A 144,179-nucleotide genomic window follows, 5' to 3' on the forward strand; every position below is an offset into this window, starting at 1 on the left:
CCAGCTTGTCTGTATATTTGGTGTTCTTGAGCTCTCGAACTAGCTACCATGCATGCCCAGTCCAAAAAGTCTGAATCCTTCCACAGTACACCTCGGGCCTCCTTTTATATGTCAAAGGGGTCGCCACAGTGGCACACAGGAGGTGGAAAGTACCTATAGTGTACAAGTCTATCGCTTGGCACCGTAGGACAAACGCATTTAATGCACTACCTACGTGCCCTCTTTACTTTATCGGGGACGGCAACAAGGCTCGTCTCGTCCGTCGCTGCCTCGTCTTGCTCCAACGCGCGTCCAAGCTGACGAGGCATGCAGCGCCACTTTGGCTGGCTAGCTGTTGTGCTGGTGCGGTGACAACGTCTTCACGAAGATCTGCATGTCACCACGCAGGTGCTTGACGGGTTGGCCTAGAAGCTGCATGTTGCCACATAGGCGCTCGCCTAGTTGGCGGGCTGGTTGCCGTGTCGGGGCGGCCGCGGGGCAGCGAAACTTCGGTAGGTGCGAGCATGGTCATGGCCCCGCAGATTCCCCTGGCAAGGGTCTTGCCGGGGCGTTGCGGGCGTCCCCGGCAAGGGTCTTTCCGGGGGTCTTGCGGGCGTCCCCGCAAGGGTCTTGCCGGGGGTCTTTGGCCGTCCCCGGCAAGGATCTTGCCGGGGGTCTTCGTCTGTCCCCGGCCAGGATCTTTCCTGGGGTCTTCGTCTTCTGGTTCTCATCTAGATTCGCAGGGCTTTGGTCTTGACAAAGATCTACATGCCACCACGCAGGCGCCCCCTGAGCCTTGGTCTTGATGTTGTCGATGGTGTCAGAACTCTCAGGCCCAAGGTGGCGGCCTTGCTGGTGTTGGGCAAGTCACCCCGGCAAGGCTCTTGCCGGGGCTGTGTGCCCCCCCGGCAAGGGTGTTGCCGGGGGAAATCCATCTCGCACCTTTGCTCTTCATGCTTCTGGGTTGAATACTGCCTTGGCGGTCTTGTTCCTTTCCTTTCTCTGCCCTGCAAACCATGGCCGCAGGTGTGGCTACGACTGCCCGTGCATGAGTAAAGGGTTACAGAAAGGCCCCTACTTTTGTACACCGACAGTTGGTAAGTAAAACTAGCAGGTAAATATTTAGCAACAATGTAATTAGCATAGTCAGCATACCAAGGATTTCTATGATAAACATTTATTGTAGCTAGCTGCTCATCAGGAAAACTATCATCAATATGAAGTGGGTCATCAAGCACATTTTCAAGCCTAGACAAGTTATCAGCTACGGGGTTCTCAGCTCCTTTTCTATCAATGATATGTAAATCAAATTCTTGTAGCAAAAGAACCCAACGAATAAGTCTAGGTTTAGCATCTTTCTTTTCCATAAGATATTTAATTGCAGCATGGTCTGTCTGAACAGTTACTTTGGAATCAACAATATAAGGTCTAAATTTATCACAAGCAAACACCACTGCTAAGAATTCTTTTTCAGTAGAGCATAATTTCTTTGAGCACTGTCTAGAGTTTTACTAGCATAATGAATAACATTCAATTTTTTATCAACTCTTTGTCCTAGAACAGCACCAACAGCATAATCACTAGCATCACACATAATTTCAGAAGGCAAGTTCCAATCAGGTGGTTGAACAATAGGTGCAGAAATTAAGGCTTTCTTGAGTGTTTCAAAGGCTTCTAAACAATCATCATCAAAAACAAAAGGAATATCCTTCTGCAAAAGATTAGTGAGAAGCCTATAAATTTTAGAGAAGTCCTTGATAAACCTCTTATAGAAACCAACATGACCTAGGAAAATACGAATACCTTTTATATCTTTAGGACATGACATTTTCTCAATTGCATCAACCTTAGCTTTGTCCACTTCAATACCTCTTTCAGAAATTTTATGACCCAAGACAATGCCTTCATTTACCATAAAGTGGCACTTCTCCAAATTCAAGACAAGATTTGTTTGTTCACATCTCTGCAAAACTCGCTCAGGATTGCTTAGACAATCGTCAAAAGACTTCCCATAAACAGAAAAGTCGTCCATGAAAACCTCAACAATCTTTTCACAAAAGTCAGAGAATATAGCAGTCATACATCTTTGAAAGGTAGCAGGTGCATTACATAAACCAAAAGGCATACATCTATAAGCATAGGTTCCAAAAGTACAAGTAAAAGTGGTCTTTTCTTGATCTGGTTGAGAAACAGGTATTTGTGAAAAGCCAGAATATCCATCAAGGAAGCAAAAGTGTGTGTGCTTAGATAATCTTTCAAGCATTTGATCAATAAAAGGCAAAGGGTAATGATCTTTTCTAGTTGCTTTATTTAATTTTCTAAAATCAATTACCATCCTGTAGCCTGTAACAATTCTTTGTGGAATTAGTGCATTCTTATCATTAGGAACAACAGTTATACCTCCTTTCTTGGGGACACAATGAACAGGACTTAGCCATCTACTATCAGCTATAGAATAGATTATACCTGCTCCCAGAAGTTTTAATATTTCCATTCTTACCACCTCTTTCATCTTCGGATTTAACCGACGTTGGTGATCAACATCGGGTTTAGCATCAGGTTCCATATTAATTTTGTGCTAACATAGACTGGGACTAATGCCCTTTAAATCATCAAGAGTATATCTGATAGCAGCTCGGTGCTTCCTCAGAACTTTCAACAATCTTTCTTCTTCATGTTCTAAAAGGTTAGCACTAATAATAACAGGATATATTTTCTTTTCATCAAGATAAGCATATTTCAAAGTGTCTGGCAACTGTTTTAATTCAAACATAGGATCACCTTTAGGTGGAGGAGGACCTCCAAGAGTTTCAATAGGCAGATTGTGTTTAAGTAGAGGACGTTGTTCATAGAAAATCTTATCTATTTCATTTCTTTCATGCATATGTAAATCATTTTCATGGTCTAGCAAATATTGTTCTAAAGGATCAGTAGGTGGCACAGCAATAGAAGCAAGGCCAATTAATTCATCCTTACTAGGCAATTCTTTTTCATGAAGATTTCTACTAAACTTGGAAAAATTAAATTCATGAGACTCATCACCAAAGCTAACACCAACAATTTGTTTCTTACAATCTATCTTAGCATTAACTGTGTTTCTCACAATCTATCTTAGTCATCTTGTGGGGAGCCAAGAACAAGAAAATCAGTAGGGTATTTTATTTTCCCACACAAGACTTCAACATCTCTAATGATCCCAAATGGTGATATGGTGTCTCTATTAGCAAGTTTAATTGTAACATCTATTTCTTCTAACTCTGCAGGTGCTATGTCTTTCATAATTTCTTGATATAAGGTGTAAGGAGTAGCACTCACACTAGCACCCATGTCACATAAGCCATGATAATAGTGATCTCCTATTTTAACTGAGATGAAAGGCATGCCCACAACGGTTCTATGTTTATCTCTTTTATCAGGTTTAGCAATTCTAGCAGCTTTTCTTCACAGAAATAAATAACATGCCCATCCATGTCTTCTTCTAAGAGATCTTTAACCATAGCTATGCTAGGTTCTACTTTGATTTGTTCATCAAGTTTAGGTGTTCTAATATAGCTTTTGTTAACCACAGTTGAAACTTTAGCATGTTCCTTTATCCTAGCAGGAAAAGGTGGTTTCTCAATATAAGCAAAAGGGACAACTAGATCAACATTATAAAGTATAGTTTCTTATTTAACTGGTACCGGTTCCTTAATTTCTTTTTTAATAGGTGGGTGATATTTAAACCACTTCTCTTTAGGGAGTTCAACATGAGTAGCAAATGATTCACAAAAGGAGGCTACTATGTCAGAGTCAAGTACATATTTAGTGCTAAACTTTTGAAAAGCATCGGTATCCATAAAAGATTTAACACAATCATACTTAAGTTTAATACCTGCCTCTTTACCTTCCTCGAGTTCCCAATCTTCAGAGTTACGTTTAATTCTTTACAAAAGATCCCACCGGAATTCAATAGTCTTCTTCATAAAAGAACCAGCACAAGAAGTATCAAGCATGGTTTGATCATTACGAGAAAGCCGAGCATAAAAATTCTGGATAATAATTTATCTTGAGATCTCATGATTGGGGCATGAATATAACATTGACTTAAGCCTCCCCCAAGCTATAGCGATACTTTCTACTTCACGAGGCCAAAAATTATATATATAATTCCGATCATGATGAACTAGATGCATAGGATAATTTTTTTGATGAAACTCCAATTTCAAACAATTCCAATTCCATGATCCAATATCATCGCATAGCCTATACCATGCCAATGGTTTTACCTTAAAAGATAAAGGGAAAACCTTTTTCATAACTTCATCCCTGGGTAAACCCGCAAGCTTAAACAATCCACAAATTTGTTCTACATATATCAAGTGCATATCAGGATGTTCGGTTCCATCTCCTGCATAAGGATTAGCTAGTAGTTGTTCTATCATACCCGAAGGAATTTCATATTCAATATTTTCAGTAGGTGCAGTAGGTTGAGGGATAGATAATTATGGTTCTGAACGAGGAGAAGATACCCCAAACAAACCCCTCAAAGAATTGTTTTCCATAGTAACAAGTGACAATAAATTTTAGCACACTATAAAAATGTTTCCTTACCAAATTCCACTTACCAAAGGCGCTTCACTCCCTGGCAACGGTGCTAAAAAATAGCCTTGATGATCCACAAGTATAGGGGATAAATTGTAGCTCTTTTCGATAAGTAAGAGTGTCGAACCCAATGAGCAGCAGAAGGAAATGACAAGTAGTTTTCAGTAAGGTAATGTCTGCAAGTGCTGAAATTGTAAGTAGTGGAGTAGTTTGATAGCAAGATAATTTGTAACGAGCAAGTAACGATAGTAGTAGCAAAAGTGCTGCAAGGTAGCCCAATCCTTTTGAGGCAAAGTACAGGCCAAAACAGTCTCTTATGATAAGCGAAGTGTTCTTGAGGGTACACAGGAATTTCATCTAGTCACTTTCATCATGTTGGTGAGATTTGTGTTCGCTACTTTGATAATTTGACATGTGGCTGGACTGGTGCTTAGGTGCTGTTCTTACTTGAACAAACCTCCTACTTATGATTAACCCTCCCGCAAGCATCCACACCTACGAAAAAAGTATTAAGAATAAATTCTAACCATAGCATTAAACTTTTCGATCCAATCGGTCCCTTACGGAATAGCGCATAAACTGGGGTTTAAGCTTCTGTCACTCTCGCAACCCATCATCTAAATTCTCCTCCACAATGCATTCCCTTAGGCCCAAATATGGTGAAGTGTCATGTAGTCGACGTTCACATGACACCACTAAGGGAATCACAACATACATACTATCAAAATATCAAACACATATCAAGTTCACATGATTACTTGCAACATGATTTCTCCCGTGACCTCAAGAACAAAAGTAATTACTCACAAAATGATAAACATGCTCATGATCAGAGGGGAATTAAATAGCATAATGGATCTGAACATATAATCTTCCACCAAATAAACCGTATAGTAATCAACTAGAAGATGTAATCAACACTACTAGTCACCCACAAGCACCAATCTATAGTTCCGCTAACAAGATTGAACACAAGAGATGAACTAGGTTTTGATATGAGATGGTGTTCTTGAAGATGTTGATGGAGATTGCCCTCCCCATGATGGGAGAGTTGTTGGTGATGATTATGACGATGATTTCCCCCTCCGGGACGGAAGTTCCCCCGCCTGAATCGCTCCGCCGGAGGGCAAAAGTGCTCCTGCCCAAGTTCTGCCTCGGGACGGCGGCGCTCTATTCCGAAAGTCCTCTCCTTATTTTTTTCTAGGTCAAAATGACTTATATACCAGAAGATGGGCACCGGAGGTGGGTCGGGGTGAGTACAACCCACCAGGGCGCGCCTGGGCTCCCTGGCACGCCCAGGTGGGTTGTGCCCACTTGGTGGGCCCCCTCTGGTAGGTTTTTGCTCCAATAATTCATGGAATAATTAGATTTATGCCCCTAGTTGTGTCCCACTCGGCTGTTTTACCCCTATTTTCCAAAAGACACCGATTCTGTCCAAGTCACTTCGCTCCTCTTATGCTTTTGCCCTTTGACCGTTTGATCGTTAGTTTGAAAACTTCATAACTAATTCATACTAAATAGGAAAAATGCAAATAAGTTACCAAAATGTTTGAAAAAAGATCACCTATATGTCAGTGTCATTTGCATTCATGGAAGAAGTGTCTGAAAGTGCCCATCCGAGTTTTAGCTCTTATGCTATCACCATGAATAGTAATATCTAAAAAATCAAAAAAAAATTGGTTGCAAAGAATGACAAATGTTTTAAGTGCTTGCCAAGTTTCAGCAGGAAATGACATTCGTGGGTGCCCCAGCAAAAAAACAATCGGCACTCCAAAATAGATTATTTTTTACCATGACTTCCACGAATGTCGTTCCCTAATGAAACTTGGCAAGCACTTAGAACATTTTTCGTTCTTTGGCACCATATTTTTTATGAATTTTTTTGAGTTTTTTAGATTTTACTATTCATGGTGGTATCAAAAGAGCTAAAACTCAGATGTGCACTTTCCAACACTTTTTCCATGAATGCAAATGACACAGACATATAGGTGATGTTTTTCTGAACAGTTTGGTATCTTATTTGCATTTTTCTGATTTAGTATGAATTAGTTGTGAAGTTTTCAAACTGACGGTCAAACGGTCAATGGGCAGAAGCATAAGAGGAACAAAGTGACTTGGACAGAACTGGTGACTTTTGGAAATTAGGGGTAAAACAGACGAGTGGGACACAACTAGGGGCATAAATATAATTATCCCATAATTCTTAAATATTCCATAAAAAATCTTCATGACGTTTCAGCCTGTTTGGAGTTGTGCAGAATAGGTGGCCTGACGTAGCTTTTCCAGGTCCAGATTTCCAGCTACTGGAATTCTCCCCCTTGGTGTATACCTTGCAAATAATGAGAGAAAAGGCATTAGAATTACTCCAAAAAGCATTATTATTCATAAAAATATTATAAATAACAGTAAGAAAACATGATGCAAAATGGATGTATCATACACCAACTGGCTCTATGAACTAGATATCCCGAATACACAAGATTGGCTGCTATTGGGCGATTTTAACTACATTCGAGCTCCGGATAATTGTAATAAGCCAGGCGGTAGTACACATGATATGTTCACTTTTAACGATATCATTCGTCAACAAAATCTTATTGAACTACCTGTTAAAGGTCGCACCTACACGTGGAGTAACATGCAACTCAATCCGCTCCAAGAACAACTGGATTGGTTATTTACGTCGCTTCATTGGACAAATGTCTACCCCAAAACCCTAGTTAAACCCTTAGGGAAACCAGTCTCTGACCACATCCCTTGCGTTGTCACGATGGAACCAAGATTCCACGTAGCATACTCTTCATATTTGTATCCTACTGGATCCAACACCCTGGCTTCATGGACATTGTCAGAGAGACATGGAACAAACCAGTGAGATCGCAAAATGCTGCAATGATCCTTTGTCACAAATTCAAAGCTCTTCGTCGTGCCCTCAAAACTTGGAGCAAAACAATATCCCGCCTCTCGATCGCCATTGACAATGGCAACAAGGTACTAGATGACGTGGATGGGCTGGAAAACAAGAGAACCATGTCCACTCCTGAAACTAACTTTAGATGTATACTCAGAAAGCACTTACTGAGACTACTCCACTATCAGAAGAAATATTGGAAAAAGCGTTGCACTATACGATTGGTTAAATTTGGCGATGAGAATACAAATTTTTTCCAAGCTGTTGCTACTGAACGATACCGCAACAACAACATCGCCTGCCTCCAAGACAGTGATGGAACCCCAATCGAAGATCACCCAAGCAAAGAAGCCCTACTATTCCAAACCTATAAGAATTACCTGGGGACAATCTCTCCCGTAGAGATGAAATTTGATCTGTCTGCCATCATTAAACGAGCTGATAACTTGGATCAATTGACAGAACCTTTCACGCATGAAGAGATAGATGCTGTGATGAATGAGATGCCCACTAATCGGGCTCCTGGCCCAGATGGTTTAAGTGGGGCCTTCTTCAAGGCATGCTGGCCCTTGATTAAGCAGGACTTCTATGCCCTATGTGACCAATTCCACGCTGGTGATCTAGACCTTACAAGCATTAATGATGGCCTAGTCACGCTCATCCCTATGATCAACTCGCCTGAGACTGTCAATGATTATCATCCAATCACCCTCCTCAACTGTTGTCTCAAGCTAATTACCAAGCTCTTGGCCAATCGGCTACAGAAGGTCATCCTACAGCTCATCCACCGTAACCAGTACGGTTTCCTTAAGCGTAGAACCATCCAGGACTGCATGGCTTGGGCCTTCCAGTATATTCATCAGTGCCACGCTTCAAAGAAAAAGATTGTCTTACTGAAAATTGATTTTGCCAAAGCCTTTGACACTATAGGGCACAGACCTATGATCAACATAATGAAACACATGGGCTTCAATGATAAATTGATCAAATGGATTGAATGCATATTCTCCTCTGGACGCTCCTCGGTCCTCCTCAATGGTGTCCCTGGCCGACAATTTCTATGCAAGAGTGGGGTCAGGCAGGGTGATCCCCTCTCCCCCTTGCTATTTGTTTTGGCGGCTGATCTATTACAAGCTGCAATCAATGGTGCCTTTAGACAAGGGAAGATTGACCTGCCGTTCCCATGCCCAGGACAAACTGATTATCCAGTCATCCAATACGCAGACGACATGATCCTAGCCTTGCCCGCATGTTCGAGGCAAGCTACCCTCGTCAAACAGATCCTATCTGACTATGCATCCTCCATCGGCTTTAACATCAACTTTCACAACTCCACATTGATCCCAATCAACCTTGACTCAGCCTCGGCGACTGATGTGGCAAATATCTTTGGCTGCACCATTGGCACTATGCCATCCACGTACCTAGGCCTCCCCATGGGCACTTCAAAATCCACGGTTCAAGACCTCATGCCACTGGTTTGCAGCGCAGAACGTCGCCTCACGTCTACTCTATCCATGATGTCTTACGGATGTAAACTCTCCTGGTTGAACGCAACAGTCACTTCTCTGCTCATATACGCCTTGTGTACTCTCAAAATACACCCAAAAATCTTGGAAATGCTGGACAAGATCAGGTGCAGATGCCTCTGGATGAAGAAAACAGAAAAAGGAGATAAATGTAGCTCATTGGCAGCTAGGGATATGGTATGCAGACCGAAAAAGCATGGCGGCCTTGGAGTGCTCAACCTCGCAGTCCAAAATGAAGCATTGCTCTTGAAGTTCCTGCACAAGTTTTACAACAAAAAAGATGTCCCCTAGGTATAATTCCTCTGGGAAACCTACTACACTGACAAGATCCCGCATGCATCGGACGCGGTGGGGTCCTTCTGGTGGCGAGATGTGCTCAAACTAACCCCTAAGTATAGAGGGATGAGTCGCGTCCAAGTGGTCGATGGCACGACGACCCTTGCATGGAAAGATTTGTGGCTAGGCGACACCCTGGAGAACTCTCGTCCTCGCGCGTTCTCATATGCCTTGCAGGGAGATGCCTCTGTTAAGGATTTCTTGGAAAGCACATCTCTGCATGCAACCTTCCATCTCCCACTCTCGCGTGAGGCGCTCGATGAAGTCCGAGACATTCAATCCATCTCCAAGCTGAGACCCTCCTCAACAAATAACGACATATGTCACTATGAATGGGGGAAAACTGAACTCAAGGTAGCTGACTACTACAAATTCTGCTTCAGAAATGTCCAGGCCCACCCTTCGTTTTGCCCCCTCTGGAGCTCAAGGTGCACTATGAAGATCAAGGTATTCGGTTGGCTACTCCTGCACGACAGGCTAAACACACGTAACATGCTAAAATGCAGGAACTACAACATTGGGAATTATTTTAACTGCCTCCTTTGTGGCCAAACATTGAGGAAAATTGTGGACAGCATGATATTCACCTGCGAGTTCAGCCTGACCTGCTGGAGGAGACTTGACATCACCTGGCCTACATCCCCCTCGCACCTTGACATGGTCCAAAGAGCCCGAGATGCCTCGCACAGGCCCCTCTTCATTGAAATCTTCCTCACTGCATCCTGGAGTTTATGGAAAGAAAGAAACAACAAGCACTTCAGAGGTGTGAGACCCACCCAAGCGACTTGGAAGCAAGGTTCAAGGAAGATTTCAACCTACTGCAATATAGGGTGCGTGAGGTCCATAAGACCACTATTACCACACTCTGTAACGCTCTTGTTTAACCCCCTCCCTTGACTTTTGTAAGCATTCTCTGACCCCACCCGCAAGTTGCCTGTGAGGTAGGGGATGTACAATATTGTAACCATGTAACACCTCTATATAAATAAATATAGACAGTAGGAGCCTCTCCTACTGTCTTCCCCATAAAAAACACTTTCACCAACAAGTACACACTTGAAGCCTAATTGATATATATATATATATATGGCTTCTGCACAACATCTCCATCATCATTATCAGTACATGCTACGCAGGTGAGTTAGGATGAACTTGATCCCAAAAAGGTATCTATCCTTCAAACTAACTACAGTACATAATATCAAACAAAAGAGGGTCATGGTACAGCAGCTGGATACATGGCTCTGTCTAGATATCACTACGAATCAAGTTGTGCATATTTGCTGTTGGCATGAACCACATCACCGCATGTCGGGTTTGCAAAAGCCATTCATCGCTTGGAAGCTTGATGCCTTTCACACACTGAAGATCATCTGGCAACAAGCTATCTCGACGAATCTATGGATATGGTGATTCATGAAACACAGGTACGATGTGTAAACACAGTTCCACCTGGAAAATGGAAGTTGCATAGCACGGTAATCATTGCCAGTGATATGATCGATGATTGGTTGGATGATCAGATAATTGAGCCCGAGGAACATGGAGTGGTTGCCGAGGCTGTAAACCCGCCACTAGTTGAATACGCTTGGCCCAACGGAGCTAGGATCTTTCTTGAACACGAAGCAGCCATAGCCATCACAGTCACGAACGCCCCAGGCATTGTACTGCATGTGGTTTGATGAAATGGTTTGGTCAATTTGGTACGTGAGAATGAGCATCAATCGACCACCGCCAGTTGAACGAGCGATAAACCACCACCCATTGACTCATATATTTCCAGGTCCTGGAATCAGGAAGGCTAGGGCATTTGCGTCTGCTGCAACAAATCAAATTGGAGACCAAAAGGACAAAAATATAAAATCATGTTCAGAGTATTTTTTGAAGATTACTATAGCAGTGACACAAATCATTGCCAGAGAATTGCAATGCCGTGGTCATAATCATACCCCAAGTTAAAAAAATAAGCCAATGGCTTTCATATTCTAGCAATATGTCATGGTTCAAACATCATGTAAAAATGAGAGGAAAACAGCTATACCAGGCCCTACTCATATTCTACCATAGCATTTACTACTGTTCGCATATGAACTCTAACAATAACATGCGTGGTTATAAAAAACCTGGAAATGAGAGTAACATATAGCAATCATGAGGTTATACTCATAATACCTATTGTAACAATCATTAGATGACAATTGTTCTCATATCAACTCTAACAATAACATGCGTGGTCATAAAAATCTAGGAAATGAGAGGAACATATAGCAATGATGTAGTGATAGACGTACTATGTATTCTAAATTTCTAACAATCAACAGGCAGTCGTATTCATAAGGTAAAGATGAGATGAGATAGAACAGTTACACGGCGATAGATTCCACCAGTATATGCAGCCAATCTGTGCATCAACCGCATAAACGATGCCATCATGCACTATAGCATTAGACAAAAATGGAGGGTCAACAGGATTGATGCTGAGACATAACCAAGTATGGAGACCGGACTCCAGATAGACTAGTCCCATGTCGAACAAGGCAATAAGCTTGTAATCCATGTAGTCTTTTGATGGTGTGGGCACTTCGCAGATTACAACCTTCAGCAAATGGAGGTCGCACCAAAAGCTCGACGCATCTCTGGCGTAGAAGGCAGGAGTGTCCGGCGGGCCTCGATGCTCGATGCCGGCAGTATCCAACGATGGAAGGGTGATCTCTCGCTAGGTGTAGGTATCCACGAGACACCACGGACTACCGGATTGGTGGATGAGGATGATCTAGTTGGCCTTCATGCCCGCCCAGTAGTGGTCGCGCATGAAGGACGGGTGGACGGGTAGTGGTAGCATGTCGAGGGATACCATGGCAACCCCCCTAGGATCATCAAGTTGGTGTATGGGCCACCTGCGACGATCGGGCATCAGCAAGCAGGGTGTCTTGAAAAGGGTCGGCCAGTTGCAGACGAGTAGACGGTACATAGATACCGAGCATGTGCGGCCAGATGCACGGTGCTGAGCATGTCCATACGATTACAGATCTGCTCCAAGAGAACATTGGGGAGGGAATTCCAATCGCGGCTCTGCGTGTCAGTCGGTTCTGCCATATGTTGTTTTAGGGCGCTGAGTGATTGGGGTTTTCGGCGCCTGTGAGCGAGCGGGGAAGTGGATTCGGGCGTGCGAGTGAAGAAGATGGCGTGTGTGGCCGAGCAGTGAGTGGGGGGATATGGTACACGCGAGCTACCCAGGAAGATGGCGCGGGCGGGCAAGCAGTGAGCGGGGGGAAATGGTGTGCGGCTGACGATGGGGAAGAGAGGAGGAAGAAGAAGAGAGGAGGAAGAAGAGGGAAAGATGGGCATGAAAGTGCATTAAATCTCAATTCTACTAGTACTACTACCAGGATATACCGTCCTTCAGAATTTAAATAGTTAAGCCGATGACATCTGGGTCTACCTCAAGAGGGCCCATATGTCAGTTAATGGAAGAGGGAGGTGCGTCGACGTATTTGCGGAAGCGTGCTCCACTAGAAAACATGATGGCGGTATAGGGTAAGGCTGATTTAGTAACACCAACATACTGGCTCAGCTTATTAATTAAGTGTCCCATCTATTGCAGCGTGTATTGTCACTTCATTGTGAAGACTAGTTGAATAGTTCTCTCTCACCAAGATGGGGAATAATGGATCGCCAAGACTTCCTATCGACAGTATCCCTATGCCTCTACTCTCATCCAGTCGACAACAAGAAACATTGGCCAAGGCACCCGGTGCCAATAATGTAGGAGTACTACTAGTATTTTGTGACAAACTTTGACCACCTATTTAACTAATAAAATTTTAATGCATGTCACCAAAAATCAGATCACTGGATCCGTATTTGAACATAGTTTTTCATGGTATAGTTTTTTATGACATGCATTGACACTGTTAGTTAAATTTATGGTCAAAATTTTACACTTAGTACGAAGCGGACCAATAAACTAGGACGGAGGTTTATATACAGGTCAATAAAAAAATCATCAACCAAGGTAGTAGTAAATGATGAGTGCCCGAAGATTTTTTTCCAAAAGTAGTACTCGATAATGGGCTCGTTTTCCTCAAGAAAATCATCAACCAAGGTAATTAGAATGCATGCGTGAGGAACAAAAGACCTACACGCATTAGTGAGTTTTCTCTTAATTCTTGCATGCAATGTTTTAATGAAGCTTCATGCATGCATGCAACACTCACATGTAAACATGCACGCACGCAACACTCACGGATATATGCGGCACACAGCACACGACTCCACACACACGCTCACGCTCAAGCTTCTCCTCATTCGGCGAGTTGACTTATGTGTTGAGAGAAGAAGACTAAATGAATGTTATTGCATGCCGTAATTAAGGATAGACATGCAGCCTATAGCTAGAGCACAAGTTGGTGCATTAGTCAATCAATGCCTATTAGATTAAAGGCTAAATGCATAGGAAGTGTAGACGTACACTCTTTGTTGGAAAATTTTCTAACGTTAGATGTACGTTTTTTCACAGACCGAGGGAGTACACGTGCATGCACTCGCATGCACAGCCAGGGTGGTTCACGCGCAAGGGTTGGAGTACTGTCGAGCCTGCGTAAAGTTTTGTTTATCTAATTTATTTGCTCTGCCAATGGACAGGTGGGACCCAGAAACCAGGTGTTAATTTAACCAGTCAACAAAGTGCCACGTCGACTATGTGGCTGGTCAGCAAGGTGCAATATGGTGCTCTACAGTGAGCTAGTCACTGTATAATCACCGCAACATTATATAGTGATCGTAATAAGCGTATTGTTAAATACGTTGACCGCGAGTGTATTTTTCTCATTTCAAATTAAGCCATATTAACCAGAAAGGACACAATATGGACTAGTACTACATTGATGTGTCCCGTCAACTCGCCGAACAAGGAGAAGCTTGCTTACTACACCCTCTCCCTCGCCCACGCGTGGTGGCTCATAGGACGAGGAGAAGCTTGCTTACTACGTACGCCTACGCCCTCTCCCTCGCCCACACGTGCGGTGGCTCGTAGGACGAGGAGAGGGTTTTGACTATAGCGCCCTATTCCTCTCCCTCTTCCTCGCCCTCGCCCTCGCGGTGGACGTGTAGCAGTTCATTCGGTGTCATATTGCCAGAAGCATATTGTACTATAGTATCATCATTGTTGGACTTTTCGAAGAGGCGAAGAGCCAAGTGCAAGGTTCAGAGAAGTACGAACTGTTGAACCTCCCGAAGAGGCAAAGAGCCAAGCGCAAGGTTTATAGGATTTGTCGTCCTAGTACTACAACTATAGTGAACGATCGCTACTGTATGATACCGCCACGTCACCTATAGCCAAAGTTGTGCCACCTTTTTTCTCACAGAGCGTGTTGGAGCCCGTGCAACAGCCACACAAGTTGTACGTACACATAACACATTTAGTAGTAATAAATTCTGAAGGACAAATGCCAGTATGCCACACAAGTTCATCTCCACTTCATGGGATAAATTTGTGCACGACTAGTCTACATATATTTACAGCGCTACCTTTCACAATTTACCATACTCCACTTACACATTATAGATGGGCTCCATGTCATCCTCTAGGTTCCAATCCCAGGTGTTATTCATAGATGGCACGATCCATAGCGATGGGTAACGGGAATCATTGTCGCAGCTTTCTAGTCCGGTTCCACACGATGGAGACTCATCCAAGCTGAAGCGGCATAAATCAGGAATAGCGTGTCCCAGTATGTCGTTCATCCGACGGTGCGCACTGAAGACACAACCATGCTTCATGAACGACAAGCCTTCAGTGTCGTGCACGGAAGGTGGCATCCGCTTCACAATGGGGTAGCTGTCCCCAATGAAAAGCGAGGAGTCTCCAAGAGTGTTCCTCGGCACCCACATAGAATCACGGCGGTCGAACTTGGCATTGTTCATCTGGTACACGCGGCATCTTAGATCTGGACACATGGTGACGTACATGGTCAAGATCCATGCATAATAATGTTGTGCTCAAATATGGTGGTCAGTAATATTGTGCAACAAATAGTGCTACTCCAGTATAGAGGAGGTAAAATAACCGGCTTATTATATATAGCCACTCCTGGCTACATGGTTGAGATAGTAAGACATGGAAAAACAAAAATGGTGGGAGCTAGTGAGTTCAAGTCTTCAAGGGCCTAGCTAGCTATACGCGTCCTCCAAGGTAAAAAGTACTAGTACTAGTAAGTAGTACTACAATGAAACAGAAGGCGAGGGGGTTAAAAAATCTATTACTAAATTGTAGTACTAGTATAGTAAACATGTCCTAGTCAAGAAAAGAAAATAACTAACAAGTACTACTACTCTAACACAAAGCAATGAGAAAATGGAATACCTGGGTAGATGGTGACGGTCCGATCGTGGTAGATCGTGTGACCATGTTGCACATCAGTGGTACCATGGGTAACGACTGCTAAGATAGTTGATCCCAATATGCCAAAGTCAGCTACAAGGTTCCAGGTTAAACTGAATCACGGATGCAAATGGAGATCCAGGATCGGCGATCTTATTTTTATCGTGGGATGACTGTTCCCTGCAAAATAATGGAGTACCGTTAGGGATGCAAATGATGGTTTGTGCATTCCGTTTGTAATCTCCCATACCGTAGGATGGCAACCTGATGAAACAAGTCCCATGGCTTGTCACCGCGAAGATGCGGCCTATATTGCAAACGGCGTCTTCGAACGTATAGGGGTAAAAATCTACCGCGACCAACATGTGCCAGCCTCTACCGTTAGTGCCTTTTGTATCGATCACAATCCTTATGTCGAACACCGCGATGGGATAGTAATCATCGTAGCCACATCGCTTTTTCAGCGTGTCCGCAATTGCTATCTTCTTCAATCTCATGTAGGCATCATCATACGTATTCAAGCCAAGCCAGTCCGGAAGTCCGATCCCAATGGTGGAGAAGGGGTCTACGGGGATGGTGCACTGATGTGGATGTTGTGCAAAATGATGGTGGTATCCGACCGGAGGTATGCAAGCCAATCTTCGTTGGCACCAACCCAGACCTATATATAATATGGTGGGCAGCGGAGAAATTACGGGATGGAATAACTAAGTACTATATTTAGAATATACACTACATGATCAAACTCCATGACTGACCTGCTCACCGGACAAAATCCGACTACCTCTCAACGTCGGGAACTCTAGAGGAGTCAACGTGCAACCACGGCCAGGTAGCAGTGGACTGTTCGATGGATTGTCCCATAGAATAACCTTCTGCTCGAGAACACACGGAATACCAACAAGCATGGCCTTTTCCCAAGCCTGTTGAAGCACCGTCTTAAAATAGTTGGTGCAGGAAGCACCGAGTCTTGCGGCGGTGAGGACGTCGGAGCAGCGTGCGATTTCTCCCAGTGGATCGTCGTCCAACATCTCCTAGCCCCAACGAGGAGGAGAACCGCTTGGCGAATCCATGGGAGCAGCGATGAACTGCCTTGGTCTCTTCGGGGGAAGGGGAACTGGCGAGGAGGAGATAAGAGCATAATCGCAGGGCCTCGTCCCTTCGTTAAGGAAGTTATGTCGGCACGCATAGTGGTAGTGCCTAGAGCCCCGCGATGGTGCGGCTATTATTTAGTACTACGTAGTACTATGGCAGTAGCAGTACTACTTTCTCAAAGAGTAGTGCGATGTAATGTACTTCTATAGTGCACCAGTTTTGAACTCTTGAATCTCAAGGCTAATGAGCTATAGTTGCAAGTGGAGGGTGCTACTGTTCTCTAGTACCATCGTTGTACTATCAAAGCAGGGAAAGTACATCTGCGTAGTGCGTACTCTCCTTGCTCTATTCAAACGCGTAGCTGGCCTACTCAGCCACTGCTCTCATGCACACACAAGCATCCTGTTTATCAGTGACGATTACTGCAGGGGCAGAACATTTGAGTTCTTTGATACATCAAGACTAGGCTTTTCGCTTCCATTTGTGGAGGTGTAATGGATCTCGTTGAACTTTGTTAATTCCTTATTTATGAATGAGATGAGGCAAAGCTTTTGCCTCCATTTCAAAACAAAAAAAAATCACGTCAAGAGGAATTTCTTTTATAGAGTTTAGAGCCGATAATGGAGCGAAGTCCATGTGTGCAACGCCACAAGCTACAGAGTAGTAGCACTTTACGTATAGAGCCATATGCACAGTTCCCAATACCGCGCCAGGCTTTTCCGGCTCCTCCGGCTTAATTAGGAGGTGCTAGTTTAAATATGGTAGCTGTAAGCGAGGTGCGGTTAGGGCGAGCATGCAGGGAGTGCGAGAAACTCTGCACGGTGGGAATTGATATATAGTACTACTCTAGTACGCGAGCCACGGGATGATGAGAGGGAAAACTTGTTCACGTGGCTGGGCTATCCAGTGCACCCAGATTGTCGTGTGACACGTCCGTTCGACTCCAAGAGTCAAACAACCAGTGTACAATTTGGCTCGCAACAAGGTTACTATTTTAAAAAAAGGCCGTCGTGCGTTCGGCCGGGATCGAACTCACAAAAAGAGCTATACACTCTCGCGACCACTAGTAGTACTTGTTGGACTACAACGCATCCTAGAATCGCCTTTTGTCACTAGTACATTGTTCCTTACAAGGAACCACTACCAAGAAACTACCACTTTCCAACCAGCCCTACCAAGAAACCACTACTCTACAAAAATTAGCAAAAACATACCGAAATTTACTTAATCCATCGCAATAAACTACCAAGTGCTGTTATAGGCACGTTTCAACCCATCTCACCCCTTATGTCAACGCCTTCTATTTGACCGGAAAGTTGGGCGTTATGACTTGTGGGACCAACATGTCAGTCTGGACAAAAATCCCCGAGTGACCTCCTACCTCCGGCCATCCACCTAGTCATCCTCGGCCATGGGACGCAGCTACCGTCGCCAGCAGAAGGCGAGGTCAAAAGCACCGGCGGCGCGGAGCCCATCTTGCGGCAGCCCGGATGCCAGCTCCGTTCGGCGCTCACGACCACTAGCTAGCGAAGCTAGCACACACCCTGCTAGATGCATCCAGCTACTTGTCTGCAAGGTTTGCTAGCTAGTTTGGCACGGCGGTGCAGCGGCTTGCTCGCACGCGCCGTGCTAAGGCCAGCCATCTGGCTCGAGCGAAGGCCAGTGCGGCCGCTTGCCTGCGCATGAGCCATGCTCGGGCTGGCCAGCCAACCCGTGCGGAGGCCAGCGCGGCGTCCGGCCCGTCCGGCGGAGCGGCGGCCAACTCGCTCATCACCGAAGCCACCAACGAACACGCATAAGAACTGTTTGAAGTAATGTTCAGGAAAATAATGATTGGAGGAGTACTAAGAGGATAGAAGATCATATGTGGGTCCCTCGTGTCAACGGTCAAACAAAAGGTGTTGGTTTAAGGTACCTCGTCAGCGCGGACGTGTGGGCCAACTCTGTCATAAACGGGTTTAAACGAGCCTAATCGGCACTAGTAGTAGTTTCTAGGTGCGGATAAAGAAATTTTGGGTATGTTTTTGCTATTTTTTGTACAATTGTTTCTTCCTAGGGCTGGTTGACAGTAGTAGTTGTTTGTTAAATACTCCACATACTGTAAGTAGGAGTGAAAGTTAAGCTTTGGAAGCCAAAAAGCACGGCTAGTTACATAGTGCCTATGTGTACGTAATTCAAACTGAATATCGACCATGAGTGACTAATACCTTGATGGAAAACTCAAAACTATGGAAATAATAGCAATTTTTTGCATGGTTGGAAATACTAGCAATGTGCACGTGCGTTGCAACTCATCATAATTAGAATAATACTTATTCACAAACTTGATAGAAAACACTCTAATTTTGATATACATATATCACTAAAACTATATTATGTTTTAATCAGAATATATTCCTTGGGCTATTTTGGTGAGGTGAGGGAGGGATGTGGTTGGTTTTAAGATGGGAAAACTTTGTTTTTGCCACTCTAGTGTTTGCCCACTTTGCTTATGCCACTCTAGAATTTGACATCTCACTTTTGCCACTCCTACCTTTTGACAATACATCACAAATGCCATTGGATGGCAAAAGCAATAATTTTTTTATATCACTTTCGCCATTCATAGATTTCGAAATGTATCACAATTGCCACTCTAAAAGTTTTGTTTTTGCCATGGAATGGCAATTGTGATAATTGCCAAAAGCTAAGGGTGGCAAAAGTGATATGTCAAATTATAGAGTGGCATAAGCAAAGTGGCCAAATTTCTGCAAATTGGGTAGAGAAGTGGGATGTTGTTGAGAAAAGGCAACAACTTACCTCACAGTTGTTAGATGTAGATCTAATGGTCAGAAATGACGGAGGGCAGACATCACAACATTCTGTAGGAGTACTAGCAAGTGTAACATCCCAAAATTCTAAATTTTGGAATGCTATATTAAATAGATAGTTTTGGGTTGATTGTTTGATTATGGTGTGGTTTCTTGTGTGAAATTGAGTGAAATTCGAAACTTTTTCAAAGTTGAATGAGAGGGAATAAAAGGACTTTCCCAAACTTTCACCTTGCATTGATGATCTCCGTGAATTCAAATTCTTTTCATCACAAAACCCTGGAGAGAAGATGAAATGACTTCTTCCATTTAAATAAATGAAAAGGTTTGAAAAGATTTGAATTTTATTTGGAAATATTTCAAATTCAGAAACTCTAAGCAACTCAATGATTTTCATGAGAGAAGATAAAATGACTTCTTCAAAACCTACGAAATATGAGTTGGGAGTTTCAAAGAATCAAATTTAAAGTCCTTTTGAAATTATTTTCAATTTGGAGTTATTTGGGTTTTATTCAAATTATTTTTCTCCAAAAATAAAATATATGGAAATTAGGGTAAAATGATTCCCTACAATAGAAAATTGGAGAGAAATAAATTTGAAATTATTTTGGTATTTTAAAATGTTTTTATTGGATTTTATTATAGCAGTAGCACTGTTTGATTTATTAGAATTTTTGTAGATCTTATTTGGCATTAGAAAAATGTTCATCTTGTAGAAAATCTTTTTCTGAAAATTTTGATATATTATATTCCTATATAATATTCTTATTTATTTTGTATTTATTATTTTTCTTTGTCTGGAAAAAATGTGTTTTTTAAACTTTCTCCCACCGACCGGGGCGGCCCAGCCAACCAGGCCAAGCCAAAGCCCAGCCCAGCGCACCGCCTCTCTCCTTCCCCGAGCGGAAGTCCCGCTCGGGCATGCCGCACGCCGTCGTGCTGCCTCCGGCCTCTTCCCGCCCCCTCCTCCACGCCACCCCCTTTATAAGGCTGCACCCAGGGCCCTCTTGGACCCCGTTGTCGCCGCTGCGCTGCACCCCGCCGCTCGAGCCGCCGCCGCTGCCAGATCCGCTGCGCCGCCGCCACTTGCTGCCGCCGCCGCTGCTCGCCCGCCGTCGCCCGCACCTCGCCGTAGCCCCACGCCACCGCCGCTGTTGCCGCACCTCGCTGGAGCCGCCGCCGCTGACGACCCGCCGCCCGCTCCGCCCAATCCACGACCCGCTGTGAACCGGTAATAAACCCGCCCGGTTCACAGATTTTTTTAGGGTTTCGGTTTTCGTTTAAAACCCTTTTTTTTATTTAGTTAGTTTACTTAGTGAGCGTTCGCTCGTTAGCTTCTGGTAGCGAATATTTCCGTTCTGTAGCATTCTGTAGCGAACGTTCATTCGATAGGATTTTTCTTTTTCTTTTTAATTTTCTTCCACGGACCTATCCATAGTGTTATTTTTACAGTTTAGCCCCTAGTTTTCAAACGATCGCTCCTTTTAAACCGTTTATCCAAATCCAACGAAACCAACGCCCACTTCTTTGTTATGATTCCCTCTATCCAGTAAAACAACTTAAAAATATTTTTTAAAAGTTTAAAATTTGATTTCAAACAGATTCATATTCAAACTTCTTTTGTTCATAACTCGAGTTTTATAACTCCGATTTAGTTGATTCTTTTTGCAAATCGAAGCCCTTGACCTAAACTTTCTGATAAGGGCAAATTCACCCAATTTTGGTACTGTTAGAATTTTTTACTGTTGCAAGATTTATTTGCTTGTTTTTTAAGTTTTCCGAGATCTTTTCTTTGATTCTTTTGCATGATTGCTTATGTGTGGTTACTATTAATTGCTTACGATAGATTGACCGGAGTGAGATGAGTAGAAATATCAGGAGTTATGAGTGCGAATCATCTTCATCAACAGTACAAGGCAAGTTCACACTTTGATCATACCCCTTTATTACCCAGTTTTATGCATTAGTTTCAGGCTTCAAACACTGCATGGTTAGGATTTGATAACATGTGGGTATTGGGAAGTAGATGATGAGGTAGAACCTATTACCTGTTTTATTATCAAATCCTGGGAGTTACTTCTACATTATGCTTATATTGCCATGTTATGCTCACAGACGTGGATTGGTTGAGTATATTCACGACAGATGTGAGAGTTATCATTAATGGTTAACTTAAGGTTGCTAGTTTAATACACATCTGGGTGGATTGGTTGGGGCACCCTGGGGATATACCAATGGACGTGCCCGGACACCTAGGGATATACCAGTGTTGTCCTAGGAGATCCCGGGGAACCCGTGTGATCATCCTATGGTTCGCCACCCAGGCTCAAAGGCATCATATTATTCATGCTAGAAACTTTCGTGTGCAGCCACAAGCTATTACGGGCTCTAGCATAGTTGAGTATGTTGCATGACCTCTTTCAGTGGTAGGCTAGCAGATATAGGGGATGTAGGTTGGTACTGTCTACCCAGAGTAAAGAGTTAATGCTTCTGAAAGACTGTGTCTCGGTTATGGACATCTGAAGTATCTGGACATCTTGAGAAAAGTGTGCAAACCTCTGCAGAGTGTACAAACTAATCATGATTAGCCGTGTCCCCGGTTATGGACATCTTGAGTATCTAGTTCTTGGATTATCATATTGATCTCATCACTCTATTTAATGAAATTGTTGGGTTACTAATGATTTGGTAATATTTTGGGATTGAGTTGGGGATATACCTTCTCAATATTTTCAAACAACTCTCTAGTTAAATAAAATTTATTCCTCTGTTGTAGGAAAAAATTGGCTTTATGCAAAAATAAACATAGAGCTTCCACCAGCCAAATATGCATGTAGCGATAGCTATTATTCATCATTACCCTATCGTGTGAATTTGCCAGTACATTCAATGTACTGACCCTTTGTGGCTGCAACATCTGATGTTGCAGGAATCTTACGACAAGTAAGTGATACGTTAGGGTTACGATTTCTACACTCAACTTTGCCGTTGGTGTTGATGGGAATCCACAACCTCGTTGTTACTTCCGCTATATGGATTGAGGTAATAGTATTTACGTTACTTTATACATGTGATTTACCTCTGTTATAAATCCTTGAGTACTGTGTGTGTCAGCATACCGATCCAGGGATGACACTTAAGCACAGAGACTTGATCGTCTGAGGTCGGGTCGGTACAAGATGGTACCAGAGAACATGTTGGCTATAGGACGTGACCCTAGAAACTGGCAAGCCCATAGGAAAGATTTTCTCTACAAACTTTATTTTCAAAAAGGATCTTTTACCTCTCTTCTCTTCTAGGCTTATTCAAAAATTCCCTTTTAGTGAGACTATACCCCTTTCCCCATTTGACCACACGAGGATTCGACTGATGAGACCACTCCAAGAAGGACAAGATATTGGACAACTAAGACCACTTTGGAATGAAGACGATTTTACCATGCATTATAATGATGGAAACTACAACGGTTGAAGACTCCAAAGACTAGGAGAATTTGAAGGCTCTGAAGATTTCCCAGATTTGTATGACCTAGGATGGCTACCCTTATGGAACTTGACAAACTATGGGAGCTGTTAATACCCGAGATCAAGGTGTATCGGAGAAAGACCGGAACATGGAGCATTAGAACTCAGAGTTTTGTCAAGAAAACCCTAAGGCAGGAGATATCAAATATGGAATGAAAGCTCATGGCAGTAACATGGGCATAGACACGGCTATCCATGATGTTATCGCTCGCTCATGCTATTGTCACCGTGCTGAGTTAAGCATACGTTTCTTCGGAAGGATTGGATGACAAAAAGGCTAATGGAGCACCTATCAGCAAAAGATGAAGTTTTAACCTTAGCTGGTGTAACGCCAGGATCTAGAGTATTACATCAAGAATTTTAAGATGGACATGCAGGAAGCCGTATTTGAAAAGGAAGCATTTTGTGAAGAACTCAGGACCAGAAGCTGATAGTAGCCAAGCAGGAAGAGCAAAACCTCAAGATACTGGAGATTCATCAGGAACTGAAGGACAGTAGGACCATGGTTTATGCCAAGGATGTTAAGACCCAGAAGTTTGGAAACACAACTCCAGAATATTAAAGGACGTCACGAGAAACCTCGCGTCATCAGAGATGATCTGGCAAAAGAACTTGAGAAGGACAAGCACGATCAGAAGAAGCCATCGGAGACATGAACAAGACTTGAAGAGTTTGGCGACTTTGAAGATTTATTGACCACTAGAAGACCAAACCCTGTTATATACCTACGTTAGATGCGACAATTGTGAGCTATCATTTGTTTGATGTTTTTCCGACGGCCACAAAATAAAATCAGTCTTTTCAAAACTTATGTTTGTATTGCGTGTATCCCTCTCTCTCTCTCTCTCTTATCTCCCCCCCAAAAACCCTTGGAACCAATAGAGGATGAATGGAGATGAACCCATATTTTTGGGACCGATAACTCAATTGGAGACGGACCGATGGATTCATAACATGGAAGATCATATGGAGAATAACACTATAGCTGGAAAGGATATGGCCCAGCATGCTCTTCACTGCTTTGAAAGAGGTGCTACTACTTGGTGAAGGATGTACCAAACCATCAATGGATGGCAAGGAGTAACTACTTGAAAAGAATTTAAGTTGACTTTGCCAAAGTCTCGGCTTGTGTCCTAGAAGTTGAAGCCTTATGGATATGATATGAAGAAACCTTGTGCATGCAAGCTTTGTGGAGAAATAGGACACAACCATAAAGAACACAAGGATGAATGCCCTAATTCTGAAGAAAGTCACCCAGCTGAAGAATGCCCAACTAGGCAGATCACTTGTTTCTTGTGTGAAGGGACTACCCACTACCCTGCTCAGTGTCACATTTACCCCATGGTACAAAGAACCGTACAGCAGAAGAAAGAAGCAATGAAAGGAGCCCTCATGGAAATTTTAGAAGAACCTATGATGAAGAAAGAGGTGGAGGACACACCCAAAGAAGAACCAATTAAACCCTGCACCAAGTCATGTTATTCATGTGGAGAAGAAGGACACATCTCCCAGAATTGTCTGAATGGGGATCTAGTAGAATTCTCGACAGAGGAAGTAGAGTATGACCCACAGGAAATAGAAGCCCTGGTTGGAATAGAAAAGTCCAAGAAGAGAAATAGATTGGATTCCAGGAAGGACCTGAGTCATATCACCTGTTTCAGGTGCAAGGAGTCAGGGCACTACCTCAGCGGTTGCCCAAAAAGGATGCCGAGGACCCATGGAGGCTTTGAAATCACAAGGAAACCCCGAGACTTGTCAGAAGTAACATGTTTGTGCTGTAATGAAGCAGGGCACTTTGCCAGAGATTCTCCCAAAGAGAAGGAGACTTGGGATAAATAGTTGATTCTGTGAGAAGTATAGTAGTAGTCAGAACATTTCCTTTATATTGAGGCGATGAGTTGAGGCATGTAATGGAAAAGCAAGAGATTGTAATCATTGGAGAATCAATAAAGTTAGCATCGTTGGTACTGATTGGATTTTATGAGTTGTTACTCTATGAAGAAAGATTTGACCATTTTCGAGGATATGAGAAATATGGTCTATGGATGGATTTGTGCATTTTAAGGGTGGTAATACCCTGTGAGGACACTGGACCCCTTGAAAAGATAATGATATTCTACAAAGTGGACTTCGGACAAAATAAGTATGAGTTTTGTCTCGATATGTGGGATATCCCAAGAATATGAAGGGATGAAGTAGTATTGGATATAAAGGAGGCAGAATGTTGGTAATATGGAGCAATTGTAACTCCATGATGAGTTTGAGTAATCACATCTTAGTTTGGTACCAATAGAAGGAGGACAGTACAGTTGGAGGGATTTTTAGTATGCTAGGAAACTGGATGTTGGAATAATGATCAGTTGCCCCGCATGATGAGTTCAAGGTTTACAAGTGATGAGATGGGTCATAACCCACATGCCCCAGGACCTGCCAAGAAGCAAGCACATTCTTGCTGAAGGAAAAACCCTGGAAGAAGTTACGATTTTATCGACAGACGATCTTATAGGAGTTACGCAAAACCTGAGATTTGTGAAGGAACGATAGATGTTAATTTGGCTTGCAGAATCCATGGATTTATCCAAACTTAGTTCGTCGACAAGAGAAATTCTGCAATGCTTGTGAGGATGACCGAGTGTTAGAATGCGAGATTCGCTAAACCATGTACAAGGTAATGATTTGGGTGCGGGATGGATTGATCACCATACCGATTTATTCTTATTATTCGCCTTGCTATGTGGGATGGTGAATCTGAGTGACTTGCCCATAGTAGATCAATGACGATCAAAGCCTTGTTTGAACCTTAGAATGGTATGACAATTTTCCCTTGTACAAGGCAGCTGTTGCCAATCGTAGGATATACGATGAGGTTCAACCCAGACCCATTTCCTGCAGGAGGAACCATAAATTATTGACCACCATGAGATATCGATAGATGTTCAGTATTGGCGCCAGACCCGTCAGTTAAGAAAACCCTGTCACAGGAGGACCATACTAGGATAAAAGGACAAAGGAATCAAGGAAAAAGGTTATGCCACTATTGGAAGAGCCAGAATAAGAATTTTCCCGAGAATCTGGGAGGGCTGACGCTGTCAAAAATAAGGATGGAGTATATGAGTATTGATGGAACCGTAACAATGCTTCTCAGGGTGGTAGCACCCCAGACCCCTGCGACGATCGATGGATTTTTAAAAGACCCCCGAACCTAACCTATTTCTTGCTAGCCTCTCCGAATCTCGAGGACGAGATTCATTTTAAGGGTGGTAGGTTTGTAACATCCCAAAATTCTAAATTTTGGAATGTTATATTAAATAGATAGTTTTGGGTTGATTGTTTGATTGTGGTGTGTTTGCTTGTGTGAAATTGAGTGAAATTCGAAACTTTTTGAAAGTTAAATGAGAGGGAATAAAAGGACTTTCCCAAACTTTCACCTTGCATTTATGATCTCCGTGAATTCAAATTCTTTTCATCACAAAACCCTGGAGAGAAGATGACATGACTTCTTCCATTTAAATAAATGAAAAGGGTTTTGAAAAGATTTGAATTTTATTTGGAAATAATTGAAATTCAGAAACTCTATGCAACTCAATGATTTTCATGAGAGAAGATAAAATGACTTCTTCAAAACCTACGAAATATGAGTTGGGAGTTTGAAAGAATCAAGTTTAAAGTCCTTTTCAATTTGGAGTTATTTGGGTTTTATTCAAAAAATTTTCTCCAAAAATAAAATATATGGAAATTAGGGTAAAATGATTCCCTACAATAGAAAATTGGAGAGAAATAAATTTGAGATTATTTTGGTATTTTTAATTGTTTTTTATTGGATTTTATTAGAGCAGTAGCACTGTTTGATTTATTTGAATTTTTTTAGATTTTATTTGGCATTAGAAAAATGTACATCTTGTAGAAAATCTTTTTGTGAAAATTTTGATATATTGTATGCCTATATAATATTCTTATTTATTTTGTTTTTATTATTTTTCTTTGTCTGGAAAATAATGTTTTTTTACTTTCTCCCGCCTACCGGGCCGACCCAGCCAACCGGGCCAGGCCAAAGCCCAGCCCAGCGCGCCGCCTCTCTCCTTCCCCGAGCGGAAGAACCGCTCGGGCACGCCGCACGCCACCGTGCCGCCTCCGGCCTCCTCCCGCCCCCTCCTCCACGCCACCCTCCCTTTATAAGGCCGCACCCGGGGCCCCCTGGACCCCGTTGTCGCCGCTGCGCCGCACCACGCCGCCCGAGCCGCCGCCGCCGCCGCTTCTAAATCCGCCACACCGCCGCACACTTGCTGCCGCCGCCGCTGCTCGCCCAGCGCCGCAGACGCCGCCGCCTCGCGCAGCCGCCGTCGCCCACACCTCCCCGTAGCCTCGCGCCACCGCCGCCGTTGCCGCACCTCGTCGGAGCCGCTGCCGCCGACGACCTAAGCCCTCTTCGCCCAATCTACGACCCGCTGTGAACGGGTAATAAACCCGCCCGGTTCGCCGGGTTTTTTAGGGTTTCGGTTTTCGTTTAAAACCCATTTTTTATTTAGTTAGTTTATTTAGCGAGCGTTCGCTCGTTAGCTTCTGGTAGCGAATGTTTTCGTACTGTAGCGTTCTGTAGCAAACGTTTGTTCGATACGATTTTTCTTTTTCTTTTTCTTTTTCTGCCAGGGACCTATCCGTAGTGTTATTTTTACAGTTTAGCCCCTAGCTTTCAAACGATCGCTACTTTTAAACCGTTTATCCAAATCCAACGAAACCAACGCCCACTTCTTCGTTATGATCCCCTCTATCCAGTAAAATAACTTAAACATATTTTTGAAAAGTTTAAAATTTGATTTCAAACAGATTCATATTCAAACTTCTTTTGTTCATAACTCGAGTTTTATAACTCAAATTTAGTTGATTCTTTTTGCAAATCGAAGCCCTTGACCTAAACTTTCTGATAAGGCCAAATTCACCCAATTTTGGTACTGTTAGAAATTGTTTTCTATTGCAAGAGTTATTTGCTTGTTTTTGAAGTTTTCCGAGATATTTTCTTTGATTCTTTTCCATGATTGCTTATGTGTGGTTACTATTGCTTGCTTATTAGAGATTGACCGGAGTGAGACGAGTAGAACTATCAGGAGTTATGAGTGCGAATCATCTTCATCAACAGTACAAGGCAAGTTCACACTTTGATCATATCCCTTTATTACCCAGTTTTATGCATTAGTTTCAGCCTTGAAACACTGCATGGTTAGGATTTGATAACATGTGGGTATTGGGAAGTAGATGATGAGGTCAAACCTATTACCTGTTTTATTATCAAACCCTGGGAGTTACTTCTATGTTATGCTTATATTGCCATGCTATGCTCGTAGACGTGGATTGGTTGAGTGTATTCACGACAGATGTGAGTGTTATCATTAATGGTTAACTTAAGGTGGCTACTTTAATACACATCTGGGTGGATTGGTTGGGGAACCCTGGGGATATACCAATGGACTTTCCCGGACACCTGGGGATATACCAGTGTTGTCCTAGGAGATCCCGGGGAACCCGTGTGATCATCCTATGGTTCGCCACCCACGCTCAAAGGGGTCATAAGATTATTCATGCTAGAAACTTCTGTGTGCATCCACAAGCTATTATAGGCTCTAGCATAGTTGAGTATGCTGCATGACCTCTTTCAGTGGTAGGCTAGCAGATGTAGGGGATGTAGGTTGGTACTGTCTACCCAGAGTAAAGAGTTAATGCTTCTGAAAGACTGTGTCTCGGTCATCCGTTTCTCAAACACCATGTAGTGCGAGAAATCCAACGAAGGAGATCGAGTCTTGTGGGAAAAGTGCGCAAACCTCTGTAGAGTGTACAAACTAATCATGATTAGTCGTGTCCCCAGTTATGGACATCTTGAGTATCTAGTTCTTGGATTATCATATTGATCTCATCACTCTATTTAATGAAATTGTTGGCTTAATAATGATTTGGTAATATTTTGGGATTGAGTTGGGGATATACCTTCTCAATATTTTCAAACAACTGTGTAGTTAAATAAAATTTATTCCTTTGTTGTAGGGAAAAATTGGCTTTATGCAAAAATAAACTTGGAGCTTCCACCTGCCAAATATGCATGTAGTGATAGCTATTATTCATCATTACCCTATGGTGTGAATTTGCCAGTACATTCAATGTACTGACCCTTTGTGGCTGCAACGTCTCATGTTGCAGGAATCTTACGACGAGTAAGTGATACATTAGGGTTACGATTTCTACACTCAACTTTGCCGTTGGTGTTGATGGGAATCCACAACCTCGTTGTTATTTCCGCTATATGGATTGAGGTAATAGTATTTACATTACTTTATACATGTGATTTACCTCTGTTATAAATCCTCGAGTAATGTGTGTGTCAGCATACCGATCCAAGGATCACACTTAAGCATAGAGACTTGACCTTCTGAGGTCGGGTCGCTACAGCAAGATGCTCGTGCATTGCAAGGAACATCAAGATGTACTCTTTTATAAAACACCTATTGTGATTGACCCATGCGGGAGTAATCCCATGTGTAAAAACTAATGATATCTCGAGAAAGAGGAGAGATAAGGTGAGGAGGAGGGGGCATGGTGGTGATTGGTGGTCGGACTGAGCGGAGGCATGGGGATGGACGACACCGGCAGTGACCACCATACCAGATTGTTCCAGAGGCTTCCTTTTTTAATTGCTCAACAATGAGGTTGTGGGAGATAAGGATGAACGAGGGAAGGACTTTTTTGCAAATATGGAGAGAGGTGCGCGTATCTTTTAGTTTCCTTTCTATCCGTCAGATATAGATCGAACGGTCTATATTGCAAGATGGCAGGCATACCATCATTACCAACTCGGTTTTTTTATAAGAAGAGATATAAGTATGGAGATACAAACGTATTATTGATACTTGTTTCCATAAACTTGGATCTACATTCTATTCAACAACTAAGCATGTGGGGCCTTAGCACGATGACTTCCCGACTGTGTAAAACAAAGGTTTTCCCGTCGCCGATAAGGAGGGGGTGACAGCGGCGCGCTTTCGGCTCGCTCTAGTCCTAGTAGTTATACTAGGTGGTCTACGGACATGTAGATTTATTCTTTTTCACGTCTCGTGTTCCTCGTACTACCACGACTGTTGATGAATAGACGGTAAGTTATTCACAAGAAAACCTTGGTTGAGCGTGTGTGCGAGAGAGAGAGAGAGACAGTGCATGTGTGTGATATGTGTAGAGACTGAGGCAATGATAAGAGATTGTTTGTATCTCTATGCATGGAGGATAGAGAGAGACATGTGCATGGGGCTTTGTGTTGTCTAACATGGAGACACATAGACATAATCAGAGAGTGAGTGTGTGAGATACACATGCGGACATGGGGAGAGATGTGTGAGTTAGAGATATGGAGAATTCTCATGTGCATGTGAGCTAGATAGAGAGGGGGATATATACATACCCAGAGCTAGAGAGAATATGCAAGGGTGTGTGTCTTAAAAGAAGGACCCAGATAGATGGGTGTTTGTGCGTGTCTGTGTGTGTATGTGGAGAAGAGAGACCACTAATGATGTAAACCTAGTAGGGAAGGGGGAATGGTGTGACATGTGTGCCAAGAGAGAGAAAGGCATGTGTAGTAGCGGGATAGCATGGGTGCAGGCAGGGAGCATACTATTTGGAAGAGACATCGAGTGGGTGTGGGAGAGGGGCGTGAGAGCGAGAGAGAGAGCTAGCGAGGGAGAGAGAGGAAGAGAGGGGCAGAGAGAGGGGTCGTTTGTGTGCGGAAGTGGCGTATAGATAGGGAGACAAGGTTGATGTTGTTCGAAAGTGGCCTATGTATGGATACGCAATGGAACTGAGTCATCGTGTGCGTGATAGAGACTTCATAGAGATCTAGAATAGATGGTGTAGAGAATAATGTGCGAGATTGAGATTGATGATACGCTAGGGAGCTATGGAAAGAGTCACGACATATATGTATATAGGGAAGGAGTTGGGTCGGGTACGCATGTGGGAGAGATACAAAGAGGAGAGTGGTGCACAAGGAGACAAAGGGTGCTTGTTTGTAGTGGGGCCGGTGAGCGAGGTGAGTGTGCGACAACCACATAACTAGGGAGATAGATGTTTGGGGGCGACGTTTTTGTGTGTATGGGAAAGATACACTGCTATATAGTGTGTGTGCTTGAGAAAGAGAGATGCCGGGAGACCTAGAGATTGAGGGAAGAGATTTGTGCATGCCCGAGAGACAAAGTGATAGAGACCTATATTGGGGTCCGGACTTAGAAGAGGGAGGGGGTTAATGTGCTCCTGTGTTCGTGTCCGAGGGAGAGAACGACTTGTGGAGGGGGGACGGGGTGGGTGGCTTCATATAAAGAGTGAGCTATCTATATTTGAGAGACTTAAGCGTAATTGAGACATATAAGGTCAATAGTGTGTGCATTCATGGTTGATCAATTTGTTTCACAGTTTGGACTATGAGATAACGATACTTTTGAACATGCGTGATATATTTTGAAGTACCAGAATTACAAACCTAAGATTAGAATTTTGGAATTCAACTCCATTATTAGCTTTTGTAATTCATTTAAACGGAGGTACATTTTTTAAGCCGGGATTTCGTGATTTCAAATTATCATATATCAAACCTAGAGATACACATACGGGCATGTTCAAACCTTATGATCATCCACTTTAATCACACACATACACAATTTTGTTTTTGTCATCGTATTTAGGATAAACACATTTGGAATTTCATTTGAATTGTATCATATGGTGGTATTTGCTTCCACTAGCTCAATGATCCATCTTTGAAGTGAATGGACAATCTAAGTTTCGAGTTGGAGACATTGATTTTTGAAACTTGCACTTTTTTTGCGTGCAAAACAAATAAATTCTCGGCCATGATATCATAGTCGGCCGTACAAGAGCAGAATACTTATTTTCAGCTGCCAAAGCTTTCAAACTTCCCGCTCACATTGAAATATCTCGACCTGGAAAGTTTAGCCCTGCAATATTCCTGTTTTACCCCTGCCACATGAACGGAAAAGGGCTGCTTTGGTAACTCCATTGTTTTCCCCTCTTTGCCCCCAACATTCTTCCCCAGGGCCCCTCCCCTTCCCCTCCCCACCTCCTCCCCAGAACCATGCCAAGCCACTGAATCTAAACCTCCGCCGTAGCGATGGACCTCACACCCCGCCGGATCTACCTTCTGCACCTTGGAACCCCCAACTGCCAACTCGCCACTTCACTTGAGCCGGTTCAGCGACTGGCTTGTCCACCGCTCCAGATCTCCTTGAACGCTATCATGGTCCACCGCACTGGATCTGCTTCACTGGCACCCTCGTCCACCACAGTGTAGGCCCTTCACCGACTCCCTCGTCCGCCACATCGCTGGCCCTTCATACAAGATCCGTCTCACCGACAACACTGTACACCGCGCCAGATGTGCTTCTCCGACGCCTTCGTCCACTGCACCAGACCCGCTCCACGGACGTCATATTCAACTCCACCGGCCCTGCTTTACTAACACCGCAGCCTCATCGGGTTATTTTGATTTGTACTCCTTCAGTTTTTCTCTTCTTTATCATGGAACTGTTCACTTACCATAGATGAGCTTTCTTGTATGTTGATAGGCGCTGCAACCGAATCACCGGAGCCGCTTCAGCAACGGCAACAGCCGGCCCAAACTCAACCGCAACATGCGCACCATCGATGATCCTTAGCTTTCAAGTATGACAACTATAACCATACGCCGCCGAGAATCAGGTACTATTATGCAACGGCCGACGCCTACATTCACTTTCTTAGCATAAGCACCGCACCTTCGAATTTCTTAAGGGCGTCATTCAATTTTCATGAGACGCGTTATTCTGCTTGCACTTGTAGGGCCATACATGTGGCAGTGAATAGGTTGCATGTGCTAAATTACAAACCAGTGCACATATAGTTACAATGCTTTTGTTTTTTCCTAAGTATTAATATACTTCCTAGATATCACTGCCTACTATTTTACTTCTTGCATGCTATATTTATGATAATGGTGTTGTTCTGATGCCACCTATTGGTTACATCAGACTGCTTCTATGCCCTTTTTGGATACTCTAACTTAGCTAGAGGTTAGAGTTAGTTTCTAACTCATGACTAACCCTGAACTAACTCTAGCCAAAGAGGTGTTTGGATGACAGGATTAGATTGACAACAAATGCACTAGGAGAACTAGCTCCTATTAGCACCTCTTGCGTGAGATAGTTTTTTTGGGTGGGTTAGATGCAACTAGCTCAAACTAGCCCTCATGTCTGGATACTTTAGGGCTACTTGAGCCCAAACTAGCTCTAACCCATGGATCCAAACAGGGCCTGTGTTCTCTATGCTTAATTACTCATCAGCAAACTAGCTTGTGGTTTCGCTGCTTTTTGTTTGTTTTACCCTACATTTTCCGATGCTAGCTATTACATCACTACTCTGAGCCTCTGTTCATTACTTTTTTGTGCGTTCTTGATCTTCCCAAGTTGCATGACTAATTTGATACTTCTATTAATTATGGAGCTACCAAACCCATCAAGCAAAATATTTATTCTTTTGGGGCTGGCACCTCGAACAAGCATAAAAATGGAGTGAAGCACATATATTGTCGTGTAAGCACACAACCTTCTTTCATTAGTTTAGATTAAGCATTGATGATCAATTCGAAGCAGTGCATGTGATTAAAAATAATTTTACCTAAATAGAGTGGGAAGAATAAACTATAACAACTAGATTTGCAACCACGGGATGCTGACGATATCTTCAAAGAACATTGCAACAGCAGCGAGGCTTCACAGGAACATATGGTAAGCCAATGTGTTTTAGTACATGTGAAATGTAATGCGTGTTCGCTGATTTCTTGGCTTGTGCGCTCAACCTGTAATCCTACAGAATTACAAATAGTTCAGTTGTCTGCTTTGCTGTATTGCTTGATTCGAATGCTTGTTTGTTATTTGTTAGGCTATACCTGAGTTGGAAAATATGTCAGGAGTGCCTGCTGTACTATCATAAAGAAATGCATGCCTAATTCATTTGACTCCTTAACTTTTCCTATGAACTTCGTCACAAGAATGTCTTCGTAGTTTATATGAGGCAACATTGTTTAAGTGCTTTCTCAGATTATTTCAACTGCTTAGATGCCTGGGCAACTTAAATATAGCGGTGGTACACTGCCTTTCATCTTACCATTTTAATTTGTTTTCGGCTGATGCTGCTTTGAACCATTTAAATATAGCTTGCCATGCTCGGAAATAATTCGTATGTCATTTACCATGTAAGCTTACTACTGGGATCATGCGATAACTATCTCTTACTTATGTCCAGCGAAAACCTTTCAGGATGCCGTTCACACTAGGACACAATGTACAATCCCAAAATCTATTTGTCAAGCAGTGCGCCAGCCATGTTAATAGCTGGTAGCAGTTCAGAGGAAACACCACTGGAGAGCAGTCTGAGCACAGATATTATAGTTCTTGAGGCTCTACTAGAGGCATAAAGAGATGGTGTGGCTACCATGAATGAGGTAATTTTGATCTTGAGGCTGGAAATTATGCAATTAGCTGCACACATTATGCAAGCAACCCAAGAATTGGAGGAAGTAAGAATGTTGCATTTGAAGACGGAGGAGGTCCTGCTGTTTCTGCTATCTGAAGCCCAGGGTAATCCCAGTTCTTCTTTAGATACCAGTTGAAATTGTCATTAGATTAGTATACTTGCAGGTTGTGTCATGTCTTTGAATGGATTATGTTGTAAGACCCCGTTTGTTGTCCATGTGTTGTAATGATCTGAATTTTTTAGGCGAGATAATCCTTAGTACTTGTATGATTGACATAAGGTGAACTGTTTTTCGTGTGAGCGTACTGTATTGGATGAAATAACTGTTCGATTCAAAGTGTATCAACCTACTGAATTCGAAGATCACGGCATTTCTCAATCATATTCATATATAAAGGTGGAATAAATCTTTGTCGTGGTTTTGAAGAAATAAACAACAAAACGTAGAATGGTGTATGGATAATCGTAATCGAATACAAATTGGATTTGAATTTAGTTGCCATGGCCCAGGGTAAACGTGAATGCTAATTCTCCCAAATTTTAAACGAAGCGGCAAAACACCCACTATCAATTTTCGGCTGCCCGAAGCCAGTGTTTGCGAGATGGAAACTACTGTCTACCCTTGACACTTCACATCCTAACCGACCCAATTTCCACTGATGTCGATAGGGGTAGATTAGTAACTTCAATCGGACGTGACACGACTGCCTGTCTCCCCATTGTGACATGATGGGCGCCAAACATGGACGGCAAACACACATTTGATTCAAACTCGTCCGAAAGACCTCTCTCTCTCTCTCCCTCAATTTTCTCATTCATAAACGTGGGCGGCAAAACAAACTCTCCTCGTCCGAAATTGATGTAGGCAAATATTTTAAATAGGGGCAGGTGTGTAACTTCCCTCAAACGTGACACAACCGCCCTACTTGTCAGCTCTGTTTATACACCGTGGGCGCCAACCGTGGGCGGCAAAAGACCCTCTTCTCGCCGAAAATTGCTCTCGGCAAGTATTGGGGAGATGCAAGATTACCGTCCTATCCCCAACCGACGAGATGTCCGAAATTTTAAACGGGGGCTAAGTTCGTAACTTTCCCACATTTCATACAAGCGCATCCCAAACTTTGAGACCCCCTCCCCCTCCTCCTCTATTTCCCCATTCACACACCGTCAGCGCCACAACAACCTCCCCACTCCGGCCAGCCTCCTCCGTCCGCCACCCCATCCTCCACCTCACCGGAGCCGCTACCCCTACCCCATCGTCCAGTGCGAGAGATGGACGTCTCTCATCCACAACGCTGGACCAGGATTCTTTCATCACGTCCTCTCGCTTCATCGGTGCCGTCGTCCACCTTGCCATTGTCGCTCCTACGACCGCCTCGTCCACGGTAACAGGACTTATCCCCCGACCCGGCCGTCTGCCGTTTCAAGTCTTCTTCCACGCCGCCGATAGCCATCGCACCCGCAGCACCCTCAACGTATCAGTAGGAGCTTACACGGCATCGCAAGAGAGGTGGTACTCTTTCATATCTTCTTAAGTTATTGATCTCACCGGAAAAATAGATCATAACTTGTTTACTGTACTTTTCTTGTCCATACCAAATCGTAGTAGCTAGTTGAAAGCAAACATTGGTTGTGAAGTAGCCTTTGTCCGATTTGCACCTTTAGATCCGACATGGCACGGTCACTATACTCGTAAAGCTTATAGTTTCCCCCCTTTATATTCACTGCCATCATTGTACGTGCTTCGTGTCGTGCTGGCACTGCTCCTCAAGACCTCAACCCATCAAGCAAAACAACATGCCACTCATAATTCCAAAGCTTAGTTGTTGAAATACGAATCTGGTATGATGCTCATATTACTAAAACAGAGAACGTTAATTGGTCAGCTAATGTTCCTATATTCATTTCAAAAAGCATGTGCGCCACATATAGAGAGACAACGGGGATTTGCATTTCTCTACTTGCTCTTTGTTGTCATGTTCCTCTTCTGTTCTTCTTAATAAGTATATTACTTCCTCCGTTCCTAAACTTCCTTGGCTACATGCGTGTGTTGTGGTGGCATGCGTTTTACCAGGTGTTGTTCATCGTTGCTTTATTTATAAAGTGTGGCGAAAGCCTTTTTCGGTAAAACATATGCCTTTTTAGATATTCCAATAAGAACTACATACGGATGTATATAGACATATTTTAGAGTGTACATTCATTTTTCTGTGTATGTAGTCCGCATTCGAATCTCTAAGAGATTTATATTTAAGAACAGAGGGAGTTGTACAATATGTTCCTTGTCGGGAAGTGGAGCAGGGACATTTGCAGTCGACAGGTCTATTGGGTCGCTTCAGATGGATGCTTTCAACAATTCTAGATGGTCTGCATATCCGGGATATGCTGGGAGCTATGTCGTCTTTGATAGTATAGACTGATAGTAACAGTATTGTGCCTTCAGTTGAATAGAGCTGCCACTTTTGGGGCCGAAGCCTTTTCGAACCCTTTCATGTCGTACCGGCAATACAAGCCCATATGGTCCATCTAGTTCCACTTTCCTGATTTTACTCTTGATGCTTGGGGGTTTCCCCTTTTATCTACCCTACTATGATCTGCGTAGGTGCTTTCTGTCATACTAGTAGTACTCCACCCTTCAAGCTGAACAACACATCACTCATAATTCCAAAGCTTAGTTGTTCAAATATGATTGTGATATGATGCTAATATTAGTTAACAGACACATTTAATTGGTTACCTAAAGGTCCCACTTGAGTTTCCAAATGCATGTCGCGACATATAGAGAGACATCAGGAATTGCATTTCTTTGTCACTTGTTGACTATACTTTCTTGTCCGTACCAAATCTTAGTTGTTATTTCAAAGCAAACATCGGTTGCTAAGTACCCTTTGCGCGGTTTGCAGCTTCAGATCTGCCATCCCACTACCACGGTCAACACTATACTCATCATGCTTACGGTTTCTCCATTTTATGATGACCACGATCAGCCTACGTGGTTCGTGTCGTAATAGCACTGCTCCACCCATCAAGCTAAACAAGCTTAGTTGTACAAATTTGAATTTGATATTATGCTGATATTAGTAAAACTGAGACATGTTTAATTGGTCAGCTAAATGTTCCTACTTTTGTTTCGAAATGCATGTGAGCCACATATAGAGAGACCGGAAGGAATAGTATTTCTCTATGCGCTCTGGTTCATCATGGGTGGGCAACAAACATTGTATAGAAAGACTTGTAATATCTTCAGTCTGCTTGCTCTTCTGCTCTTCTTTAACATGATCATCTTCTCTTCTTTAACAAGTATGTTCCTTGTTGCGAAGAGTAGCAGAGACATTTGCGGTCGACTTGTCAGGTCGAGTTGTTCTTCCTTAGTATATTTTGAATCTGCCAGGTCAGGTGGACTTGTTCTTCTTTACTATATGTTGAAGCTGTCATCTACGAAGTATCGTCACTTCTAGAACTCTCATATTTTGAGTAGTAGGCCACATTATATTAATGCACACACCAAATTACAGCATGCATGGCATCTCTCAGAAGAATTGCAGAGATAGCACAAAGGGGTTTACAGGGAGGCAGTATTGGGTTAGAATCACTTCTTCATTACAAAGATAATCTCACTTATTTTTATGTTTTCATGCATGTCAGGTATTGAACATGATCAAAATGAATATGAGAATGGGCGCACGAGAGGAATATTGCGGAACAATCCGCTGGCTAACAAATTTGGCATGGTGGAGGATGGCCTATCTTATTCACCCATCAAGGTGCTTGCTCTAACTTGGCAAGGTTGTATTGGTCGCACATATTTTGCATATGACCTCTTGGATTACTTCTACTTTGTTACACCAGCATCTGCTTAGTTTAAGCATCATATATGAGTATATGCCATACCTATCCATTTTCTGTACCTATTCCATGTGTCATCATACTATGTTTTTCCAGTCAAATGTTGTTCCTTCGTAATAGATGTCCAAAAGGAAGAGCGTGAGTGCAGATCCTCAAGGAGTACAAACCAGGTATTTGGAAAAGGTAGTGATACCTGTTAAATTAGATAGATCAGCAGCCACAGCAAACATAGGCCCAACTATACCACACTTTACCCCTACTGCACTGGCCAAACCCCTATTAGAACTGCAGAGAGCCCAGCATCAGGTACTGTCTATGATATCAATTCAAAATTTGAACTCCTAAATATCTGCATGTGCCTTACCTTCTCTCTTATGAAAACTAATTTTAGATGAATCTCCTTTCTCAAAGGATCATAGGATCTCACAACAATACTGGGCATTGCGTTGCTCTTGTCGGTACCTCTTGCCCTTTGTCAGCATACTTATGCTCATTGCTGTTTGACTATGTAGCATCACTGTAAATTTTTGCTTCCTTATCCTCCCTTTGCTCGAAATTATAAGATCTATATTTACTTTTAGATCATTGTAGAATAAACACAATGATTATGAAGTTTTGGATTGCTCATGTAAGTACCTGTTGTCATGTACTCCCTCTGTATTGAATTAATTGTTGCTCAATTGGATGTATTTAGAACTTAATAGTGCTAGATACATCCATTTGAGCGACAAGTAATAACGGACAGTGGTAGTATTACTGTACTTGCATTGCGAGATAGTTGATTGTCTAGCATTACTCTGCATCTTATCTGCCCTGCTCTCAATTTTCTCCAAATTATCATATCTACATTTACTCTTACCAAAATGTTGAATAAAGCCAATTCCACTTCACACGTTGATGCCTGCATTCCTCTTATCAGTACCTTTTGCCTTGTAACGCTGTACTTAATTAATTGCTATTTGATTATGTATCATCGCCCTGCACCTGAGCTTCATTATCCTCTATTTCTTCCAATATTATTTGATCTATATTTACTCTTTACAAAATGTAAAATAAAGGAAACGGTTATAAAGAAGTTTCTTTGGGGAATTTATTGAATTATCCTCCCATCGACATGGAGAAGGGCTTTGTCCAGCCCGTGTTAACATGTAATGTAAGTTCATCCTTCTCAAACCTTCATACTTTGTTCTAGTATAGATTTGGATAGGGATCATTTCCTCCACTACTGTTTACTTTGGTGTTTACATCTGATTGGATGTTTGCAACAACTACTAGTTTTAAATTGTAGTTGTAAAACCATGTTCCTTCTACAGAACAGATCCATTTATTTGCTTATATAATTGTGAAACTTGTTACGTGTCTCCTTGTTTCTCTTTCAGAGTCATATCTCTTAAGCCAGGCAGAACTTTAGGGAAGATAGTGAGCCAAACCATCTTGAAGAGAGTGAGATGACCCCAAGGTCATGTCTTGATGAAGACAGTGAGTTGAAGCTACTCACCAGCAGCTGTGAGACAACCTCTGTGCAATTGCTGCCTCAATCAGTTCGATTCTTCAGTCCCAACTTAAAGTGGAAAGGCTTGCTTCAGCTCAGCTCCGTATTGATGTCAATGATGTAAAGAAGGCCCCAGAGGACACCCATGCGTGCTTTCTTGCTACGTAGCTACAGTTAGAGCATCTATCATTGACACAACTGAGGTATCATCAGCTTGTTCAGCTTCCTTTGGTGCACGGCCAGGGCAGGCCTAATGCCTTCTGAAGTGCTCTCAGTTTTGTATATTCTTTTGTCCGCGCGTTTATATGCACTGGTGGTGACCTTTGATTGCCAGTGTATGTAACCCACGGTCTCGTTGCGCTTTATTATCACCGGTGGCGAACTTTGATGCCCAGTGGATGTAATATTGTCATAATTTCTTTATTGTATAGTCTAGGTTTATTCTTGGTCGGTATGCCGTAATTTATGCCAGGAGCTTCAATGGATCTCAATGTTGTCGGTCTTTAGGCCGCCCGTAACTCGCTATATATGGGCCAAAACGTGGGCCTATAATCATCTTGTGCCATTAGCAGGTCTAAACATATAGTAGTTTTCCGCCTTTAACAGGTCAAGTAAAGTTCTGGCCAGCTGGGCCAAAGAATACCATTGGCTTTTAACAGACTAAAAACTAGATTGGGCTAGCATTGAGCCGAAAAATTCATGGGCCAACACAGGCCGAAACTACCTTAGGCCGATGTTTGGCCTAAATAGAACGAGCCGTTACTAGGCCAAAATATATCTCGGGCCCTGTTTGGCCCAATAAAATTATGGGCTTTAAGCAGGCCTGTATCAACGCGGGCCGTAGGCCCAACAGTGTCACGGGCCATTAACAGACGGGCTATAAGCAGGCCAGATTCAATGCGGCATGTAATTAGGCCCAACTGTTACACGGGCCATTAATAGGCCGATAGGCCAGTTGGGCTGAAATTTATCGACGAAGACTACGGGCCGTTAAGAGGCCTAAAGTGACTTCAGACAAGAAATAGCCCAGTTTAAGCATGGGTCGTTAAATGGCCTAAAGTGAAACCGGGACGACAACGGCCCAGATGCACCACGGGCCGCTAAAAGGACGAAACTATGATCGTGTCGAACTGGTAAACGGGCATTTGACAGGCTGAAATACAAACCCGGCTTAGAATGGGCCCAAAGGAATAGTGGCCTGTTAACGGGCCTGATCTGATATGTGCCGTAATTTAGCCCAAAACACGACAGGCTATGAACGGGCCTGATCTGATATGGGCCTTAATTTGACCCAAAACATGGCACGCTGTTATTGGGCCAGCCCACTAGTGTCTGAAAAAATATGGGGGGCCTTTAGCTGGGCCGGCCTTTTTACCTTAAATGGCCCACTATTGGGTTGTGCCACGTGTCGACATATCATAGGCGTCTTCCATCGATTGTAGGGATGACATCTGTCCCAAGGATGAGCTGACACATGGATCATCCGGCGAATGAGAATTTTACACGTGGAAAGTCCCCATTGGTCGGGGCTGTTAACGGGTTATCGGATCCAAACGAGAGCCCGATAGCTTAACGGCGACCCCTTATGTTGGATGCCATGTGTCGGTTACCCTTGACGAAAACACTTCCATGACACACCATTTATCGTCATGGAAGTGGACACTTCCGTGATGATAATTTTGGTATTGTGATGGAACACTTCTACGACAACACTGGTATGACTATCTTGATTCTGTTATAAAATCGTCATGGATGTACATGCATGACAGAAAACATGACCTACTATGACAAACACGTATCATCACGGAAGTTTATTTTTTTGTAGTGTTGTCAACCGCCACCAGAAGCTGGGTCTTCTTGTCTTTAGATCTCTTGAAGGGTCCAACCATATCAAGCCCCCAGACCGCCAACGGCCAAGTGATTGGGATCATTCGCAATTCTTGAGCCGGCACATGAGCTTGTCTTGCGAATTTCTGACACAAATGACACATAATAACAATATCCTCTGCGTCCGCGTGAGCCACCAACCAGAAAAATCCATGACGAAAAGCCTTAGCCACCAATGATCATGAGCCGGTATGATGACCGCAGCCGCCTGCATGTATCTCTTGCAAAATTTCACGGCCCTCTTCAGGAGAGACGCAACTTTGAAAAATACCAGTCACACTGCATCGATGAAACTCGCCATCCTTAATAGTCATAGATTTAGAACGCCGGGTGATCTGTCGCGCCCAGTTTTCATCCTCTGGTAACTCGCCACGAGTAAGATAAGCCAAATAAGGCAGTGTCCAGTCAGGAATAGCAAGATCCTCCTCAGATGGTAACTTGACCGAAGGATTGTGCAAAACGTCAAGGAACACATTGGAGGGTACCGGCTTACGCTGAGACTCAAGACGGGACAGTGCATCAGCCGGCTCATTCTTTCGTCGATCAATGCGATCCACTTAGTACCCCTTAAAGTGACATGTGATATTATCAACCGCCTGACGATAAGCCACCATGAGCGGGTCTTTAGAGTCCCATTTGCCCGAGACTTACTCAGCCACAAGGTCTGAGTCGCCAAGACATCTGACTCGGCTTAAATTCATCTCCTTGGCCATATGAATCTCATGGAGCAAGGCTTCAAACTCAACTGCATTGTTAATACAAGGAAACATTAGCCTTAAAACATAACATAATTTATCACCTCGCGGGGAAGTCAAAATAACTCCAGCCCCCGAGCCATCCAATTGCCTGGAACCATCAAAGTGGATTGTCCAGTATGTGTTGTCAGGCTTCTCCTCCGGTGTTTGTAACTCTGTCCAGTAATTTATGAAGTCCACCAAAGCTTGAGACGTAATGGCTCTCATTGGCACATATTTCAGGTTATGAGGTCCAAGCTCGATTGCCCACTTAGCAACCCGGCATGTGGCTTCCCTGTTTTGAATAATATCCCCCAAAGGAGCAGAGATGACCATAGTAATAGGATGCCCAAAGAAATAATGTTTCAACTTGCTACTCGCCATAAACACCCTAAACACCAACTTCTACCAATGTGGGTATCTTTGCTTGGATTCAGTCAAAACCTCACTTATATAATAAGCCGGTCGCTGGACTGGGTACTCTTTCCCTGCCTCCTTGCGCTCTACGAAAACTGCCATGCCAACCGCTTTGTTATTAGCAACCACGTACAGGAGCAAAGGCTCTTTGTCTGTAGGAGCATCCAAGACGGGCGGCTCAGCTAAGTGTGTCTTAAGGGCCTCAAGCGCTTGATCCGCAGCATCACTCCAGACAAAGTTGTTTGTCTTCCTCATCATCTGATATAGAGGAATTGCCTTCTCTCCCAGGCATCTTATGAACCGGCTCAAAGCCGCAATGCAACCCGCCAGACGCTGAACGTCATTGACACACCCCGGCTTAGAAAGTGAAGTGATGGCCTTTATCTTCTCCGGGTTAGCCTCAATGCCCCGTTCTGAGACCAGGAAACCTAGAAACCTGCCTACAGGCACGCCAAAGACACACTTGGCTGGGTTAAGCATCATCTTGTAGACCCGGGGATTGTCAAAAGTTTCTTTCAAATCATCCAGGAGAGTCTCCTTCTTCCTAGACTTGACCACAATATCATCCACGTAAGCATGAACGTTACGACCAATCTGACTGTGAAGACAATTTTAAACACACTGTTGATAAGTCGCGTAAGCACTCTTGAGCCCAAAAGGCATAGAAACATAACAGAAAGCCCCAAAAGGTGTGATGAAGGATGTCTTCTCTTGGTCTTTAACTACCATCTTGATATGATGATAACCAGAATAAGCATCCAGGAAGCATAAAATCTCACAACCCGTTGTTGCATCAATGATTTGGTCGATATGGGGGAGAGCAAATGGATCAGCCGGACAAGCCTTGTGAAAATCTATGTAATCAACACACATACGCCACATGCCTTTCTTCTTAAGTACCAGCACGGGGTTAGCCAACCACTCAGGGTGAAAAACTTCCACAATAAACCCAGCCTCTAAGAGCCGGGCTACTTCTTCTCCAATAACCTTACGTCGCTCTTCATTGAAACGATGGATGAACTGTTTGATCGGCTTAAACTTGGGATCCACATTAAGGGTGTGCTCAGGGAATTCTCTCGGTACACCTGGCATGTCACAAGGTTTCCATGCAAACATGTCCCGATTCTCATCGATGAACTCGATGAGCGCGCCTTCCTATTTGGGACTCATATTAGCCCCCATAGTGAACTGCTGGGACGAGTCGCCAGGGACAAAAATCCACCTGTTTGGTGTCATTAGCCGACTTAAACATCAACAGAGAGTCTTGCTCAGTACTGGGCTTCTTCAGAGGGGTCATATCGACCAGGTCAACATTGTCCTTATAAAACTTGAGCTCCTCAGTAGCACACGCTGATTCTGCATAAGCTGCATCTCCTTCCTTGCACTCCAGGGTGACATTCTGATCACCATGAATCGTAATCGTCTCGTTTGGCCCCGGCATCTTAAGCTGCAAGTAAATATAACAAGGGCGAGCCATAAACCGAGCATAAGTCGACCGACCAAATAGAGCATGTTATGGAAATTTGATCTTGACCACCTCAAACCACAAGGGCTTTGTCTTGTAATTACGATCATCACCAAAATCCACTTCCAGCGATATCTTCCCCACAGGATAAGCTGGCTTACCAGGCACCATACCATGGAAAACTGTAGATGATGGCCAGAGGTGCTTGACCATCAAATTCATTCGGCGAAAGGTATCGTAGTATAATATGTTGATGTTGCTACCACCATCCATGAGCACTTTTGTGAACTTATAACCACCTACTTGAGGGGCTACCACCAATGCTAGATGACCTAGATTCTCAACTCAGGGCGGGTGATCCTCTCGACTCCATGTGATCAGTTGCTTTGACCATCATAGGTATTGGGGTACTACCGGCTCAACAGCATTGACTGCGCGCTACTGAACCTTCTGATCTCGTTTACAAAGACTTGTGGTGAAAACATGGTATTGGCCACCATTGAGCTGCTTTGGATTACTCTGATATCTTGAGTGATTACCTTGCTACTAGTTACCCTGACTAGACTGTTAGTTTTGACCACCCATGTTACCCTGACTTGGATAGCCAGAACTTCAACCGCCACCACCAAAGCCGGACCCATGAAAAACGGATCCTGACCCTCCGGGCAGCCCATCATTATTGCCATGATTCTGACTGAGGCTATAATTCCTGAACTCTCGCATAACCCAATAATCCTTCTAGGCATGAGTGGATGGCCTGTTGGGAAGACTGTGCTTCGAGCACGGGTCATTAAGCGCCGCCTCAAGATTAAAAGGCTTTGCACTGCCAAAGGCCGGCTTACCATTACCATTGCAGCGCTGGTTCTTGTAAACATTGTTGGTGGTAGCTACTAGATCTGACCTGCCCTCGGGGTGTCTGCGCTTACCACCGTTACCCTGGTTGTTGCCATTAAGCCCTGCCATATTCTGCTGCTGCCCCTTACCATTCCATTTTTTTTGCCTTTGTTGGATTTCTCATCATCATATCCAGGATCCTTTGTGTTATCAGAGTCTGCATACTTAATGAGAGCCGCCATGAGCTCGCCCATCTCATTAGCATAACGCTTAAGCCGCCCAAGATTCTGCTTAAGGAGGGTAAAGTGACAGTTGTTCTCCAAGACCAGAACCGCCTGACCCGACGAATGAATAATAGCCGAGACTCACCGGACCCAATGGTGCGCCAACTCATCCTCACGCTGCATGCAGTTATCCAGATCGATAATAGTCAGGGGCTACTTGCATGTCCCTTGGAAATTCTTGATGAAACATGCCTTCAATTCTACCCATGAACTGATATAATTAGGAGGTAAACCTTTTAATCATGTGCCCATCCAACATCATAGTAAAGTACTTGGCGCAGACGGCTAACTCATAACTCTCAATCCAGCCTTCAGGAGGGAGATCAGCTGTATAATTAGGCACCTTGCGAGGACCTTTGAAGTCCTTAGGCAGACACTCATTATGCAAAGCTTGTACTAAACACGGCACTCCAACCGTCCTGGAAATTACCCCGGCCACAACTAAGGCCGAAGAGCTCATCGGAGGCTGCTAATAAGCCCCCTGCTGTGCCGCCGCTGCCGCCTCGGGACGAGCTCTGGCTTCATCCACAATCGCCTGAGCATTGACTAGTAGGTTATCATCATGGGGCGGGTTATCATCACGGGGCGGGTTACGACGTCGTTTATTGCTGGAACATGCAGGCAACTCCATGTGCTGGCTATAACTACGACTCGGGCCGGGAGTCGAGTGCACGCGATCACGGCTGTAGGAGTAAGCCGCCTGCTGTGCAACGGACGTCTCTAAGAGCTCAACTCCGTTCCAGGATTCCACCGCAACTGGTGACTCGCCATTGATCGGAATAGCTGCCAGCCCGTTCCTACCGCTAACATGTTATCCACCGGGTTAGAAAAGTGCCCTGGCGGTGGCGCCAGAAAACATTGAGGCGGCATTTGATTGGGGGCCGGGTTATGCGCCCGCTCCTCCCTCCGTGCTGGCTCAGGCTGGCGAGGTTGACCCGCCGCCCGATTTCCTAGAACATCCGGGTTTAACTGAGGATTCACCCTCGCATTTGCAGTGCTCGGCCCTGTCATTGATGTGTTAAATAGATTCATGGGCTCGTAATGCAAAGGCAGGTGGGTCTGGTACCTCCTACGAAGAACTGCAATAGAGGCAATTTGATCCAGACTTAAACGCCAAGCTTCTGTTCGTACGCGCTCTAACTCAGCCGCGATCTGAGGCTGTTCCGCTGCCATCCTGGTATTCCCTACGTTGATATCCTCTTGTGCCTTAGTGATCTCCACCTGAATCTTTACAATCTCTGCATTGCGCTCTGCTTGATTCGTCATAGTAACCTCTGTTGCTAGCAAAGTTGTCAGAGTGCCCAAGAGATCTGATAAGTCCAGAGCCAGCGGCCTATCTGAGCTACCAGGACCGGCTACCGCAGCAGCGGTCGAGCCCGACGTCACAGCCGCAGCTGTTGACAAATTAAGAGTCGGCCATGTGCCAGCCATGAAGATAGCAGACCTACACGGCGGCTCATATGGGTCCGGAATACTGTCACCATCGGAATAGCCCCCAAGCCCTCCGTCTAGAAGCTGATAGATCAACTCCATCTCTCCGGTTGAGGACTCATCACGTGAGTGGATGAGAGTCTCTCCCCCAGATGCAGAATCTTCCGCAAGCTCCTTGCCTTGCGTGAAACCAACGAAAACGTGCTTCCGGCCGGGTTGGACCCGGGCGGGTTGCGCACGCCGAGCCGGCTCAACGATGTCAGTGCAGATGTACGGCCCAGGCTCCGATCTGTCGATCTTGCTGATGAAGACGTGAATCTTGCCAAAGGGGACCCGGTATCCATACTCGATTGAGTAGGCCTCTGGGCCCTAGCCAGCGTCGTTGATGTAGAGCCTCTCGCGGTGACTCTTAGTCATCCTGCCAACGGCGTATCCCTCAATCCCTGGGAAAGAGCCCTTCAAGAACTCGAAACCACCATGCACTGGCCCCAAGATGGGCGCCAACTGTCGTAGTTTTGTCACGGCAGAAGCCCTCGTGAAAGGACTTAGGTGCGAGGCCATGGCTACGGTGATTAGCTTAAAGGTGTTGAGCGGGACGAGAGACACGAGTTTACCAAGGTTCGGCCCCTCACGATCGAGGTAAAAGCCTACGTCCTGCTTTGAGTTGTATTGCTTGAGTATCGATTACAAGGGAGCAGAATCGCTTAACCTAGCTCTCGATTGATTTTCACTTGAGTTTACCCGCCACAAGGGCTCTCCTTTATATACACAGGTTGAGGCCCTGTGCTTACAAGAGTCGGGACGCCGGCTCTACATTACCTTGCCTTCTTGGGAAAGTCACCATTGGGCGGCCTACTCCTCCGGGTCATGTGCCACCTCTGGGTCTTGGGCCTTCAGTCGGCCCGCCTCATAAGCTGCCTCCAGGCTCCCAAGTATTGGCTTCTTGGGCATGCCTAAGCTTCATTACTGAGTCACCAACAGTGTAACCCGGCCCCTCCTGGGCGGGTGATACCGTGGGGTTATATCCCCAACATAACTCGTGCTGTTTGAATGAATGTATGGCGTCTGCCTTGTTTGATTCTGTCTTTGCATGTTTCTCTACCATACGCTTGCCGAAAACTTTGTGGTGCACACACTCTTGTCACGGGCGCTTTAGGAACGAATCCTTAGTAGCCTGCTGGAAATGCCGCTGCTGGCAAGATCATACTTGACGGGCTTGGTGCAGCTACTTAAATTGTTGAGCGGACTCAAAACAAAGAAAGAGCGCAGCCAATCACGACAAGGTTCCTTCGCGTGCAGGTTTCTGATACAAAGACTAAAATCGTTCAAGGAAAAGTATCAACTACAACAAAGAATTAGACCCAAAGTTTTTCAAGTTTGCTTTTTCTTTATTGTACTTCTTATCATAAAATGATAATTGTATGTCATTTGGGTATCCATACCGTCACTCCCCCCGGGAAACTTATACGTGAGGAACCCTTCTATCCTTTGATAAAAATAAAGAAGAGAAAAGAGGAGACTAGAAACCTTGATGGTTCGTTAAGCATTTCATACAAGGTTAAATGTAATACAATAACACATACAACATACAAATAAATATGTACTTTCATAAAGAGTTGTGAAACACTTAGCTTTATTCCACTATGCACAGGGTCTGCGCCTGGCTTTGTACACAGGGTTACATGCCTTACCGGCCAACTTGTACAAAGGAGGTTGTCGGGTGACCCAGCAACCGCGCTTCTTGGGTAGAACTTGTGAAGATGCTCAATGTTCCATGAATTCTGCACTAGAGTGCCATCTTCGCTCTCTAGACGGTCTTAGTCAAGTCTGGTGACTTGTGCTACCCATAAGGGCCTTCCCTCTTTGGCTTTAACTTGTTGGATCCCTTCGCTGATTGGATCCGACGAAGAACAAGGTCGCCTTTCTAAAGGCTTCAGGCGTGTACTTTGCGGCTATTGTCGCGGCACAAAGCTTGCTAGTAACATGCAGCAAGCACAGACACCCGAAGACGTTATTCCTCATGGAGCATGGCATCGTCTTGCCGCATCTGCTCTTCCTCAGTTTCATCAAAAGTTTGCACTCGAGGTGACTCGTATATGAGTTATGTGGGGAGCACCGCTTCTCTAGCATAGACTAGGGAGAAGAGCGTCTCGCTGGTAGCTCCATTTGGTGTCATCCCGAGTGACCAAAGAACTGCCGGAAGCTCATCAACCCAGCGCCTTTCGCACTTGTGCGGCTTGTCAAATGTTATGGTCTTGAGAAAGCGCAGCACTTCAGCATTTTCTCTCTCCGCTTGGCCATTGCTTCTTGGGTGAGCAACAGACGCAAAATAGATTTGCTGCCAAGGTCTTCACAGTACTGCATGAAGGTGCGACTTGTGAACTGTGTGTTGTTGTTGGTAATGATCCTATTAGGTACACCAAAATGACAAACTATCCCTTTGAAGAACTTGATGACTGACTGTGATGTCACCTTCCTCACTGGCTCTACTTCAGGCCACTTTGTGAACTTGTCGATGGCAACGTACAAGAACTCAAAGCCCCTGGTAGCATGGCGGAAGGGGCCCTGATGTTGGTGCAATAATTGACCTCCTTGTGTGTTGGAGTTTGTTGACATAAACAGAGTAATAAGTCCCTAAAGTCAAGAGGAGTTTGATTCAAATGACGAAGATAATCCCCTATGTGGCAGTGAAGGTTATCACCGAAGATTTTGATAACAAGAGTGACCCCTCAAAAATTGTTGTCGCTAAGCAATGGGTTCGGTGATCGTCCGAAGGAAGTGACCCCGACCGACAAGTTTGAAGACGAAGTGGAGACGTAGCATTTATTTCATTGTTTCTCTCCTCTTTATTGAGTCATAGGACCACCATACTACTAAGAAGGGTGTAGAGTTCGAAGCTTTGATTCTCTTATGCTAAACGCAAACCCTATGAAAGTTGCGAGAGAAATCTCTTTGTGTTCCGAGAAAATACTTGCGAGTAAGAGACATGGATCTTCGTTACGAGAGATTTGTCTCTGACCGAGGAGTTAGCATTACTTTGTCCTCAAGTAATGTTATCGTTCCTCTTAAAATCAGATAGTACTGAACGTGTGATAAAGCACAAACAAGCGAGATGCTAAGTTTTGCGAGTCACGGCCGATCTTTCCCAATACTAGATGAAACATGAAGAACAATAGCAGCAGTAGTTGTAGGTAAGTAGTCATGGAAAAAAATCCTTCAGATCTTGCACCAAAATTAACCCGAGGTCAATAACGACGTAGCAGCGACGAATCCCCTGTCATGGATTGCAAAAACTCATCACATTGGTGCCCTCTAACCAAGGCGTTTTCTGGTTTCTGTATTTAACCTATCCAAAACAAACTCACGTTGGTGCCCACTAACCAAGACCGTTGAATAGAAGAGATAGAGTCCATATCAGTTTTTGGTTATATCTGGAGTCGGTTTAGTCAGGTTTGCATCGCCTATAAAAAGCTTTTACTAATTAAGGTTTACTCGGGCGTGTTAATTGTTCGCTCGGTCTTTGTGACCCATTACCGCTAAGTGACACTACTAGGGACAAGCCTAGCAGCAGCGCGGGTTTTAGGTACATTAGTAGCGCGGGGACCGGCGCTACTAATAAGGCGCTACAGCTAACACTTAGCAGCAACGCGTGGGCGCCCGCGCTACTGGTATACAAGTGTAGCAGCAGTGTGCTTCATGCAAGCTCGCTACTGCTAATAGCTCTAGCGTGCTTGGGCTGGATGCGCTACTGCTACTGTCACGCTGCTGCTAACTTTCTCCACTCGCTACAACTAATTTTAGTAGTTTTTGTTTTTTTTCTGCATATTTGTTTTGTATTTGAACAGGCTTTATACAAGAATCTTTAGCAGATAGAAATGTCATCATGATACAAATACAAATGGCTGCGAGGCCACAAATGTAATCATAGCATATACATACAAATAGTCTCATCATAATCATCATCCAACACAAAGTGGTACCTCGTCATCATCTCGAAAATAGCGATACAAGTCTCGATTACTTGCAACTACATCGTCATCCATATAAACAATGATATACGCGAGAAGAGCTATCACTTTGAGTGACAGCGGAACTATGCAGTACGTGAGCTCGTATCCCACTCTCGCATTAGCGTGAACCTAAACTAACTACTGCCTGTCGCTCGGAAACCGGAAACCAGTACACCTGGGCCTGACACTCTGGCCACTCGTCGTATATATACTCCTGGCATAGCACTTCTTCGCCATTGATGATCTATGCACCTGCATCGTCACATGAGTCGATGATATGCAACATATATAGTTGAGCAACAGAAAGAGACAGACTTGGCAAAAATAGAAGCAACATATCATAAGCATAAATAACAAAGTTGATCGTACCCAAAATGCCCTAACTAGAGTGATCGTCACTAGTCGAGGAGGACGGTTTAATTACATAAAAAATAAAGTTTCGTCGTGCATAACTCAAAGTTTCGTCATACAGAAAGTATGGACTAAACGGACACATTGTCATATATCGACAATCACTCCAACATGTCGTTCCATCCATCCAAGTCAGGGAGATAGTCCCCAAGCCTAGTGAAAGGCTTCAGGTCGAGGCGCTGAGAGGCTACCCGTGTTCGGACATCTTCCCGCGACATTTGTCCTTCTTCATAGAACATCCCTGTTTTTCTGACGACCTCCTTCATGATGATTTGGGCAAGTTCGCGCTGGATGTGATAGAACTCGGCTCAAAGTTGATGATCCTCGATATCTCCTACGTTCTTTGCCCATTGCAGAATATGGGCATCGCCGGATGTAGGTGACATGCGAAGGTTCTGGTGATCCCGTTTGTACTCCAGCATGTGGTGTAGGACATAGAATCCATCATTAAGAGAACCACTCGGTTGCTGGATGCAGCAGAAGTCGGTCTTATGGCCGAAGGTGAGCCTGCCGCCCCTTCTCTTCTTGTCCTTGACCTCTCCACCCCGTGCTTCGTAGTAAAATATAGCACTGTCAAGAACATCCTTGATGTGGGTGTAATCCTTTTTGTGAATGTTCTTCGACGAGTCCAGTAAAGAGCATGGGAGTATCGGGGGTAGAGGATGATGAGGACGGCGCGCCCGCCGCTGCGCAAAATAAGTACACCTCAAATTAATTAGCCTCCACCATGCAAATGAATGATTGAAATCAAAGGAAGGATATCTGCGCGGATGACTTACAGGGCATGATAAGGCACGAGAATCGCCTCCTTGTCCTTATTGGCGAGCATGAAATTGACGATGTATTCCCTCGCGTATTCAAGGTGCTTTGCGCAGACTCCCAAGAAGCTCTCGTGCATGAAGTACGGGTCAGCGACACAGATATGAGGTATCTGCTCAACCCCGATGATGTAGTTCATGTGCAAGGCATAAAGGTGGACAAACGTAAAATCCAGCTTCTTCACGTGAAACATGTCGAATATGTAATCGAATTGAAGGAAGAACTTATCCGCGGGGAAGAAGTCGATGTACGACAATTGCCGCGGAACGTTAACCACGTAGAGTGGGTATCCTAGATCTTTCGAGGCGATGAGGACTTTCTCTATCCATAGCACATCGTCATGAAGACTCCATAGATCGCCGAATCTAGCCATTAGCGTTGCTGCAGGTAGGATTGGTTGACCGGGGATATGCAATTTATCTGCACCGGTGATATCTATACGGTCTTGATCCTGAGGCTGCTGAGGCAGCTGGATCATAGAATCAGCTTTCTTGCCTTTCCACGCTCTCTTCCTAGGCTTCTTTGCCGGAAGGTCGTCTATAATACGTTGAGCCTCCGGAGGCGGCAATTCAGGCACCAACTCATGACGCTCAAACCCTGAGTAGGCACCAGTATAGACATATTGTTGAGTGCCATCGTCATCCTTATCCTCGTCCATGGTGACGTCATCAGCGACTAATGGAGCCTCTTCCTTACCCCGTCCGCTATCACCCAACCCGACACCCGACATTAATTGGGTAGGTGGGGCATTGATGTTCATACCTTGTTGAGGCTACGTGCTCGTGGGTGTGCTCCCGACCGCCTCCAGACGAAGCAGACTCTTTGGCGACAACAGGACCCACCCATTGCAACAATCACCAAGCCGCCGCTGGGTCTCGTCGTCATCCCCCCTAGTACCAGAGGAGGAAAATTCTCGTGGCTCGGTTTGACACTGGCCATGGAAACCTTGAAGACGTTTGGGGGGATCGGCCGGCTGTGGAACAATGGTTCCTTCGGCTTCATTATCGTCGCCTTCCCCACGTCCACCTTCTGGTCGCCGATGGTGTACAATATGGTGCACAGGGTTTCGTTGGCCTGCAAAGAAAAGTCTGCGACGCGAGACATCCAAAAGGCAACGAAAACGGGAGATTATACATTTATTGAAGGGGCCGGTGTGTCAGATACCGTGAGGGCGTCGAGCTCAGCCGAAGACGAAGCACCGCCGAGCACGTCCGGTGCGGGAGCAGGTGCAGCTGCAGGTGCTAGTGCAACGCTAGTCGAGCTGCTCCCCAAGAAGTCAGCAAGGGGACAGTCCGCTGCATTTTTTTCTGGATTTTGCCTGGTCCAATTGAAAACGGCCGGAACCAAGGAAGTGGACATATCTACAACCATCTGTTTTGCAGCTACCGCTGTTGCGACTATCTGAGATGATTTCTTCTCAACTGCAATCTCAACCTTCTTGTCGATGTTTTCTTCAGTTAACCTCCGTCTTTCCTTTCTCTCCTCCTTGGTCTCACTGTAGTACTTCTTCCATGTGGCGCCGTCTCCGACACCGTGCACGCGTCCATACGCCGGTCTCAGTCTCGTCAGCAAGTGTAACACCTCGGATGTAACTTTCCATATTTGTAACTCCAACTCTTGCCATTTTCGGCTATGTGTTATGATATTCCCTTCGTAGTCGGGTTTTTTTTCGTTTTGCATTTTGTTCATGTCATGCATCTCATATCATGTCATCATGTGCATCTCTTTTGCATACGTGTTCGTCTCATGCATCCGAGCATTTTTCCCCGTTGTCCGTTTTGCAATCCGGCACTCCCACGTTCACCGGCGCACCCCTCTTGTTTCTTTTCGTGAGCGGGTGTTAAACGTTCTCGGAATAGACCGAGTCCTGTCAAGTGGCCTTGGTATACCACCGGTAGACCACCTGTCAAGTTTCGTGCCATTTGGAGGTCGTTTGACGCTCCAACGGTTAACCGGTTAGCCGCAAAGTCCTTTTGTGTGTTGCAGCAAAACCCCCCTCCTAACATCCCAAAACCCCTCTGAGTCACTTCCATGCTCTAGGTCGTTCGATCACGATCGTGTGGGCGAAAACCGTGCTCCATTTGGAGTCTCCTAGCTCCCTCTACCTATAAAAATACCTCCCCCCTCCAAAATCTCGGGCAAAAACCACCCTAACCCTAGATCAAATCACCCCGCCGCCACCGGACGTGTCCACCGCCGCCGGACGCCTCACCCGCCGCCGCCCTCGCCCACTCACAGCGCGCCACGTGGCCGCACTCGCCGCCCGTACGCCCGCGGCCCGGCGAGCCCGCGCCTGGCCCCCACCGACCCGTCTCCTCGCCCGCGCGCCCGCTCCTCCTTTTCCCGCGCGCCGCCGCCCGTCCACTCCGCCGGCTCCGCCGCACCCCGCCGCCACGTCGCCTCCCCGCGCCGGCGGCCGCCCGCCGCCGACCGCCTCTGCCGACCGGCGCCGCGCCCCGCGCCTCTCCCCCGAGCTCCTCCTCCGGCCGGCCTCCTCCTCCGACGGCCCCGAGCTCTCCTCCGGCCGACGACCGCCCTCCTCCTCTCGAGCTCAGGCGAGGAGCTCCGGCAGCCTCGAACTCCCACCGGGCCCGATCCAAATTCCAGCAGTGGTTGACTTTTCTTCTCCCTCTCGAAATTCTCCAAGTCCCTTATTTCTTGCATAATATGCTCATGTTCATCGCATCATAACTCTCTGCATATAGCTCCGTTTCGTGCATGTAATATATCAAAATGTTCATATCAAGATGCTCTTCATGTTGTTCCATTATACCATATTCATTTGAGTCCATCTTGATACCCAAATCTCTGGTGCAAGAGTGCTATATGCTATTAATTGCTGTTACTTATCAGAACTTGAGGATTTGTTATTTTTGTTGCTATTGATGTGTGCATCTTATGGGCATGAGCTCTACATGTGTTTTGATGTATGCCATGCCATCTTTAGAGAGGTGTATGCCATGTATTTCTGTAATCTATGTGGTGACTAGCACAAGCATGGAAACTAGGCTTCGTGATATTTCTGATTTCAGAGACTTTAATTTTACAAAGTCTGTCTATTGTTATTTTGTTGCTATGTATCCATGTGTCTACAGAGAGTTCCATGCTTATTTTGAGTATGTTCAGTAAGGATGTTTTGTAGCTATAGTGGTGCTCTATCCATACATGCCGCTGTTTGCAATTATGGAGTGTCATAGCATGTCCTAAACTTGCTCTACTTTTGCTATAAAATATTTCTGGCAGATTGTTAACATGATATTCAATTTTGCCAAGGTTGTTGTAGTTGTTTCATACATGCTATGTATTTGATCTTCCCATGTATAGCTTCATAAACATGCCATCTTGCCGTAGTTATGCTTCTTTTATCATGAATTGACATGTGATGAGTGAATCAAGCTCACAAAGATGCCTTCATAATACTGTTTCTGCCATGCTCTGTTTTCTGCCAAGTCTGGAACCTGTTAACGAAACTTACTATGTTTACATGGTTGTCATCATATCTTCTTGTCCTTTTTGGCTTATGGTCAGTAAGGGACTTTTGTCACATGCCTTTAGTAGATTCATGCCATGCCTTGTTTTGCCATGTTAAGTTCCTGTAGCATGTTGATTGCTTGCTCTGAACATTGCTATCTGATGCTGATTCTGCCATGTCCAGTAATTTCACCAAGTCTGTGAACCTGATATCTTTTGCACTTTTGCCATGCTTGTTTTAACCTGTTATGCTGTGATCTAGCCGTAGCTCGGTGTTCATATTTTGTCAAGCATCTCCTGTAGATACTGCCATATGCTTTGTTGCTATGTTGGAGTGTTGTAGCATAGTTTCTTGATGTATTCTAAGTGCTATCATACTGTTAATCGCAGATTCGTGTCATTCTTGTTTTGCTTGCCATTTGCAAACCGTGCATCCGTTTCCGGTGCTCTTTATATCGATTTCAACCGAAATCATCTCATCTTTCCAGTGGCATGCTTGGTTTGCCAAGTTACTGCCTTGTTCATCATTTTTCTTCCGGAGCACGCATATGCATCGCATACCACATCTCGCATATCATACATATTTTGCATCATGTTGCTTCTGCATTTCCCGTGATTGATTGTGGTTCCGTTGCTTGTGTTCTTGTTTTGGGTAGAGCCGGGAGATGAGTTCGTGAACGAGGAACTTGTTGATTACGCTTACGAGGATGAAGCTTTCGACAGCTCTGAGAACCTTTCAGGCAAGATGACCATTACCTCGAAATCACTTCTATCTTTGCTTTGCTAGTTGACGCTCTATTGCCATGCTGCTCTACCTATCTTTTGCTATATCATGCCTCCCATATTGCCATGTCAAGCCTCTAACCATCCTTTCCTAGCAAACCATTGTTTGGCTAAGTTACCGCTTTTGCTCAGCCCTTCTTATAGCGTTGTTAGTTGCAGGTGAAGTTGAAGTTGGTTCCATGTTGGAACATGGATATTTTTGGAATATCACAATATCTCTTATTTAATTAATGCATCTATAATTTTGGTAAAGGGTGGAAGGCTCGGCCTTATGCCTGGTGTTTTGTTCCACTCTTGCCGCCCTAGTTTCCGTCATACCGGTATTATGTTCCTTGAGTTTGCGTTCCTTACGCGGTTGGGTGATTTATGGGACCCCCTTGACAGTTTGCCTTGAATAAAACTCCTCCAGCAAGGCCCAACCTTGGTTTTACCATTTTGCCACCTAAGCCTTTTCCCTTGGGTTTTCGCGAGCCCGAGGGTCATCTTTATGTAAATCCCCGGGCCAGTGTTCCTCTGAGTGCTGGTCCAAACTAGAGCCCTTTGCAGCGCCACCTCGGGAAAACTTGAGGCCTGGTTTTAGTTGTACGGACTGCTCATCCGGTGTGCCCTGAGAACGAGATATGTGCAGCTCCTATCGGGATTTGTCGGCACATTCAGGCGGCTTTGCTGGTCTTGTTTTACCATTGTCGAAATGTCTTGTAGACCGGGATTCCGAGACTAATCGGGTCTTTCCAGGAGAAGGTTTATCCTTCGTTGACCGTGAGAGCTTATAATTGGCTAAGTTGGGACACCCCTGCAGGGTATTATCTTTCGAAAGCCGTGCCCGCGGTTATCAGGCAGATGGGAATTTGTTAATGTCTGGTTGTAGAGAACTTGTCACTTGACTTAATTAAAATACATCAACCGTGTGTGTAGCCGTGATGGTCTCTCCTCGGCGGAGTCCGGGAAGTGAACACGGTTTGAGTTATGCATGAACGTAAGTAGAATCAGGATCACTTCGTGATCACTTCTAGCTTCGCGACCGTTGCGTTGCTTCTCTTCCCGCTCTCATTTGCGTATGTTAGCCACCATATGCTTAGTGCTTGCTATAGCTCCACCTCATTACACCATCTTTTCCTGTAAGCTTAAATAGTCTTGATCTCGCGGGTGTGAGATTGCTGAGTCCTCGTGACTCACAGATTCTACCAAAACAGTTGCAGGTGCCGACGATGCCAGTGCAGATGACGCAACCGAGCTCAAGTGGGAGTTCGATGAGGAACGTGGTCGTTACTATGTTTCTTTTCCTGATGATCAGTAGTGGAGCCCAGTTGGGACGATCGGGGATCTAGCATTTGGGGTTACCTTATTTTCATTTGGATTTGACCGTAGTCGGTCTATGTGTGGATTTTGGATGATGTATGAATTATATTTATGTATTGTGTGAAGTGGCGATTGTAAGCCAACTCTCGTTATCCCATTCTTGTTCATTACATGGGATTGTGTGAAGATGACCCTTCTTGCGACAAAACCACAACGCGGTTATGCCTCTAAGTCGTGCCTCGACACGTGGGAGATATAGTCGCATTGTGGGCGTTACAAGTTGGTAATCAGAGCCATCCCCGACTTAGGAGCCCCCTGCTTGATCGAATCGCTGGCGTTGTTGAGTCTAGAACAAAATGTTTTGAGTCTTAGGATTATATATATCGGAGAGTAGGATTCATTTTACTCCTCAGTCCCTTTGTCGCTCTGGTGAGGTCTCCTGACGTAGAAGTTTTGACTCTTCTCTCCTCAAATTTCACTAAAAAAAATTTTAGGATCACGCGGGTATCTTAGAATCGTTCCGATGGTTTTGTGACGAGAACATTGTTCTTGGTGCCTCCTGACATTTAGGGGTTGTGGCAGTGTCCCGGGGAGTTGAGCTCCGAGGTGTTGTCGTCACAATTTTATCGTTGCAGTTCTGGAATACCTGAGTTTCACCGACATCCAAATCTCTTTTATGCAGTTGTTGGTGAGATCACCTCGACGCCACCCAGTACTAGGGCGGGTGTTCGGGAGTATTCCCATAACTCGTATAACGGATGTTTTTCGAAGGTTGAGGTACTCGATTTTCGAAGGTTTCTTGGTTATGTGTTGGCGGATGGATACAGCTGGATCTAGGGATTGCTAGTTTGGGTGATATATTTTGTGTCCCCTGTATTCCCAACACCAGATTGCATAACCAGAAAGTTTCGGGAGTTTATAAGTGGGAATTCAAGTAGCTCCTAGGATATCTTTCCGACAGACGCATGATATGAGATTGGGGTTCGACTTCTAATGGTCTGCCTTTGCACGGTTGGTTTTACAGTGGTCTCGTAGTGTCTTAATGAGTCCTTGGCTATGCCGACTCGGGGACGCTTCGTATGTCATGTGCACTGCCTTGTACATGATGGTGCTGTACGATCGAGCCCGTGTGGGCCCCACCACGAAAACTTCGGACGAAATCTCTATCATATGTTTGTTCCGGCTTATTCTGCAAGCCAATACTTTGTTTTGTTTTGAATTGTGGTATTCGAGTTGCTTCGAAGTCAAATGTTCATTCCATACCTTTTTCTAAGTGGCTTCTCAACTTATGGAATTCATTCGTTCATCCTCGTTCGAATGTTTATTGTGAAGTCTATACGTTGCAATTTTTATCCGTTGATTAAACTTGTCTATTTGTCTATCAAGATGCTAACGGATGTCACCCTCTTCAGGATGGCTCCGCCAACGCGTTAGAATCCGGAACGCCATGAAGGGAGTCAGGCGAACCCTCCGCCACGACCTCCGCCTCCGGAGGCATGGCAAGCTATCATGGCAGCCACCAATGCCAATGCTTAGATGATTTTGCAACTCTTGCAAGAACGTACCCAAGGGCAAGGCAATCAAGGAAATCAAGGCCAAGGCAACAATCAGCCTCACTTCGCTACCCTCAACCAGTTTCTCGCAAATCAGCCCAAGTCTTTCAGCTACTGTGCCGAGGCCACAGATGCCGATGATTGGCTCGTGGACATCAACAAGCATTTTGAATGTAGCAATGTCAGGCCTGAGGACTATGTCAAGTTCGCTTCTTTTCAGCTCAAGGACCAAGCTACTGATTGGTATCAACAATACAAAGATTCCAGAGGAGGTCGTGTGATCACTTGGACTGACTTCTGTCGGGACTTCAAAGCGCACCACATTCCACAAAGTGTTGTTGAGAGCAAGCGTGAGGAGTTCCGCAATCTCAAGCAAGGCAACATGTTTGTGTATCAATTCAACATCCAGTTTCAGAAACTTGCTCGCTTCGCTAAACAAGACGTTCCTGATGAAAAGAGCATGATCTATCACTTCAGAGGTGGCCTTAGAGAGGATCTGCAGTTAGCTCTCGTTCTTGTTGAGCCTACTCAGTTTGATCAATTCTATAACATGGCACTGAAGCAAGAAGCTGCTCAGCTCAAGTGTGAGGCTTCTAAGAAGAGAGTCAGGGACGCAGTTCAGTCTTCTTCTTCCTCACTAGTGGCTGCTAAGCAACAGAAGTTCTGGTTGCCTCCTCCTCCTCCGTTTCGTCAGCCTTACCAGCAGAAGAACAAAGGTGGCCATGGATCTTCCCACTCAACCAACTCTGGCTATCAGAACAAGTCTCAGAATCAAGCTCCAAAGTCGAATGCTCCTTATCATCATCCACTCTCAGAGGTTACTTGCAACAAGTGTCAGCAGAAAGGTCACTATGCTAACAAATGCTTCAACCAAAGGTGCCTTCCACCTCCTCCTCCTGTGAGATCTTCCAGCAATGCAGTGGTCAAGCATAATCCCAAGTCTGCAAAGGTGAACATGATGAATGCAGCTCAAGCGGAGGATTCTACTGATGTGATAATGGGTAATCTCTCAGTTAATGATATTCCTGCAAAAGTCTTATTTGATATTGGTGCATCGCATTCTTTCATTTCAAGACCTTTTGTGGCTATGCATGATCTGGTTACTGAAGTATTGCCGAGTCCTTTGTCTATTGTTTCCCCGGCTCGACAAATGACTTCTCGAGTATTCGTTCGGGATTCCGTTAAAAAGATGGGCGACTATAAATTTCTGTCTTCTCCAATTGTTCTTGGTGACTCGGATATTGATCTAATTCTCGGGATGGACTATCTTTCTAAGCTCAATGCTCAACTTGATTGTGCTGCCAGGGAAATTCAATTGACACACTCGTCTGAGGATGTTATCATTTATGCCGCTTGTGATGAAACCATTCGGTTATTTTCTCTCAATGAGAAGGGCGAATTGAATGCCATCTCTCAGATTCCAGTCGTTTGTGAGTATCAAGATGTCTTTCCAGAAGAGCTTCCGGGTATGCCTCCTCACCGGCCAGTTGAGTTCGTTATCGATCTTGAGCCCGGCACTGAACCCGTTTGCAAGCATCCATACAAGCTTGGACCTAAGGAGCTGAAGGAATTGAAGAAACAGCTCGATGAACAAGAGCGTCTGGGTTTGATCAGACCGAGTTCATCTCCATGGGGTTGTGGTGTTCTTTTTGTCCAGAAGAAGGATGGCACAGACCGACTTTGTGTCGACTACCGTCCATTGAACAAGAAGACAATCAAGAACAAGTATCCACTTCCCAACATCAATGAGCTATTCGAGCAACTCAAAGGTGCTAAAGTTTTCTCCAAGCTTGACCTTCGAATGGGTTATCATCAGATTCACATTCATGAAGAAGATATTCCCAAGACAGCATTCAGAACAAGCTTTGGTTCTTATGAATATACTTTCATGTCTTTCAGCCTTGTCAATGCTCCTCCAACATTCTCTCGGATGATGAATTTCATCTTCAACTCCTATACCAATGAATTCGTCCTGGTGTATCTCGATGATATCTTGGTCTTCTCCAAGAATAAGAAGGATCATGCCAAACATTTGCGATTGGTGCTCGACAAGCTCAGAGAGTATCAATTCTATGCGAAGTTTTCAAAATGTGAGTTTTGGCTTGATGAAGTTCTTTACCTTGGTCATATCATCTCTGCCAAGGGCATCGCTGTTAATCCCGAGAAGGTGTCCGTAATTGTGAATTGGGAACCTCCTCAGAATGTCAAGCAGCTCCGCAGTTTTCTTGGTCTTGCAAGCTATTGCCAAAGATTCGTTGAGAATTTCTCTAAGATTGCAAAGCCTCTTTCCAACCTCCTCCAGAAGCATGTGAAGTATGTCTGGTCTCCTGAGTGTGACGTTGCTTTCAACACTCTCAAAGAGAAACTCGTCACAGCTCCTGTCTTAACTCCTCCTGACGAATCCAAGCCATTTGAAGTTTTCTGTGATGCTTCTCTTCAAGGTCTCGGTGCTGTGTTAATGCAAGAGAAGAAAGTTGTGGCCTATACCTCTCGTCAGTTGAAGCCCAACGAAAAGAACTACCCCACTCAAGATCTTGAGTTGGCGGCAGTTGTCCATGCATTAATAACATGCAGACATCTCTTGTTGGGAAGAAAAGTGGACATATTCACCGATCACAAGAGTCTCAAGTACATCTTCACTCAGCCCAACCTCAACTTCAGGCAGACTCGATGGGTCAAAATGATTCAAGAGTACAATCCGAGTATAGAATATACTCCAGGCAAAGCCAATGTCATTGCAGATGCTTTGAGCAGGAAGGCTTATTGCAACAGTTTAATTCTCAAGCCATTCGAACCGGATCTTTGTGAAGCTTTCCGCCAGCTGAATCTGCAAGTTGTTCCTCAAGGCTTTCTTGCCAACCTCATAGTCTCTCCTACTTTGAAAGATCAAATTCGTGAGGCACAACTCCTGGATACCATGGTGAAGAAGGTGAAATGTGGTATCGACAAGGGTCTTTCCAAATACAAGTGCTATCGCATTGATGACAGAGACACTTTATTCTTCGAGGACCGGATTGTGGTTCCTAAAGGTGATCTAAGGAAAGTCATTATGAACGAGGCGCACAATTCTCTTCTTTCCATTCATCCTGGAAGTACGAAGATGTACCATGACCTCAAGCAGTCGTATTGGTGGACTCGAATGAAGCGAGAAATCGCTCAATTCGTGAATGAATGTGATGTTTGTCGAAGAGTGAAAGCAGAACACCAATGACCAGCTGGTCTCCTCCAACCTCTTGCTATCGCAGAATGGAAGTTTGATCATATCGAAATGGACTTCGTGACTGGATTTCCGAAGTCCAAGCACGGAAATGATGCTATCTTCGTTGTCATTGACAAGCTTACTAAAGTGGCTCATTTCCTTCCAATCAAAGAATCTATCACAGCAGCTCAGTTGGCAGAGCTATACACCTCCAGAATTATCTCTTTGCATGGCATTCCACAATTGATTTCTTCAGATCATGGAAGCATCTTCACTTCTAAGTTTGGGACTCCTTCCAGAAGGCCATCGGCACCAACATTCGCTTTAGCACAACTTTCCATCCTCAAACTAGTGGCCAGGTCGAGCGAGTAAATCAAATTCTTGAAGATATGCTCAGGGCTTGTGTCATTTCCTTTGGCATGAAATGGGAAGATTGTCTTCCATATGCCGAATTCTCCTACAACAACAGTTTCCAAGCGAGTTCGGGCAAGGCCCCATTCGAAATTCTCTATGGCAGAAAGTGCCGTACTCCTCTCTATTGGTCAGAGACTGGTGAACGCCAACTTCTTGGCAATGACTTAATCACAGAGGCTGAAGAAATGTGTAAAGTCATCCGTGAAAATCTCAAAGCCGCGCAATCGCGACAGAAAAGTTACTATGATAGTAAGCACCGTGATTTGGCTTTCGAGATCGGAGACCATGTCTACCTCCGCGTCTCTCCAATGAAAGGCACTCGTCGCTTCGGTATCAAAGGGAAGCTTGCCCCTAGATACGTGGGCCCTTTCAAGATCATTGGCAAAAGAGGCGACCTCGCCTATCAACTTGAGCTTCCTTCCAACTTCGTGAACGTGCACGATGTGTTCCACGTGTCACAGCTTCGCAAGTGCTTCAAGACTCCTGAGCGCACCATCAACTTCAAAGAGATTGACCTCCAAGAAGATCTGTCTTATCATGAGCACCCCGTTGCTATTCTTGAAGAAACTGAGCGCAAGACTCGCAACAAGTCAATCAAATTCCTGAAAGTGAAGTGGTCGCACCATTCCGACCGAGAAGCCACCTGGGAACACGAGGACCACCTCTGTTCCGAATATCCGGAGTTCTTTCAGTCCTAGATCTCGGGACGAGATCCTCTCGTAGTGGTGGAGTGTTGTAACACCCCGGATGTAACTTTCCATATTTGTACTCCAACTCTTGCCATTTTCGGCTATGTGTTATGATATTCCCTTCGTGGTCGGATTTTGTTTTTCGTTTTGCATTTTTTTCATGTCATGCATCTCATATCATGTCATCATGTGCATCTCTTTTGCATACGTGTTCGTCTCATGCATCCGAGCATATTTCCCCGTTGTCCGTTTTGCAATCCGGCACTCCCACGTTCACCGGCGCACCCCTCTTGTTTCTTTTCGTGAGCGGGTGTTAAACGTTCTCGGAATGGGTCGAGTCTTGTCAAGTGGCCTTGGTATACCACCGGTAGACCACCTGTCAAGTTTCGTGCCATTTGGAGGTCGTTTGACGCTCCAATGGTTAACCGGTTAACCGTAAAGTCCTTTTGTGTGTTGTAGCAAAACCCCCCCTCCTAACAGCCCAAAACCCCTCTGAGTCACTTCCATGATCTAGGTCGTTCGATCACGATCGTGTGGGCGGAAACCGTGCTCCATTTGGAGTCTCCTAGCTCCCTCTACCTATAAAAATACCTCCCCCCTCCAAAATCTCGGGCAAAAACCACCCTAACCCTAGATCAAATCGCCCCGCCGCCACCGGACGTGTCCACCGCCGCCGGACGCCTCAGCCGCCGCCGCCCTCGCCCACTCACAGCGCGCCACGTGGCCGCACCCGCCGCCCGTACGCCCGCGGCTCGGCGAGCCCGCGCCTGGCCCCCGCCGGCCCATCTCCTCGCCCGCGCGCCCGCTCCTCCTCCTCCCACGCGCCGCCGCCCGTCCTCTCCGCCGGCGCCGCCGCACCCCGCCGCCTCGTCACCTCGCCGCGCCGGCGTCCGCCCGCCGCCGACCGCCTCTGCCCGCCGGCGCCGCGCCCCGCGCCTCTCCCCCGAGCTCCTCCTCCGGCCGGCCTCCTCCCCCGACGGCCCCGAGCTCTCCTCCGGCCGGCGATCGCCCTCCTCCTCTCGAGCTCCGGCGAGGAGCTCCGGCATCCTCGAACTCCCCCCGGGCCCGATCCAGATTCCAGCAGCGGTTGACTTTTCTTCTACCTCTCGAAATTCTCCCATGTCCCTTATTTCTTGCATAATATGCTCATGTACATCGCATCATAACTCTCTGCATATAGCTCCGTTTCGTGCATGTAATATATCGAAATGTTCGTCTCGACATGCTCTTCATTTTGTTCTATTATGCCATGTTCATTTGAGTCCATCTTGATGCCCAAATCTATGGTGCAAGAGTGCTATATGCTGTTAACTGCTGTTACTAAACTTGAGGATTTGTTATTTTTGTTGCTATTGATGTGTGCATCTTATGGGCATGAGCTCTACATGTGTTTTGATGTATGCCATGCCATCTTTACAGAGGTGTATGCCATGTATTTTTGTGATCTATGTGGTGACTAGCACAAGCATGGAAACTAGGCTTCGTGATATTTCTGATTTCAGAGACTGTAATTTTACAGTCTGTCTGTTGTTATTTTGTTGCTATGTATCCATGTGTCTACAGAGAGTTCCATGCTTATTTTGAGTATGTTCAGTAAGGATGTTTTGTAGCTATAGTGGTGCTCTATCCATACATGCCGCTGTTTGCAATTATGGAGTGCCATAGCATGTCCTAAACTTGCTCTACTTTTGCTATAAAATATTTCTAGCAGATTGTTAACATGATATTCAATTTTGCCAAGGTTGTTGTAGTTGTTTCATACATGCTATGTATTTGATCTTCCCATGGATAGCTTCATAAACATGCCATATTGCCGTAGTTATGCTTCTTTTATCATGCATTGCCATGTGATGAGTGAATCAAGCTCACAAAGATGCCTTCATAATACTGTTTCTGCCATGCTCTGTTTTCTGCCAAGTCTGGAACCTGTTAACGAAACTTACTATGTTTACATGGTTGCCACCATATCTTCTTGTCCTTTTTGGCTTATGGTCAGTAAGGGACTTTTGTCACATGCCTTTAGTAGATTCATGCCATGCCTTGTTTTGCCATGTTAAGTTCCTGTAGCATGTTGATTGCTTGCTCTAAACATTGCTACCTGATGCTGATTCTGCCATGTTCAGTAATTTCACCAAGTCTGTGAACCTGATATCTTTTGCACTTTTGCCATGCTTGTTTTAACCTGTTATGCTGTGATCTAGCCGTAGCTCAGTGCTCATCTTTTGTCAAGCATCTCCTATAGATACTGCCATATGCTTTGTTTCATACACGCTATGTATTTGCTCTTGCCATGGATAGCTTCATAAACATGCCATCTTACTGTAGATATGCTTGTTTTATCATGCATTTCCCTGTGATGAGTTAGTCAAGCTCACAAAGATGCCTTCATAATACTGTTTCTGCCATGCTCTGTTTTCTGCTAAGTTTGAAACCTGTTAACGAAACTTGCTATGTTTACATGGTTGCCATCATATCTTGGCTTATGGTCAGTAAGGGACTTTTGTCATATGCATTTAGTAGATTCATGCCATGCCTTGTTTTGCCATGTTAAGTTCCTGTAGCATGTTGATTGCTTGCTCTAAACATTGCTACCTGATGCTGATTCTGCCATGTCCAGTAATTTCACTAAGTCTGTGAACCTGATATCTTTTGCACTTTTACCATGCTTGTTTGAACCTGTTATGCTGTGATCTAGCCGTAGCTCAGTGTTCATCTTTTGTCAAGCATCTCCTGTAGATTACTGCCATATGGTTTGTTGCTATGTTGGAGTGTTGTAGCATAGTTTCTTGATGTATTCTAAGTGCTATCATGCTGTTAATCGCAGATTCGTGTCATTCTTGTTTTGCTTGCCATTTGCAAACCGTGCATGAACGTAAGTAGAATCAGGATCACTTCGTGATCACTTCTAGCTTCGCGACCGTTGCGTTGCTTCTCTTCCCGCTCTCATTTGCGTATGTTAGCCACCATATGCTTAGTGCTTGCTGCAGCTCCACCTCATTACACCATCTTTTCCTATAAGCTTAAATAGTCTTGATCTCGCGGGTGTGAGATTGCTGAGTCCTCGTGACTCACAGATTCTACCAAAACAGTTGCAGGTGCCGACGATGCCAGTGCAGATGACGCAACCGAGCTCAAGTGGGAGTTCGATGAGGAACGTGGTCGTTACTATGTTTCTTTTCCTGATGATCAGTAGTGGAGCCCAGTTGGGACGACCGGGGATCTAGCATTTGGGGTTATCTTATTTTCATATGGATTTGGCCGTAGTCGGTCTATGTGTGGATTTTCGATGATGTATGAATTATATTTATGTATTGTGTGAAGTGGCAATTGTAAGCCAACTCTCGTTATCCCATTCTTGTTCATTACATGGGATTGTGTGAAGATGACCCTTCTTGCGACAAAACCACAATGCAGTTATGCCTCTAAGTCGTGCCTAGACACGTGGGATATATAGCCGCATCGTGGGCGTTAGAGCAACGCTCAAAAATTCGTCTGCCGCCCGGTAGACGTCGTCGCAATCACCAGAACCCTATCCTTCATTGTTGCTAGCCATGTTTCCTACGATTAAATCTAGTCAATTAATTCTAGACGTAATAAAATGAATAATGACATAAAAAAGGCCTATTGTTTTGCAGGAACGTTGACTCCTTCCCGGTGCGGCAAATCCCGGGCACTCGATATGTCCTAGTTTGTAGCACAAGTCATGCCGAAATTCACGGAAAATTTCGGCATGACCTTTGCTAAAAAGTGGACAAATCGAGAACCTAAATTTTGCCGGAACGGAAATGAATCAACATTCCGGCAAAACATAGGCCACTCGGCTTCATTCCCTGGAAACAACAAAAGGCCACTTGGGCACAATCGAACCACTTCAATGTTGATTATGATCAATGAGCAAACACAATTGAGGATTTTTCATATATCATGACCACTTCAAATTTGCATCTCCTAGTGTTTGACACTTCAAGAAAATCTACACAAATCTCATGCTCTCTGAAACTCAATTCAAAAACCAAATATAGATGGAGGCAGATGTGGCGAGGGAGGCAGGGGCGTCTCTGTCAAAGCCCTACTTAAGCATATACAATTTTTTCCTACGGCGAGGGAGGCAGATGTGGCGAGGGAGGCAGGAGCGTCTTTGTCAAAGCCCTATCTAAATTCTTTTCCTAACTAAATTAACCTAACTAATTTAGAGAGAGAGAGAGAGGAGGGGTGGGGGCTTACAGAGGATGGCTCCGGTGGTGGCGCGGGAGGCAGTGGTGGCGAGGGAGGCAGGGGCGTCTCCGATGACGGCGAGGGAGGATCCAGTGGCGTCAACTGCGGCTCCTGTGGCATCGACTACAGCTCCGGTGGCGTTGGGGGCGGCTCCGGTGGCGTCGACGGCGCGCGGCTCTGGTGGCTCCGGGGGCGTCGACGTCGGCAGGAGACGGCGGCGAGGTGGGGCGACGGCGAATCGGGCAGACGGCGGCGGGGTGGGTCGAGGGATTTGGGGGAGAAGTGGTGGCCGGGGGGAAACGGTTTTTTGGTTAAGTCAAACTTAGCGGTAGCGCTTTTCGCGAAACGCGCTAGAGCTAAGTTAGCTATAGCGATTTTCACAAAACGCGCTACTGCTATAGCTATGTAATTTCCTTCATGTTTCTTATTTCCTTTTCTGTTTCTACAGCGGGGGTCTAGGAAACGCGTTGCAGCTACGTTAGCTATAGCGCCTCTTACGAACAAACGCTACTGCTACGCCTTTCTCCTTTTTCGCTTTTTCATTTATTTTGCTCTACATTTTATTTTTTTCCTTTCTCCTTTTTCTATTTCTTTCTTTTTCATTTACTTTTCCATTTGTTTTTCATTTTATTTTATTTCCATTAGCAGTAGCGCTCTCCGCGCGAAACGCGCTGCTACTTATGTCCTAGCGGTAGCGCGCTTCTCTTAAGACCGCTACTGCTATGCGTAGCCAATCGTTTTAGCAATGGGAATATTAGTGGTAGCGCTTTTTCATGTGCACACGCTACTGCTACTATTGTATCTGTAGCGCGGTTTTCGCATGCGCGCTACTGCTATTTAGCACTAGCGCCCATTTTTTACACGCGCTACTGCTAAATTTCTGTGTATAAGGTTTTCCCTTGTAGTGTGAGTTTTCGGCCTGTTAGAGGCCCGATGTAGAAATGGGCCCATTTCAGCCCGGTGTGTCTTTCGGCCTGGTAATGGCCCGTGCAACACATGGGCCATATATGGTCTGACGTGACATTCAGCCCATTAACCACCCGTGATCTTGGTGGCAACATTTCAGCCCAACCTGACTTTGGGCCTGTTAAAGGCATGTCGTACAATTCGACCCGTTGGTGCCTCTACTAAGCGTTTGGCCTAATAAAGGCCCATGATATGATTGGGCCAACAAAGTCCTGGGATATGTTTTGGCCTAATAACTGTCCGTCATGTAACTGGGCAAATAATTGCCCAAGGTATATATCAGCCTGCTAAAGGCCTGTAGACGACTCTTGAAAATTGAGGCCCAACATGCTTTTCGGCCAGCTAAAGGCCCATGGTGTCTTTTTGGCCATAATAGGCCAGCATAATATTCAGCCTCTTAATGGCCCGAAGCTACATGGGCCCAACTAAATGTTGGGCCCACTAGAGGCCAATGTGACCTATGGGCCTGGGCGTACCATTTCCATGAAGGGCCCATATGGAAGGTCCATGCATGCCTAATTAAAGCCTGTGACGGGCCAGCCCAATTATGGCCCAATGAAATGTAGGCCCGTTAGAGGCGCATGTTTCGGCCCGCCCGCCATGATCAGAGTTTTCACTTTTCTGATAGCGAATGATGGCGTATACGGTAACTCGGAATTAAGAACAAACCTACCCTATACAATAAAGAAATTATGACATAGTAACTTAGAATAAACCTACACTATACAATAAAGTAATTATGGCATATTAAATCCACTAGGCATCAAAGTTCGCCACCAGTGATCATAAAGTGCAACCAAGAAGCAGATTACAAAAACTGGGCATCAAAGGTCCTGCCATTGCAGCGCAACAAAATAATATTGAACCAAGACCACTTCAACACAGTTCAAGAAACATTAGCCTTCCGCTGGAGCTGCTGTGCTGAGCAAGGTAGTGAGTCTAGCCTAGCATGTCAGCCATATCTTCCAGCTCTAGCTCTTTAGCAATGAGGTTCTCATTGGAGTTCTCTATGATCTTCCTTAGAGATTGCACTTTAAGCCAAAGTTGAGTTGTACAATGCCTTTCGGCTTGAAGTTGAGACTAAGGAAGTCGAACTAATTCTGGTAGCGACTTCTGTGAGCTTGTGTGACTCCTAGTCTCGAGTAACTTGAACACTACATCAAGACATGACTTTGGGGTTGTCTCGCTATCTTCAAGGTGTTTTGCCTTCTTTGCTACAGTATATGTTGGATTTGTGTCACTGTCTTTAGCAGACTTGTGCGTGCCATCAGGCATATCACCCTTGAACAAGTAGACAGATGGTAGGTTTTGTACGTATATAAACAAAGATGGTAACTGTGATGCCAATTCCATCCAATTTCATATTAGAAAATAAAGAGACAATTCAAAATGTCAATAACATAATTTGGCATTGTTCATAATGCGGGGAGCTTCACCACACTACTGGATTATAGATCAACAACACAAGCATAGATGTATGGCAAAAGAAAATCATTATATCTCTTCTGGTTAATGTGCATGTCATGTTGTTCATATCATCAGCCAGATCAGTAAGACAAAGCAGGAAATGACAAGGTGCAAATGTGGGCATCTTCACCACACACCGGATTACAGGTCAACAAAACAAGCATACATGCAAGGCTAAAGAAAATAACTGGATCTATATTGAATAATGTGCATGGTATGAAAGGAATTTGGTTTTACGACTAAAATTAGAACTTACAGTTGTTGCGTACATGCATTTGTTTATAAACAACAAACTAAACAGCAGTTGACGATAGGGAGTATGATAAAATTAAGCAGTAGTTGAGGATCAAGGCTTTAAAGGGGCTGACTTACATTAACAGTTAACACCATCTCTATAATGCCCTTCTTCATGTCAAGGGAGGGATAACTCAAGAATTTTAGCACATAATCTTCTTCATAAGCATTGCGTGTACTCTACATTTTGAGGAGAGTCATTATAGATATGATAATACTGGAAGGGATAGAGGATAATGAAGAAAATATGTAGATTGTTGCTACATAATCAACTATCTATCCATGTAATTACAGCGTTACAGGACAAAATGTACTGATAATAGGAATGGGCTACACTTCTGCACTGGCATTGTCTGTATATTCAACTTTTTGGTAAGATTAAGTATAGATCTGATAATTTTTAGGAAATGGATGGCGAGGGAGATAAGATGCAAAGTAATGCTACATAATGAACTACTCCCTCCTTCCCATAGTATAAATGTTTTGTACACTAGTGTACTATACAAAACGCTCTTATATTATGGGACAGAGGTAGTAGCTATTAATGTCAATACAAGACGTTTGGTCCTTACAAGAGGACTACAAAGCTAAACCTCTTCAAATGTATTGGGTTGATTCTAAATTTATGTAAGAGTCAATACGAATCTTATAATGTCCACCAAATGGAAGATAAGGAGGCTAACATGTGCAGTGATGCTGCATAATCCACCAGCTATGAAAGTAAGTATGGTGATATAGGGCAAGAGGTACTCACAAGAGCAATGTAGTGTACAGTATAGTTGTGAGATCCTGTGGACCCTTGATAATGAATATTCTTCTACAAACAGTTTTCATACAAGTGAGACGGTAAGGCACATGCGGAAATGTAGTTCATATTGTGATGTGATATCATAGATAGTAGCCTACATTGTAGAACAGACCAATGTGTAACAACATTATTCCAGTCACTGTCTAATATATCTGGCACCAAAGACTTTGCAGAAATTTCATTTAGAGGCTTGCCATCGAAGTGAGCTTGCCTTAGGTAGCAACGATTCTTCATCAACGCGTGCTTGAAAAGCGCAACCAAGTCTTTGCTCATCTTGACTATCCAGTTTGATCCTCGCCTATTTAAAAGAATGAAATCTTTTGTGTTCTGCCAGCAGAAACATAGGCACTAATTACCATGAATAACATTAGTAAATTACTTACATAAGTTGCGGACGAAGATTGGAAATTGTTGTTAATCTTTCTATGAAGGAAAGATGGGCATAAAGTTCATAACAACTGATGCGGAGCATCCTACGATCATCCCCATGTACACTTTGACTACTCCCTAAGCCCCAAGAGGACATACGATGAGACCTTGACCATACGCCATTGGACACAAGGTGAACTCACTCCTCTTCGAACCGTCACTTTCCACATGTGAGACATGGGTACTGCCTCATGCATGGACCTTGCATATACTCAGGTACAACCGAGATGACAATGGAGGATCCAAGGACCAAGGCCAAGCATGGAGGAGGAGAAGGAAGAAGAAAATCAGAGCAAGATTGGACTTTCCCAGATCATCCGGATCCCAGCCGGACGATCCGGACCAAGCCCGGATGATCCGGACTCCCACCCGGACGATCCGGGTAATGTGCCCGAAGACACCCGAAGCCTGCTCGACGAAGCCGGATCATTCGGATGGCCGCCCGGATCATCCGGACCCCCGATGCCCGGATCATCCGGGCCACCATCCGGATCATCCGGACCATGCCTGCGCGCGTGCCTTGGGCTGATTACCGTGTACCCCTTCGCCCCTCACTTACCCCTTCGTGGATTAGCACTATATATAGACCCCCTACTCCTCCTAATTAGGGTTAGCAAAGGATTAACTCATTTGAGAGATAGAACTTTTCTCATCCACTTGGTTACTTCTCCATTGGAGTCCACGACCTCTTCGGAGAAGATCCCCCAAGCGGATTCAAGACCCCTCACGGGAAGACCCCCTCAAGGCCTCCTCACGGAGATGAACTAGTTACCTCTTGTATCATCTTTTGTTGGATTTGGATTGTGTATCTCTTTGTGTTTCGAGGATCTAGCACATGTGTAACCTAATCTTGTTGGTTCGAGTGATTCCTCTCGTGTTTCCCCTCATGTTCTTCGTAGGATCCCCTCCATTTCGTGAAAGATCAGGCATCTAGAGTTCTACACCACATCACCTTGGATCAGAGCAAGGTTGATCACGAATTTGGAGTCCCTGCCCCTCTTTTTCTAGCCTAATTTTGTTGTGTTCTTCCCCAATTTCGAAAATCCACACCAAAAATAGACCCAAATTTTCTTGTGATTTGTTGGTTTGATGATTTTTTTTGATCTTGATCCATGGATTTGGTTGGTTTTGAGTGGATCTAGCATCTCCCCAAGTTTCCCTACCTCCCATCCACGAAATCTCCTCAATTTTGACCCCCAAATCATCCAATTTCCGCCCAAAAATTCGTCCCCGAGAGGAAATCCCGAGCAGATTGACCTTCCCGGATCATCTGGAAGTGCTCCCAGATCATCCGGATACACCCGGATCAGCTGGACTATCTCCCGGATGTCCGGACACCCCACGTGATAGAAATCTGGTAGACGAACCCAGATCATCCGGACCTACTCCCGGATGTTAGGGTAACCCTGAAACTGACACGACTGAAATCTTGTTTTGGCCATAACTAATTCAGCCGGAGTCTGATTTTGATGTTTTTTAGCTCGTTTTGAAGCTCCTGACATCCCCCATCACACAAAAATACTACCAAAACCATTTGACTCCATCAAATTTTTTGAACTTTGGCAAGTTTGCCTAGGCCCTCCACCATATCATCTGCATTACCACCACCTACTTCCGCATCCTAACCTATTTTGTTCCCCATAGCATTAGTGGTTGCTTGAGTAGTGATTCGAGTCTCCTAAGGTGTTTCGGCTACTTAGGGACGGTTGCTTCTTCATCAACCACCACCACCACTTATGCATTACCTTTCCCACCATACATTACCACCACCCCAACTTAACCCAATTTTGTTTGAGTAGTGAGGTGTGTCTCCTAAGGTGTTTCGGCTACTTAGGATGGTGAACTTCAACTCCGACTCACGTAACACAATAACTCCACTTTCGCATTGCCTACTCGCATAACCCATCATTGCATTTTCGCAATACCATTGAGCTTCCACAAAAAAACCACCGCTTTCCCGCTACCACCATTTAACATTTGACGCTTGAGATTTTGAGTTCACGGTTTTTCCGTTTCCTAAGGTGTTTCGGCTCATTAAGAATGGCCCTACATCATCTTGGTATCTACATCAAGAACACCACCACTCAGCATCGCAACGAGGTCATCATGGTACATAAGGACGGTAACCTCGACGACACCATTGTATATTCTCCTTGCAATTGCATTGGTAACCCCTAGCCCATTTTGCATCATTCACCTATCGAGACTAGCCTTTGAGTATTGTAGGAAATGTTACTTATGCACATTAGTGATCATATGTCTACACCTTCCATTACATACATACCATATCACATTGGTATCATCTTGGTATCATATCATCTCTTGTGTCACAAGTTTGTTCCCGCATATATACAATTGCTATCTTTGTTTGTGCATTTCGCATAGTGGCCATAAAAAATAATAAGCTTTTAAGCAAAAGAAAAAGAGAGCAAAGAAGCTTGTAAGCAAGTGCCATAGCATCATACCACATTGCACATAAGATTTTCATATCTGATCATCTTGGATCATCTTGAGAGGAACACCGGGAACCATACATACATATCATACTTGGGATAGAAAGTTGATACATTTTGCATCTTATAGGTTGTGCACAAGTGTCGTATCCGCCTATTGAGCAATCGTGCTAGCGTCTCTCTTGAGTTGTGCAACACGAGCGTTTTCCGTGGATTCCACATTTTGTGCTCACTCCTTGGTTGCACGACCCCATTTAATTTTTTTGACTATACGACCCCATTTATCTATCCTTGTGTGTGTGTTTCAATGTGACATTTATTGCTATTGGTCTACTTGTTTCACTTGCGAATTTGTCAGTCTCTTTCAACTTTATCGACTCTTGCTAACATTTTGCATCAAATTTTTGTGCCACTATCCTCACCAAGCTCCACCATAAGCTTTATTTGTGTAGGTGTGAGAAATTGACGAGATCGGTACCAATTGTGCTATTTCCTTGTTACATCGTTGAGTGATCGTTGATCCATTCTTAACATCGGTCAAGGTACATTTGGTATAGTTCTCTCCTTTCTTCCACTCATATTTGCTCGAGTTTTGTGATGGATAGGCAAGGCATTTCATCTCCGGTCTTCGACGACAAGGACGGCGCGAACAACTACATCACTAAAACGTCCATCGTTGGTCTACAACAACAAATGCAAGGCGCACATTCTACCTTGCGAGAGCGCATCGAGAACCTCTCCATCGACATTCGTCACTCTGAAGCAAGGAAAAGGGACTACATCGATAACAAGCTTTCCACAGAAAAGGAGGAGCAAGATGCAAGGATGGAGGTGATTCGGGCCTTGTTGCTCAACCGTTCTTCCCCTTTGTCGTCTTCAAGGTGGCGGCGAGCAAATCGATCATCTTCGAAGCGCACAAGAAATGCAAGCACAATTCGTCCACGTCCACATCTACATGGTGACCACCATCACATTCGTGATCTACATCGTCATGAAGGGCAAGTAAACTCCAAGCATCATGTGCACGACGACGATGAACAACATCTACTACGAGCTCAAGTACGACAATGACATCATGAACATGAAGATGCTCCACACACGCAAACCTACAGGTCCCAACAAGCTCTACATCAAGCTACAGCCAAACTTCATGAGCTCAAGAGAAGACCGCGAGACAAGCACCACCAAGAGGAAGATACGGCTACCACCACCACTTTGGCGTCTTCGCCAAGTGTTATCAAGGCATCTTCGCCTTTGGACATACGGCATCTTCGCCTACTTCCCATGAGTTCGCCTACATCGACATCTTCAACAACAAGGCGACCACCTACAAACGAGGGCGACACTTCCATCTTCGAAAGCCTCTCAAGGAAGATGGTCGAGCATGGGAAATTCCCTTCGGTCATGGAGACGAGCTATGAGGTGCCACATCATATGGCCTCCAACAACAAGACGGTGACAAGAAGGTTGAGCATGGGACTATCCCTTAAACCAAGGCGGCGATAGGAGTTGAGCATGGAGAAATTTGCACCAGCATCTCTCCGACATGTAGCGAACCGACCTCAGACGGTCAAGTCTCTGTGTATCTGTGCCATCCCTGGATCAGTATGCTGGCACATAGTACAACAATGTATATATCAAAGTGCAATCACATGTATAAATAACGTAAAACTGATATATACCTCATAAATCTCAGCGGAAACAAACACTCGGGTGTGGAGTCCCATCAACGCAATCGGCAGGTTGAGTGTAGACCGTAACCCAATCAACAAAACTCACTCGTTGTATAAAATCCTGCAACATGATACATTGCAGTCGTGTAGGTTAGTACATTGAATGTACCGGCAAGATCACTCTAAGAAAAACAGATGATAAGCTATACTATATGCAATATGGCTTTGTGCCTGTGGGTCTGAGTTCTGTTTGCGCAAAAGCTGATTTTATTTTCCATACAACAAAGGAATATCAGGAGTCTGTGCTACATACTTTTCTGTCATGACATGGTTCCGCCAACCGATGTCTCATAGCCCAAATCATGATAAGTTGCCCATAATTAATATATCAGTCCGGTGTTGAGAGTTCCGAGATAGATCCAAGTCCAGAGGCTCAAGTTGTCCGTAACTGGGGACACGGCTAATCAATTAGGTTTTAATCCTCTGCAGAGGTTTGTACACTTTACCCACAAGATTCGATCCCTCTCTTTACGTTCTCACACTTCAGGGTGTTTGAGACCAAGATGACCGAAACATGGTCTTCCGAAGAGTTCCCCTGACCACTGTCCGGTGCTCATCCAATCCTACCGTAGTTCTACATCTCCTAGCACCGTCCCAGCCAGAGTCACAACTAGGGTCAACCAAGGCAGAGCCCATAGTGACTTGCGGTTGCATAGGTAAGCTTCTGGGCATGAAGTATTCTTCCATCTCTTTGAGTCTGGGTGGAGCTTTCCGCATGATATCACGGCGCTTGTTCAGAATCACCGAGTACTGGACACACCAATGTACCCTTCTTAACCATTCTCCACCCATAGGTATATTGATTTCTTCTCTTGAGTCTTGGCCTTGATGATGCAGTCCTTGTAGATGCCATCATGGAGGTTTCGTCATTGACGTAGAGTTCTTCATACTCATAGCACTCCCAAGCACTCATACCAACACCGTCTACTATAGTGTAGCATTAAAACTATATAGCGTCCCGGGCTTGATAACAGGGTGATGGGTTCCTACCTCATGCATTCTACTCAACTACAAGAAGTCAATACAACTACTGGAGGGATTATGAATGGTGACACTAAATGCAATAAAAACATAGGCATGAAAAGCATGGTCAAGGTGAACTTGCCTGGTATTACTTGATGAAGATAACAATGCTCTCAGAATTAAAGACTTGGTAGAACTATTCGTCACTCCGTTGAAAATCTATATTAAACAGACATAGCATTCATATAAGCAAACATCCTAGCAAAAAATTCTAGCACTCAAAATAACAATCAAAACAACAAAGAAACTCAATAATAAAACTCAAACAAATTCCAAAGAACCCTCGAATAAAACTACAAAGAAAACTACTAGGGAAAGTCTAAGACTTTACTACAAACAACTATTATAGTTTTGCACTAAGTAATACTTAATAGCAATTAAAACACTAAACTAATTAACAGAAAAGAAATATAGTGTTTATTAAAATAACGGAAGGTATTTTTCATAAACTTTTAATAGCAAAAAGAAACACCTAAAAAGTCTATTTTAAAAGTCTAGTTATGATTAAAACAAAACGAGAAAAAGAAATAAAAACTATATTTTTCTGTAAATAAAAGTTCACCCTCTATAACTATAGAAACTAATCAGAAATAAAATAAAACAGAGGTGGAAATAATTTTTAAAGTAATTAAAACAATAGAAACAGCAGCTAGTTAAAATAAACTAAAACAAGAATGTTTTCATGATAAACTAATTTTAATAAAATCTATAAATTACCAAATTAATCCTACTGCTACGCAGGGTCTAAACAAAGCAGTAGCAAAAAGAACCACTAAAAAAATTAGTCCTGGCTCACTTTATAGCAGAAATACTAATCTGACTAAAACTTACATAACACAATTTTTAAAACTACAAACATGGCCGAAAATTTTATACAAAAACTAGAGGAAATTTTCAAACTAGGAAAAAAAGGAATCAACTAAAAATATTACTTATTCTAGGGGGAAATCAAATTTACAAAATCGGAACTTTTCTGTTTATAAAACAGACACGAAAATAAATAAATAAATAACAACGGTGCTATTGAGCCTGAGGGTGCGATGTGAAACTAAACAACGCTCGGTCATTAACTATCATTCGCGTACAGTGTATAACTAAAAGAAACCGATGAACCGGTTTAGATCTAAACCTAAAGAAACCGTACACTAAAACCAATCTAAAAAATGCTTACTGAACCGATCTAATCTACATAATGGTTCAATCTAAAAGAAAAAAACGCAAAGGGGAGCACTCGCTTGTGCCTACAGAGGAGGAACAGTGTGGCAGGGAAGAAGACGCCGGTGGGCGGTAGGGCTCCGGTCGTCGTCGGCGGCGGCGAGGATGCCTAGGCGATATAGAAGGTCAAGGGCGTCCGATTTTCTGTGGATGGTGAGGCGAGGGGATGTCCGGGTCGAGAGTAGTGTCGAGGTGAACTCCGGCAGCGTTGGGAGCTTCGGGCGGTGGCACTGGTGCTTCCTAGACAACATAGAGATGTCAGCAGGTGTGAGAATGAGAGGGGGTTCGGATGATGAGGGTTGGAGGCAGGGGGTGGCTCAACGGTGGCTGGGCATGGCGGTGAACAGCGGCAGCGGCTGCGAGATCGGTTTGGAGATGGCGGCGGACGTGGGAGATTTTTGCGAGGGTTTCGGAAGGGGATCACAGGAGGAGGGGAGAGGGATTATATAGGACACGTTTACTTGGGGGAAAAGTTTGCTCCTGTTAGAGTTTTGCAAGGGCGCGGACATGGCCGTGCGCGAGGCGGCGAGCGTGTTCGTTTAAAACTCTGTTCTTCGTGGGGGAAAAGGCAGAGGAGGCGGGGTCCAGGTGCAGGGGAGAGAAAAGAAAAAGAAAAAACAAAGAGAGAGGGAGGGGGTTACGTGAGGGGGAAAGAGGTAGCGCTAGGCTGTTTTGGGCGCTGGTCTTGCCTGCCTCTCGCGGGCCTGGCGGCCGGGTTGGCGGCAGCTCGGCGCTGGCTGGGCCGGTTGTTTTTTTATAAACACAGACAAGAAAACAAAACTAAAGGGAAATAAATAAAAGACTTATATAGGCATATAACATATCAAAATTTTTAGAAAAAGAAATCCTAAATCATGAACATATTTTCAAAGGCAACTAAAATCCAAAAAAAAATCAATAGTGCTACCAGTTCATTTAAAAACCAAATAAAAATATTTTAAAATACCAAAATGATTTCAAACTCATTTTTCTCCATTTTCTACTATAGGGAATCATTTTACCCTATTTTCCATATATTTTATTTTTGGAGAAAATAATTTGAAGAAAAACCAAATAACTATAAATTGAGAAATGGGTTTCAAAAGAACTTTCAATTTGATTCTTTGAAACTTCCAACTCATATTTCACATAATTTGAAGAAGTCATTTTATCTTCTCTCATGAAAATCATTGTGTTGCATAAAGTTTCTGGTTTGAATTATTCGCAAATGAAATTCAAATATTTTCAAAAAGCCTTTTCATTTTAATTGGAAGAAGTCATGCCATCTTCACTCTAGGGTTTTGCATTTGAAAAGAATTTGAATTCATGGAGATTAGAATGCAAAGTGAAAAGTTTGGGAAAGTCATTTCGTTCCCTCTCATTCAACTTTCAAAAAGTTTCAAATTCTACTCAATTTCACACAATCGGTCACACAACAATCAAAGAAAAAATCGTAAATATTTATTTAATATAACATTCCAAAATTTAGAATTTTGGGATGTTACAAATCTACCACACTTAAAATGAATCTCGTCCTCGAGATTCGAAGAGGCTAGCAAGAAAAGGTTAGGGTTTGGAGGTCTTCCAGTAAACCCATCGACCAGAGAGGTATGTGGTGCTACCACACTTAAGAGCAAGGCTATGGTTCTGACAAAATTCATGTACTCCATCCTTTGGGTTGAAGGTGTCGGTCTTCTCATATTCTCCGGAATAACTCTTCCATTGGTGCTCTTCCAGTCGGGGCATGACCTTTTTCTCAAAATCTTGTGTCCTCTCAATCTTGGTGAGCTTCTTCCGAAGAGTGGGTCTTCATATCTGACATGTCTGTCGTCAATACTAAGAAACTATAGGAACCTCCTAGCGGTCAACAATTTATGGCTTCTCTTGCAGAAAAATGGCCGGGGTTGAATCTCACCGTACATCCTACGATTGACAACGGTTGCCTGTAAAGGGTTCCATCGTCCTACCATTCTATGATTTTATGGCTTATCGCGTCGACACTCTTCTAAGGTTTTCAAGTCTCTCTGATTTTCCATCAACATATGATAGTTCATGATAGGATTCTCCAGTATGGGGGGCAATCCATCCCGTACTTGAACCATTACTACATGAATCACGTAGTCTAACACTTGGGCATCCTCACAAGCATTGTAGAATTTCTCTTGTCGACGAACTTAGTTTGGATAATTCCATTGATTCTGCAAGCTGAACAAAACATCTATCGTTACTTCACAACTCTCAGGTTTTCGTATCCTCCTAAGAAACGGTTGCTGATTAAATCAGAGTTTTCTTCCAAAATATCTTCCTTCAGCTAGAGTGTGCTTGCTTCTTATTAACTCCTAGGCCTATGGGTTATGGGCCCACTTCAATGCGGGTACAACTTCTATTCATCTTGGGAGTTATAATTGTTCCATATTCCAACTTTACACCTCCTTTAAATCCAACGGTACCCCATTCCTTCCTAGCCTTGGGGTAACCTTCATATTAAAATAAGACTTAAACTTATTTTGACCAAACTCCACTTTGCAGAATACATTTTCCCTTCCATAAATCAGGTGTTCTCACAGGGTACTGCCACCCTTAAAGTGAAGTGCACAATTTTATCCATAGACCATATTTCTCATATCCTCGAAAATGGTCAAAATCTTTGTTCATAGAGTATCAACTCAAAAAAATCCACGTATGAAATCCTGACACATTAACTTTATTGATTTCATGAATTCATTACAATATCCGGGACTTCCATTACATAAATTCAACTCCATATCCTTATGGAAACAATTGCTTCCTACTGCACTTATAACCAATATCAAAATTCCAACTACTCAGCTCCAGCTTTCATCTTGTTGGGACATTTAGTAGCATCATGTCCTGCATCCCTGCAACGTAAACAAATAACTTCCGATAAGTCTTTGGGCTTCTTGGGGATGGTGTCTACTCTTTGGGTTCTTGGCTTCTTCTCTGGACATTTATTGGCATGGTGTCCTAAGGTCTTGCACTTGAAACATGTGATATAACTCAGGTCCTTCTCTGCAGAAATTGGGTTGTTTTGAAGATGCCTTCGTCTTCTCTTCCTGGATTTCTCCGTAATGATCAGAGATTCTATTCTGTGAGGGTCAAACTTCACTTCTGCTGTCGCGAAGTCTCCGAGATAGTCTTCTCTTTCCTTTGTGCAATACTGAGAATAATGTCCTTCTTCTCCACATGAATAGCAAGTGTTGGAGTAAAATCTGTTTAGGCCTTCTTCTTTAGGGTCTTCAACAACTTCCTTCATCATGGGTTCTTCTAAGCTTTCCCCGAGGGCTTCTTTCTGCTGCTTGGTAATTTCTTGTACCTTGGGGTAAATGTGACATTGACCAGGGTAGTGTGTAGTTCCTTCACACAGGAAACAAGTAACTTTCCCAGTCGGGCATTCTTTGGCTAGGTGATTCTCCTCACAATGTGGGCATCCATCCTTGTGTTCCTCCTGGGTGTGTCCTATTTCTCCACATATCTTGCATGCACAAGTTTGCTTCATTTTACTATCACCAGGCTTCTGGATAAAATGAGATCTCAGTAGAATCGTCTTGAATTCTTCCCAAGCATTTGCTCCATTCCATCCTTGTATAGCTTGATGTATCTCTCGCCATGTTGCGGCACCTTGTGTGATGCGCCGTAAGGTGTATGGAACCATATACTCTCCTTCAATACGGTGCTCCTTCATGCGATCTTCCATGTTCCGTATCCATTGTGCTACCTTCGGCTGTGTCATTGATCCCGAAAATACAACTCCATCTTCATTCATCATCTATTGGGTCCAAGGGTTTTGGGATGAGATACGGAAGATAGAGGGAGATACACGCAATACAAACAATAGTTTTGAAGAAATGGGTTTTATTTTGTGGCTGTAAAAAAAACATCAAACAAATGACAGCTCACAAGTCGTCGCATCTAACGTAAGTATATAACAGGAGTTTGGTCTTCTAAAGGTAAAATAATTCTTCGGAAACTTCAAATTCTTCAATTGTTGTAGCTTCAATTCTTCTAATGCATGGTGAAATCCTATTTACTCTAAAGTGGGCATCCGTTGTCCGATATCTTATCCTTCTTGGAGTGGCTTCAGTTGATCTTCCGTGTGGTCAAAAGGGAAAGGGGTATATTGTAAATATTTGAGATAAGAGGGACCATTTGACAAAATCAGAAAAGATGAGAAATAAGGGTCTTTTTGAAAATAATGTTTTACAGCTATCCTATCCTAGGGGCTTTCCAGTTTCTAGGGTAACGTCCTACAGTCAACATGTGCTCTAATACCATATCTGTAGCGACCCAACCTCAGACAGTCAACTCTCTGTGTATCTGTGCCATCCCTGGATCAGTATGCTGGCACACACAGTACATCAATGTATATATCAAAGTGCAATCACATGTATAAATAACGTAAAACTGATATATACCTCATAAGTCCTAGCGGAAACAAACAATCGGGTGTGGAGTCCCATCAACGCCATCGGCAGGTTGACTGTAGACCGTAACCCAATCAACAAAACTCACTCGTCGTATAAAATCCTGCAACATGATACGTTGCAGCCGTGTAGGTCAGTACATTGAATGTACCGGCAAGATCACTCTAAGAAAAACAGATGATAAGCTATACTATATGCAATATGGCTTTGTGGCTCTGGATCTGAGTTTTGTTTGTGCAAAAGCTGATTTTATTTTCCCTACAACAAAGGAACATTAGGAGTCTATGCTACAGATTTTTCTATCATGACATGGTTCCGCCAACCGATGTCTCATAGCCCAAATCATGATATGTTACTTATAATCAAGTTATCAGTCCGGTGTTGAGAGTTCCGAGATAGATCCAAGTCTAGAGGCTCAAGTTGTCCATAACCGGGGACACGTCTAATCAATTAGGTTGTAACCCTCTGTAGAGGTTTGTACACTTTACCCGCAAGATTCGATCCCTCTCTTTACGTTCTCGCACTTCAGGGTGTTTGAGAACAAGATGACCGAAACATGGTCTTCCGAAGAGTTCCCCTGACCACTGTCCAGTGCTCATCCAATCCTACTGTAGTTCTACATCTGCTAGCACCTTCCTAGCCAGAGTCACAACTAGGGTCAACCAAGCCAGAGCCCAAAGTGACTTGCTGTTGTACAGGTAAGCTTCCGGGAATGAAGTATTCTTCAGCCTCTTTGAGTCTCGGTGGAGCTTTCCGCATGATATCATGGCGCTTCTCTGGAATCACCAAGTACTGGACGCACCAATGTACCCTTATTAACCATTCTCCACCCAGAGATATATTGATTTCTTATCTTGAGTCTTGAAGTCTTGGCCTTGAAGATGCAGTCCTTGCAGATGCCATCACGGATTTTTCGTCATTGACATAGAGTTCTTCATACTCGCACCACTCCCGAGCACTCATACCAACCCCGTCTACTATAGCATAGCATTAAAACTAAATAGCATCCCGGGCTTGATAACAGGCTGATGGGTTCCTACCTCATGCATTATACTCAACTACAAGAAGTCAATATAACTACTAGAGGGATTATGAATGGTGACACTAAATGCAATAAAAACATATGCATGAAAAGCATGGTCAAAGTGAACTTGCCTGGTATTACTTGATGAAGATAACAACGCTCTCAGAATTAAAGACTTGGTAGAACTATGCGTCACTCCGTTGAAAATCTATATTAAACACACATAGCATTCATATAAGCAAACATCCTAGATAACAATTCTAGCACTCAAATAACAATCAAAACAACAAAGAAACTCAATAATAAAACTCAAACAAATTCCAAAGAACCCTCGAATAAAACTACAAAGAAAACTACTAGGGAAAGTCTAAGCCTTTACTACAAACAACTAATATAGTTTTGCCGTAAGTAAAACTTAATAGCAATTAAAGCACTAAACTAATTAACAGAAAATAAATATAGTGTTTATTAAATAACACGAGGCATTTTTCATAAACTTTTACTAGCAAAGAGAAACACCTAAAAAGACTATTTTAAAACTCTAGTTATGATTAAAACAAAACAAGAAAAATAAATAAACATTATATTTTGTGTAAATAAAAGTTCACCCTCTATAACTACATAAACTAATTAGAAATAAAATAAAACAGAGGTGGAAATAATTTTTAAAGTAATTAAAACAACAGAAATAGCAGCTAGTTAAAATGAACTAAAACGGGATTGTTTTCATGATACACTAATTTTAATAAAATCTATAAATGCCCAAATTAATCCTACTGCTAGGCAAGGTCAAAACAAAGCAGTAGCAAAAGGAATAACTACAAAAATTAATCCTAGGTCTTTATAGCAGAAATACTAATCTGACTAAAACTTAAATAACACAATTTTTAAAACTACAAACATGGCAGAAAATTTTATACAGAAACTAGAGGAAATATTCAAACTAGGAAAAAAGCAATCAAGTAAAAATATTACTTATTCTAGGGGAAACCGAATTTACAAAATCGGAACTTTTTGTTTATAAAATAGACACAAAAATAAATAAATAAATAAATAAATAAATAACAACGGCGCTATTGGGCCTGAGGGTGCGATCTGAAACTAAACAACGCTTGGTCGTTGACTATCATTCGCGTACAATGTATAACTAAAAGAAACCGATGAACCGGTTTAGATCTAAACCTAAAAAAACCGTACACTAAAACCAATCTAAAAAAACGCTTACTAAACCGATCTAATCTACATAACGGTTCCATCTAAAAGAAAAAATGCAAAGGGGAGCGCTCGCTCGTGCTTACAGAGGAGGAACGGCGTGGCAGGGAAGAAGAGGTCGGTGGGCGGCGGGGCTCCGGTCGTCGTCGGCGGCGGCGAGGATGTCCAGGCGATGCCGAAGGTCGAGGGCGTTCGATTTTCTATGGATGGTGAGGCAAGGGGACGTCTGGGTCGAGTGTAGGATCGAGGTGACTCCGGCGGCGTTGGGAGCTCGAGGCGGTGGCTCTGGTGCTTCCTGAACAACATAGAGATGTCAGCAAGGTGCGAGAATGAGAGGGGGTTCGGATGATGAGGGTTGGAGGCAGGGGTGGCTCAACGGTGGCTGGGCGTGGCGGTGAACGGCGGCGGTGGCTACGAGATCGGTTTGGAGATGGCGGCGGACGTGGGAGATTTTTGCGAGGGTTTCTGAAGGGGATCGCGGGAGGAGGGGAGAGGTATTATATAGGACACATTTTCTTGGGGAAAAGGTTGCTCCTGCTAGGGTTTTGCGAGGGCGCGGACATGGCCGTGCGCGAGGCGGCGAGTGTGTTCATGCAAAACTCTGTTCTTCGTGGGGGAAAGGTATAGGAGGCAGGGTCCAGGCGCAGGGGAGACAAAAGAAAAAGAAAAAAACAAAGAGAGAGGGAGGGGGTTACGTGAGGGGAAAAGAGGCAGCGCTAGGCTGTTTTGGGCACTGGTCTCACCTGCCTCTTGCAGGCCTAGCGGCCTGGTTGGCAGCAGCTCGGCGCTGGCTGGGCCGGTTGGTTTTTTTATAAACACAAACAAGAAAACTAAACTAAAGGGAAATAAGTAAAAGTCTTATATAGGCATATAATATATCAAAATTTTCAGAAAAAGAAATCCTAAATCATGAACATATTTTCAAAGGCAACTAAAATCACAAAAATTTAAATAAGGAAAACAGTGTTACCGGTTCATTTGAAAACCAAATAAAAATATTTTAAAATACCAAAATGATTTCAAACTCATTTATCTCAATTTTCTACTATAGGGAATCATTTTACCCTATTTTCCATATATTTTATTTTTGGAGAACATAATTTGAAGAAAAACCAAATAACTCTAAATTGAAAAATGGGTTTCAAAAGAACTTTCAATTTGATTGTTTTAAACTTCCAACTCATATTTCACATAATTTTAAGAAGTCATTTTATCTTCTCTCATGAAAATCATTGAGTTGCATAAAGTTTCTGGTTTGAATTATTTGCAAATGAAATTCAAATATTTTCAAAAACCCTTTTCATTTTAGTTGGAAGAAGTCATGTCATCTTCACTCTAGGGTTTTGCATTTGAAAAGAATTTGAATTCATGGAGATCAGAATGCAAAGTAAAAAGTTTGGGAAAGTCATTTCATTCCCTCTCATTCAACTTTTAAAAAGTTTCAAATTCCACTCAATTTCACACAATCAGTGACACTACAGTCAAACAAACAATCATAAATATTTATTTAATATAACATTCGATAATTTAGAATTTTGGGATGTTACACGCTACCTATATATGATGACATGCCCCAATTGCCATGTGAGGAGAGCCACCACCTCATGAGTGACATGACTGACTCCACCATATGTAACATTGAGTGCATTTCCTATCAGAGGATGAGTGTGACCACCACTAGCCCCACACATGAGAGCATGCCACACATCCTATCTGAGGTTGAGAGCCATTTGAGTGACTCCACCAACCATACGAGTGAGTGCATCCAAGAGGGACTGAGAGAGCCACAACACTTAGTGAGTGAGGTAGTTGATAGGGCATGTGATGCCACTATGATTTCTAATGACTTAACCTCTACTACTAGTGTGTTTTGTTCTTTGGTGCTAGGTCTCATACATGACGACATGCCTATCCTCGATGAGTTCATACCTCCAATGGGAAAACCGATGGCCATGGTGGAAGAGCATGCACCCCCACATGGTACCATCAAGTTGCAACCTCACCTACAGCACATGAGCGACGCTCCAAAGGTAACATAGGTGATGATACTTCACTTGTCCCACTAGTGGACTATCTTACAAATGATCGCTTAAATGATGATGATCACCTTATGGATTCACCACATACTATGTCTTCTACATGCTTTGATATGCCAATCAACATGATGATGAGCATGTTGAATTGGCTAGTTGTGATGCTATGCTCCATAGGATATCATGTGAAAATTCTATTGGTCACGTCATGTTTGACAATCCTTTGAACTTGTCATATGCTATGAGTGAGATCTCCCATATTGCATCATTACAATCTCAACATAGTAACTATGCATGCCCGATTAAAACAAATCCCATTTGCACTTATGGCATAGATGACGAGATGATGGTCATTGGCTTTTGTTTCTCTTGTGATGATATTGCCATGCTTCCTTTACATGATTTGCACAATTCATCTACTATGACATGCCATGATCACATTGTTCCGAATATGCTTTGTTTTGGATGTTCTCAATATTCTCCATGTGATGTTTCCACTAATGCTCATGAGGAGACCCCCATAGTTTCCTCATACATATTAGGAGATTTTGATGCATTCCATACTTTGCATGATTCCCATAATTGCTTGCACCATATGCATTCCATGAATAAAAATGGTCTACATATTTCTCGTGATGCATTACACAATTTGAGTCTCTATTATGCCATACATAACAACAAACCTATCATGATGGATGACATGTTTCTATATCACGCATCTTATTTATTTGCGCATTGGCTATTTTGTGCTAACCAACACATTCACGTGCGCACCATGATGGATGATGTGTACATATACCACGCACACACAATTTCCCCTTTTCCTTTGTTTTGTGAAGGTACTTAGGCAAACTCTTCAACTTCTCAATCCCAAGAGTTGGCGAAACGAGCTCTTGAGAGCAAAGATGATTTGGCATCCTGTGGATTGTCCTTACCACCGTTCTCTTCGTGCAACTACTACACGCACCTCTTTTACTTGTCTCTCACATGGCTATGGGCTATTTACCACTTGTCACCTTATGCCCATTCCATCGTGTTCACTTTGCATGTTATGCCTCTTTACATGACTTTGCCATGCAGTTTTTACCCTTTCTTGCATTTACCCATGATTCACCATTATGCTACTCCTATGTGTATTTGCATGCTTGGTGGAGATGCTAGTAGCTATTGCCATGATTTCTTTGTGCCCCATGCTATTGATGCTTGTTGTGTTGGGAGAGTCATGATGTCCCATTGCTATTTACATATGGCCTCTCGCCAATACATTGATGATATTTTGCTCATATCTTGCTTTCATCCTTGTGATATGTCATGTGCATTATTCATGACCACTATTTGCACACATGACATGCTTGCCATGTTTCCTTCTAATACGTTGCATCTTCGCACTACTAGCTTGCTTGACTTGATCACTATGATTGCTTTCTTTGTCGCATCACCCATGTTCCATTCTTACTCGCTTTCTTGGGTTGATGACATATATATTCATGCCTCTCACATGATTTGTCTTGATCATTTTATCTTATCTCCAATAGTGGCATCTCTCATATTCACTTGTATTGAGTGCCAACTTGTTATGCTTATTGATCGTGGAGACTTGGACATATTACTTGTGATGCATGCTTGCTTGATTAAGCCTATTGTATTTTATTGTAGTTGCATCATATGCTTTCATACCATAATACACCTTGTCCTTTCTTATGATAAGAATGATGAAAATACTTGTTGGGTATCTCACCACTCGAATGATAGGTGTTGCATTTGCACTAGCCTCATTTGTTTTTCTGAGTGTTTGTCATGTTCTTTTATTTTGAGGAATTCACAAGGCGGTACCATCACGAGACATATTGGTTTTGTTAAGGCGTACACGATGTGCGACACTATCATTTTCATGACACTACTTAAGGTGAACTCCTTCCCTTTGAGCCAACCTCACATATGCATATTGGATGGGTCACTCTTTCATTGTTGTTTCCTTCTTCTTGTCTACATGATACATATATTGGATGGAGGACCGACATTGGAGATGGACCCTATAGACCTTCAAGTTGAGGAGTTTCACGACATCGAGCTTTGGTACAACACCACCCATAACAAATTTGCATCGTATGCATGGATTGACTCACATTATGATTGCCTTGTTGCATCTTACATTACCATGTCATCCATGATATGTGAGCTTGTGCATCTTCTTAGCAAATTTGTTGTGATCTTCCTTAATGGCATATTCATACATCATGATCATATTGCAAACCATCAATTGCATGATAACATAATCATATTGAGCATCCATTGCCATGTTCATGCTCTTGAGAAACCATCCCATTATGACATCATTTTGCACAATGGTAGAATTTGTCGCTTTGTGCACTATTCCAATTACAACATCTTTGTGTGCACAACAAATGGACTTGATTTCATGAATGTTTTTCATATCATTCTATATCATCTTGATAAGCTTCATGCGCTTTGTCACGAACAATTTTATCGGACGAACTCATGCTTATTTGATGGACACCTTGTGTGCGCTAACCATTGTATTTCTGAGTGTCATTTGTGTTTGCTCTTTTTGCATGTATGCAACTATGGAGACACCTTGGAGTACTTGGATTGTGCAATGTCTTCAACTCCGTCCAATTACAAGTCTGTCCATGACAACTATTTCCATGGTGATGAAGATTACGATCCGAGGTTGGATCTTTCCCAAGGGGGCGGGGGGGGGGGAGATGATGCGGAGCATCCTACGATCATCCCCATGTCCACTTCGACTACTACCCAAGCCCCAAGAGGACATACGATGAGACCTCGACCATACACTATTGGACACAAGGTGAACTCACTCCTCTTCGAACCGTTACTTTCCAGATGTGAGACATGGCTACTGCCTCATGCATGGACCTTGCATATACTCAGGTACAACCGAGATGACCATGGAGGATCCAAGGACTAAGGCCAAGCATGGAAGAGGAGAAGGAAGAAGAAGATCGGAGCAAGACTGGACTTGCCCAGATCATCCGCATCCCCAGCCGGATGATCCGGACCAAGCCCGGATGATCCGAACCCCAACCCGGACAATTCGGGTAATGTCCCCGGAGACACCCGAAGCCTGCTCGACAAAGCAGGATCATCTGGACGGCCGCCCGAATCATCCGGACCCCCGACGCCCAGATCATTCGGGCCACAATCCGGACCATGCCTGCGCGCGCGACTTGGGTCGAGGCCCATGTACCCCTTCGCCCCTCACTTACCCCTTCGTGGCTTAGCACTATATATAGATCCCCTCCTCCTAGTTAGGGTTAGCAAAGGATTAGCTCATTTGAGAGATAGAGATTTGCTCATCCACTTGGTTACTTCTCCATTGGAGTCAAGACCCCTCACGGGAAGACCCCCTCAAGGCCTCCTCACGGAGATGAACTAGTTACCTCTTGTATCATCCTTTGTTGTATTTGGATCATGTATCTCTTTGTGTTTCGAGGATCTAGCACATGTGTAATCTAATCTTGTTGGTTTGAGTGATTCCTCTCATGTTTTCCCTCGTGTTTCCCCTCGTGTTCATCCCCTCCATTTCGTAAAAGATCGGGCATCTAGGGTTCTACCCTACATCAACAACAATAAAAGCTTCATCTTCTAAACTGTGAAGAAGTGGAACAGGGGTCCTATTTGCTGCAATTGGGGCTCTCTCCAGTTCGAATAGGTATTTGGCAACTGGAATTGGTGTACCCTTTGCTGGAATGGGGGTTTTGCATCATAGAGCTGGTGCTATGTCAACTGGCATCGTCATACTATTTGTTGCAGTTGGTTTCTGCGGAGTTGGGAGCATCTGAGATGGCCAGAGTCTCCTAGAGTTGGGGCTCTATTTTGTGGGTCTCGTGATATTACCACTACACCTAATGGGCTATTTGATTTATCAGGTGTCACTACCTTTTCCAAATACTTTGTTCATGGTCTTTTGCGATCAGCAATGACCCTCTTCCTCTTGAATGTCTGATACACAAGAACATCATTTGAATGGATAAATATGGTATGATGACAGATGTAATTTGTACTGAAAATGGATAGGTGGGGCATATTCACATATATGATGTGTAAACTAAGCAAATGGTGGTGTAACAAAGTAGAAGCAATGCAAAGTATCATTTGCAAGTTATGTGTGACCAATATAACCTTGCCAAGTTTGAGGAAGAACCTTGGGGGGTGATTAAGATAGGGCATCTGCCTCTAAAACCCTACACTAGGGAGCTACATTGACTTAGGTCCCCCTCTAGCTTAGAATCGTTGTTAGGATCATATTTTGAACATGAATATGTAGGTGGAGAGTGTGTGCATTCCATTGCATCCAGACTGGATCTTAGTCCCTTCACTACAAAAAAAATACACTTCCGTGATGATACGTGTTTGTCACAGTAGGTCGCGTTTTCTGTCATGCATGTACATCCATGACAAATTTATGACAGAATCAAGATAGTCATACCTGTGCTGTCGTAGAAGTGTTCCATGACGTTGCCAAAATTATCATCACGAAAGTGTCCACTTCCATGACGATAAATCGCGCGTCACAGAAGTGCTTTCGTCAAGGGTGACCGACACGTGGCATCCACCGTAACGGAACACCGTTAAGCTATCGGGTCGGGTTTTGGATACGATAACCCGTTAACAGCCCTGACCAATGGGGATTTTCCACATGTAAAATCATCATTGGCTGGAGGAAACACGTGTTGTCTCATCGTTGGGACAGATGTCATCCACTCATTGGACGGAAGGCGCCTATGATACGTCGACACGTGGCACGGCCCAACAGAGGCCCATTCCTGTGAAAAGGCCGCCCATTTGACTTGGTAAAAAGGTGGCGGGCCGGCCCATGGAAAGCCTGTTAACGGCCTGTTCGCATATAGCCCATTTACAGCCCGCTAACCCAAGGCCCGTTACGCCCTATTCGAATTAGGCCCAGTAGCGTCATCTGGGCCATCCAATATGATTCCAGCCCGTTTTCACTTCTGGCGCATGTATGGCCCATGACGTCTTTTGGCCCATATGAGGCCCTATGTAACTCTTTGCCTATTAACGGCCCGTGGTGAAACTGGCCCGTAATGAACAGTGTATCACTTTACACCCATTAACGGCCCGTGGTGAAACTGGCCCGTAATGAACAGTGTATCACTTTATACCCACTAACGGCCCGTTATTCCGTTGGGCCGTTTCCAGCCCATGTTATCTTTCGGCCTTCTCAGAGCCCATTTATTCTTGGGCTCATTTCCAGCATTCGTTTACTTACGGCCCGTTACTGTCATTTTCTGCTTGTGGGCCAAATTCAGCCCGTGGTTACAGTCGGCCTGTTTGTGGTCCGTTAATATGTTGGGCCGTTTTCATAGCGTCATCAAATACGGCCTATTAACGATGGCCCGTTATGGTCGGCCCATGAACGGACGATTCCAACTCTAGCCCGTTTTCGGCCATAATGCGGTTTGTTTGGCCCATGTTTGGCCAATAAATCATACGGCCCGTATAAGGCCCATTGATGATACAGCCCGCAGAAGGCCCATTGTTTCTACGGCCCGTAGAAGGCCCATTGTTTCTATGGCCCGTAGAAGGCCCACTGTTTCTACGGCCAGTAGGAGGCCCAGTGTCACTACATTAAATATTAGCCCATGGTTATTGTGGCCTAGTTTTAAAAAATAGGTTATTGCAGCCACTAGCTAACCGCGGAAAAAGAACTGCAATGACTACAAGCAAACAAATAAACAAGACAACAAGGAAATAAATAAGCAAGCAACTAACGCTAGGCTATCACGGCTATTACACATATTACATCCACTGGGCATCAAAGTTCGCCACCAGTGCAAATATAGGGAACAAAGCAGCATATCATATACACTGGTTATCAAAGTTGGCGACCAGCGCAAATAAACGCCGCAGCAAAACAAATCCAGAACTGAAACCACTTCAGAAGATCTCAAGAAACAATATCCTGGGTACCCATAATGCTGGCAAGATGCTTAGCAAGCTTATTAACTTTCTCTTGTTTGGCGCTTAAATCCTCCAGCGCTTGCTGTTGCACCAGCAAATATGCATCTGAATTCTGCAGGGACTTCCTCAGTCCTTCAGCTTCCTGTCGCAGCACATCTGATCGATGTCTTTCAACTTGAAGTTGAGACTTAAGAAGACGAACTGATTCAGGCAGCTAGTTCGAAGAGCTTGTGCCAGCAGTAGTGGCCAGTAACTCGAACACTACATCAAGACAGGACTTTTTGGTTCCCTCACTGTCGTCAAGCTAGTTTTTATCAGCTTTCTTGGAGACCAACAGGGATGTCTCACTATCTTGAACCTTATCTGCATTACTTCCTTTACCATTGGATAACGCAGTACTGGTCTCCAATATTTTGTCCGCATTCTAAAAGAGAAACAAGCAGACACATCACATGTTTACCATGTTGTATATGAAACTCATTTTGGTAAATGAGTTCAGTAGTAAAGTGGACAGGATAACAACATGAAACAAACATATATCTATGTACCATGGTCACTTTATGGTCAATATCATTCTAGTTTTTGTTGCCAAATCAAGATAGAGACACAGTTCAAGTAATATTTGTTCAAGACAAAGCAGAATAGACAGAATATAAGTGTGGGTAACTATAGAGCAATAACAACACTTGTAATGTGCATGACATGAGAACATAACTATTTATTCAATTGAAACTGAAATCAACATAGAGCAGCTTACAACAGCAAACCAGTTAAAGAAACAGGATTAAAACATACCTGTTGCGCCATTGGAGTTTCAATTCCATCCTTCAAAATTGAAAATAGTTGGTATGAGTAAATACAGTAATGCAAGAGCAAAGGAGTATGAACCATAGCTACAGAACCTGACCTGAGAACAAATCTTCTTCTCCTTTAAGCGTTGAGTTGGGATTCGGAGTGGTGGTCCTTGTGCTTTGGGCACTGCAGTTCCCTTACTAACTACTCGTGTTTGGGTGCTCTGTGGTGGAGACGGTGCTGTGTCAACTGGAACTGGGTTACTATCTGCCGGGGTTGGGGTTAGAAGGGGTGTAGCTGGTTCTCTGTCCAACTGGGCAGGGGTACAATCTGCAAGAGTCTGGGTTATGTGGGGTGGATCTGGTCCTTGGGCAAGTACAACCGTGGTTCTATCAGCATCAACTGGTAGCACTATCTTTTCTGAAGACCGTGTTGTTACTCCCTTAGATACTGCCATCACGCTCTCCAATACAAATGGCTGATAAACAAGAAAAGTAATTGAAAGTATAGACATTGTATGATAGACAAGTGCAATGGATAGTGGGGAATAAAAGAGGGCATGAAATAATTCATATTTATGTTGTCTAACCAAACAGGATAGCATGACACAATTTCACATATATGATGGCTAACTAAACAGGATAGCATGACACAATTTCACATTATGATGGCTAACTAAAAAAGATGGAAAGACATAGTTCAAAATATGAGACTATGTAAACAGGATGACATGACATAACTATATAATGTGTTTATTAAATAGGTTGGCATGCCATAAATCACATACATTCACGGATAGAATGCCATAATTCAAAATATGATGAATATAAACACTAAACAGGATGAGATGATATAACTATACGATGTCTTTATTAAATGGGTTGCCATGCCATAATTCAGATAGATGATATGTATGTACTATGTAAACATGATGGCATGATATAATTCAAATATATGATTTATATAGTAAGCAAGTAAGCAGATGGCAATCCATATATGATGTAAAAACTAAGCAATGCAAGACAACATGCATGACATGGGTAATATAACCCTGCCAAGTTTGAGCATAGACCTCAGGGGGGAAATAGGACTGGTCATCAGTCTCTGAATCCTCCTTTGAGGAGCTCTCTGTAACCAGCAAGATGTCTGCTTCAGCAGGTAGCATTGTCTGCTCTGAATACCTTGTTTTCACTCCAGATACTTCCATCACCGCTTCAAATGGCTGATGCACAGGAAGAGTAGTTGAATATACAAACGTTGTCGACAAATGGAACACGTAATACAAAAAAATGATAGCATGATATAATTCACATACATGATGATTGGCTAAACAGCATGGCATTGCATAATTCACATATATAATGCCTTTGCAACAAGATAGCATTGTATAATTCACATATATAATGTCTTGCAACAAGATGGCAATGCATAATTCACATATATGGTAATTAGACACTGAACAGGTGGCATTCACACAAAGCATGTCTAAACTAATCAAATGACATAGCAATGCGAGACACCATACACACGATATGAGCAACATAACCCTGCCAAGTTAGAGCATACACCTCGGGGGGGAATAGGACTGGTCATCTGTCTCTGAATCCTCCTCTGAGGAGCTATCCGTAACCAGCGAGATATGCGCTTCGTCAGATAGCATAGTCTGCTCTGAAGACCTTGTTTTCACTCCAGAATTTTCCATCACCGTGTCAAATGGCTGATGCACACGAAGAGCAGTTTAATGTACTAACATTGTTGACAAATGTAATATGTAACGAAAAAAAGGATGGCCTGATATAATTTACATATAAGATGACTGGCTAAGCAGGATGGCATTGCAAAATTCACATATATGATGCCTGGCTAAACAAGATGGCGTTGCATAATTCACATAAACGATGAATAAACTAAATAGATGGCATTCGCACAAAGGATGTCTAAACTAAGCAGATGACATGTTTGATGCATAAAGTAAGCAATGCAAGACACCATATGCATGATATAACCAACATCAGCATGCCAAGTTAGAGCGAAGACCTCAGGGGGTAATAAATAGGAGTTGTCTTCTCCTTCTGAATCCCCCTCAAAACAGATATCTTCCTCTCGATTACAATCTGAAATGCGTGGAGGGGGGGCTGCCTTTGCGCCTACCATGGAGCGACGTCTGCATGAAATTTTATTGCCACGCAAGGCTCGTCTCTTTTTCTCTACATGTTCAGTTCCATTGTTTACAATAACTGTCATGCATAGGAATAAAACATAGTGAGATTATGTAAGGAGTGCATGCAGAAATCCAGAGTGATGGTAGCAACCTATGGATAGACCCAAAACCAATAATAGCAGGCAGATAATGGCTTCAGTTAAAAAATACAGATAATGGCTTCTTTACTGTTTGTTTCCCACCCAACATGCAACTCATAATAGACACCGGAGATTAACCAGATAATAGATAGATACTATTGATAGCGGCCCCGATATGTACCCCACAACCATTTTAAAACTCAAGTTTGACCATTAGTTTGGAGCTGACTCAGAGTCTAATCGGTGAACAGGACGATAAAGTAGCATGTAATATTAAGCGATGCATAATGTAAGCAGACACGAAAGAGTGCGACCTCTCTTGCGGACCCGTGTAGTCCTCGAGGTCATCTGCTCGGTTGATGATGGTAATGCAGTTTTCATGGCTGCCAGCGGCGCGGAAGAAGATCTGAGGCGGCGAAAGATAGTTTGGAGGCCGAATCCCTGTTGTGTTGGACCCTTCTGTCGTTGGAGCAGCTGAGCTGGGGTGGACGACGGCGCAGCAGGAGCGGGACAAACCACACAAGGTTTTCTTTGACAACTATCTGTAAGAGAAGTAATTCTGTAAGGGCTCGTTTGAATTGGAGGATTCCAACAATGCAGGGATAGGAGATAGATAGGAATAGGATAGGAATGCACGTGCAAAACAGAGAATTTAAAAACACAGGATTTATGCCAATCTGGGTGTTTGATTCACAACAATTGGAAGATCACAGGATGCAAAGAAGCATGGTGAGATTAAGTCAAACCACAAGAAAATCTACGGTTATAATGCTATTATGCTACTATCTCTTAGTCTTGTGCTTCATGAATAGGAATTTGAAAAGAAGGACAAGTGAAAATTAAAATTCCTACGTTTTTTCTTTCAAGCAGACACTAAAGGAACAAATCCGTGTGCTCAGTGGACAATATATATAACATGTAGAGTAAAAAAGAGATGCAACAAGTGTACAACCTCTTTGGCGAAGCCATGTCGATCTCAGCGTGATTGGGTTGGCCGGTGAGGATGCTCTAGCTGACTTTGCTATCGGAGGAGGGGAAGAAGATCTTCGGCGTCTGGAGATGGAGCCCGAGGTACTGCTCCGCTGTGATGGAGGGTTTCATCGTTGGAGCAGCTCCGGTGAGTTGTACGACGCCGAGGCTGAAGCAGGACAAGAGAGACAACGAACAACGTTAACCTGAGTGGAATTATAATAGCATCTCCAATACATGACGTAAAATACATAACCACAAAGTGTTAGATGTAAAATACATCAGGCGCTCATCTTTGAACTTAACTGTCGAAACTGAACTTAACTGTCGAAACTGAATTTTGCTGTCGAAACTGAACACACTAGCAAGGTGAGGCTACACGTCGGTCGATTGACTTTTTCATCTCTGGTCAGTCGATTTTGCAGCCGTTGGATACGAAATCAAGGGCCTGCGGTTCATCTTCAACCTCCACCCCCCTGAGCCGCCAGCCACCACCGGCCAAACAGCAGCCCCCCGCCGCCCGCGGCGGGCGGTGCGCCGCCCCGCCCGCCCCGAAAACACTCCCCACCGCCGGTCCGCCGCCGCCCTGGCCATCCCTCTAGGCCCCCTCATGCCGAGCTTTTTCTCCGGCGATCCCCACGCCACCGCCCCGCCAACGCCCCGCCACCGCCGGCGACCACCGCCCCCATCCTGAACCCTAAGATAGATAGTGGGGTACCTCTCCGGCGAGCCCCCCTCCACGCTGCGGCTGGTTCTTCCTTCACCCCGGCGAGCCCCCCCCCCCCCCCCCCCCCCGCCCCCTGAAAATCGACTGACCCAAAAGTCGATTCAGTCGACTGAAGTGTAGCTAAATCGGAGCAGCATCGCAAGCAAGAGCAAGATCGAGAGCAGCAGCGCGAGCAAGAGCAATAGCAAGAGCAGACCAGGCAGGAGACCGAGAGCAAGAGTAGAGCAGTAGCGTGAGCGAGAGCTAAAGCAGCAGCAGCTCCTACTGATGTGGACGTCGCCGCCGAGGGAGCGACGCCATGGAGGAAGTGGCCGGCGACGCCGCCGTGGATGGAGCTGCGTTGTGTCGGCTCGGGACCGAGCGCCGTCAGCACCGTGAGATCGAATCAAGAAGACAATGCGGCGATTAGTGTACAACCTCTTTGGTGGCGCCGATTAGGCCGCAGCTTCATCCGAGGAAATGGTGATGATGATGCTCTTCCGGTGGTGCAGGTGAAGACGGCGGTGTGGGAATGGAGGTGGCGCGAAAGACGAGGGGAACGTCGGGGCAGCTTCATCCGGTATGGTGGATGAGGGACGTCGAGGTGTTGCTGTGGACGACGTCGTCGGGGAAGAGGCTCCGGCTGGGTGGCGGACGGAGCAGGGTGTGGGGTTTCGTCGCGGGTTTTCACGGCCTCGGTGTATGAATGGGTGGGCGGATGGGATGGCAGTGGGGAACCATGGCTTAGAGACGCGCTTGTCCGAAATGTGGGGTAAGTTACGAAAGTACCCCCACCGATTTGAGGCGGTTCTTTCGGTTCAGGGGTAGCACGGGCAGTTCGCGTGTCGGGATTTCACAGGAGGTGGGAGTTTTCGCGCGCGTTGTAATTTCGGAATAGCAAGGCGTGGGTTGAGATGGAGGGAGTTGTCGGAGCACAACGAGACAAAGATATATCTTAAATATTTCAGGCTAACAAGGCGCGGGTTGAAATTTCCGGACAAGCCTAACGTGTACTGTACCAAATCAATGCGCACTACAAATGTCATTCAAAACTTTGAATTCATGTTATGTTCAATTAAAATATTTCGCTACGTGTATAATGCATGCAACCTACTGCTCAAATGAACGTTTTAGTGCATTCCAAACGTATATACTACCGCTTCAATATGAACTAAATTTGAATTCGTTTCTCTATTTGAATAAGATCTATAGTAATGATTGTTGTGAAGTCAAAGTATTTGAATTCTCTATTTTAATAAGATCTACAATCATCATTATTGTCAAGTTAAACCATCGTTTGTGTATTATCTTCACAGCACACCACATGATTAGTCTCGAGTTACATATGAACAATGTGTACTATATGAACTCGAACTAGATTTTTTGAATCCACTTTATTTTGATTTCAAATCACATTACATTTCTAGCTCTAGCTAGATCTTCATAATCTAAACCATGTCTCATATGTATAATGTGTTTATCACATTATGTATGGTGCCCCGCCCCCTACGCCTACAAGTATTTAGATGTGAGTTGCAAACACCACACATTACCTCAAATTCAAATAAAATGTGAGAATGTTCGATATATAGTATTGTTTAGATTGTTCGGTATTTAGTTGTAAGCTGCAAACGCCACACATTATCACAAATTCAAATAAAATGTGAGATTGTTTGATGTATAGTATGGTTTAGATTGTTCGGCATTTAGCTGTGAGTTGCAAACGCCATGCATTATCACATTATGGTATAACATGTGCACAGCACGTGTATCACCGCTATATTCATGCATGCAATGTTTAAAACACTATGATCTCCTATTCAAATATATGAATCCGCTTTCATATCAAATTATGATCTTTGTTAGTCTCTTACACCCACACAATCCTCTAACCTTTATAGCTACCAGAAACTTTCTCTCGTGCATGCACACGCCCTCCTCGCCCTCCCTCTCCCTCGGCATTCTATCCACCGGGCACATTCATTTTTTTTCTTTAGGTCGTTCTCCTAGAGTCTCCACAACTCCTTTTCGACACACACCGATCGATAAACCTCTCCAGCGATGCCTGCCTACAACATACACACACACCTTCAATCTCCTCCTTTATGTGTCCTTGCCTCGTGTCTCTCATACGGTCAGACACACGTGTAAACTCTCGCCCATCTTTTCATCGATCTCACAACCGCACACTCCTCCCCCTATCTAGCTAGTAGTTGGGCCTCTCGCACCACCTCCTAGCTCCATTCTCTCTGTCTATCCGTCTCGCTGGGCCTTATTTGCCTCTAACAAATGGACGTACACCAACCGATCTCTCGCTATACATATAGCTAGCTAGGTCCTTATAACTCGTTTTTACCCATACGTTAATCGATCTACCTCATTAGTTGTGTCTCTACCTTCCTCCGACAAACAACAATTGATCTACCGATCTAGTTAGGTTTGCTTACCAAACACATGGTTCCCCTTCATCATCCATGGATGCGTTCCGACAAATCTATCACGCACAGGCACACACAGAAACACATCCCCACTCTTATTGATAACATTGCAGTTCCACCCGCAGTTTGTCTAGTACGCCTCTCCCACAACTTCGAGAAGCAACTCCATCACCCATCCAGCACTCTACCCCTCTCCCTCCCTCTCTCTCTCATCTCTCTCTCTATCCCATCATATTTCCCGTCCTTCAGTTATGTATGGATGTCGACCGATCTCCCTCAAGACATAGCTGGGTCTCTCCTTCTCAACACATATACGAGTCGTTCTACCTCTATAGTTAGGCCTCTGCCTACCCCACCCCCTCCCCCCCACACACACCGATACATCGAGCGCTCTAGTCATGTCTCCCTGCCACACACAAACTTGACATGTGCCCTCTAACGTTCCGGTAGGCCAGTCGCCCTATATCTTTGACTTGCACACACACACAATTTCGATGGCTCTCTTCATCGATCTCGCACCCACCCACTTGATCCTCTCTTCGACTCTATCGATAGCTATGACCCCTCCCTCTCTTCTCGTGGATTGCCCGGCCCTCTATGTATGATATGGATAGGCCTCCATTTCACACACATTGCATGCAAAATTTTGTTTGAGATGTCATCGACACAAATTCCCACAAATAATTCACGAAGTCAACCCCCCACCCCACCCCCACCCCAAAACAAAAAACAGTCACGAACGCGGTTTGTATCTCTCACACACACCCACGTAGGTGGGGGATGTGCACGAAGAGAAGAGGTGCATGCACGGCGCACGTACTCCCGTCTCTTTCCCGACCACACCCGCGCGGTACACGGTGGAGCTCATTTCTGTACGAAAAAGGCAGCCCACGTGGTAATTTGGCACGTGTACTGGTTGTCCACTTGGTGTAGGGAGGATCGTCTACCACGGGTGAACAAACAAATTGTGACTTGACGTGTTATGTTAAAAAAAGAGGCAAACCATGTGGGGCCTACCTTAGAGGCAAGGCTCTATACACTGGAGTACTTTTGATGTGTCCTGTCAACTCGCAGAACGAGGAGAAGCTTGCTTAGTACGCCGTCTCCCCCGCCCACGGGCGCGGTAGCTCGCAGGATGAGGTGAAGCTTGCTCCGCCTTACGCCCGCTCCCTCGCCCATGCGCGCGGTGGCTCGCAGGACGAGGAGAAAAATTTACTACTCCCTCTGTTTACTCCTCGTCCCTACTACATTGGATATAGAGATTATATCATATTGTTTGGAATATATATGTCCTTTAGTAGATTTCAATATGAACTAATAGTACATACTCCAAACACTGATGTATATAGACATATTTTAGAGTGTAGATTCACTCATTTTGCTCCGTATGTAGCACTCTCCCTCGCCCCTCGACCCTCGCCCACGTGGTCGATGTGCACCAATTCATTCGGTCTCATATAGCCAGAACGATATATACTGCACTACCATTATTGCTCGACTTCCCGAAGAGGCGAAGAACCAATCGCAAGGTTAATATTTTGGAGATGCCAAGCGCAAGGTTATAGGAGAATGAGTACTAGGTGCCGCGTCATTTATAAATAAAGTTTTTTCTTCAGTGGCACGTACGCAATATGATAGGTTCATATGGAGAGAAAAGGAAACCGCTCCACTATATACATAGTTAGGACGGGCCAGCCTACACGGTTGCTTGCTGGGGTTGCTCTCTTCACACTCTCTCGCACAAAACGACTGTGGCCACATCTCTAACATCCCGGCGGATCACGTCCTCTTGGGGAATGTAACACCCAAGTTTTTATTTGGATTTTTCAAAAGATTTTTATTTGACTTGAGGGAGGTGACTTCAAATTTTTTTTTTAAAGAACTCTCCCTTTCAAATATTTTTTTTATATGGGAAAAGTTTTATTTGGATTCACCCAAGATCTGTCTATTGGTCTTGGAGGTTCTTGCTTTTCATCTGGACTCAAGACAAATACTTTTCACTTGGGAAAATAACTTTTGAAAATCCCTTTGAAATTTGCACTATGGTTTTGGAATAATCCTCTACCACTTTCAACATTTCCCTCTTGCCATGGCCTTAGTGCAAATACTCTCTCCTAACCCTCCCCTCATCTTTGGATCATGTTTGGCATCTAATCCAGCAAGTTGAACCTCCCCTATGCTTATTTTTCCATTTAAATCTTATTCAAATAAATTTCTGCCTTCTATTCTATCCATTGGTGATTTACAAAGGAACTCTACTTTCTGTTTTGATTTTTGCCCCCAAACCAACTCTCCTGCCTAGTCCTTTGAACCCTCAACCAAGGTCCATGAAGATCCACTGGTCTTCAGTTCAAAATTTTCAAACTACACTTGCTGCAAGTTTGGACCAGATTTGTCAAATTTGGAGAAATTCATTCAAATCCTTCTCCAAAAATTCCAAGAAAAATCAGGCAGCCTCTGGGTGCATTGAGTGGTCACTTCACCAAGTTACTGCCCCAGAAAAATTTATCTCGTAGCCAAATCATTCTGTCGAGCACCTGCAGTGCATTGTCAAATTCAGGTTCAGAAAATTCAGAGAACAGTTCAGTGGCTTACTGTCGTTTTCTTCAGAGATGGTTGTCGATCTCGCCAGTGCCACTGTGTCGCCTTGCTCCTCGTCCCCTCCCCCTTGTTCCTGCCCCGCACGAACGCCTGGCACCTTGCGGACGTCGGCGACGAGCAGCAGAAGGTGCCCCGCCCCGTGACCGACGCCAGCGGCGGCTTTGCGGCCGCCAGCGGGAGGCACGGCGCTGACGGCGCCACCCAGCGCCGCCCAAGCCACCGGAGCTCGCCGCGTGGCCTTCCACTCCCCCGAACGCGCTGCCGCTCTCGTCGTGAACCGCAGGGCACGGAGCGCGCTCTCTGCCGCCGTCGAGCCCGTGCGGTCACCTCACCGTGGACCGACGCCATTACGCCAAGACCAACTCCGTTTAGCTGTGGAATGACTCCAGTAACCTCCACTGATGCTGCCCGGCCACTCAAACCTCCTGCCAATCCACTGCATCGCCGTAATCGCTCGCCGGAGATTCTCCGTTCACGGCCACCCCGTCGATCCGCCTATAAATAGAGGCCCCGAGCTTCAACTCGAGCACCCACCATCCCTGCACTCCACCTAGAGCACGCCTAGCCACTGGAAGAGCCCCGAGGAGGTCTCCTTCCTCGACTCCGGCCGCCGCGACCCGCCACGGGATCCAGCTCGATTCACCCCCGTGTGTGCACCTCCGCCTCCCTTCTCTTGCCAGTAGCTTCACTTTACATCCCTCCTCCTGACCCGCGCTTCAATTCGTAGTTTGCAGCCCTCCACCGGAGTTCCCCACCATCACCCGAGCCGCCGTCCGCCGGAGATAGTGTCGCCGTCGACGTGGTGCTCCCCGTTGGTCGAGTCCACCACCCACCGACGCGGAAGAACACGCTGAAGCTCTTGGTACCCTCCGATCCTCCTAACTCGCCGTGGTTCGACGCCGGCGTCCACCGCAGTCTTCGGGCGCCGGCGAGCTTTTCAAACCTGACAAGTGGACCCCGCATGTCAGCCTCTGTTCTATTCTTTCGCGAACCGTTTTCTGTTGGCGCCTTCGGGCAAAATACGTTTCCTCTCTTGAGCTTGCGTATTTCCAATCGAACCGTTTTCTGTTTTCTCAGTTAAAACCCTGGAACTTTTCTGTTTCATTACAGATAAGTCCCTGGACAGAAACCTTTATAACTTTTTAATAAAAGGGATTTTTGAGTGATTCTTTTTCTAACAATCTCCAAATTTTGTCTAGTTTTTTATGGGATTTATTTGAAAAATATTTGGAAAAGTTTCTGAGTACGCGTTGGTTTTTACGTTAGTACCCGTTTTCGTGATTGCCGTAGGTTCCGGAAGAGGTGACGGAGCCGCGAACTTCGCCGAGCTAGACTCCGACTTCTCCGAACCAGGAAAGCATGTTTGAAAATTTGATATGATAAGTGTTTTGCATGTTTGCTTGAAGGTTTGTGCGTGGCATATGAGTGTCGGTAAATACCTCGTTGCTTGTAAGGCAACTACCCGCATGTTCCAAAGTCGCGATGATCTCTGATGAGAGATGGCCTAATCATGTGGTGACATGAAGGGCAGCAACGTGGTACTGTTGTAGCATACCAGCCTTGCGTCATCCGACTTTCTCCGACGTTAATGTGGACGGAGTCACGTTATCGTCCTTTTCCCCGCATGTTCCAAAGTTGCGATGATCTCTGATGAGAGATGGCCTAATCATGTGGTGACATGAAGGGCAGCAAGGTGGTACTGTTGTAGCATACCAGCCTTGCGTCATCCGACTATCTCCGACGTTAACGTGGACGGAGTCACGTTATCGTCATTTCCCCCTTCCGTGCTACCACATGTTTCATTTGCCAGGATGCGGTTTAGTAAGTTGGTAACCTCTTTCCTTGTACACACCAAACAGAGAGGCCGGGATGATGGTACCTTGGCCCAGGATTAAAGCCAGTCATCCGGTCAGGGGGCATGGGTGTTTCCGGTTGGGACCGAGAGGGGGGCACCCCCTTAGAGCGCGCGTATAGAAATTTGATCCCATGCTACGCGAGGTTGTAGCCTCCCCGTCTCAAGGTTTTTCTTGAACGTTGCCGAGGGTGGTCCCTGGCTTCGGAAGGTTGAATTGGGTGTGTACTGGTTAGACGTGTTTCTTCCAAAACACCGTAGACGGAACTAGTCCCCGTGACTACTGAAATCCGTTGGCTGTGGTTGAGTACAAACTCTGCAGAGTCAATTCCTTCCAAATCATCGTATCCATGATCAAGTAGTGTAATCAGTATATCCATATCTATCCGCGTGGAAAATTTGTCCCCGGTGAACAAGCTCAAGTGGTAAATCCAGTTTAATTATTATTCCTATGGATGGACTAAAAATTTTATTCATCTCGTACTTGTGATAAATTATGTTCCCGAACTATTAAATTATTGAACTGCAATATAAGCCCGTTATGTGACGTCGCTCAGATGTCCGACTGCGGTGTGTCTTTTGTTTCTTACTTTGAATGTAAGCCCTTTATGTGACGTCGCTCAGACATCCGACTGCGGCGTGTCTTTTGTTTCTCACTTTAAATGTAAGCCCTTTATGTGATGTCGCTCAGACGTCCGACTGTGGCATTATTATTATTCTTGCATTTTCCTCTCGAGGAGTCTTTCAGACACTCGTTTGGCATCAGTATTATTATTCTCGCAGTTTCCTCTCGAGGAGTCTTTCAGACACTCGTTTGGCACCAGTATTATTATTCTCGCAGTTTCCTCTCGAGGAGTCTTTCAGACACTCGTTTGGCACCAGTACTACTATTCTGCAGTTTCCGCTCGAGGCGTCATTCAGACCCTCGCTTGGCACCCAGTATTTATTATCTCTATGTCTGAACGCACTGGATAAATTGTTCATATGCTTCATGTTTACATTCGTTATATCTTATGTCCGAACTGTCTTGCGAGTACTTTCATAGTACTCACCTGGCTTGTTGATTTGGCCAGATGTTGACGAAGGCGATCTCTTGGATGAAGAGTTTGATAGCGCGTCCGACGCCTAGAGGAGTCCCAGTCAGTCCTGCGCGATCCCGGGTATTGGTCACTTGTATTATATACGCTTCCGCCACCCGCAATAAGTCTCCTTGAGCCTCACTCCGACGCTCGAAGAGCTGTAGTCTTCAGGAGTCATATCACTCGCTTCGCGGTGATATTTCCACCACTGTCATTATCGTGAGTTAGTAGTATGCCACCCTATCCGCAGTCTTGTTTTATCGGCGTGCATGTAATAAATTGTTGGGCAGTCTCCGCTCAACCCTGTATTATATTTAGTACTCCTGGTATTTTTCTTCTGTGACCAAGACATTGTCTACCAGTGAGAAGGAATTCTTCCTTACTGGTCCGTAAAAGGGATTGGTCTCTCAATAATTATTTTATTCAAAAACCGGTCGTGACAGGGAAGGGGTGTATGCTTAGTGTAGATGCGGAGGCCGTCGCCGACGGCGAACACCCACTGTCGGCACGTCCCGATCAGGGGTCCCCGCCGTTCTCTCTCACAAAGCCGGTGAGGTTGCCTTCGTCCCTTGCTCACTGTCGTGACGTGGGCAATTGCTGCTTCCCGCCGCCCTCCTCAAGGTTGTGCTACGTCCGTCAGGTACAACTCCCTTTACAGCCGGCTTGCACCATTGCTCCAGCTGCCCACATCACTCCCTATGGAAATTTCTCTACTTCTTTGCCCTGCACATACCTCTACTGGCTTCTACGTACTGTATTTGTGATGAGTTTATGTCTCATCAACTAGTCCCAGTAATCATATTCTAATCACGCTTCTTCAATTTCTTTGCCACAGGGATGCTCATCTCGATTTTGGTGAAACTGCACAAAATGATCCGATGGTCAAAAGGTTGCAAACTTCATTTATTAGGAAGCTCGAACATTGCCAGCAAATTGAAGCCTGGTCAGGGTTCACGGTTCAAGGGCTAGGGACTGCATGGATCGTTTTTTCTTTAGCTGCCTCTGTTCCAAAATAAGTGTCAACTTTAGTAGTAGTACAACTTTGTACTAAATTTTGCACAAAGTTGAGACACTTATTTTGGAACGGAGGGAGTACATATTTGCTATGATCTGTCAATCATTGAGATGCAATAGCATGCATGTTAGTCTCCTTTGTATTTGATGAAATGTTGCAACAGGCAACCTTGGACGCAAGATACATGTAACAGAAGCTGGAAGCTTCATAGCATTGTACAAATTTATCTCGCTGATAAATTACAGTACGTACTATACTAGTACTTCCTCCGTTCCTAAATATAAGTCTTTGTAGAGATTTCACCATGAACCACATGCGGATGTATATAGATGCATTTTAAGTGTAGATTCATTCATTTTGTTCTGTATGTAGTGGAATCTCTACAAAGACTTATCTACTAGTAATAGCTAGCCCCCACTACTAGGAATTCTCTATCCTCTCCTTGAGCCACATCATCAAAATTGATGTAGCCGTTAGATGAAGTAAATCAGTCCATAATAGCCGTCTGATCTAGACGGTGAGAGGCTCCGCACTAAGCCACATGCAAGCATGCAGAAATACTGTGGCACATGCATGTGAGTGGGTTTTAAATCACATCAACATGTCTGCATGCAAGCATGCATCAGTAGCATGCATGTAAGTGAGCTTTTAAGTCCCATTAACATGTCAAAAAGAAAAATACAATCCCATTATGCAGTAGGACTTGGCTGATCTTTTTTCCTTACGTGGGATGATCTAAATGATGATGGGAGTTTATTTAGTTTGGCTACCACATTTGTCATGCGGTAATAGAGTTTTTTTAGTTCTATGAAATCGATAATTTTGCGCAGAGAGATATACCGCTGTTCCGCGGCAACGCGCGGGGACTCATCTAGTAATATTTAGGAACGGAGGGAGTACTATGTAAAGAGTTAGGTGTCGCACGGTGATAGTGTGAGGTGGGCCATGTAGTCATTGAGCCTGCGCGTTTTCACTGCTCTTGCACGCCTCCGCTGTAAGACTGGAGAAAATTGTAATCTAGTAGTAGTACCTCCTTTCGCCGAAAGCGTGGGACATCCAGCAGTCCTACCACCTCAGTAATAAAGACCAATGAGACGTCAAATCACATAGACCCAGCAGTAAGTTGGACGGACGAAGCAACCATCACTCTTGCGCTAGTGAGAGATCGCGTCCGCTCTGCCCGGGCATGAATGCGGCACCGATTCTTTGGAGCGGCGCTGACCGTTCCGGGCGGGAGGCACGCGCGGGCGATGGAGGGGCTTTGGGTGGGCCAGGCTGGTCAGGAGCGGGCGTGGCAGCTGTCTGCATGTCCCTACCGGACACGCCCGGAAACGAGAGGATGCACCGACTCTCGCGGCTAAAATCGTACACTACACAACATCTCTCTGTAGGAGTAGGTCGATCTGTCGCTCTCTCTAACACACACATGCTGTTAAACACACACACACACGAACACGCACGCACCTTGGTCCCGTTGCACCTTCTAACGTGACTTATTACACCTAGACGGAGGGAGTAGTAAGTATACAAGATACGGTGGCACACTGAATTAAGTCGAATACAAGTGCCCAAAATTTGTGTGCATGTTATAATAAGGATTCACTTAAAATAGTACGTGAGCGAACAGAGGGATCTATTGGACAGTGTTCCCAAGCAGTAGCGAGATGTGTAAGGTAAGATACACCGCTGGCGCTTTTAATTTTTCTTATTAATTTGTTTGTTTCACCCTCTGACTGGTGGGACCCAACGTACTACGTGGAGAGAGGTAAGGTGACTAAGGCTGCATTATTTCTGCACCACTATGGATAGTCTTACCACCAAAGCCACATGACACGATTATGATTGAAATCCCAATGACTCCCACACACACAAAAACATGGCATGCTTGTCACACGAATGCAGGAATGTATAAAAGGTTATTTCCCTCTCGTTGAACATAACGGGAGGGTTGTGTAGCTAGTTAGCCTGTTCGCTCATCAAACTTGAGGTCTCGGGTTCGATAACTACACTTGAGCATAATTTGTGCCAGGAGGATTCTTTGACTGGTCAAAATGCTTTCTAGGGTTTGCACGCTTCACACTCTCTCTCCAGTATATATATACACGCTGGAGCCTGAGCGCTTGTAGTTGCTCTCTTCACACTCTCTCGCCCTCTCCAGATCTAAACAAGACTTCGTTGGCCTCTCTCTCCCCTCACTGCTGCTCAAAGAGCCGGCAGGATCCGTCCACCGGGAAGGGAAGGAGGCTTAACATTGTCGCCGTCGGCGAGGGACTACCGGCGCAGCTGTTCACTTTCCACCCAGCGACGGCGTGGGAGGGCATCCGACCCCTTCTTCTTCGCCGCCGTCCCGTCGCCCACCAAACCACGCCCCAAGTACCTTAAGGTATATTTTACTTACTCCACATGCATTGCTCTAGCTGCATGTATACCATGAATCTAGGACGTGGTTCAAAGAGGAAAGGAGTGGGGGAAAGTAGTGGGAAAAGTTGTATATAGCATGAATCTAGGACGTGGTTCAAAGAGGAAATGAAGGGGGAAAGTTGTATAGCATGAATCTAGGACGTGGTTCAAAGAGGAAAGGAATGGGGGAAAGTAGTGGGGAAAGTTGTATCGCATAAATCTAGGACGTGGTTCAAAGAGGAAAGGAAGGGGCGAAAGTACTAGTTCAAAAAGGAAAGGAAGGGACAAGGCTGTAGAGTTTGAGCAGGACTAGATTTGCTGCGCTCACATAGGGAAAGGTGTCTAAAGATAACAAAACTGGGACCAACACAAATATGCTCCTTGGTTGTTTGTTCTTTGTTGCAACAGACTGTGCATCACCACAGTACATCGGTAGATGCACATGGTGCTGGTGCGTCCACTGTCCCGTGCAACTCATTAGCTGTTGTTAATCTAAGGCCCTGTTTGGTTAAAAACTCCCTAGTCCCTACCTATTTGGTTCCAGGGACTAAACATGGACTAGAGGTTATTAAATGACATGCTAAAAGACCATGTTACCCCTAGTAATGAACTAATAGAGACAAGGTGCGATGCGTGGCAGGGGAAACTGTTGGAAAAAGTCCCAAAAAGACTCCCTCGGGGTCTTCTTTCTTTAGTCCCAAATGCCCACTCTTAGTTCCTAAAAGTCCCTCCTGTTTGGTTTAGACGGGACTGACACGGAGTTTTTTTAGTCCCTACACCAAAATGTCCCTGTAAACAAACACCCTCTAATAATGCCGCTGGAAAATTGATGCAATGCCACAGTTAAAAGCAAATTACATGTTTAAAGAATTTTATTGTTAATATAATCTCTATGTTAATATTAATCAATGCCACCGTTTGAGAAATGCTACTGTCTTACTTTCTTTCCCATTTAGATAAGGTAGATGCTTCTTTTTGTTGGCTTCTGTGTCATCCACCGTTATTGACCACTAATTGTTTCCTCTGCACCTCTGTGTAAACAGGGTTATCTACTTCACCTCATTGCCATTGCGACCTTTTGTTGCACTGCACAAAACACTTCTGTTTTAAGAGTGTTTTGTGCAGTTCAACCAAAATGTCACACCAACAACGTTGCTTGATTGCTTGATCTTAGTGGAACTGCACAAGAGGAGATCTTACTTCCTATCCGTTAAGGCGAATTTGGTTCAGATCTTATTCTTGTGAGTTGTTTGAATTCCCCATCATGAGAGGTCAGTACTAGCCTTCTTTCACATGATTCTGCAGTGTGCTTTCATATGTTGTGCTACTTGTACGATAATGTTGCTTGATTTTAGTGAACTGCACAAATGGAGACAAGACTTCCAATTTGTATGTGCACCATAATATCCCATTGAGGTAAGATAAGGATATTTCACAAGGAGCAGTTGAAGGATGGTTACATTACTCCCCACAAGACCAAACTAACTTCAGCTCAGAAGGACTGACAAATCTCCATTTTTTTGCTGTGATGCGCGAGTACAATGTTGTTCTAGGATTCTTTCTGGTGAGTTCCATTTTTCTAAAAGTGTGCTCTACATGGACCATGTATGTGCCTGTTGAAACTGTCAATTCATAGTACAGTTTGCTTTATACTAATCACTTTTTTGTATTTGTGCAAACATGGGTGCTCAACTTGATTTCAATGGGAACTGCACAAAATGTTCATGAATACATCGAATCATTCATTTTCACCACAAGAAAGGAGGTGCCGATAAGTTCAAGGCGTTGCAACATATAAGGGCGAAATCATACAAGCTACGCGCGAATTTGGTTGATTTTTGTGGAACTGCACAAAGAGAACAGCTGGTTTATTTAGCACGAGGTGCCATGTCAATGTCCGAACTGATGGCAAACCCTGCCCATTCCACAATCGTAGGCATTTGATATTTTGGAATGGGACAACCTTGTCAAATTTTGCTCATTGATTTTAGCAAGACATGCGTTTGATATTTTTGAATGGGACGCCCTTTGCTGTCAGCAGCGTCGATCAATTTTTTCTCTATTCTTTAGTTGTGAAGTAAATATTGCCTCTGACATGTGAGTAGCTGAGATGCATAATCATCAATTGTTTTGAATGTTCTCTATGAATTGCCAGGCCTGTGTGTTTGATTGCAATGTACAGAAATGCTAAAAAGCTGCTCAAACTCTTTGTACTCCTTCTGTCCCTTTTTACTTCGCACATTGTGAAAGTGCATACTTTTTTGTATAAGATTGGTCAAAGTAGAGATACTTTGACTGCAGACAAAACTTGTATGCAGACTAGAAAGGACGGGAGGGAGTACATGTGAAACTGCTGCAAACGAGGTGATCACCCTGGGAATAATGCTAGTACGTATTGTTTTGCATGTTCATCCAATGCCAGTGATACAGGAATTCGAACTAATTGAAATAAATTCATTCATACACGGTCGGATTTCATATAACCATGCCGGATTTCATTACATTTCATACATTCTTCAACTAAAAAGGGGTGCGCTGGAGGTATAATTAATTAACCGAAGCTACCCACCTGTGTCCCGCTGAGCCGAACAGAAGCTTCAGTGACTTAACTGGAGGTGCAGTTGCGTAACTGACATGTGGCCTGTTGGGCCCACGTGTCAGCCAGCCAACCGCACCAGCAGTTAAGTAGAGCAGTGTTCTTCTCCAGCGCAGCTCTCCGACTCCACGTCGCCGCCAAGATGCTAACCGGCCGTCAATGGTCAACCCGCCTAGCTTGGCTTCAACCGGAGGGTAGCAGCGGTGGCCTTACTAGGACCCGAGCGGCGGTGACCTACCATGTTCTACTCTTCCTTGTTTTCTGTGTGGCGCGGCCTCGTTGGCAGCGGGGCGGGGCCTCGGCGGAGCCAGCGATGTCCTCTGTCTCGTTGCCGGCGAGCGGCGCCTCAGCGGAGCAGTGGAAATCCTCCCCCACGTTGCCGGCAGGGTGGGACCTCGGCTGAGCCGGCGATGTCCTCTGCCTCGTTGTTGGCGGGGCGGAGCCTCGGCGGAGCCTCGGCGGAGCCGGCGGTGTCCACTGCCTCGTTGTTGGCGCGGAGCCGGCGGTGTCCACTGCCTCGTTGTTGGCGGGGCGGAGCCTCGGCGGAGCCGGCGGTGTCCACAGCAGAGCGGGGACTTGTCGGAGCCGGCATTGTCCTCTGCCTCGTCCTCGGTCTCGCCAAACAGCGCCTCGCCCTCTTCATCGCCCTCTTTGCTAGCCTCTTTGTAGGCGGTCGCAGCCTCCGCCACCCGCATGCGGTACGGCCAGTGCTCGAGGCGGCCCTTGCGGGTGGAGCGGTAGGAGTCGAGCAGCACCTCCTGCTCCGCCCGCTCCGCGGCGATCTGCTCCTCCGCCTGCAGGTGCTCTTAGAGGAGATGGTGGTTGTAGGCGGCGTCGGCCTGCGCCTCCCGGAACTGCTCCTCACACATCTGCCTCACCCTATCCATATATTGGGCACGGGCCTCGCCAATGGTCATGGTGCAATTCACCGGCGAGGATGGCGCGGAGGAGGGGGTTGGCGCCGGATCGTCGACTACCATGTTCTCCATTGGGACGTCGTCGTCCTCCGGCTGCCTGCCGGCCAGCCGGTCGGCAGCAATGGCTGCCATCTCCATGTGGTCCGTCGTCCGCCCATCCCGAAGAGCGCTGGAGCACGAGGAAGCCATGGTGGGCAATAGTGGTGTGGACAGGAGAAAGGGAACGGATGCGGATGACTGCGGCTATGGCCGGCGCAGCAGTTTATATAGGAATGGTGGGCGGGCGGAGGGACGGACGTGTGGCGCCGGAGTAGCCACCTCGGCAACTGCGTATCATTAATGTGGGCGGCAGATGGACGGACGTACGGCACTTGTGTCATTTGAAGGCGGAGCAATCGCCTGCACCTGGAAGCGGGGCGGGCGGCGCTGACTGTTTCGGTGGAAAGCGCGCTGGCGAGGAGATGACTTTACTTGGAGAGGATAACAATGGGGACCCACCAGGTCCATAGCCTCACGTACGCAAGTGCCTCCTTATTATATATATATATAACTATAATTTATTTTGCTTCCTCCTGGTTTCCTGACATCACGGTCCCACACCATTGTGAACCTATGTAGTAGTCAATAAACAAGAGAATTGCACAAGAAGCGGCCGACAGCTGGGACCAAGCAGCTCGAGCAGTATTTGTGTTTTTGAGGTGTGAGCACTGCAGAGTTTTTCGATGTTTAGCCCAGATATTAATTTTTCTCCTCTGAACAACAACGAAAACATCGCTGCAGGTATTAACTGGGCGGGCTGTGGCCCGTCTAGCCCAGGCCAGATATCCAGCCCAGATATTAATTTTTTTCAAGATGAAAATGGCTAGCCCAGCTATACTTTTTTTTTAGGAATACCCAGGCAAGGTCAAGTTGTTATTCTCCGCCCGTTGGGCTGCAAATCTTTCCTAGGAGGGATGCATTAGGCTTAACAAGAAAATGGGCTTTAAGAAATAATAAATGGGATGTAATTATAAAAACTGGTCAGTAACTATAAAAAAATGCACCAAACACGTGATTACTTTATAAAATATTATTTTTGGATATTGAAAATTTTAATTTCATTAATTGTTGCGAGCGCAATGTTTCGTTGGATTTTTATGTAATATAAATTTATATTGAAATTGTATTTAATCTGACTAGAAATTTCGGGATAAAAATATTTCGGATCCCATCAAAATGTGGGAAATTTTATTGAATTATGTTTTGAACGGTTGGTTGAAATGGGCTGTACTTTTAACAAATTGTAAATGGGCTGTAGTAAATTCCATTAGAATTCAAAAATGGGCTACACATTCTTACAAATCGCAAATGGGCTATAAGTTCTCTGCCACACACTTCTGGCCTTACTAAGTTGACGCGTCCCCTAAAAAATAGAGTTGACGCGTATGCAAGGCTTTGTCAACTTATAGTCAACACACAGTTCTAGCAGCAGTGGCCGTTGGATGTCCATCCAACGGATGCCGTGCTTCTTCTTCAATCTCGGATATTCTAGCTTCACCCGCCCAAAAAATGATTCCTCCCCCTGACATCTGGGGCGCACCATTTCGGAAGCTGACCTGTGGGCCTACTAAGCTGATCTGCATGCATTCAAAAAAAAGTTGACGTACCAAGGGCTTTGTCAACTTAGTCAATATAAACGATTCTAGCTGCAGTGACCGTACGATGTCCATCCAACAGTCGTCGTGCTTCTTCAACCTCTGTTCTTCTTGCTCCAGCCGGTCGTGCCGCCGGGTCCTGCCTCCCGTGGCCGGCTGTGCTGCCGTGGAGGCCTCACCACCCCCTACTACTCCAACCGCTGGCCAGGCCATCCCTCCACTCACCCACAGCCCCTGTTATTCTGCGGCGACGGCAGCCTCACACCGCAGCCGAACCAGTGAACGCTCATACTCCTCTCCGCGTGGGCATCCACTGTCGCGTCTTGCCCGACTCCGCGTCGTCCCCTTCATAGGCCTCGCCGTCGTCCACCGCCGTGATGCTCTCGGTGCGGCGTGGTCAATGTGGTCAACGACCGACTTCCATCGAAAGAGTACTGTATGTGGAGAGGCTGACAGTTGGGTCCACGGCAGCCGCAAGGAAGTGCCTCCTTATTACGCGGAAAATATTATTCCTCCACCTGACAGCGGGGACCCACCGGACGGGCCACCAGTATTTTGCGAAAAAAATCGCTTCCCCCTGACTGCTGGGACCCACCGGACGGGCCACCGTATTTCGTGAAAAAACGTTCCCCCCGCTGTCAGCTCGGACCCACCGGAAGTGCCTCCTTATTACGCACAAAAAAATGAATACTCCCCCGGCTAGCTGGGACCCACCTTGGTGGGAGGCTGACTTGTGGGCCTACTAAGTTGACGGGGACAAAGGGCTTTGTCAACTTAGTCAATATGAACGATTCTAGCTCCAGTGACCGTACGATGTCCATCCAACGGCCGTAGTGCTTCTTCAACCTCTGGTCTTCTTGCTCCAGCCACCCAAAGCAGCGCCGGTCGTGCCGCATGCTCCTGCCTCCCGTGGCCGGTTGTGCTGCCGCAGAGGCCTCACCGCCCCCTACTATTCCCACCGCTGGCCAGGCCCTGCGGCGACGGCAGCCTCACACCACAGCCAAACCAGTGAACCCTCGTACTCCTCTCCGCGCGGGCTTCCACTGCCGATCTTCCCCGGCTCCACGTCGTCCCCTTCCTAGGCCTCGCCGTGGTGCTCTCTGCGCGGTGTGGTCAACGTGGTCAAGGAACGACTTCTATCGGAAGAGTACTGTACGTGGAGAGGCTGATAGTTGGGTCCACGGCCACAGCCCAGTTCTTTTGTGATTTGCCAAGTAAGTCGCTTTGTCAGGCCTGTTGGGCTGCAAATCTTTCAAGACGAGGAGAGCTTTCATTCGGCTGGCCGAGAAAATGGCCCATCAGTAATGAGAAATGGGATGTACATTTTTAAAACACATCAAACCGGAAATTAGTTTCAAATATCTTTTTTTCATTTCAAGATTTTAAATTACATTAATTTTTATGCGTGGAGAATTTGTTGGATTTTATATTGATATACATTTATTTTTAAAATCAGTGAATGTGAGTCGAAATTCCGGGATTAAAAACAGTTCGTACCGCACCGAAATATGCAAAATTTCGTTTAATTTTTTAACCGTGGCCACAATATGGGCTGTAATGCTAACAAAAAGAATATGGGCTCCAAAAAAAACCTTAAGAATTAGCAAATGGGCTGTAAATTATTAGAAATAATGGCAGATGGGTTGTATGCTGTTTTCCACAGATTTGAGGCTTTCCTGAAAAAAGGTTGACGCACAAGCACTGACTGTTGGATGTCCATCCAACGGCCGTCGTGCTTCTTCAATCTCTGCTCTTCCTGCTCCAGCTGCTCAAACAAGCGCCGGCGGGACTGCCTGCTCGCGCCTCCCCCTGGCCGGCTGTGCTGCCGCGCAGGCCTCACCGCCCCACCATACTCCCATCGCAGGCCTAGCCATCCCTCTACTCACCCACACCTGCTGTTATTCCCTGGCGACGGCAGACGAACCAGTAAACCCTCGTACAGTCGTACTCCCCTCCGCGTGGGAAACAACTGCCGAGTCTTCCCTGCCTCCGTGTCATCCCCTTCCTAGGCCTCACCGTCGTCCACCGCCGTGGTGATCTCGGCGCGGCGTGGTCAATGTGGTCAACGACCGACTTCCATCGGAAGAGTACTGTGCGTGGAGACGCTCACAGCTGGGTCCACGGCCGCAGCAAGGAAGTGCCTCCTTATTACGCGCAAAATAATTATTCCTCCACCTGACAGCGGGGACCCACCAGACGGGCCACCGTATTTCGCGAAAAAAATGTTTGCCCCTTACTGCTGGGACCCACCAGCTACATCTTCGCACGGAAGGAAGTGCGTCCGAGAAAAAAAAATGATTCGCCCCCTGACTGCTGGGACCCACCAGCTACATCTTCGCAGGTAAGGAAGTGCCTGACAGTCGGGACCCACCTGGTCGAAGTGTACGTAGCGTTGTCATTCTGGTCGCGAACGTGTACGTACATATATACTGGTGGATGTAGAGGCGCGCACGTGTCATAGTAGAGGCGCGTACGTGTCGTAGTAGACGCGCGCACGTAGCATGTACATGTGCGTACAGCGGCCAGGGTGCAAGAAAGAAAATACGGCCACGTATGTGTACATACAGGCGGGGTCTCGAACGCCTACTCGCGCATACGTACGGCCAGGGCTCGTGTACATGGCTGGGTCAGAACGGAGAAACAACATCGTCGTCGTGTTCATGGGGAGGCAACGGAATGCGTTGTGTTCATGGGGAGGGGTGTGGCGTACCGCAAAACGGAGGAAACGGACCTCCTACGGTCGAAACGGGGGTCCTGTTGATCGGGAGGAGTGTGGCGTACCGCAAAACGGAGGAAACGGACCTCCTACGGTCAAAACGGGGGTCCTGTTGATCGGGAGGGGTGTGGCGTACCGCAAAACGGAGGAAACTGACCTCCTACGGTCGAAACAGGGGTCCTGTTGATCGGGAGGGGTGTGGCGTACCACAAAACGGACGAAACGGACCTCCTACGGTCGAAACGGGGGTCCTGTTGATCGGGAGGGGTGTGGCGTACTGCAAAATGGACGAAACGGACCTCCTACGGTCGAAACGGGGGTCCTGTTCATCGGGAGGGGTGTGGCGTACCGCAAAACGGGACTCCACGGGGTACTGTTCATCTCCACCGTCGACCTCCTCCTGCCTCCACGGACTACCGTCGACCTCCTCCAGTCTCCACGGCTCCTGTTCATCCAGCCTCCACCGCGCGCTACTCCACCGTCTACTGTTCAACCACCCCTCCACGGGCACCCCTCCACCGTATACTGTTCATCCAGCCCTCCACACCACGGGGTCCTGTTCAACCACCCCTCCACGGGCACCCCTCCACCGTCTACTGTTCATCCAGCCCTCCACCACACCACGGGGTCCTGTTCATCCAGAGGCAACGCCACCGCTCACTGTTCATCCAACCCCCCCCCCCCCCCCCCGCAACGCTCAATGTTCATCCCAGAGGCAGCATCGATCGGCTTCAGTTAGCAGCAGTAGCGAAGGAATCGCTCGATCGGGTTCAGTTAACAGCCATCGATCGATCGCTCGGGTTCAGTAACGCGTAGCCTGCAGTGCAATCGCTCGGGTTCAGTTAGAGCCCAACGCCTCGCTTGGGTTCAGTTAGAGCCAATGCCTCGCACACACGCGCGTACGTGTACGAGAGAAACACGCATCGCTCGGCCCCCGACCTCCCACCGTAACCGGGAACTCCCCGAAATTTTCCTCGCCCTCGCTTCTACCACGGTTTTTTCCGTCATGGACGGCCCAAAGAATGTCATGCAGCTGCGTCTCCGGCCCGCCCAGGACGAAAAGCCCATTTTCTGTCATGATTTTTTGTCATAGAAGTAGGAGCCCACCACATCTATGATGATACCGGGTTTTGTCACAATTATCGTCATAGAAGTGTCATATGTATGACAGAAATAATTTCGTTCGGCCCAAAATGTCACGGATGTGTCTTTTTTTTGTAGTGCTTAATGCCAAGATTGATAGCCATTGCATTGTTCTGCTTTATTCTTCCCATGCGCGCAACCTCATAATCATTATGATGATGTTTAGTATATGAGATTCATGAAAACATAAAAAAGTAGTTAGATTATATATGGAATGCATCGCGGATTCTACTTCAATAGTGCATCCCTACAAACCCTTGCTATACAAAGTTCATCACTCAATAATGCTGACCAGACCACACACAAAAATGCAGACCTCTTTTGTCTCTATAAGGTGCGGACACACATTTCAAAACTGAAGTAGAACATTAGCATCATATCAAATTCGTATTTGAACAAATAAACTTTATAATTATGAGTGGCATAATGTTTAGCTTCAAGGGTGGAGTGCTAGTAGTACGACACAAAGCAAGTAGGGAGATTATATTCTGTTCCATGTAAAAGATCATAGTCTATGTAAAAGGTGTACATAACACTTTTGTTTCTGTACAATAAAGTGTTTGTTGCCCACACATGATGGAAGAGATCCCACGGAGAAATACTATTCACTCATGTGTGTGTTTCCAGGATTTTGAAACAGGGTGGTCCACCCTAAAACAATATTGACAACAAACATGACAAGACAAGCATAGAGCCAGTGAATCAATCATTACTTGTGACCTTACTAGGACAAGTATGCATAATCATAACTGCAGTAAGAGACCGTCCAAAATCTGAATCAAGAAGTTGGGCTAGCACTTATTGTTTGCAACTAATCAAAGTGAATAATAGGATATAATATTGAATGAGTAACAAAGACAAGTAAAATTTTCAGCAAACCTGGCCCGCGGTAGTAATCTGTGTCAATGTCACTATAACCAACAATGCAAGATGACTAGTGTTTGTTCCTAGGCCAGGAATTTTGAAACCATGTCAACTTTACAAGTACTAAAGATCACTGAAACATCTGAACCATTACGTCTATGTAGCACTAAGTACACAACAAACCCTAATGACAGTCCTACCTAATGAGTTATGAATCAACTAAAAATGGGTGATGCGGAGTGGCTGCTGAGTGTTGAGGATGACGTATCTCAGGATAAATCAGGTTGGCTGAGTGGGTGTTGCACGCCTTAGCCCTGAGCAGACTGGGAATCTGGGCACGTCGGAACGGTCGGGCAGCGGTGACGCTGTTGGGCGAGTGGCTCCTGAAATCCTATTAATCTGGTGTCTCCTCCTTAAGTCAAGGCGTCCAGTGACGGCAAGTCGCCAATGAGGTAGGCACTGGCGGCGAGTAGAATCGGAAGCTGAGCAGAACAGAGGGGAATCGGGGTCTGGAGGCATTGGCAGTTTTTTGAGCAACAACATTGTCTGGCTGACCATGTTCTCATCTCTTATGGTGTACAGGCCGATCCAAAATCACAGGGTGGGCCATAGCACACCCTGGCCATCCTGTAGATCCGCCCAAGCGGCACACATGCATTTTGAAACTAAATTAGGAACATTTAGATGACCAATTAAACGACTCAGATTTACTAATATGGGCATCATATCTGATTCGTATTTGAAGAAGTAAGCTTGTTTAGCTTGATGGGTGGAGGAGTGCTATTATGACACGAAGCATGTAGATTGATCGTATAGTGAGTATAAAAAGGGTGGAAACCCTAAGCATGATCAATTAAACCCTATTATGACCGTGCCATGGCACATCTGAAGCTGCAAACTGCACAAAGGCTACTTACCAACCAATGTTTGCTTTGAACTAACAACTAAGATTCTTCAGCTGAAAAGAAAGTACAGTAAACAAGTGACGATCTATTTTCTTGTTGAGATCAAAAAGTTGAGCAGGTAAGAAAGAGTACCACCTCTCTTGAGATGACGTGTAGGCATCGGGTCTGCGATGGCTGTCGGCAGTGTGGAAGCAGATATGCGATGATAGACGTAGGCATCAGGGGATAAGTCCCGTTGCGGTGGACGAGAAGGTCGTAGAGCGGCCCGGCAAGGTAAAGGATGGTGTGGATGAAGCGAGAGGACGTGATGCAAGGCTCCTTGTCCAGCGTCATGCATGAGAAATGTCGATCTCTTGAAGTGGATGACTCGGTCTGGATAGGTGCTCCGCCATGGTGGGGGAGGGCGGCGATGGATGGGGTGCCGGATGGAGGAGGCTGGTGTGGAGATTGTGTTCTGGCGCCTACGGTGTATGAATGGAAAAATGGAGGGACAGGGTAGTGGAACCATGTCTTTGGGACGCGCTTAGCTGAAATGTGGGAAAGTTACTAACTTAGCCCCTGTTTAAAATTTCAGACATCTCGTCAGTTGAGGATAGGACGGTAATCTCACATCTCCCCACTACTATGGAAAACCAAGGAGTATCGTTGTTTTTTCCTATCAGTAGCGCGGGTACCCGCACTACTGGTGTGGCGCTACAGCTAACTTTTAGTAGTAGCGTGGGTCTTACCCCCGCTACTTCTAACTCAGGTAGTAGTAGCGTGTGTTCCCACCCGCACTACTGATAATTACTAGCATTGCGCCCAGCCCCATGCTGCTATACTCGTTTGTATTCCATTTCTCTTTTGTTTTATACTTGACACAGTCACAATTTAGAGATTGTTATATCATTATGATCATGATGAGTTATTATGTCAGTGGGTGAAAGAAACATGTATTAGATTCAAGTGGATGGTTCCAAAGTGACCAAGCTTGTGAGGATCATAATAACAACTCATAATAATAATAATAATAATAATAATAATAATAATAATAATAATAATAACTCATAACAATAATAATAATAATAACTCATAACAATAATAATAATAACTCTTCATGATCATCATCATCATAACAAGTCCTACTCATCATCATCATAGTCATCTAACAACTCATCATTCTAGCACATTACTCATTTTCATCATCATAGTAACAACTCCTCCTCATTGTCAGAGTATGATGATATATGGGACCAGCGGGGCCCCTTTGCAGTTTGGCTTAGGAGATCGACGAACACGGAGAGCAAATCCAATAGCACACGCTTGAGGTTTTCTCAGGTTTGGGCCGCCGTGGTGGGGTAAAACCCTACTCCCGTCTTTGGGTGGTTTGACTTGGGCTCAAGTTACAAGCGCGGCTTGCCGGAAAAATGTGAGCAAGGTTCAACTATTGTGTAAGCGTGAACAAAGTGACGACACGTGCCAAGGTAGCCATGGGCCTCCTTTTATAGATGAAAAGGGGTCACCATAGTGGCAACATGGTCATTACATGTATGTGAACAGTGGTCTTGACGGTATCCAACCTAATCATGCTGGACTAGGACAAGGGAATTTAATGCGTCGTGAACTGATAGCAATACTTTGGCAAAAGGCCTCTCTCCTTCTGTGCCATTGATGTTGACAAGCCTATATTCTTGACACGTCCACTAGACGGGTGTCAATAATGTTGATCTGCATGCGACGTGCTGACACGCACTACTAGGAAAAGGCCTAATAGTGGCGCATCAGTTTTGCCTACTAATGGCGCACTACTGGTGCGCCACTAGTACCACGCCACTAGTATTTTTTACTAATAGCGCACCAGTGGTGCGCCATTAGTATCTAGTATACTAATGGTGCGCCACTGGTGCGCCATTAGTATAGGCCATGGTGCGCCATTAGTATAGGCCACTGGTGCGCCATTAGTATAGGCCACGGTGCGCCATTAGTATTTTTGAATTTTGAAGGCGGGAAAATAGTAGTGGCGCACCGTCTAACCCCCACCGTGCGCCATTGCTATTTTTGAATTTTGAATTTGGATCTGGATCGCGATTTTTTCGCCCATTTTTTGCTCGTTTTTTTTTGCTCGTTTTTTTGCACGATATTATTTCAAATTTTGTTCCTGTTTTTGGATCTTGTACGTTCTTTTGCCGTGTTCTTTTTCCAGAGAGGAGTTCGCCGGAGAGGAGGAGGAGGAGGTCACCGGAGAGGCGCTCGCCTACATCGCCGGAGAGGAGGAGGAGGTCGCCGGAGAGGAGTTCACCGGAGCATCGGAGAGGAGGAAGGAGAAACCATGAGGGGATGGGAGGAGAGGAGGGAGGAGGAGCTCACCGGAGAGGAGGGAGGAGGAGCTCACCGGACAGGAGGGAGGAGGAGCTCACCGGAGAGGAGGGAGAAGAAACCGTGAGGGGAGGGGAGGGGAGGAGAGGAGGGAGGAGGACGTCGCCGGAGAGGAGGAGGAGGTCGCCGGAGAGGAGGAGGAGTAGGTCGCCGGAGAGGAGGAGGGTAGTATGGTGGAGGAGAGAAGGGAAGATGGAGTGGAGGAGAGGAGGAGATGGAGTGGAGGAGAGGTGGAGTGGAGGAGAGGTGGAGTGGAGGAGAAGAATGAAGAGATAAGGAGGAGAGGACCACGCCCAGCCATATATACGGCATAGTAATGGCGCACCGTGGGCAGGTGCGCCATTACTAACTTTTTTTATTTTTTTGATTTATTTTGAATTTTGAAGGCGGGAAGATACTAATGGCGCACCATGGGCAGGTGCGCCATTAGTAACTTTATTTTTTATTTTTTTGACTTATTTTGAATTTTGAAGGCGAGAAGATAGTAATGGCGCACCATGGGTAGGTGCGCCATTAGTAACTTTTATTTTTATTTTTTTGACTTATTTTGAATTTTGAAGGCGGGAAGATAGTAATGGCGCACCATGGACAGGTGCGCCATTAGTAAGTTTGAATTTTTTTGCCTCTCCGGATCTTAAAAGCCCCGTATCTTTTTTCTGTTAGGTTTTTGAGGATTTTGAAAATGTTTAACGGGGTTCCCCCAGTTAAATTCGGATGTAACTTTTCGAGTAGATGATTTTTCATATAAAAAACTTTTTCATCCGAGTTCGTATGCAAAAGTTATGCCCATTTTACAAATTCTCGAGAGATTTTGCAAATAAAGTCGAAATTCATATTTGTAAATTTTCACAACAACTAGACCACATATCACATGGGAAACTTATTTTCTTTTATTTTTTTGACATTTCCATCATTTTTTTATTTTTTTTTAACTGAAAAGGCGGTCCACGAGGGGGGGGGTGCATTCGGTGGAAGTGGTGGCCAAGTTACTAATGGCGCACCGTGGGATGGTGCGCCATTACTAGTTCAACTAGTAATGGCGCACCACTCCCACGGTGCGCCATTAGTAGTTTAAAAAATAAAAATAAAAATAAATTGAATTTTTTTTTGAAACATAATTACTAATGGCGCACCGTGGGAGTAATGGCGCAGCATCCCAACGGTGCGCCATTAGTAGTTTTGAAAAAATAAAAAAAATTACTAATGGCGCACCATGGATGTGGTGCGCCATTAGTATTTGCACACTAATGGCGCGCCAACACATGGTGCGCCATTAGTATTTAGTAATGCCGCACCGCATGTAAAGTGCGCCATTAGTGCCCATATTGGCTATAGCTGTTTTTGTAGTAGTGACGCGTCCTGATGATCCTCCCCAATCCGCTCGCCCACTCGACACCTAATCTAGATATGCCATCAGCTAGTCGATGAGGTGGAATGGTCAGAAAGCACGAAGGGGGAACTTCCCGGCAAGGAGCTTGCTGGGTCATGGCTTGACGGTGTGGAGCTTGCCAGCAACCGGAATCTTGATCTTTAGTACTAACTTACTACTTCTTGATCACCTGCTTGGAGGTCTTAGCAACGGTCTTCGTGTCCAAGTGTTGAGGCTTGGGTCGAGTTATTCTGTGGAAAGGCCTTGCTGTCCGGAGGGCTGCAACTGAATGTGCACGAGTCTGGGGTAGTAAGGGACCCCTAATTTAGTACACCGACAGGAGCCCCGGGGCCTAAGCCATACACACATGTGAGGCATCGTTGGGCTAGGCCCAAACAGTGCACATGCACGGGTGGCAGAGAATAACTATCATAATCTTCTCTTTTACCACACCCCCACGATGCAGGTGAAATGCGGAACATGGGAGATGTGGAACAAAACGGGTACCAGGGGTAGTGCACCGGAAAAGCGCATCCACATACGATGGAAAAGAGCTAGCCTGCGCGCCTTCCCAATAAAAAGGAAACCGCGAGAGGCACTTCTCATTTAACCCCTTTCGCTTCCAATCTAGCAGCCGCCTTCTTGGTCTTCTTCCTCCCGCAAGAACAGAGCACTCTGCTCCTTCCGTCACTGCTCCACCACACCATTCCTCAATCCCTCACCTCTGCACTTGCCATGGCCCTGAAGAGAGGGAAGAAGGCAGCGGACCCTGAGGCAGAGAAGAAGACGCTGGAGAGGGAGTAACAGCAGTGGGAGAACGTCGTCTTCCCACTGGTGCTGACAGCCAACGATATGAACTAGAAATACTTGTACGTCTGGTCAAGCAAAACCGGCAACCACTCGGCCATAGAAGTTCTACCAGGGTCTGCATAGTCAGCGGACAACCAATTCCACTTCTTTGCCGGGAATTTCTATGGCGGGCTCTTCCCACCCTTCTCATATTTCTTTGTCGAGGCACTATAAAAAAATACACTTTCGTGATGATACGTGTTTGTCATAGTAGGTCACGTTTTCTGTCATGCATGTACATCCATGATGATTTTATGACAGAATGAAGATAGTCATACATGTGCTGTCATAGAAGTGTTCCATGACAATACTGAAATTATCATCACGGAAGTGTCCACTTCCTTGACGATAGATGACGCATCATGGAAGTGTTTTCGTCAAGGGTAACCAACACGTGGAATCCACCGTAATGGGTCGCGGTTAAGCTATAGGGTTCCGGTTTGGATCCGATAACCTGTTAACAGCCTGAACCAATGGCGATTTTTCACGTGTAAAATTCTCATCCGTCGGAGGATCCACTTGTCAGCTTAGCGTTGGGACAAATGTCAATCATCCATTGGACAGGTGTCGCCAATGAAACGTTGACACGTGGGACAACCCAATAGAGGCCCATGTAGGTTTAAAAGCCGGCCCAGGAACATGCCCACAAGATTTCATCAGATCTAATGGGTCAGCCCATTAACAGCCTAACCTTTTCTGGACCAAATTATGCCCCACATAAGATAAGGCCCGTTAAAGGACTGCAATATTGTAGGCCAGTTAACGGCTCATATCTGATCCGGCCCATTAACGACTAGCGATAGTTTCAGACAAATTACGGCCCATATCTGATCCAGTCCATTAACTTCCTTTCAAATCTTGGGCCGAATTATGGCCCATAACAGATACAGCCCTTTAACAGCTACTGTGCCATTGGGCCCATTAGGGGCCTGATATGCTCTTCGGCCTCTTAATGGCCCGTTTAACAGTTTTGCCTGATATTAGTTTTGGCCTGTCAGCGGCCCTGTGTACATATGGGCGTCTTTCGGCCCGGATTCACTTTCGGCCATTTAAAGGCCTGAGTTGCATCTAGGCCTAATTTTGTTCCGTAGTGACTTTGGCCTCTTAACGGCTCGTAGTCTTCGTCGATACATTCTAGCCCAAACTGCATATCGCCCCGTTAAAGACCCTTAATAGTTTTGGGCCTAATGTTGGCCTGTTATGCATCCGGCCTACTTCCAGCTGGTCAAGTAATTGGGTCCACCAAGGCCCAAAAACATTTTGGCCTGTTAATGGCCCATCATATCACTAGGCCTATAATGGGCCGATGTAGATTCCAGCCTGTTGTCGGCCCGTGATTTGTTCGCCACAATTAAGGCTCAATCTACATCTCAGCCTGGCAAGCAGTTTACTCGGCCTTTTAAAGGCCCGAAACTAATAGTGGGCCAGATTAGGTCTAGGCCTACTAACGGCCCAAGGTGATTGTAGGCCCATGATTCGGCCCATTCATAGCGATTGGCGGCCGGCCAGTTTTAGTACCGAAATTATTTTTATATAAACCTAAGATATTGGCTCATTGCGCTCCGATCGAAGATTACGACCTTTCCTCGGAGTGAAGACAGCATATACTGCAAATAAATTACAGCGTCGTGACAAGAATAAACCTAGACTATACAACAAAGAAATTACAGCATATTACATCCCCTGGGCATCAAAGTTCGCCGTCAATGATAACAAAGGGAAACCAGACATCAGATTCCGTACACTGGGCAGGTCGCCACCGGTGGAAGTAAACACGCCGACAAAATAATAGACAGAACCGACATCACTTCAACATAGATCAAGAAAGGTTAGCCCTGCCTAGGAGCTGCAGTGCAAGCAGCTTAACAACCTAATGAGACTGCGCTTGTTTGACGCTTATGTCCACCAACTCAAGCTACATAGCATCAATAGACGTCCTGTACTTATGGTTAATCTTGCATAGAGATTGGAGTTCCAGTCGGATTTGAGCAGAAGCATGTCTTCCTACTTGAAATTCAGACTGAAGAAGTCGAACATATTCAGGCGGGGACTTCATCGAGCTTGTGTCACTGAGTAAGTTTGAAACTACATCAGACAAGACATATTGTTCTAATGTGCACATTCTTATATTCATTGTGATTACGTACAATATTTGAAAAGCATGAAAACATAAATAGTAGTGAGATTATCTTTCCAATCCAGAGGATATTCTAATATAATAGGGGCTCCCTATAAACCCTTGTGTGTTATCACTGGATTCCGGTGAGAGAGCCCATGTGTGATGTAATATGATGTGTAGATTAATATAATCTGGCACAACTACACAAAAAATAGGCTCCCTGTGGGAGCTCCAGATGTAAGGATAGTTGGCAGATGATAGGTTCCTTCTCCTCTTCACTACAAGGAACGTACTGTACTACTATTATACTCCCTCCGTTCCTAGATATAGTTCTTTATAGAAATTCCACTATGGATCACATACGAATGTATATAGATACATTTAGAGTGTTGATTCACTCATTTTGCTCCGTATGTAGTCCATGGAGGAATCTCTACAAAGACTTATATTGAGGAACGGAGAGAGTACTTGTTAAGAAGAACATAAGAGGAGCATGCTAAAGAAGAGCAAGCATATTTTGGATAATAAAATGTTCATTGCCCACACATGATGAACCAGAGTGCATAAAGAATGCAACTCCCTGTTGTCCCTCGATATGTGGAGCACCTGCTTTTCAAAAGTAAAGTAGGAACAGTAGGTGAACAATGAAACGTTCTCTGTTTTAGTACATGTCAGCATCATATCAGATTCATATTTGAGCAACTATGTTTGGAATTATGAGTGGCATGTTGTTTAGCTTAATGGGTTGAGGAGCAGTGCTAGCACATCTTGAAGCACCTACGATGATGGTAATGAATATATGGGAATGTTACATGCAAGTCGCCTGACTTTCGTCATTTGGGTCAGTCGACCATTTCATGCGGTTGGATGAAGATCCTATGTCTCCTAACCCTTCTTCTTCATCACCTCATATTCTTCCCCTACAGACCACCACACGAATCGCCGGCTTAACCACCGCCCCCCGCCCTCCCTTGAACTGCCCACCACCTCCGGTCTTCTGCCGCCCCCGGCCATCCCTCTAGCCAACCCCAACCCCACCTGTGTCGAGTTTTGCCTCTGACGAGGCCCCACCATAGCCCGACGATAGCCCCCCACAACCACTGTCCCCACCCGAATCCCTAAGATAGATAATGGGCTAGCCCTCTGGCGAGCCCCTTCCTTCCCTCCGGCGAACTCTAAAAAATGGACTGACCCCAAATTGAAATCCAGTCGGCTGTCATTTAAGATAATGTGGAATATAGAAGGGGAAAACCATAAGCATTGCGACTATAGTAGTGATCATGCCATGGCGGATCTGAAGTTGCAAACTGGAGAAAGGCAACTTCGCAACCAATCTTTGCTTTCAACTAACAATATTTTAAGTAATGGACAAGAAATCACAGTAAAGCAGTGGAGATCTATTTTCTTGCTCAGATAAATAACTTGAGCAGATATGAAAGAGTACCGCCTTTGGTGTGGCGTTCTGTAAGCATCTGTTGAGGCGTTGAGGGTGTTGCGATAGCGATGGCTGTCGGTGGGTGGAAGCAGATCTAGAAGGGAAGACAGTGGCGGCGAGGGAAATATCCCGGCGCGGTGGACTAGACGGTCGTACGAGCGGCCTCAGCAAGGTGGATGTCGGCACGTATGAAGCAAGAGGACTCGATGCAAGGATCTTGGTCCGAAGCCGTGGATGAGTGATGCGGAGCATCCCACGTTCATCCCCATGTACACAACGACTACTCTCCAAGCCCCAAGAGGACATATGACGAGACCTCGAATATACGCCATTGGACACAAGGTGAACTTGCTCCTCTCCGAACCATCACTTTCCACATGTGAGACATGGCTACTACCTCAAACGTATATGCTATGCATGATCAGGAACCAAGAGGAAGACCATGAAGTAGCTAGGAGCATCGGACGAGAAGGCGAGAAAGCGGAGCAAGAGAAGGAGCTGCTAGGAAGCTTCAGCCACCGGACGACGCCGGACGTCCGACACCTGGACACTTCACCAGCCAGAACAACTACAGCCGAAGGCCAAGTCTACAGCGTCCGGACGACCGACCGAGACCGGACGACCGACCCCCTCCAGCAACCGGACGACCAGCCTCCACCGAACGTCCGACAACTCCTGTCCGGAGCCAAAACACTGGATGTCCGACAAGTACCGGACGACCGGACCCTTGCGAGCCATCGGACGTCCTGTATGGGTCGGACGACTGACGCCTGTCTGCGCACAGAGATCGGGTCCGAGGCCCATGTATCCGTCTGCCACTTACCCCTTCGTGGACCTAGACTATATATACTCCTCCACCTCCTCCTAGTTAGGGATAGCATAGGTTTAGCTCATTTGAGATAGAGCTTTGCTCATCCATATGGATCTACTCCTCGAGAGAGACCGCGGCCTCTACGGAGAAGATCCACCTTGGATTCAAGACCCCTCACGGGAAGATCCCCTCGCGGATCCAAGACCTCCTCACGGAGAAGAACCGGCTACCCTATGTATCGTCTTTTGTTGGATTTGGATCGTGTATCTCTTTGTGTTTCGAGGATCTAGCACATGTGTGATCGCTTCTTGTCTATTTGAGTGTTTCCTCTCGTTTCCCCTCGTGATTTCCCTCGCGTTTCCCCTCGTGTTCTTCGTAGGATCCCCTCCAATCGCGAAAGATCGGGCGTCTAGGGTTCTACCCTACATCATCTTGGATCAGAGCAAGGTTGATCACGAATTTGGAGCCCCTACCCCTCTTTTTCTAGCCTTGTTTTGTTGTGTTCCTCGCCAAATTCGAAAATCCCCACCACAAATAGCCCCCAAATTTTTTGTGATTTGTTGGTATGATGAAGTTTTGTTGATTTTGATCCATGGATTATCTTGGTTTCAAGTGGATCTAGCATTTCCCCAGGTTTCCCCATCTTTCATCCACGAAATATCCTCAATATTGACCCCAAAATCCCCAATTTCCGCCCAAAATCGTGTCCTGAAACTCGCATCTCGCGTTGACCCCGATACACCGGACGACCGTCACTTTACCGGACGTCCGGAGCCCCAGGAACCACCGGAAGTCCGGCACTTACCAGACGAACGGAACCCCTAACCCGAGCTGAAGTCAGCGTATTTCCGAGCCGACCGGACGTCCGACGACCGGATATCCGTCCATTTCCGGACATCCGCTACCTGTAGATATCAACTTAGGATGATTCTTGTTTCGGCCATAAATAATTCATCCGAACTCTGATTTTGACGTTCTTTAGCTCGTTTTGAAGCTCTTGACATCCCCACCCCACAAAAATACCACCAACATCATTTGACACCATCAAAAATTTGGAACTTTGGCATCTTTGCCTACGGCTTCCACCACATCATCCGCTACACCACCACCGACTTCCGCAACCTAACCCATATTGATCCATATAGCATTAGTGGTTGTTTGAGTAGTGATTCGTGTCTCCTAAGGTGTTTTGGCTACTTAGGGACAGTTGCTTCTTCATCAACCATCACCACCACTTCCGCATAACCTTGCCCACCATACACTTCCACCACCCCAGCTTAACCCAATTTTGTTTGAGTTCTGAGTTGTGTCTCCTAAGGTGTTTCGGCTACTTAGGGACGGTCACTTCAACTTCGACTCGCATAACCCATCACTCCACTTCTTCATTGCTGAGTACAAACCACCACCGCTTTCCGGGTCGACATCGGCAACACTGCCTCTCATCATCACCAAGGACGGTAACCTCGACGACACCATTGTATATTCCCCTTGCCATTGCATTGATAACCCCTAGCCCATTTTGCGTCACTTGCCTATCGAGACTAGCCATTGAGTATTGCCGGTAACATTACTTGTGCACATTAGTGATCATTGGGCTACACCTTCCATTACATACAGACCATATCATATTGGTATCATCATATCATCGCTTGTGTCACAAGTTTTTTCCCACATATATACAATTGCTATCTTGGTTTGTGCATTGTGCAAAAGTGGCCATACAAAAAAAATAAGAATAAGCTTTTCAGCAAAAAGAGAGAGCAAAGAAGCTTGTAAGCAAGTGCCATAGCATCATACCACATTGCATATAAGATTGTCATATCTGATCATCTTGGATCATCTTGAGAAGAACACCGGAACATCATACATATATAGCATACTTGGGATAGAAGTCGTTGCATTTTTGTCTGCTATAGGTTGTGCACGAGTGTCGTATCCGCCTATTGAGCAATCGTGCTAGCGTCTCTCTAGAGTTGTGCAACAAGAGCATTTTCCGTGGATTCCACATTTTGAGCTCATTCCTTGGTTGCACGACCCCATTTATCTATCCGTCTGTGTGTTTCCGTGTGCCACCCATTGCTATTGGTCTACTTGTTGCACTTGCAAATTTTTGAATCTTTTTCAACATTATTGACTCTTGCTAACATTTTGCATCAAATTTTTGTGCCACTATCCTCACCGAGCTCCACCATAAGCCTTATTTGTGTAGGTGTGAGAAATTGACGAGATCGGTACCAATTATGCTATTTCCTTGTTACATCATTGAGTGGTCATTGATCCATCTTCAACATCGTTCAAGGTACATTTGGTATAGTTCTCTCCTTTCTTCCACTCATATTTGCTCGAGTCTTGTGATGGATAGGAAAGGCATTTCATCTCCGGTCTGCGACAATTACGATGGCGCGAACAAGTACATCACCAAAGCATCAATCTTCGATCTACAACGACAAATGCAGGGTGCACAATCAAGATTGTGAGAGCGCATCGACAACCTCGCCATCGACATACGACACTCCGAAGCACATATAAGAGACTACTTGGACAACAAGCTTTCCGCACAAAAGGAGGAGGAAGATGCAAGGCTGGAGGAGATTCAGACCTTGTTGATCAACCATTCTTCCCCTTCATCATCCTCAACGCAGCGAGGTTCAAGTCACAAGTCTTCGGAGCGCCCATGCGATGGAAGTGCAAGTCGTCCACGTCCACATCTACATGGCGACTGTCGGTGTCAAACCAGCGGATCTCGGGTAGGGGGTCCCGAACTATGCGTTTAAGGTCGATGGTAATAGGAGACAGGGGACACAATGTTTACCCAGGTTCGGGCCCACTCTATGAAGGTAATACCCTACTTCCTGCTTGATTGATCTTGATGAATATGAGTATTACAAGAGTTGATCTACCATGAGAAGTCTAGTCTGTATGATTATGATTGTCCCTATGGACTAAACCATCTCCGGTTTATATAGACACTGGAGGGGACTAGGGTTGTACCAAGTCGGTTACAGAGAAATGAATCTTCATATCCGAACGCCAAGCATGGCATCCACGGCAAGGAGTGTCCCATCCGGAAACGGGTGAAAGTCTTCGGTCTTGTGTCTTCACAACCCATCAGTCCGGCTCATGTCCAACAGGCCGGACGCCCGAGGACCCCTTAATCCAGGACTCCCTCAGTAGCCCCTGAACCAGGCTTCAATGACGAGGTGTCCAGCGCGCATATTATCTTCGGCATTGCAAGACGTGTTCCTCCTCCGAATACTCCAAAACAGCCTTCGAACACAAAGAACGTGTCCGACTCTGCAAAACAAGTACCACACACAACCGCAGAGAGTATAATATTTCACGAGTCCAATCCACTGACAAGTTTTGTAGCGTGACGCCACATCACCACCCGGTCATTATTTTGAACCATTTTTCGGCCTGCCGCTCTATGTTTTGAGATGTGGTTTCATTGGCACGTCTTGTCAAAGCAGAGATCGTGTCCCCTTATTACGGGATTCTCATCAATACGGGCGTGGGTAATCCAACCGTCCCATCGGCATGATTCCTTGGGAACAGGCAAGTTTTAAGGCCCATGAGGAGGCGTTTGATATTCACTGCCTTTATAAAGGGGCACAGAACCGTCTTTCTCCTCCATGTCTCCCTCTTCCTCAACCTTTTCAAGCTCGAGTTCCAGCACCCAGGTTTCAACTTAATTGCTAGGAGCCTCCCAGTCATGTCTGGACCCAGCCTTCAAGGCCGGTGGGTGGCCTCTTCTGTCACAGAGGAGGATATTGCAAAGCTCCGAGCGGCAAGATATCTGACCGCCGAAATCCTCCATAGGCTCCCTACTAAAGGGCAGGTTATCCCTACCCCCAGTTCCGGCGATAGGGTCATATTCATCTCCCACTTCCTCCGGGGGCTATGGTTCGCTCTCCATCCCTTTGTCCGTGTGCTCATGTTCTATTATGGGCTAGATTTTCACGATCTAGCCCCGGACTCTTTTCTTCTCATCTCAGCGTTCATTGTCATGTGCGAGGCCTTTCTCCGTATTCCTCCACACTTCGTCTTATGGCTCAAGACCTTTAATGTGAAGCCAAAGGTGATCGAGGGGAAGCAAGCGGAGTGTGGTGGTACCACGGTGAGCAAGCTTACCAACGCTCTTTGGCTAAACGGCTCTTTCACGGAATCCTCCAACTTATGGACGCAGGAGTGGTTTTACATCACTGAACCCCGTGGTACCAAGTGGGCAGCTATACCTGCGTTCCGATCTGGCCCTCCAATATAGCTTGCATCATGGTTCAATAAGGGGTTGTACTGGGGATCAATTGACGAAGTGCAGACTCTACAGAGCCGCATCTGGAGTCTCCTTGAGAAGGACACCGATCTCATCAACGTGATTCAAGTAATGCTAGTCCGCCGGGTCCTGTCGTGCCAGCGGCGGCCCCTCCGCATGTGGGAGTTTCATCCGGAAGGACCACAAACCCTTCAGCACTTCTTCGGCATGATGCATAGAGGAATGTGGAAGTTATTTTTTGGGACAGGAAAACAGTGGCCAGATACCACCGAGGACATTGGCCTTGACTGCAACCATCCGGATACCTCGGTAATCACTCAACTCCTGAACACAACTTAGTTAAATATCCTGTAATAAGGTACTGAAAAAACCATCTTCTTGCAGGGCTGGATAAAGAAGGCGGAGCGAATTAGGTGTTCGGCCCCTCTTCCCGAATACTCAGTTGATCCTGTGCTAACAAGGATGCTGGTTCCGACACCATACCAAGTGCTGGCGGAAGAGGACAAGGAGGAGAGCAGGAAGGCCAAAGGTGGCCTCCATTCTGAAGGTACACCAGACACTGTGTCCGGGGAGATTAGGGCTCCCTCTTCCGAAGACAAAAGAGAAGGAGAAGCTGACATCCTTTCTCCCCATGGTAAGAAAAGGACCGCCTACGAAAGTTGGGAGGTAAAGGCTCCTAAGCGGGGGAAGATGCCCCTATCAGGCGGTTCGGGCTCGGAAGACAACGTTGCCGCACAGCTCCTCCTTAAGGACAAGCCTTCAGCCGAATCGTAAGTAAACAAGGGTGCCTTAAACATATAACGTTCCTTTCCTGTTACAAGGGTAACATCTAGAATATATGTTTGCAGTCCGGCACGCAGTCTTCCTCAACAATCCTCTTCCTCGGGGGATCTTCTTCCGGAGATGATGGAAAGCGAGACGCCTCCACAGGCCTCTTCGCCCAATAGGGCGGACGACTTCGAGGTGTCGTCCCGGAGGATCTTGTTGGGGAACGTAGCAGAAATTCGAAATTTTCCTACGTGTCACCAAGATCAATCTAGGAGATGCTAGCAACGAGAGGGGAGGAGTGCATCTACATACCCTTGTAGATCGTGAGCGGAAGCGTTCAAGAGAACGGGGTTGATGGAGTCGTACTCGTCGTGATCCAAATCACCGATGATCCTAGCGCCGAACGGACGGCACCTCCGCGTTCAACACACGTATGGAGCGGGGACGTCTCCTCCTTCTTGATCCAGCAAGGGGGGAGGAGAAGTTGATGGAGATCCAGCAGCACGACGGCGTGGTGGTGGAAGTAGCGGGATCCCGGCAGGGCTTCGCCAAGCATAAGCGGGGGAGGAAGAGGTGTCACGGGAGGGAGGGAGGCGCCAGGGCTTGGGGTGCTGCTCCCATGCGCCTCCCCACTATATATAGGGGTGGAGGGGGCTGGTTTCTTGCCCTCCAAGTCCATTGGGGCGTTGGCAAAGGTGGGGGAAAGAAATCCCATCATTTCCCTTCCCCACCGATTGTTATCCCCTTTTTTAGGGATCTTGACCTTATCCCTTCGGGATATGATCTTATTCCTTCTAAGGTGGGATCTTGATGCGCCTTGACCAGGGGTGTGGGGCCTTGACCCAACTACCCACGTTCATGTGGGTCCCCCCATGCAGGTGGGCCCCACTTCGGAACCTTCTAGAACCTTCCCGGTACAATACCGAAAAATCCCGAACATTTTCCGGTGGCCAAATTAGGACTTCCCATATATAAATCTTTACCTCCGGACCATTCCGGAACTCCTCGTGACGTCCGGGATCTCATCCGGGACTCCGAACGACTTTCAGATTTCCGCATACTAATATCTCTACAACCCTAGCATCACCGAACCTTAAGTGTGTAGACCCTACGGGTTCGGGAGACATGCAGACATGACCGAGACGACTCTCCGGTCAATAACCAACAGCGGGATCTGGATACCCATGTTGGCTCCCACATGTTCCACGATGATCTCATCGGATGAACCACGATGTCGAGGATTCAATCAATCCCGTATACAATTCCCTTTCTCAATCGGTACGTTACTTGCCCGAGATTCGATCGTCGGTATCCCAATACCTTGTTCAATCTCGTTACCGGCAAGTCACTTCACTCATACCGTAATGCATGATCCCGTGACCAAACACTTGGTCACATTGAGCTCATTATGATGATGCATTACCGAGTGGGCCCAGAGATACCTCTCCGTCATACGGAGTGACAAATCCCAGTCTCGATTCGTGCCAACCCAACAGACACTTTCGGAGATACGTGTAGTGCACCTTTATAGCCTCCCATTTACGTTCTGACGTTTGGTACACCCAAAGCATTCCTACGGTATCCGGGAGTTGCACAATCTCATGGTCTAAGGAAATGATACTTGACATTACAAAAGCTCTAGCAAACGAACTACACGATCTTGTGCTATGCTTAGGATTGGGTCTTGTCCATCACATCATTCTCCTAATGATGTGATCCCGTTATCAATGACATCCAATGTCCATGGTCAGGAAACCATAACCATCTATTGATCAACGAGCTAGTCAACTAGAGGCTTACTAGGGACATGTTGTGGTCTATGTATTCACACATGTATTACGGTTTCCAGTTAATACAATTATAGCATGAACAACAGACAATTATCGTGAACAAGGAAATACAGTAATAACCTTTTTATTATTGCCTCTAGGGCATATTTCCAACAGTCTCCCACTTGCACTAGAGTCAATAATCTAGTTCACATCACCATGTGATTAACACTCAAAGTTCACTAGAGTCAATAATCTAGTCCACATCACCATGTGATTAACACTCAATGAGTTCTAGGGTTTGATCATGTTATGCTTACGAGAGAGGTTTTAGTCAACGGGTCTGCAACATTCAGATCCGTGTGTGCTTTACAAATCTCTATGTCATCTTGTAGATGTAGCTACCACGCGCTACTTGGAGCTATTCCAAATAACTGCTCTACTATACGAATCCGGTTTACTACTCAGAGTCATCCGGATTAGTGTCAAAGTTTGCATCGACGTAACCCTTTACAACGAACTGTTTTACCACCTCCATAATCGAGAAAATTCCTTAGTCCACTAGATACTAAGGATAAGTTCGACCGCTGTCATGTGATCCATTCCCGGATCACTATTGTACCCCTTGACTAACTCATGGCAAGGCACACTTCAGGTGCGGTACACAACATAGCATACTGTAGAGCCTACGTCTAAAGCATAGGGGACGACCTTCGTCCTTTCTCTCTCTTCTGCCGTGGTCAGGTCTTGAGTCTTACTCAATACTCACACCTTGTAACACAGCCAAGAACTCCTTCTTTGCTGATCTATTTTGAACTCCTTCAAAATCTTGTCACGGTATGTATTCATTTGAAAGTACTATTAAGCGTTTTTTATCTATCCTTATAGATCTTGATGCTCAATGTTCAAGTAGCTTAATCCGGGTTTTCCATTAAAAACACTTTTCGAATAACCCTGGATGCTTTCCAGAAATTCTACATCATTTCTGATCAACGATATGCTAACAACATATACTCATCAAAAATTCTATAGTGCTCCCACTCACTTCTTTGGAAATACAAGTTTCTCATGAACCTTGTATAAACCCAAAATCTTTGATCATCTCATCAAAGCGTTCATTCCAACTCCGAGATGCTTACTCCAATCCTTAGAAGGATTGCTGGAGCTTTGCATACTTATTAGCATCTTTCAGGATTGACAAAACCTTCTGGTTGTATCACATACAACCTTTCCTCAAGAAAATCGTCGAGGAAACAATGTTTTGACATCCTATCTGCAAGATTTCATAAATAATGCAGTAACTGCTAATATAATTCTAACAGACTCTTAGCATCGCTACGAGTGAGAAAGTCTCATCGCAGTCAACTCCTTGAACTTGCCGGAAAACATCTTAACGACAAGTCGAGCTTTCTTAATGGTGACACTTACCATCATTGTCTCTCTTCCCTTTAAAATCCATCTGTACCCAACAGCCTTACGACCATCAAGTAGTTCTTTCAAAGTCTATACTTTGTTTTCATACATGGATCCTCTCGGATTTTATGGCCTCAAGCCATTCGTCGGAATCCAGGCCCACCATCGCTTCTCCATAGCTCGTAGGTTCATTGTTGTCTAGGAACATGACTTCCAAGACAGGATTACGTACCACTCTGAAGTAGTACGCATCCTTGTCGTCCTATGAGGTTTGGTAGTGACTTGATCTGAAGTTTCATGATCACTATCATAAGCTTCCACTTCAATTGGTGTAGGTGCCATAGGAACAACTTCCTGTGCCCTGCTACACATTAGTTGAAGTGATGGTTCAATGACCTCATCAAGTCTCCACCATCCTCCCACTCAATTCTTTCGAGAGAAACTTTTCCTCGAGAAAGGACCCGTTTCTAGAAACAAGCACTTTTGCTTCCAGATCTGAAATAGGAGGTATACCCAACTGTTTTGGGTATTCTATGAAGATGCATTTATCCGCTTTGGGTTCGAGCTTATCAGCCTGAAACTTTTTCACATAAGCGTCGCAGCCCCAAACTTTTAAGAGACGACAGCTTAGGTTTCTCTAAACCATAGTTCATACGGTGTCGTCTCAACGGAATTTCGTGGTGCCCTATTTAAAGTGAATGCGGTTGTCTCTAATGCCTAACCCATAAACGATAGTTGTAATTCGATAAGAGACATCATGGTATGCACCATATCCAATAGGGTGCAGTTATGATGTTCGGACACACCATCACAATATGGTGTTCCAGGCGATATTAGTCGTGAAACAATTTCCACAATTTCTTAATTGTGTGCCAAACTCGTAACTCAGATATTCATCTCTATGATCATATCACAGACATTTTATCCTCTTGTCACGATGATCTTCAACTTCACTCTAAAATTACTTGAACCTTTCAATAATTCAGACTTGTGTTTCATCAAGTAATATTCTCAGCATCTACTCAAATCATCTGTGAAGTAAGAACATAACGATATCCATTGCGTGCCTTGGCACTCATTGGAATGCACACATCAAATGTATTACTTCCAACAAGTTGCTCTCTTGTTCCATCTTACTGAAAACGAGGCCTTTCAGTCATCTTGCCCATTTGGTATGATTTGCATGTCTCAAGTGATTCAAAATCAAGTGAGTCCAAATGATCCATCTGTATGGACTTTCTTCATGCATATATACTAATAGACATGGTTCGCATGTCTCAATCTTTTCAAAAACGAGTGAGTCCAAAGATCCATCAACATGGAGCTTCTTCATGCGTTTTATACCAATATGACTCAAGTGGCAGTGCCACAAGTATGTGGTACTATCATTACTATCTTATATCTTTTGGCATGAACATGTGTATCACTATGATCGAGATTCAATAAACCATTCATTTTAGGTGCAAGACCATTGAAGGTATTATTCAAATAGACAGAGTAACCATTATTCTCCTTTAATGAATAACCGTATTGCGATAAACATAATCCAATCATGTCTATGCTCAACGCAAACACCAAATAACAATTATTCAGGTTTAACCCCAATCTCGATGGTAGAGGGAGCATGCGATGCTTGATCACATCAACCTTGGAAACACTTCCAACACATATCGTCATCTCACCTTTAGCTAGTCTCCGTTTATTCCGCAGCTTTTATTTCGAGTTACTAACACTTAGCAACCGAACCGGTATCTAATACCCTGGTGCTACTAGGAGTACTAGTAAAGTACACATTAATATAATGTATATCCAATATACTTCTATCGACCTTGCCAGCCTTCTCATCTACGAAGTATCTAGGGTAGTTCTGCTTCAGTGAACGTTCCCCTCATTTCAGAAGCACTTAGTCTCGGGTTTGGGTTCAACCTTGGGTTTCTTCACTAGAGCAGCAACTGATTTGCCGTTTCATGAAGTATCCCTTCTTGCCCTTGCCCTTCTAGAAACTAGTGGTTTTACTAACCATCAACAATTGATGCTCCTACTTGATTTCTACTTTCGCGGTGTCAAACATCGCGAGTTGCTCAAGGATCATCATGTCTATCCCTGATATGTTATAGTTCATCACGAAGCTCTAATAGCTTGGTGGCAGTGACTATGGAGAACCATCACTATCTCATCTGGAAGATTAACTCCCACTCGATTCAAGTGATTGTAGTACTCAGACAATCTGAGCACATGCTCAACGATTGAGCTTTTCTCCCTTAGTTTGCAGGCTTCAGAAACTTTTCAGAGGTCTCATACCTCTTGACGTGGGCACTAGTCTGAAATCCCAATTTCAGTCTTTGGAACATCTCATATGTTCTGCGACGTTTCAAAACCATCTTTGGTGCCACAATTTTATTACGCACTGAACTATCACGTAGTCATCAAAACGTGTATGTCAGATGTTCGCAACATCCACAAACGACGCTCGAGGTTCAGCACACCGAGCGGTGCATTAAGGACATAAGCCTTCTGTGCAGCAATGAGGACAATCCTCATTTTACTGACCCAGTCCGCATAATTGCTACTATCAACTTTCAACTCAATTTTCTCTAGGAACATATCTTAGTAGAACTAAAGCATAAGCTACGACATTATGTGTAAAGACCTTTTGACTATGTTCATGATAATTAAGTTCATCTGATTATTTAATGAACTCCCACTTAGATAGACATCCCTCTAGTCATCTAAGTGATACATGATCTGAATCGACTAGGCCGTGTCCGATCATCACGTGAGACGGACTAGTCATCATCGGTGAACATCTCCATGTTGATCGTATCTACTATACGACTCATGTTCGACCTTTCGGTCTCTTGTGTTCCGAGGCCATGTCTGTACATGCTAGGCTCGTCAAGTCAACCTAAGTGTTTTGCTTGTGTTCCGAGGCCATGTATGTACATGCTAGGCTCGTCAACACCCGTTGTATGAGACGTTAGAATCTATCACACCCGATCATCACGTGGTGCTTCGAAACAACGAACCTTCGCGACGGTGCACAGTTAGGGGGAACACATCTCTTGAAATTTTAGTGAGGGATCATCTTATTTATGCTACCGTCGTTCTAAGCAAATAAGATGTAAACATGACAAACATCACATGCAAATCATAAAGTGACATGATATGGCCAATATCATCTTGCGCCTTTGATCTCCATCTTCGAGGCGCGGCATGATCACCTTCGTCACCGGCATGACATCATGATCTCCATCATCGTGTCTTCATGAAGTTGTCTCGCCAACTATTACTTCTACTACTATGGCTAACGGTTAGCAATAAGGTAAAGTAATTACATGGCGTTTTCATTGACACGCAGGTCATACAATAAATTAAGACAACTCCTATGGTTCCTGCCGGTTGTCATACTCATCGACATGCAAGTCATGATTCCTATTACAAGAACATGATCAATCTCATACATCACATATATAATTCATCACATCCTTTTGGCCATATCACATCACATAGCATACCCTGCAAAAACAAGTTAGACGTCTTCTAATTGTTGTTGCATGTTTTACGTGGCTGCTATGGGTTTCAAGCAAGAACGTTTCTTACCTACGCAAAAGCCACAACGGTGATATGCCAATTGCTATTTACCCTTCATAAGGACCCTTTTCATCGAATCTGATCCAACTAAAGTGGGAGAGACAGACACCCGCTAGCCACCTTATGCATGAAGTGCATGTCAGTCGGTGGAACCTGTCTCACGTAAGAGTACGTGTAAGGTCGGTCCGGGACGCTTCATCCCACAATGCCGCCGAATCAAGATAAGACTAGTAACGGCAAGCAAATTGAACAAATCATCGCCCACAACTACTTTGTGTTCTACTCGTGCACAGAATCTACGCATAGACCTGACTCATGATACCACTGTTGGGGAACGTAGCAGAAATTCAAAATTTTCCTACGTGTCACCAAGATCAATCTAGGATATGCTAGCAACAAGAGGGGAGGAGTGCATCTACATACCCTTGTAGATCGCGAGCGGAAGCGTTCAAGAGAACGGGGTTGATGGAGTCGTACTCGTCGTGATCCAAATCACCGATGATCCTAGCGCCAAACGGACGGCACCTCCGCGTTCAACACACGTACGGAGCGGGGACGTCTCCTCCTTCTTGATCCATCAAGGGGGGAGGAGAAGTTGATGGAGATCCAGCAGCACGACGGCGTGGTGGTGGAAGTAGCGGGATCCCGGCAGGGCTTCGCCAAGCATAAGCGGGGAGGAAGAGGTGTCATGGGAGGGAGGGAGGCGCCAGGGCTTGGGGTGCTTCTCCCATGCGCCTCCCCACTATATATAGGGGTGGAGGGGGCTGGTTTCTTGCCCTCCAAGTCCATTGGGGCGTTGGCAAAGGTGGGGGGAAAGAAATCCCATCATTTCCCTTCCCCACCGATTGTTATCCCCCTTTTCTAGGGATCATGATCTTATCCCTTCGGGATATGATCTTATTCCTTCTAAGGTGGGATCTTGGTGTGGCTTGACCAGGGGTGTGGGGCCTTGCCCCAACTACCCACGTTCATGTGGGTCCCCCCATGCAGGTGGGCCCACTTCAGAACCTTCTAGAACCTTCCCGGTACAATACCGAAAAATCCCGAACATTTTCCGGTGGCCAAAATAGGACTTCCCATATATAAATCTTTACCTCCGGACCATTCCGGAACTCCTCGTGACGTCCGGGATCTCATCCGGGACTCCGAATGACTTTCAGATTTCCGCATACTAATATCTCTACAACCCTAGCGTCACCGAACCTTAAGTGTGTAGACCCTACGGGTTCGGGAGACATGCAGACATGACCGAGATGACTCTCCGGTCAATAACCAACAGCGGGATCTGGATACCCATGTTGGCTCCCACATGTTCCACGATGATCTCATCGGATGAACCACGATGTCGAGGATTTAATCAATCCCGTATACAATTCCCTTTGTCAATCGGTAAGTTACTTGCCCGAGATTCGATCATCGGTATCCCAATACCTTGTTCAATCTCGTTACCGGCAAGTCACTTTACTCGTACCGTAATGCATGATCCCATGACCAAACACTTGGTCACATTGAGCTCATTATGATGATGCATTACCGAGTGGGCCTAGAGATACCTCTCCGTCATAAGGAGTGACAAATCCCAGTCTTGATTCGTGCCAACCCAACAGACAGTTTTGGAGATACCTGTAGTGCACCTTTATAGCCACCCAGTTACGTTGTGACGTTTGGTACACCCAAAGCATTCCTACGGTATCCGGGAGTTGCACAATCTCATGGTCTAAGGAAATGATACTTGACATTACAAAAGCTCTAGCAAACGAACTACACGATCTTGTGCTATGCTTAGGATTGGGTCTTGTCCATCACATCATTCTCCTAATGATGTGATCCCGTTATCAATGACATCCAATGTCCATGGTCAGGAAACCATAACCATCTATTGATCAACGAGCTAGTCAACTAGAGGCTTACTAGGGACATGTTGTGGTCTATGTATTCACACATGTATGACGGTTTCCAGTTAATACAATTATAGAATGAACAACAGACAATTATCATGAACAAGGAAATACAATAATAACCATTTTATTATTGCCTCTATGGGATATTTTCAACAGATCTCTCCCGATCAACAAGTGGTGCGGGGGACAATGAAGACAACGCCTGAAGGTGAAACTTCGGTCGCCCAGAGTCCGGGGTGTGCGGCCCCTACGGGGACCAACAATAAAGACCCAGGATTATCCGGTTTACAGACGGAGACGACTCTAGGGTCGAGTAAACATATCCCTTCAAAGGGAGTCCGTACTCCTGCAGCCGCTTCCAAGAATCCGGAGGCGCCGGATACATTGATGGACATGCTGCAACATGCGTCCGTCTCAGAGGAACATCGTACCTTAATGGGTACGATGGTTGAGAGGATTCTGTCCGCGAAAAGTGGATTGAATGAAGCCTTCACGGGCCTGCTAAGAGGCTTCGAGGTACGCAATGAAATATCTTCAATTGCACTGTACGTGCAAAATGCACCTGTGTATAGATAGTAGCCCCTGAGACTCTGGTTGTCACCCGAAGGGAGGCGATCAAAGGATCGAAAAAAGATATGCCCACGAGATAACCCAATTAATTTGAACACAGGCTGTTACATCCATGACGAATGCCCATGCTACAGAGGTTGCAGGTCTGAAGCAGAAACTTGACGTGGCGGATGACGACATCACGCTTATTAACAGGCAGCTCGACGAGGCGCAAGGTATGTTTTGGGGCGACCAGTATATGTATGTATAATAACATGAGCACGAAGCTGAGGATTATACACTAAAACATGCACAACTGCAGATAGTGCTGCCGCGGTTGAGACCCTTCGGGCTGAGCTTGCCTGAGCCAAGGAGCAAGCCAGGATGAGTAATGTGGCTGCCAAGAAGGTAGCCGAGGAGTTAAATGCCGAACAGGCTGGTCGGCGCCAGTGCGAGGAGAGAATATCTTCCATAGAGCGAGATCTAAATGATGCCACTGGCAAATGCCAAGCACTCGAGGAGGAGAACAAGGCCAAAGTAGCCGAACTCGAGAAGACCTTACAAGAGGCGAGAGAAGCACGATTCGAGTCTAGAGCAGCTCGGGAGGAGATCCGGCAAGCCGGGGAGATAGCGGCCGGTAAGCCCTTTCTATTACAGACTAAATTCGGCGATCTGAAGTATGCCCCGCTTAATCAAATGTGGAGCTCTCCAGACGCATTCTTGGACTTGCCGAAGAATGTCTCCAATGCGGTGCAGTTTTTCCAAGCGCGAGAAGGGTATGTAACAGAGAAGCTTTTCTGGTCCCAATTCAGCACGCCAAAGCGCCCGCTGTTGCTAAACAAATAGATGGCCCAGTGGGCCGAGCTCCACAAGATATCTAGATCTGCCATCAAGGACGTCGTGGTCCGGCTGTGGCCGACTAAGCCAATTCCGAATAGTTAGTTTTGTTTGGTGCAGCGACTTGTTGATGCGGTGTCGCGTATCGACGCCGTTAAGCGGTCAACGTGCATTGAAGGTGCACGGATGGCGTTTGCCCGCGTCAAGACATACT

Source organism: Aegilops tauschii, chromosome 7 (genome assembly GCF_002575655.3).
Source record: "Aegilops tauschii subsp. strangulata cultivar AL8/78 chromosome 7, Aet v6.0, whole genome shotgun sequence".
NCBI classification, from domain to species: Eukaryota; Viridiplantae; Streptophyta; class Magnoliopsida; order Poales; family Poaceae; genus Aegilops; species Aegilops tauschii.